Below are 114,523 nucleotides of genomic sequence, written 5' to 3' on the forward strand. Positions count from 1 at the left end.
TCCAGTTGCATCTTCACTTGACTTCTTGAGACACACAGGTGGAAGGGGAAGCAAAGGAAGCATCAGCATCTTCTGATATGGTTGAAGGCAAACATGTAGAAGCAGGTGGAAGGGCTGTGGTGGAAGATAAAAAAATTGAGGTGTTACTGGACAGCTGTGGGTCCTGTGGGTCAAAGGAGGGTGGAATGTCTGTTTGGCTGTGAGCAGGAGAGGAGGATGCAAAGTTTGTTTCTGAACTGAACCTATTGAAGAATGTGTTCAGTTCATTGGCTCTGTCCAGACCTTCATCGGTCCGATCATCCCTCTGCCTGAAGCCCGTGATCTTCTTCATCCCTGACCACACATCTCTGATATTGTTTTGCTGGAGCTTGCTCTCCAGCTTCTTCTTGTACACCTCCTTGCTGTCTTTTATCTTGACTTAAAGTTGCTTCTGTAAATTCCTCAATAATTCTATGTCTCCCTCTCTGAAGGCTCTTTTCTTCTTGTTAACAAATGATGTTATCCACACAGAAGTTTATATAGTCGGTTACACACTCAGTCATGGCATTGATGTCCTCTCCATGTGGCTGGCACAGTGTGTCCCAGTCTGTAGCCTCAAAGCAACCTTGCAGAGCTTCTTCAGCTTCCATTGACCATTTTCTCACAGTCCTCTTTATTACAGGTTGTCTCTGAACAAGGGGCTTATATTTCGAGGAGAGAAAAACAAGATTGTGATCTGATTTGCCTAGAGGAGGTCTTGCTGTAGAGATGTATGAGTCCTTGACATTTGCATAAAACAAATCCAATGTTTTGTTTTCTCTGGTAGAGCAGCTGACAAACTGTTGAAACGTTGGAAGTGTAGCAGAGAGTGAAGCATGGTTAAAATCACCAGAAATTGCCACAAAAGCATTGGGGTTTTGTGTCTGTAGCTTAGCAACAACTGAGCTGATGGCATCACATGCAGTGTTGGCAACAGCGGAAGGTGGAACGTAAACTGTTGCCAAAATAACACTGGTGAACTCTCTGGGTAAATAATATGGACTAAAACTTACTGACAACAGTTCAATATCTGGACGGCAGAGACGACACTTCACAGTAACATGTCCTGGATTACACCATCTTTTGTTCACAAGTACTGCCAGTCCACCTCCTTTACATTTGCCGCTCCTCTTTAAATCTCTGTCTGCTCGTATGGTTAAAAAGCCTGGCAGAGAGACGCTGGAGTCGGGGATATGATCCTGCAGCCATGTCTCAGTAAAACACATAATACTGCATGCCCGGTACTCTGGCTGGGTCCTTGGTAGGGCTTGGAGTTCATCCAACTTGTTTCCCAACGATCTCACATTGCCCATCATAATCGGCGGAAGAGATGGTTTGAACTTCCTCCTTCTCTCTCTACTCTTAGCTCCTTCTCTGCATCCACAGCGTTTCCTTTTCAACTCATCAGGGATTTGGGGTTGTAGTTGAAATATTATTTGAACTTTTGAGATATTAATCAGCTGCTCCCGGTTGTAAGAAACAGCCCTGTTGCCATGGCAATGCATCATAACAAATGTCCAAAAGTAGAAAAGTATTAGGAAAAATCCTCCAAGCTGCACAGCATCTGACACCAGAGAGGACGTAACAGAGCTACTCCAACCTGCTGCCACCTTCAGCGGCGCAATTATAGAATTTCATAACAAGCAAACCTTCCTGCTGCTATTATTTTATTCTCTGGTTGTAGTGTGAAGCAGAGAAAAGCCTTGTCATTGCTTCTCTGACCCTTTCTTAACAAACAAAATAAAAAGTCCAGATTACCCGAATGCATCCAGCTAGGCTTTGCTTCTGCAAAGAAATCTTTGCCAGGTATATCTTTTCACAGAGCCCCAAACAGCCTCTGGCTGATTTCCAGTATGGGTGTGAGTCAAACCTTTATAAAGCACTGTGTTTTTAATGGCATGTTGACAACAATCTGGCATTTCTGAGCATTTAAGCATCCATTAACCATATACAGGCAACTGTAGATATCATTTAAATGTGGTGAGGGGTTCAGTTGAAGTGACTGAGATTAATTGCTTTGTTGAGTTAATTGTTTTTCTCTCTGACAAATAAAGCCATTTAGAAAATCTGTCCCGCAGTCGGTAGTCTTTAATTTCCTTTTCGTCCAATTTTCCAATTTTATACTTAACCTTTTCAGACAGGACTAATTAAAGGCCTCTCTGACTGTCAGCTGGATACCAAAAGAGTAAGTGGACCAGGGAATGGTGTGTGCGGTCTAAAATGGTTTGACTTTCCATTATCCTTCTTAAGGTTTTTTACACATTGTTTATGTAAAAATGCAATATTTTTTCAGGCTCAGTTTTACAGGGTTTTCAGTCGTTTATACTCATTTTAAAATACGAAAAATATAAACATTCCTAATCACGGCAGAGATAAATTTAAAGCAGTCAGGCTTAACATAAGGCACCAGAAAAAAAATCAAACAGGGAGGAAGGAAGGAAGGAAGGAGTAAAATCACCAGAAAAGGCATAAAGGGCACAAGAAAGACACAAAAAGTAGCAAGGACACAAAGAAAGAATGAGCGAAAAGGGCAAAGGGCAAAAGACAGTAAATGCATGATGCATGGGCTGGAAGGGTAGATATCATAAACAAAATGAGCCAAAACGGCATTCATTTATCACCTTGTGGTTGCAAATCATAGAAGGGATGCACAAAAGCAGAAGTGCAACACAGCTGCAGTCAAAAATATCTACCACCTGTTGTAACAAGCCTTCTGCAAATAGTACATGTGTTTGTGAAATACATTGTCAGATGCGCCTGAATACATCACTAATTATTGTTCCTGATGATATGGAATAAGTTTTTGTGTTCTGGAGAAGGCAAACCTGTTGCATGTGTTCTGGTAGGACTGGGTTCTGCTGAAACATGATGCTCTTCAGCAAACAGCCTCAAGGTACAACATCATATGGCTGCAGAGAGCTTCTTAAAAAATGAAGAAAGCAAACTTGTTGTTTAAATGTGGAATCTATGTGATTTGGAAATATGCCGAAAGCCAGTCTTTACAAAGGTCTAAAATGTCATAAATCACATTTCGTTATCTTCAAACAGCTATAGGTCGATGGAAAATCAACCCCTATGGCCACTGCATACTGTCCTTTAAGGCTTCTATAGAAGAAATATTTTCCTGAAACAATAATAAACAAACATGTTGGTATCATTTTTCAGCTGAAAATCTCCAGTGCTATTGCACACATCCAAACATTAGACTCTGAAAATGACCCTGAGCTCACATATTCCCCACCCAATCTTAATCATATTCTCATTTTCAAGGTGCAAATCACTGTCAATTCATATATTAAAAAACGTCTCATTTGACTTTCAAATTGGATTCCAACAACAGTCATTATGTGTACTGAACTAAATCTGTGACTTTCATGTGTTGCTCTTTCATGCAACTTTCTATGGCAATTCAAAAGAACAACCAAAGTTGGCAACGTTCTCTTGTTTTTACAAAGCTAAAAACAAGCCGGTGTACCTGATCTCCCTGTAAAATATGCAACACACCCTACCTTCCAGCATATCCATACACATAATTCACCTGGGAGCGGTGCAACTCCCTGACACTACTTTAAAACCTGCTCTATTTTCCACAAAGGCTCTGTCTTTTTTTTGTTTTAGCCAGACACGAGGGACTGGTCCCATGTCACAGAGGTTTCCGTCTATCTGAAATCCTGCTAGCTGATATAAATGGCACAAGGCAACATTAAGTTGTTGTTAAGTGTGAGTGGCGAGTGTTTTATTTCACAACACTTTGTATCTGCTGCTGCCTGAAGACAGCAGACAAAACTGCAAATCGTTTGTCAGGGTGAGCCCTGCAGCTTATGCGTGCTGCCACAACGCATTTTTGTGTCCTGGATTTAACACTGCTTTAATGCCGCTTCAGTTGACTTAATGCAGCATCCGAATCTACTTAAGTCCCCAATCAGCAGCGTCTCTGTGTATATAATGCTGAAGGCCAACAGGAAAGCAAATAAAAACTAAATGCCCGCATGTCTTTATTGGTAAGGTCACCCCGAGGTGCAACCACACAATACTGAATACATTTTGTTCTTTGTTGTTTTCTTGAGAGATGTTATTCTTTGTAAAACAGGTTTCATAGAGTTCATTTATTTATTGATTTACAGCGACTTTCAAGTTTATCCATTACAATCTTCACAACTTTAAAAAAGTTATGTCATAAAACGTGTTGCAGCATCACACCAGTTCTTTATCAGCCTTTTTACTTGCCTCTCTTCTCTTTTTGTTTTCACTGGTAGTTTAATATTTTCTTCTTGACTACAATGTCTACAAACTTTACACAGATTCAGACCAATTAAAATCACAATGTCAAAACACAACAAAGTCGAGGCTCTATTTTTATTAAAAATAAACTGCTACAATAAACACTCCTGTAGGGTGCATGTAGAACTACACATGTATGCACAATTCAACATAAGCAACCATTGGTGATGGTTACCAAATTTAACCTTAAGGTTTTAAAGTTTAAAATGAGAGCTAATGGCATTACAAGAAAGGCTAGAATATGCAGATTTTCTGTCATCCAGTCTTTTCTACTATGCAAAATATCAAAAACTATGTTAAAACAAAACACCCCTCTCCAAGCAGTCTGTTAGTTTAGGCCACCAGAATTAATAGCACCCTTATTTGGCCTTGTACCACTGTGTAAAAGGCTTGTGATAAATTAATGTGTCATTGCAACAGCATAATATTATGCAAAAGAAAAACAAATCTGTACTTGTTCTTATTTTAAGAGGAGAAACAAATCTATACTAAGTTTTAAAGGTGATTAGTTTCTAGAAATTTCTAATTAGTAACCAATAGCTTTGCCACACTTTAAAAATGGGAAAGACTAAAGAACAAACCTTTGAAGCAATAATTCAAAACGTTTCAACAACTAGAACTGTGACAAACAAGGCTGGGCAAGAACCAAAATTGTTCTTGCCACCACACACAGTGAAGAGGATTGTTGCCTATCTGGGTCACCGAGTCTCCATAAAAAATATCGGCTTTAAGGCTGTTGCGCACAGCTTTAACCAGGAATGGGTTGAGTAGGGGTCATGTTTGTCAGGTAAAGAACAGGCTCATCAAGCTCATAGTTCTCACAAAATGTGCATTTCATGCATGCACTCTTTTGAACAGCTTGATGCATAACTCAGTACGTCAATATGCACACTCATACTTTGCTGTTGAGTCACGCATTTTCTGAAAAACAGACTGTAATCATTATGTCATCATCTTTGGCATGCATTTCATCAAAGTAGAGTAACAGAACACTCATACTTATAGTATAGTAGTCAGAATGTAAAGGTGCTAATTAAAAGGTGGATGTATTGACATTCCCCAAATCCCTCTTCCATCCAATTACATCTTCATACAAATCCTTATGTCCCCATAGAGCTGCAAGGAAAGGTAACACCTTTACAAAAGTGTGTCTACTTACACATGTGAGCTGCAGGGTTCCTGAAAGCCCTGAGGGGCCTCAAATAAAACTGTGCATGTATCACTTCATTGTTTTTACTGTGACCCCTGAGGCTGAGTGTAAATATGGCATTATTAGCTATGATGAGCTTGAAGTGCAAAGCTGAAGGGGACGTCACATGTTGCCTGTGTGCGTGCTCTGTATGAAATATGATAATCGATATAAAAAAGTTTAAGGAGAGTGGATTATTTCTGATAAACCTGTGTGGGTGTATAAAGTTTTTTTTTTTTTTTTTCAGAATGAGCCAATTTAGTCATTTACACACAAACAAAGAAAAACGTGCAAAACCTCCATCATGCTTGTGCTTGTTTATGTGTGTGTGGTGAAAAAATAAAGCAAAATGCTGAAATGTTGCTATGTTCAATGCAGAGGGTAATTCAAAAGACTAGTGAGGTTGTTACGGTAGTCAATATCTTACCTGCAGCTAACAACATTCAACATTATCTGTTCTGATTTGGCTTAGAGCAGTTCAGAACAGGGCCCAATAAAAGAGGCCATCTAAACCAACTAAAAGATTTCCAAGCAGTTTGAGCAAATGTTATTAAATATTTACACCTGAAAAATTTGTATGAGAAAGCTATTTACTTTGTTGCTATTTTTACAACCCCAACACCTGCAGTGAGACACTTAACTCAATATACATTTCACTTTTACTGTCAAGCATATGTAATTAAACAAAAGTTTGTCTTGTGCAGACTCAAGATGCATATAACACACAAAACAGAATAGACAATAATACAGTGGCCTGGACCACATAAGAAATAACAATGAAAAATAAACAAAAGTGAGTTATAAATAATATAATTAATAATAAACAATAAAAGAGAAAGAAAATGGGATAAATTAATTAGTATGGAGTAAAACTGACAAATGTGGGGCAGTATCAAGCTATAGTAAGATTTTGAAATTTGTGTCAAAACTGGTGAAGCTTTACATCATATAATTCCTATGGTTTAACTTGTTTAACCTATGGTTTTAACAAGTTGCAAATGAAAGTGTTTCCGTACACTGCTTGTCAGTTGGCTGAAAGAAGGCTTTGAAATTTTGCTGTTATATGCAAACATTTCCAATTGTGAAAAACACGGACAATCATGATGTGGACACTGAAAAAGCGCCACCCATCTTTCTTATCTGTAAAGCCTGATATATGATTATGATACTTTTGAAAATTTTATTACTTAAACATTTAAACTGTTTGTAAGATGATTTAAAAAATAAAAATAAAATTTGTATCATAATTGAAATGTTTGCTGTTTCTGATTATGCAATTATTATATTTCTCCAACCCAAAGGTTGTGAATTGTATTTCCTAAAAAAAAAATCTTAAAAACTCCACAAAAAACATGACTTTAAAAAATAGCAACTACTTTTTAGCTTTAGGAAACTCTGGTTCTGCAAGGTGTGTGAAGATGTGTGCAGCCATATTGAACTTGGATCTTTCACCAGATGGCACATGACAAGTATAATATTCAAAAAAGGAGATTTTTGTAAAAAAGTACCAACTTTTCTAAAGAGGTAGACATCTCAGGAGTGCTAGTGATACATTTGGCATTAAAGCTTTAAACATAAATTTGTCAGAACAAAATCAGGTTGTGTAAAGCAGCAGACTGCAGGCTGGCAACGTGAGCAGATATTAAGAGCAATTAACCAGCTACCATCAGTTTGGTATATTCCCATTGTTACTTTATAAAGAACAGAATGATGAAAATGTATACTGTTATGTGCAATTAGAAGTTATTATTTACTGCAAGATAAAAATTTAAAATAAATAAATATTATTGATATTATTATAACTGTAAGAATCAATATGTTATAATATTATTGCAGTGGTGCGAATAACTGGTGCTCTTCTGTTTTAAATAAAAGTGATTAGATCATATCATAGATTTACAGATGTTTGCTTTGTTTTTTTTTTTTTTGCATAAATACCCAAAACCTTTGATATTTGCTCTCAAGGCTACCACGGACCATGAATTTATCAAATATTAAGTTTAAGCCACAAAAGACTTAATAAGGTTATCTAAACAGTGAGTGGAGAAGAAACAAACTGAGGGGTTTTATATAGAGCTGGTTAGCATGTCTCAAACTAACATTAGAAAAGCTGACAGATTAGGGCAAACCAAAAGCTTTAAGAACATAAAGTGCTGCAGTGCAGGGAACCTAAAATAGCAAATAACTGAAGAAAGAACAAAAACTAAAATATTCACCATAGGTGACAAAAAAACACCTTGAGCAAAACAGAATCAAACACTGGTGCAAGCGACTGGACAGAAGTGAAACTAAACCAACAAAAACTTGTAATAAGAAACCAATTCTACAAAATAGAACCAGGAATTAAGACATGGAAACCGAGATGAGGAAGACAGAGACACAGAAATTAAACCTTTCAGCACATGATTAATAAAAACATATTCAGACATATTATTATACTATTTAATAATGTGGAGAAGTAAGAATAACTCAGTAAATAAGTTCAGCAAACACATGATCTGAGTTACGAATCATCTATATCTTGATCATGTTTTTATGACAGATTTTAGCTAAAATAATCTTGCTAGTTTAAAAATACTCTTCTGGTCACTACAATGTTTTATATTTCTCATTTCGTGTTATGTAGATTTGTATTTAGAATACAGAGGTAGTAACAAAGTAACTAATCAGATGTACGCTGTCACTTTGTTTTTCATGTGCGTGTTTTTTGTGCTCAAATTATAGGTGATAGTGCAAGTACTCAGGTGGAAGGACTGGACAGACAATTCCCAAAAGAAATACCTTTAAAATACAGAATACATGAGAACTATTGCACAAGTGAATAAGAATATAACAAGAAATCCTGAGATTCAAAATAAAAAGAGCTGTGGCTCTACGCTTTTGAGAATTATATGAAAGAATTAAATGTTTGATGCTCAAAAATGCTCACAAAACCCTGTTATGATATACTTTTTGGTATTTGAAATTACGGCTGATGCAAATTATGTCTGATACCTGCAAAACTGCTACATGCTGCGTGGCATAATGTGAGTATAAAACGTCGGTGGGACATTTTTGACAAGTCTGAAGATTTCGTTTTTACAGCTCTGAGGCCTGAATAATGGATTGAGTATCTTAGGTGGCAGAGCTCCCATAGCTTCTAAGTGCAGTTATGAATGACTCATAAAATACTAAATTCCTTCTACTTTATACTGAAAATAAAATTGCTCCCACACAGATTGTTACATAACTAGTTCCTTGAAAAAAAAGTAACCCTTGAACTTGTTCACATTTTGTTCTGTAAAAGCCACAAACGTCAGTGCATTTTATGATATAGACCAACAAAAAGGAGTGTTTATTTGTAAAGTGGAAGAAAAAGTATTCATAGGTTTTAAAATTTTTAAGACTAAAAATCTTAGAATTAGCATTTAGCCCCACGAGTCAATAGTTTTTCCCTCAATTGTCCTGTTTATAGCTTCATTCATCTTAGCATCAACTCTGGCCAGCTTACTTGTCTCTGCTGAAGAAAGGAATCACCACAGCATGATGCTGCCACCACCATGTTTTACAGTGGGGATAGTTTGTTCAATGAGATGCACGGTGTTAGATTTCCACCTTGTGTAGTGTTTTATATGTAGGCTAAACATATCAAAATAGATTTTATCTAACCAGAGCACCTTACTCCATGGCTGCTCCATGTACCGCCTTATGGCAAACATAAAACAGGCTTTCTTTCAACAATGCCTTTCTTTTTCCCAGATTTGTGGAGTGCACAAATAATAGTTTCACACTTGAGCTGTGGATCTTAACAGCTCCTCCAGAGTTACAATGGCCTTGCTTGGCTTGTTAGTGTTCTTTTGGTCATGACACAGTTTGTTCACTAATAATAACCAATAAAGGGCCAAAACTATTGTTTCATTGAAAAAATTTGTTGAAACTGAAAAGAACTCATTTTAAAATTTTATTTCAAATTATGATTTTGAAATTTGAAAAATAAACAAATGAATTTAAAATTAAAAAATGAGTGAAACTAAAGTTTCTTTCAGTTTGAATAAAGATTTTATTCGGTTAATTTTCTGTTACAGATTTTTATGTTTTAAACATTTGCTCAAAACATAAGAATTTGTCGGAAATTCTAATTCAATTGAATTCGGTTTTATTTCTATAGCGCCAATTCACAACACGTCGTCTCAAGGCACTTCACAAAGGGTTGGGAATGGTGCGGGGTTGTTGTGAAGGTTAGATTAAATTCTAATGCCTATCAGTCATGTCAAAACTTAAATACTTTCATTATTTCCTGCTAAGCTTTGTAACTCAACTGCCAAATAAAACGGTAAGATGTATTAGTAATTTTTATTTTATCAAAACATTTATGTAAATACAGTTTATATTAAAATTTGAAAATTAACTACGAAACTGTTAAAATTTCACGTTTCATAAACGCAACATGACAGGGCACACACACAGCCATATGAGACTTGCGGTCCATCAGGTTCCTACACCCTGACATCTGATGCCCAGCCCCCTGGATCAGGGCCGAAGTTTTAAACCTGAAAAAAACCCAAAAAACAGCAACTTTGAAGTAGAAAAAAAGATCTGGTAGTAAAGAACAAACCGAAAGAAAATTTTTGTTTCAATTCTTTTAATTTTAAGCACATTTTCTTTTTATTTTCAAGAGTCCAAAATCAAAATTTAGCATTTGACTTAAATATTTATTCATTAACTTCTTTGTGTTGGTCTACCACAGAAAGTCCCAATACATTTGTTGCTGGAACAAGATCAAGAGGTATTAATACTTTTGCAAAACACTACATGGACAGGCGACCTGTCCAGGGTGTACCCCGCCTCTCGCCCATTGACTGCTGGAGATAGGCACCAGCTCCCTGTGACCCACTATGGAATAAGTGGTAGAAAATGACTGACTGACTACATGGACATGATGTACAGGAGAAAAAGTTGTTTCGAAGTGAAAGAAAATGTAATTAAATTAAATGTAACTTGTCTTTTCGTGCTCTGTCTTTATTATCTGTAGGACATCTGCATAACAAGCCTTTTAGGTGTTGTGTTTACTGTGTTCATCCCCACAGTTCGTGCTCAAGCTTTGCTTTGGGAGAAGACATTATGACTTTGTATTTCTGGCCAATAGCATTTGAATGTAAATGGTTTTGGTGTAAACAAAGAATAAATCAATAGGCTTGATGACACTGAATGAATACAAAGCAGTCACGACAAAAGGTACAACGCGTCAGAAACAATAATAGAACATCCTGTCTTCTGTTTCAAACATTTTATTGCAAAACCTGTAGTAGAGTCAGAGCTGGAAAAACCTTGTAAAACTATCATGACAATTAGGCTTGAATAAGCACCGTTTACCATGGTTGGAGGAGGCAGTTCATTATTTTCATCACATTTCAGTGTTGAAAACACAGCTGTACTTCACATGAAAGCTCAGTTTAAAAAGCTCTCCAGCACACAATTAAATAAACCTTGCTACTTATACAGAAAAATATAAACAGAGCAATAAACCCAAATTCACATGCACCACCAAACAATGCGTGAAATAAGATGTCAAACCCGTAATTTTACAGCAGTTTTGACAGGCGCTCAAGTAGCAGACTGTCATTTGTCTTACTCTTTCAAAAGAATTGTAAAAGGAAGCATCATGACATTTTCACAAATAATTGGAGACACCCACTCAAGATACCCTTTTCAGCATGGTCTCATGGTTTTTAATCCGTATTCTCTGGTCTGATGTTTCAGTAACATAAAACATGATAACAGGAGGACGGATCAACATCACTAGCTTGTGCTTTTACGTTCTTTTACTGGTGTGCCAGTGCTACTTCTCTTGCTCTGAGTTGGCAGCTTGGTCCATTTGTCTCTTAGCCCTTTAAAGTTGTAAAACCTGCCGAAAGATAAATTAAAAGGACCCCTTGCTTCTTCCAGTTCATGAGCTGCCTGTTCAGACACTTCTTCCGTAGAGGCATGGGTGTGGACCCGAGGCTTCAGATTAAAAGACTGTGGCTTTGCAGTCTGGCTTTGCTGGTAGTCTGGTTTTGACCGAATCTGGGCTGCTGGAGGCTGGCGAGCGAGCTGGCGCGGCTGGCTCTGGGAGACTTGCTTTCTCCCAGATGCAGCCCCAATAGGAACCACTTTCATTGGAGAGGTGGATCGGGATTGTGATCTACGAGAAGGTGGTTTATTAACCGATAATTTGAGATTACTTGGAAGAGCCCTGCTTTCTGTCTGGTTGAGATCACGGATTCCCGAAGGACGAGCACTCTGAACTTGGGAGCCTGATAAGGGTCTAGAGGACTTCAATGGTCGGGAAGGTGAGGGACCTCTGCTGCCAGGCTGCTGACGTGGCTGAGATTTGGGTGATGGATGCAAAGACTGTAGAAACACAGAGGAGATGTTTGTTTAACACATAATACAACAGCTCACTTAAAAAAGGGACACTCAAAATATCTATATCATACTGTAAGTTACACTAAACAGGCATAACATTATAACCACCAACAAGTGAAGGACTTAAGTGAGTATAACAAGAACCGATAGTCAGAATACACAGTGCATTGCATTTTTTTGAGAAAGGGGCTGCACAGCCACCGACAGGTCAGAATGGTATCAGTATTCCCTGATAGCTGTGGCCTCTTTCAGCAGAAAGCAAAAATGTTTCTGATATGATTTAAGAAGCACAATGCACAAATTCTATGGATTTCTGATCAGTGTGTGTGGGGGATGTACTATACAATAGTCCAATAGCTTTGGGACCCCTGCTGCAGAACTGACAGGACTTTAAAAGATCTGCTGTTAACATCTTGGGACCAGATACCACAGCACACCTTCAAGGGTCTAGGGGTCAGGCAGCAAAAAGGGGACAATCACTTGATTAGGCAGGTAATCACAATGTTTTCACAGCTTCTTTATGCCTGGTTCAGGTAGGATTTGTATGCAAATTTTTGACCCGGTTTTCCCCTTTTATCGTGATGGCCCTTAAGGTAAGCTTTTGAGGTAATCCTGGTGTGTGCGGTGTGTTAAGAGTGATCTAGTCTGCTTGGAAGGACGTCTGGACTGCTCTGACCTCAAATCGGGGATATACAACATGTTGGATTGTCTTTGCCCAATATCCTAGCGTGTGGATTGATCCCTGATGACAAACAGGCAAGCAGCCTGTTGAATGTGACGCGTAGCCAATCAGAAAGCGAGGTGACGGAAACATGGAAGGGAATTACTCTGAGCTCATATTTGATCTCGAGAGGGTTTTATCTGTGATTTTTTATCGTCACGTGATAGTCGAGTTTTCAAAATAAACAGAACATTTTAAAATACTGTCATGTGAACCAGGCATTAGATAGTACTTGTAATACCACAACATAGCTAACATAGCTTTACAAATACACTTCCTTATTTTTCAGAATTGTTATGTCGACTTTGGTCAACATCTAGTGGGGATTAATATGTTTCTGATGTCAAAATAAACTAATTACCTCATCATAAAATGTAACATTTATGGCTATTCATACCTTATGTCCTGTTGTCTCCCTTGTAGGCTGCCTCTGTCTTATCTCCATATTGCTGGGGGTTGGTGCAGCCTGGTTCAGTGGCTTTTCAATGCCGGAAGGTGTGTTCTTTCCCTCAGACAAAACCCTTTCTGGTTTAGGTTCACCAGTGGACAACCTATTTGGTTCTTTTTGCATTGATTCTCCATCAGTCATGCCTCCATCAACCAGCCTCCCTGAGGCCTTGCTGAGTTTTAAGTTTATTTCTCTTAAATCGCTGTCATTTTTCAAAGGCCCAGGCATTTGGTTGAACTCCTTATTGTCCGTCCCTTCCTTGCTCTGGTATTCTGGTGCCTTCTTTTTACCTGTGTCGCAGCTTTTTACCTCAATTTTAGCCGCATCTTTGCTATTTCTTTTATTTGTGACCCTTGACCCCCTGTTTTGCCCTTTTGTCCCACGTAAAGAGGCAGAGGGATCTCCAGCAGTCCAAGCTAAAGTACTGGATTCATTGCAAGAAATACTCTGGCTTGCACTGTCTAAGGCAGCAGCACTAGGAATATTATCCAGATCTGCAGGACTGGTCCCAATATCTTTTGAAAAAGGACTACCTGAGTAGGCTATGCTATCATTTTCTTTTATCCCATGGTTGCGATAACCACTTGTGTCAAGAACAGGATCATGTGAAGGAGATTCAATACATTCAAAGTACTCTTCAGAGGGGGTGGAGAGAGCGGAGTCCTCCCTTGGTGAGAAGTAACCATCACTGTAATCCGGTATAGGTGTTCGTGGGTCTGGTGATGTCGTTCGTGAATCTGGGGTAGGTAGAATCTCTTTTGGAAGCCCTTTTGGAGTTGGAGTCTGTACAACAGCTGCAGGCAATTGTGATTCTTTTCTGGTGGTTTGCGAAGTCAAATCTGTTACATGCACATTCGAAAGGTGTAAATGAAGTGTTTTTTTGGAGGGATGTGCAAATGCTTGTGTTTTACAAGCTTGATCTTGAAAGGTGTTTGTGAGTTGTTTTATAGAGTTTGATGTGATGTCTGTGCAGTCTGGTGATGGGACTTGTGCTTGTTCACTAGACGGACTCAGTCCATTCTCATCACTCTTTATACTGTCACAATGCTTGTCTTTGGGTACATAAGTGTTGTGCGATATACAATTTACTGGAGCTGTTAAAGAGTCCAAAGCTTTTACCAGATTTATTTCTTGTAATGTAAAGTTACTATATGATATTATTTGAGGTTCATGGCATCTTGCGAGGTATGTTTGGATCATATTTGTCACTTTGAATTCAGGGTTGGTCAGGGTTTTATCTGACTTTCTGGTGTCTGTCGTTACTCCTGTTACACTGTCTCTATATGTCATTGAATCAACATTTTTGGGTAACATTTCGTTGATATTCACAACGGTCGTCTTTGGTGCATCTTTTATCGAAACATCTGACTTTGTTTCTACTTGGATTGCAGTGATGGACTGCACGCCTTTTCTTCCATTGTCTTTTTCATCAGCTTCCTTACTTTTTGTCTCTTGGGAAATGACAGTCTCTGTTTCCTGTTTGGCATCTTTAGGAATATTTGTGTTCTCTGTGTGTTTTTGATCTCCTGTTTTACTGACACTGTTCTTGTGCAGTTCTTGGGCACTCTCAAGATGTTTTACAGGGGATGTTTGCACCACACTTGCCAGAGCTGACACATCATCAACAATTTGTTGTCCTAAACTGGTTTCAGACCTCTTGACAAGAGAGATATCTGGTACCGTCTTGCTATCGATGCTATCTTGTTTAAATAGTTGGTCAGTATGAGGTTTAGAGTCTAGAGCAACAGAACTTTTACAAGAAGATAAAGAGGATGGGAGTAAAGGTAATGCTGGAAAAGATGATGTAGAGTGAGAAAGAATAGAAGGTGAGCTAGTAGAGGGACGAGAATTACAAGAACTGTCAGTTGTGGTTGAGAGCACTGTAGTAGAAGCAGAATAAGTAGCAATGTGCACTGGTCTGCTAGGGTATTGGAAGTTACGAGACTCTTCTGAAGAGATTTTAACCTGCATATTAACAGTATTAGTGTGTGAATCTTGTTGTGATACAATAGTCTTTTCTTCTGTGTCTTCTGTATTTAATTGAGTTAGTTTCTGCATTTGAGATTTTTGTGCAGCGTTTGACTCCTGGGTGTTTGTTTCATCCATAAAAGTACATTGTATTTTTAAAAAAGTCAGAATTTCAGGTTCTTTTACAGATTTAAATAGTATGAGGGGCTCAGACAAAGTGGTTGTGGAGACAATTTGGGCTTCATGTGGAGGTTGTTCATTTTTAGGTGTGAGTGCTTTAATGCTAGATTGGGGTCGTGCCTGTGGACTAAGATCAAGTAGACCTGAATCTGGACTTGTGGTCATGTTTGAACATAGTTTGTTCTCCGTTCTGACAACTTTAGTTTCGTCCTTATCGGAATTTAGCTTGTGTCTATACAAAGGTGAGCTTTGTTCAGGTGCAACTGTTTTAATATTGTTGTCAACAAGACCTACACTTTTCTGTTCTGGTTTTGCTTTATCGACTAACAAATTTTCAGTCTTTGATTCACTTTGTGCAGTTAATTTTCTGGGCATTGCGACCTCTGGCAAAGTTTCCTGTGGATTGCTGATTGTACAGCTAAACTTAATTGCTTGGCTGGTTTCAAACATCTCAGAGCGTTGCAGATGAACTTGAGCTGTTTTCTTAGAATCCCGAATATTAATGAACCCTATCACATCCCTTGGTGGATCAGGTTCTGGCCAGATGGGCAGGTATGAGATTAAGTTTGCTTTCTCTAGATTTATTAGTCCGGGATGGAGAGGAGGAGCATTCTGTGGGAGTTCTTCATGTATTCTCTTTCGCTTCTTCTTATTTTTGGGGTCCTCTGAAATTTCAGGCTCTTTGGGGCTATCATGGCCATTTGAGTTCACAGGGCTGGGGCTACTTAAAGCAACAAGGGCGTACATGGGGTTGTATAGTTTTCTAGCAATAGCAGCAGAAGGAGGAGCCACAGATAAAACCTGATGTCGAGTGTCCGGTTCAGGCTCAGGTGCTGTGGCGACTTGGCGGAGCTCAACAAAACTAGAAGACATATACATGAAGCGAAACAGTTGGTCAAAGGTATCCACAGCCTGGCCTGTGATAACAGTGATGAGATTTCTATCCAGCCTTGAGGACCTCCACGTGAAACTAAACAGAAGAAAGGCAGCAAACATTAAGCAAGGCTCAATATCTAAACAAATAAGTTACTTAAAAAGGCTGCTAAAAACAGTTGTTTTTACTGTCTACTTAAGCCAATTTGTAATGCAGAATTCAATGACAGTATAGTTAAATTGCATATTTATATTTACATACATTGTACAAAAAGACAACTTGTTTTTTCCTTACTGTGTGATATTTAACTGGACAAAACAATCCCTCTTTTAGGTATGTTCATATTACCATACCTGTTTTTATGTTTGCTAAAGGCCATAATATTAAGAGAAATAATATCATAGAACAATATACATTCATTAGTATTTGGTAGAATTGCCCTTTAAACTGTGTGACTTGGTAAAAATTGAAAAGCTGCTCAATAGTGTGCCGGAATTTTGCTCCAGTCCTTTCTACAGAACTTGTGTAACTAAGTCAAGTTTGTAGGTCACCTTCCTCACTCACAACTCTGCCCAGAAATGTTTAAGAGTACTGGAATCAGGACATTGTGATAGCTACTCAAAAACATTGACTTTGTTTTCCTTAAGCCACCTAACTAATTTGGTGATATGATTAGGGTCACTATCACATTTACTATAGTTCATTCACAAGGTCATTACTTTTGTTCATTGACTGACAAGTATAATTTGTGCCAAAACATATTAATCTCTGGAACACAGAAGCAGTCTCCTTTCTGGTTGCTCATGCATAAAATTGTTCAAACTGATAAACTTTTGGATTTGAAGAAATAAATATTCTCAAACAAATTCTTTATCTGATTACTCTGGCATTCAGCAAATAGAAATAATTTAGGCAATCGTAACTGTAATAAAAGAGGAAAAGGTTCAGTCTCATTTATTGTCAGGCATTGAAAAAAAGGTTGTCTTTTTTCATACGGTTAATGTTAAAATCTGGTTTCAACAAAAATAACTGTTGATTATGTACGCTGCTAATAATCAGTAAAAACTAAGTAGTAAAATAATTTATGCAAAAAAAGCAAAGTTACATTATCATTAAATGCTGTTGTTTACATTCAAACTAACCTGTCGCAAAGTGCAAACCCAATACATTGTCTATTGTTATTGCCCCACCCTCAAATCCTTCCACGATCCACATGCAATCACACCTTATGTACACTGACCTGTATGACCCAGATACAGCTTTGTCTCCATCAATGAACATGAACCTGTGCCCCATTTGCCCTGTGACCTTGGTGGAGTACCGAGTGTAAAACTCTGTGCCATCTGTGCAGCGTACACGAAGATGCTGAAATGCAAACATATTTTTCTGTCATGACCACCTTTATAATTTCAGATTCATTCAATAATATCCCTTTTCCCAGAATCTTTTCAAGCCAGGCCTGATGCCCCTTTGTAGTAAATCAGTGTTACTTGTGAATGTGCAAAGGAAAAGTACTGGTGTAGAAAGTGTGGTGTGCAGTTGCGATTATTCTCCTTAGCCAATCCAGCTGCAAGTGTTTTAGGGCATGTTTGTACCAGCTTTGGACATCTACAACCTTTAAATTGTTGTCTTTCATTCTTCTTTCCAACATGTTTAAGTCTGGGCAATTAATTGCTTGAATGTGTTTTGATCTAATCTATTACATTGTAGCTATGGCTTTATGTCGAGTGAGGTTTTCCAGATAAAAGGTGAACCAACACTTAATCTCATTTTGTCTGTATCCTCCAACAGGTTTTCTTCCAGTTTTGCTCCACAGCATAATGCTGCCACTGCCTTATTTCACAGTGGGAACAGTAGTTTCTTGGCAATGTGCTGTTTTATTTTTCCACACGTTTTGTATGTAGGCCAAAATGATAAATGTTGGTCTGATCAGACCAGAGCTCCTTCTTCCACATTTTTTCTGTTTCACCTAAATGGCTTACTTCAAATGGGACCTTTTATGGCCTTCTTTCAACAATGGTTTTCTCCTTACCACTGTTTCATAAAGGACAGATTTGTGGAGTGTACCACTAATAGCTGCCCTGTCAAGAGGGTCTGCCACTTGAGCTGTGGAGCTACTCCAGAGTAACTATGGGTCTGGTTTGCACTTGAGCTGGACTCTTTCCATTTTCAGACAACAAATTGAACTGTCTCTATGAGATGTTAATAGCTTGGGATATTGTTTTACAACCAAACTGATATCCCACCCTGATATAACATTATTGAGGTTTAAATCAGGGTTGGGATATTGTTTTATAACTGAACCCTAATTTAAAACTCTCAATAATGTTGTATCTGAGCTATCTGGCGTGTTTCTTTGTCTTCATTACCCTGTTTAATGTCCTCCATCAAACCTTCACACAACAGCTGCATTTATACCAGTTTTGAAATGTCGATCACATTTTTGAAAGCCTTTCCTCAGCAAGCCCTTGCCCAGCATTTATTTGTTGTAAACTGTGTTATCGTTGGGGAAGTTCATGACTAAATTTAAATTTGTGTCTAGGGTCTTCCAGAAAGACTGCATACACAACTGATGCAGCAAAAATATTGTGCAACCATTTGTCTATAGTGGCAGAAAGATACTTGCATAGCTTGTTTTACAGCAGAGACACATGTATTCCCCCATTTGGTTACACCCTTAGCTTTCTCTTCTTGTCTGTTCATTCTCCTGGCAAATACATTAGCTAAGTCAACAAACTCTAATACTTTGTCTTACTTTTGTACTTTAAAATAAGACAAATAAATACCTCCCTACCTACCAATAAGGATATGTACAATTTGTAAAAAAAAAACAAAAAAACCAAAAAACTTCAACTCAAGTTATGTAAAGTTGAAGTGTCAACATAATTGGAGAACTAACAATTAGGAAGAGTCTTAGATTTTCTCTTTGTCTAGTGAGGCGCAACGTTCTACTTTTTCTCACTCATATGTCAACTCATCTGCTCCTCCACCCTTCCTGTTTTCTGGCCGTCCACCAGCTCCAGCTCATCACTTACAGCTTGCAGCAAAATCTCAATCTGTCACACTTGTCTTCCTCCTTCCTTCCAGCCACCTTCTTCTCATTCAGGCGCCCAGTTGCAGCTTTCCTGCAGACTTGTCACTTGTGGAGATTTGGCAATAGCTCCTCTTTAATGTTCTACAGCTGCCCTACTTACACACTTTCTGAACTGCCACCGGAAACTGAAGGAGTGCCTAGCTGTATACACTGCCATTAATGTCATTAAAGGTTATAACATTTTCTTTGACACAACAGGCTCTGCTGCAGCTGCTACTGCCCGATAATTTAAGTCAGTACTGTATGGCAGGGAAAGCTAAGGCCTCCAGTGCCCTCTAGACAAAACCTAATAGAAATTAACTATATGACTCAGCAATAACTATTTGTATGCTGCGCCACATGCCATTGAAAGAGAGACTGCATTTCCTAAAAGCACCTGGTGAACCATATAAAATATTTGTGTTAATACTGTGATACCATAGTTCAGTTTTCCTTTTGGTCATACGAATGTTCAGTCGAAAAAGTAGACCACGCCATCATGAACACAACGACTCCTTTAAGTGTCTACCCTCTTGTCGACCTCCTTCTTAAATCATGAATTATCATGAATTAACCTGATAAGCATCAATTCTTTGGAAAGCAGGGTTAATTTTCACAAGCGACACCTATTCCTGATTACTGACTGACCTGTAGGATCAACAAATCCCTTAAATAGATCAATAAAACCTGTCTAACAACATGAAGATAGTTTAAACATTTCAAAAAGCAACACATCATTCCCCCGCAACAGAGAAATTCAAAACCAGGTAAGGAACAAAGTCAATGACATCTATAGATCTGGAAAAACGACACAAAGCCATTTTTAAGTGTTTGGGACTCCTGCAAACCAAAGTCATCTAGGAATTCACAAAATAACCCTGAACAACACTTGAAGCACTGAAGGCCTCCCTCGCTACAGTTAAGGTGAGAGTTCATGATTCAACAATCAGAGACTAGGCAACACTGGTTGGTGGTAAAACCAGTTATTTAGTTTAGCGGGCTATCACTTATTCATAATAGAATTAGGTTTGTTTGAATAGCTTTTTTCCGTTAATAAATAAAAGCATAAATGCAAACTGCATTTCATGTTAACACTAATCATCTTTAATATTGAAATATGTTTGGGATCAGTATACGTTTGGTATGGAGAAAGCTTTGAGTAATCCTTCATTAGACACAAATTTAAATATGTATTATTCTATGAGACATTGAATGAGGATATCTCATTCTATTTATTAGAATGATAAAATGTTTAGAAAAAAGCAGTAAAGTGAATACAGCTTTAGTCATGAGATAGTCTTAGTAATAATTTTCGACAGTTTAAGGCTACCATTTAGTTGTAGTCTGTAGAGTAGAATTAGATATTTCAATCAACTCCTGATCACTTTGATTACCAGTTCCCACTGATTTTTCTTAAGCGTTCATACACAGAAATCTCTTTGCTTCTTTTATACGTGATTAAGATTGCTCAGCGGATAGGAAAATGTTTCATCTTCCAGACTGATTTTGAGATTGTGCGAGAGTTTTGTAACCTTAGAATATTTTAACGTAATTTAATTACACTAAACTTTAAAGGGGTGTCCCTTGATGACTGGAAATTACAAAACTATGGAAGCCATTTTGACCAGGATTATAAAGCAACGCCTCTCAAACCATAAACTCTGAGCAAGTAGGGCACAGACTGCCTTTCCAACACAGAGACATCAAGCTGTCTAGTTTTTGTCTAATTTAAAAAAGTAGGGCAACTTCAGGCTAAACGTACACGATGCAGATCTATTACTGAGGGCAGGACTAACACTTGACATCTCACACTTTAGAAGAAAGGCAGAACTGAGACAACCTGGAGAGAGACAGCAAAAAGCAAAATGCTTTTTGCTTTTTTATATGAAGGGAAATGTAACAATGATGAAACAGGCAGAATATCTTGCTCAACTAAAATGTCTGCATTTATTTATCATGTCATTAGCAATTCAAACAGAAGTTCATGTTTGATGAACTAGAAGCTGTTAAAAGACACAGTGGCGTCTTGTACTGTTTTGCTTGCAAGTTGCACCCAGATGGTACTGAGAGTCTGTTAAGCTGCTACACGCTTTATGAACCACTTCAGATGACAAGCATCAGCTGCCAGGGAATAGGTTTATACATCTATGAACTGTGTATGTGTATTTAAAATGTATTGTGCAGTGCAAAAACTCAAGGTCATAAACATGATTGCATTGTTTTAATTAGTCTATTCTGCTGAGATGGTAAACAGAAAACATAGAAAACAGAGACAGAAGCAAGACCCTTAATATGTTTGTTTTTATTATGTTTGTTGAACTTTTTATTATATTAGCTGACTACAAAACAATGTGGGGACAGCTTTGCACTGTAACCATAAATGATCAAATATATTTTACTTGTCTTGTCAAAACAGTTCTATTTAGTATGGAACTTTGATCAAATACATTACCCTGCATGCATGGGAAAAGAATCTTGCCAAGAAATAATTATTTTTAACAAAATTACTGGTGTCACACTTATTGGCCCCCCTCTTATATTACAACCCCATTGCAGAAAGAGGAATCTTTTTCCATTCCTTATTGTGTCTTAAGACTGTCTAAACCCTTTATCCTCACTTATGCTTTCTTTTCTTCAAATCAACCTTAAGGTTTCCCACAGGATTTGGGTCTGGGACTGAGATGCTATTAAAAGAAGGTTGATTTAGGATCTGGTGAACCATTTCTACATTAATGTGGGCATACGGTTAACATTAAAGGCCTCTTAATGACCCAGTGATGACACATTTTTTAAATTTCTGCCAGAGTCCATTGGGTTTTTCTTCTCTTGTTATTTAAGAGTTGATGAGGCCAAGCACTCTAATAAGGTTCTCAGGCTTCCATTAGAAGTCCAACAAGGCCACAGCCTCCCAGATCCTCCACTGTACTTAACAGCTGAGATGAGGGGCTTTCTTACCTATTCATCCTTTGTTGCCAAAAAGCTCAATCGTCTCACTTCACCAAAGCACACAGTTTCAGTAAATGTTCCAGCAGCATTTAACAAACACCAGGTTAACCTTTGTGATAGTAGGACCAAGTTACGACCAAGGGTATTTATTGAAACTTGGTGAACCCCACGATCTGTTACAGAACTGCTGTAGTTCTCTAACAGTGAGCTTCTTAGATTGTTTTGCCTCCATTACCCGTACTTGTACTCGTACTCGTCGTCTTCCCCTTCATCCGGGACCGCGTCGCGGGGCAGCAGACTCAGTAGTGACACACCCAGACGTCCCTCTCCCCAGACACCTCCTCCAGCTCCTCCTGGGGGGAGCCCATGGCATTCCCAGGCCAGCTGAGAGACATTGTCCCTCCAACGTGTCCTGGTCCGTCCCCTCGGCCTCCTCCCGGTGGGAGGTGCCTGGAACACCTCCCGAGGGAGGCTTCAAGGAGGCATCTGGTATAGATGCCGGAGCCACCCCAACTGGCTCAACCACCTCCATTACCATCCTGACAAAATAGACATTGGTCCTCATCCCGCCGTTTTTGTCACACTTCCAGTTGGTTTAAACTGTTTAATCATTAGATTAAACAGTTTAGATAATGACTAATGACTTTAGATAAGAGCAGGCTTTCTTGTACCCATTTTCTAATATGTTAAGAACAACAGAAATGTGCCTTACTTTAGTGACATATTATCTCGTCTTTCCCATTTTGAAGAGGGGGTATGAAAAAGTTGGCCTCTGTGTCACCTCATATTCATATTGGTTCAGATTTTCAGATAAAACACGAACTCAAGGATTATTAATTGAAAGACACTCTGACCAACCTAAAAATACATGTTTAAAAAAAACACATTTCAGTTGTATTTATTTTAAAGGAATCGTTACGGTTGCTAATAGGAATGACACCAGTGATTTTGTTAAAAAAAAAAAAAAAAAAAAACAATACTCTTTTAATGAGGAATTATTTTCCCCAATGAATAACTGCAAACATGTTAAAGCTTGGATTTTTCAAAATTTTCAGGGTGAGATTATGCTACAGCAATATAATATACATTTATTTTTAGGGTTTTAGCACATCTAAACCAAGGGAGCCAGTAAAGAGGGTGGAGTATGCCTGAGCTTATAATTAATTTAAGTCACAGTTGAATTTATGACTAACTCTCCTTCAAATCTCTTTATGTTACCGAAACCTGTTTTATGTTTTATGATAATACATTTGTCATTATGGCACCTAAGATAAACACACCCTCTAGTGCAGTGCCAGCTGAATGAGCCAAAACATTTTATTTGAACTAGGGTGCGTGTGTGTGTTTATGATTCTGAGAGAGAGAGAGAGAAACCAACAGCAACAGGGAGATTATTTTTATTGTATGAAACACTATGAAACTGCCAAACCAAATTGACACATCTATTACTTTTATTTAAAGTACATTTCTCCTATGACTTGCAAAAACTGAAAACTTGCATCATCATGGACATTTCTGTGCTGTCTCCTTGATGGCAACTTAACACAAAGAATGTGGTGGGGGACAGCAGCTTACCTTGAGGTGTCCGGCATGCATGCTGGCCCTCCGACACATCGACAGGAAATGAGGTAGCATTGTGCGTTCCAGCAGGATGTAAACAGACACCTTCCTTTTAAACCCAGCATCTAGCAGATCTCTGAAGATGTCGACGTCAGTGAAGACATCCATCACCACTGCTATCATCTGGAAATGCAAACAAACGTGCAGGCACAACTTTTAAATCCCCCATGGGTAATCCTACATCAACTATTCAAGCATTAAAATATGCATGTGTAGTACCAATGCACAGCTGGTCTAAAACCTTATACTCTGCACATTGCCATACATTAATAATTAAGTGGTTGTAGTTGGTTAAGTAAAATATGTCCGACTGATAATCAGTTTTAAAAAAGGGAATATGATTGAAGCAAATTTCCACTTACAATGACGTTTTCCAAGAATGCTTCATTTAAATAATTTGTCATAGAGAACAGCTGCTGTGAAATAAAACAAGTCATAAATTGTGTGGCCTGGGATGAGTCAGCTGCACGAGCTGTCAGGAGCACAGAGCACATGTCTATGCAAATAATCGGCATGACATGCATGCTTTAATATCGCAAGGACGATTTCAGTATGAAGCACCTCTTTCATAAAGCAGCGTAATCAAGTTGCACTTTACTCTACATTGTAGGTTGGTCTACAGTGCTCTTTGGACTCTGATGCTCTGCCTCACGTGATTAATTTAATTGTGTTTTGTTTTTAAGATTGGAAACCTAGTTACCAAACAGTCTTTTTAAAACTTACAAGTAAACTCAATTAAAAGTTTCCCAAGTAAAATTAGGCCAGAATGGCTTGGTTTACTAATATGTGCACATTAGGCGCAGTCTAGATATTCTGATCACAGTATACCGATGTTTAAAAAAGGTTATTCTAAAGAAAATCCATTGTTTTCCTCACATATTTAAACAATACATAAGAAAACTAAAATTTACAATTTTAACCATATGGAGTAAATATTTTATTAAACTACAATCTTCGATTTAATACATCTATGACCACAGAAGGATAATTCATTCGAGATAGTTTTCATGCACCCATGTCACAATCTGAGGTGGTTCTAATGCCCAAAAAGCACAGCAAATACAATTTTGTATGTTCACAAGTAGAGTAAAAGACCAAGTTGTACAGTTCACCATCATCAGTGGTGTTCGGTGACAGTTACTTATAGTGTTTGCACCCTCCACATCAAATAGACAACAAAAAACTTGTTGAGGCACAAATGACTTCGGATTTTTTGGCCTTGTTGCGTTCCTTAGGAAAGAAACACATCACATGTTAAATAAAGCTACTGTTAAACAATGCAGAACAGCCAAAAGATATTCTATACATTTAAAAAAGTATACTTTAATACAAAAACTAACTGTAGTGGTCATCTGTAACTGTGCTTAAGTAGCTTGTTTAGAAGTAAAGATACTCAAAACATGATACTGAAGTAAACACCTACCTTCTGCGCCTGTGCAATCATTTTTCTGACCACCTCTTTAATGTGGGCCTGGCCCTCCATCGGTGGCTGCGTGTACACTGACGTGCGTGTCACCCCCCTGTACGAGTCACTGTCAGGCCAGCCCAAGTCCATTTGCGGGATAGAGGTGTCCGAGACCTCCGGCCAGTACTGCAGCGACAGGGGCTCCGACTCGTCCTCTGCCTCCCCCGAGAAAAGCTCCGAGTGCGGGTCAAATGGTTCTAGAGCGGCGGTCAGTGTCTCCAGCTCTAGGTCGGAGAGGAAACCCCGCAGGCCGCGAGACTCCAGGTACTTAACGAACGCATCGCGACCATCCTGAAAGAGCGCTTCGAGCGCGAGACGCTGCTCCTCGCAGTAGAAGAACTCCGGTTTGGCCTCGTGGATCCGCGGGTTGACGTGGTTATCATCAAAGCACTGGATCTGGGATAGGGCCATTGCTTCGAGCTGATAATATTTACCAGGTTTTGATATATAAAAAGCTTTAAAAGTCCACCGTTCTTTCAGTCTTCAGACTTTTGGTAAAGCTGTTCAAAAACATCCTAATTCTCAGCATATTTGACATTTAGTGCTTTAACCGTGTCAGGACATGTAGACATAGTCGGTCCTATCTTGCAGCGGTGCGTTTTAAAAGTCGGCCATTGCTGTTATGAAAAGCAGAAATCATCCAGCTGATAGTGAGAGTGACATGCCTCCTTCTGCACCGCTTGACGGGACAGGTGCTACACCAACAGGTGAAACGCACCCACCCACACGTGACGTGTTAGCCTTTCCAAGAAGCAGCTTGTCACACGAACTTTGCATGGCATATAAATGATGGATGGAGACATCCCGCCCTTATTCTTACCCTCATTAAATCATTAGCCACCAGCACATCCTATATACTTCTGTCATGTTCTTTTTTTTTTAGGAAGCAAGACATTTGCCCCAACCAGTTTATAAAATACTGAAATGAACATCATAATTAAGATTTTTTTGCGACAGAACGCTATAATAATAATAATAATAATACCTTTAGGGAATTGTGTGGGTTTTTTCTCTTATTTTCTGAGTAACCACAATAACATCATCAAGAGCCTCAGACACTATCTTTAAACTCTATTAGTTTGATGACTTGTTGTAATGAGTATTATATCAGAATTCAATCTGGATTCACAAATGTGGTAATTAAAAGTTAATAGAGCTTTTATTTATGTAACCCATCTCTCCAAAACACAAGAAACACATGTTTGCAAAGAGAGCTGCCAAATCAAACACAGGTTGGCAGCTTCTAGGTTTTTGTTTACTATGAGAACAAACAACCTCAAATAACTCTCTCTCTCTCTCTCTCTCGAGATAATACCTTAAATAATAAGTAGATGACAGAGACAGGGCAGCATGATTTTTGCCATGCGTCATGTGATTTAAAAAATTGTTTCCGTTAACAGAAGTGAAGTTTTGGCAACTCTGGACGTCAATGAACGTTTCACTGATTTTAGCATGCTTTAGGTGGAAGTGTGGTCTAAAGTCATGCCACTGTGATGATTAAAATAAAAACTATTGCATACAACAGAGTCCTTGGGCCAGAGTCCCTGCTAGACACTGGGCCAGAGTCCCTGCAAGTTAGACAAGTTTGAAAGAGTAGTATTGAAAGAGTATGGGAAAAGACAACAGACTATGTACCAATTCATTCATTCATTCATTCATTCACTCATTCTTTCATCTGTTTTTCCATCCATCCACCCCTTATGGATGGTGTTAACAGAGGTGAAGAGAGTAGTGCTCAACTTCTTTAAATATGTTGTGGTCTTGAAGCAAATCTTGCAAAGTTTTATTCATCTTTTAAGTCATGTTAATACCTGACTTTATCCTTTTTTGAAATTTTTTCCTTCATCCACTGCAGACCTCTGACCTCTGACCTTTTCAAGTCTTTCAGACCGTTTCTCAACCAATGAACGGCTTTTGGAGAACACTTCAGACAGTCTTCTCATGTTTGTGACAGTGTCAATGCAGGGGACTCCACTGTGGTAACACTGGGCTTTCAGGGGAATAGGTGTTCAAATTGGTTTCAGGTTACGACATCTTGCCATGCTTTCTTAAAGTGCTCTGAAAGTGAAATGCAATCTTGGAATATGATTCACCATGACGATATGTCACACACAGTGTTTAAGAATTGATGATGCAGAACATCTGTTATGAGGAACATCCGAGAAACCTACATAGCAAACACAATTTCATGGTTCCTCCTGAATAAATGGTTCTAAAGGCTGTGCAGTTAGGATATTTCCTGAACACAATGATAAGCATAATTTTGATTTTATGTTTCTATATTTTCATCTTTTATCTATATCTTTTTTTTTATAAATAAAACTGAGATATCTACAAAATTTTAACAGCAACCTCATAGATGTGGATAATGCACTCAAAATTAAAAGGAAAGGAAAAAAGGGATTTCTCACCAGGAAGTCAAAACATTTTGTGTTCTTGTGGTCTGTAAAGGATTAATAATCCAAACTGGTATAAAATCTATGCGCCCTCTGCAGAAGGGCCTTGCAGACCCTAGCCGGCAGGTATAGATGACCAAACTTTCACACAGGCTAAACGGATGGTTCAAAATTTTTATAGTGGGGTTCTGTCCAAATGCTATAAGTAGATAATATATTACGACTGCTTTTGATAAATCTGGCATCTTCATTTCATATAAATAGTGATTAGCTGATCTTGGAAGCCGAAGCTAATTTTAGTTAGTTTGAGAGGGGTCAAGTGACTTACAGGTGCAAACGTGCATCTAATGGCTAAACGCTGAAAATATGCTGCAGACACATGAATGATGCAATCTTTAAAAAACACACACACACAAACACACACACACACAAACACACACACACACACACACACACACACAAAACCCCCAATGCAACAGAAAAACACTGCAAAAGAAACATGCTGTCACGCAAAATACATAGTAGCAAAAAGGAAAAACGCTGCAAAAGCAACAAGTTTGAAAAAAGCTGCAAACTGGCTCCACAAATGGAAGTACACCAGACCACTAGAGGAAATAGACACTCAGTAAATACATTAACAGGATACCCAGAAGAAACTTATAGGGAAGTCAAGTCAGTCAAGTCAAGTTTATTTATATAGCGCTTTTCAGCAACAAGGCACTCAAGGCGCTGTACATAAGGAAAAACATTACAATGATACAGAAAATCAAACAACAGAGGTAATAATAAAAAAAACAAAGAGAACAGAAGGATGGATAAGAAAATGAAAGGAAAATTTGACTGAAAACTTAACTAATAATGTTTAGATAACACATTCAAAGGCCACTCTAAACAAATAAGTTTTAAATCTTGATTTAAAGCAACTTGGGGGTTCAGCGCTTTTACAGTTTTCTGGGAGTTTATTCCAGATTAGTGGAGCATAAGAACTAAAAGCTGCTTCTCCATGTTTGGTTCTGGTTCTGGGTATGCAGAGTAGATTTGAGTCAGAAGACCTGAGAGGTCTGGGTGGTTGATACACTGACAACAAGTCTGTAATGTATTTTGGTGCTAAGCCATTCAGTGATTTATAGACTAACAGAAGTATTTTAAAGTCTATTCTCTGAGCTACAGGGAGCCAGTGTAGGGACTTTAGAACCGGGTTGATGTGCTCCACTTTCTTAGTTCTAGTGAGGACGCGGGCAGCAGCATTCTGGATCAACTGCAGCTGTCTGATCGACTTTTTAGGCAGACCTGTGAAGACACCGTTGGAGTAATCAATTCTACTAAAGTTGAACGCATGAATTAGTTTTTCAAGGTCCTGCTGAGACATTACAGGTCCTTCTCAAAATATTAGCATATTGTGATAAAGTTAATTATTTTCCATAATGTCATGATGAAAATTTAACATTCATATATTTTAGATTCATGACACACTAACTGAAATATTTCAGGTCTTTTATTGTCTTAATACAAATGATTTTGGCATACAACTCATGAAAACTCAAAATTCCTATCTCACAAAATTAGCATATCATTAAAAGGGTCTCTAAACGAGCTATGAACCTAATCATCTGAATCAACGAGTTAACTCTAAACACCTGCAAAAGATTCCTGAGGCCTTTAAAACTCCCAGCCTGGTTCATCACTCAAAACCCCAATCATGGGTAAGACTGCCGACCTGACTGCTGTCCAGAAGGCCACTATTGACACCCTCAAGCAAGAGGGTAAGACACAGAAAGAAATTTCTGAACGAATAGGCTGTTCCCAGAGTGCTGTATCAAGGCACCTCAGTGGGAAGGAAAAAGTGTGGCAGAAAACGCTGCACAACGAGAAGAGGTGACCGGACCCTGAGAAAGATTGTGGAGAAGGGCCGATTCCAGACCTTGGGGGACCTGCGGAAGCAGTGGATTGAGTCTGGAGTAGAAACATCCAGAGCCACCGTGCACAGGCGTGTGCAGGAAATGGGCTACAGGTGCCGCATTTCCCAGGTCAAGCCACTTTTGAACCAGAAACAGCAGCGGAAGCGCCTGACCTGGGCTACAGAGAAGCAGCACTGGACTGTTGCTCAGTGGTCCAAAGTACTTTTTTCGGATGAAAGCAAATTCTGCATGTCATTCGGAAATCAAGGTGCCAGAGTCTGGAGGAAGACTGGGGAGAAGGAAATGCCAAAATGCCAGAAGTCCAGTGTCAAGTACCCACAGTCAGTGATGGTCTGGAGTGCCGTGTCAGCTGCTGGTGTTGGTCCACTGTGTTTTATCAAGGGCAGGGTCAATGCAGCTAGCTATCAGGAGATTTTGGAGCACTTCATGCTTCCATCTGCTGAGAAGCTTTATGGAGATTAAGATTTCATTTTTCAGCACGACCTGGCACCTGCTCACAGTGCCAAAACCACTGGTAAATGGTTTACTGACCATGGTATCACTGTGCTCAATTGGCCTGCCAACTCTCCTGACCTGAACCCCATAGAGAATCTGTGGGATATTGTGAAGAGAACGTTGAGAGACTCAAGACCCAACACTCTGGATGAGCTAAAGGCCGCTATCGAAGCATCCTGGGCCTCCATAAGACCTCAGCAGTGCCACAGGCTGATTGCCTCCATGCCACGCCGCATTGAAGCAGTCATTTCTGCAAAAGGATTCCCAACCAAGTATTGAGTGCATAACTGTACATGATTATTTGAAGGTTGACGTTTTTTGTATTAAAAACACTTTTCTTTTATTGGTCGGATGAAATATGCTAATTTTGTGAGATAGGAATTTTGGGTTTTCATGAGCCGTATGCCAAAATCATCCGTATTAAGACAATAAAAGACCTGAAATACTTCCGTTAATGTGCAATGAATCTAAAATATATGAATGTTAAATTTTCATCATGACATTATGGAAAATAATGAACTTTATCACAATATGCTAATATTTTGAGAAGGACCTGTAGTCCTTTAATCCTAGAGATGTTCTTTAGGTGATAGAAGGCTGACCTTGTTACTATCTTTATGTGCCTCTGAAGGTTCAGGTCTGAGTCCATCACTACACCCAGGTTTCGAGCCTGACTGGTGGTTTCTAGCTGTATTAACTGAAGCTGTGTGCTAACTTTTAAACGCTCTTCCTTTGGTCCAAAGATTATTACTTCAGTTTTGTTTGATACAGCTGAAGAAAATTTAGACCCATCCCTTCACTGATTTCTTTTAAGCATTTACCCTGTGCTTGAATGGGTTCATAGTCACCTGGTGACATTGTAACGTATAGCTGTGTGTCGTCTGCATAGTTATGATAACTTACGTTATTGTTTATTAAAATCTGAGTTAGGGGGAGCATGTAGATATTGAATAGGAGGGGCCCTAAGATGGACCCTTGGGGAACGCCACATGTGATTTTTGTGGTCTCTGATGTAAAGTTACCAACTGACACAAAAAAGTCCCTGTCATTCAAGTAGGATTTAAACCAGTTGAGTGCTGTACCAGAAAGGCCGACCCAGTTTTCCAGGCGCTCTAATAAAATGGAGTGATCAACAGTGTCGAATGCTGCACTATGGTCCAATAATACCAGCACTGTGGTTCTTCCACAGTCTGCATTTATACAGATGTCATTGAACACCTTGACAAGAGCAGTCTCTGTACTGTGGTGAGCAGGAAGCCTGACTGGAAGACATCGAAGCGGTTGGTCGTTGTTAGGAAGTTGTTTAACTGCTGAAACACAGCTTTTTCAATAATCTTACTGATGAAGGGGAGGTTTGATATAGGCCTGTAGTTCTGTAGTAGCAGCTTGTCCAAGTTGCTCTTTTTCAATAGAGGTTTGATAATTGCTGTTTTTAGGGCCTGGGGGAAAACAACTGACAAAAGGGACGTGTTTATTACTTGTTAAATCAGATGTTATTACAGGCAAAGCTTTCTTAAGGAAAGCTGTGGGTAAAACATTGAGACAGCAGGAAGAAGAGCTTTATTTGGTGAAATTGGGAAATTTTGTCAAAATCAGTTCTACTTGGAGACAACTTTGGTACTGGAGTTGATATGGATGTGCTGACTGCCCCTCTGATCTTGTGTTTTTTTTCCAGAAAGAAAGAAAAGGTAACTTTTCCATCAAGTCTTTTTTAAGTAAGTGGTCGAAATATATTACAATATTATTGTTGTAAATATGAATCTGAGAATATTATTTAATATTTAATATTAATATTTTAATATTAATATTTTACCAAATAATATTCCAGTCTGTTAAGGATTGTCCTGTGAATACCAGCCCCATCAAGGCGAAGGTATTAGGACACAATAGAAAGGTGTGAGACGAGCTCTGGCATTATTGAACAGCATAAACTCTGCACACATATGGAATGAATTCACACAATTTCTTAGAATACAAGAATTTATTAACAAAAATAAGTCAACTCAAAGTCAAACATATTTCAATCAACAAACTCTTTACTATGCTAAAACAATCCAACTAAACTACCAAGCAGAATTAAAGAATAATGAAGACTAATGGACTATGTACAATATAAACAAGTTGATTAAAGATGATTAGAAATCATGACCAAAAAGAGTGATGCAACATTACCATGCAATGTTTATGTTTGAGAACCAAGGATTATCTTGAAGAATCTAGAAGTGAAGTTAAGTTAGTTTTGGAACTAACTTAGAAAATAATCAGCAACATTTAGACAACCCTTCACAATGCAAGATCAGATTAAATATTATTTTAATAAAATATTGTTTTAAATAATGATCTGCTGAATAAAACCAACCTCCTGGATGACTAATCCTCAACGGTGTCTAATTAACTGCCTTTATTTATTAAAATAATATTTGGAGAAATATTATTGGGTATTTTGGAAAAGAGCCAAATCTTTCTGGAGAAATGGGGCTTAATGGTGTTTACTTAGTTATCAACTCTAGCAAATGATGTTCGGGGACTATTATTCACTAGCTTGAAAACTAACAACCTTTCTGTTGACTAGCCTTAATGCTAGCACACGTGTTCTTACCGGCTGGCCGTTGGGCTAACAAAGACGCTAGCTAAAGTGCTAAGCTAGAGATAGCTTAGCGCCAGAATCAACACATACCTTTAAAATACCAGGGTTAAAATGCATAAGCGCTGACGGCGCGTTATGAGCAATGTTCTGGTTAAAACCACCCTTTAAATAAAGTTTATCTTAGCTTCAAAACATACAAAGAACACAAACTGGCCTGTGTGCTACAGGTAGCATGCTAGCACCAAGATAGCCGAGTTCCACAAAACAAACTTCATAACATGAAAACGTTTAGATCATTTCATCCTAAACCAATCTGTTAATCTGCCCCAAACCCAACCTCTGAACCCGTTGAGGGAATGTTGTCCAAGGGCGAAGTTTGAAGAAGATATCCGTCGTGAACAAAGAGTTAGCTTCCCGCTAACTTCTTCAGTTTCCTCCGATCAGAAGGTGCGTTCGTTCTGTGAACAAAGGTTAGCTTCCCGCTAACTTCCTCAGTTTCTCCCGATCAGAAGGTGACCAGCTGTTCGTTACCGTAAACACGGTTGCGGCCGTAGTCTTTCCTCCAGACTCGGCTTGTCGAAACAGCTTCTCCACCGGCTTCTCTCGAACACCGTTTGCTTCTGTGGGGCCTCGAAGAGAAAATGTAAGCAACTCTTACACCTTAATTTCCCCGTTCATGAATGAAAATAACGGATACACAGACAGTATTTCATTCTACTTAACTTTTGCATATGATTGGTGATCGGTCCTTGGATCCAGTTGAATTTATGTCTTTTTACCAGCAAAAGACATTCAGCGCGCTTTCCCCTCCTATCCGGTTCCTATGGAGGGCCGCGTGGAAGAGAAAGACTTGTGGAAAGGTGGGGGCTTTTATTTGGGTATTGGCGCCACACGAAGTCCGCAGTTACCCCCTTTCCTGGCTGTGCTGGAAGAAGGTTAATGCACTTTATTTTGAAAAGTTCCAGGAAAGTATGTACCGGAGTTTTAGTGTTGAAACCCATGGCTGTATGGTCCCAACATTATAAAACAGCAGCATATTTATGTTGGTAATATTAATAATCAACTTCCCCTAGTGGTCTGTTGTACTTCCATTTTGGAGAGAGTTTGCAGATTTTGTTAACTTGGAGTTGTTTTTTCTTATTTGCGGCATGTTTCCTGTTGCTTCTGCCTGCTTTCTGTGATTTCAGTATTTTTCTTTTGCAGTATTTTTCTGTTGCATTAGATTTTTGTGCTTGTGTGTTTTGGAGTTTGTCAGGTTTAAACAACCTACAATACTTATAACATTACAAAAAGAAGAGAAAGACAAATAATTAGTTATTTCACTCGCATCGAGGAGAACGGACAAAGATGTGTTTTCAGTTACAAATCTCTCTACCGCTCTGAAAACCATCTGTCCGCACCTCTCTTTTTATTATCTTTTCCCTAATTACAAAGAACGTTGCTCTCTAAGGATGGGAAAAACAGCTGCATCGTATACAGGTCATAAACACCATTATCTTTTAACAACACACTTCCACAGTCTCTTCCAATCTTAGGATCAGTGCGTCTTCGTTCAGCACAATCAGCCTTCATCTTTATGACCTCCTCAACTGCGACTGTTTCCTCCTCAGCTCCATTTATGACCTTTGCCTGCAGACAACTCACACATCCTTACTCACACAAACATCATGAAAGGTTATAAAATCAAATAGTCAAATGAAACAAAAGGAAAAATACAAGACAAAAGATATAAACTATATACAATTATTCCAACAGAGTTTGCATCATTCAAACTAGTTCATGTGAAGTTAGTTCCCAATGTTTCGGTGGTCAAATTTGTGTCATGATTTTTACAGCCGACTTAACCCACATGCAGAGACACTCAGAGATCTTATTAAATAAAGAAGTTTATTGCAAACTTGGTCAAGCACAACAGAGGCGGCGAATCTAATCTCCCGTCACTGAAAAAACACAAAGAGAAATGATTAGTGGCTGAATCTCGGAATATGACCCAACTGAAACATTCTCTTACTGGAGAATCCAGGGAAACCACCAGGGAGAGGATAAGTGTCAAGAAAGAAGCCCCGCTTGCCAGGTTCAGTCCAATTCCAGGAAGTAGCCAGTACCACAACGGAGGACTGGGACAGGTCAGGCAGAAATCGTACCTGGAACAGGTAACAGGGGAAGTTAGAATTCATACAGAAAAATACTTCAAAAATCCTTCACAGCAATTCTTGCAAAGTTTTCAGAGCTGGCCAGAAGATTACCACGGAGGCAAAACACTCAGGCGACAAAGTGTTGGCAACCATCCTCTTTATGCTTCTCAGCTGATGAATAGATGCGCAACACCTGTCGCCTCAGGACTCTCCTACTGGCGGCACCTAGTGTTGGAAAGGTGTTAGCGGCAGGGAGCAGATGACTCCAGATCCTGACAATTTGAATATGAATTAATTTAATTTAACCTGGCTGAGCGTATTTAGCTGTGACGTGCTTGCAACCTGTCCAGGGTGTACCCCACCTCTCGCCCAATGACTGCTGGAGAACGGCACCATTCCGCCACGACCCTGCACAGACAAGCTGTTATAGACAGTGGATGGATGGATTGATCGATGAGCGTATTTTGATTTAGTTCTTTTTAAGGGTGAACTTGCATAACACTGCAGCCAGTTCCAAAAAGTAACAACACTTTATGAAGTAGCATTCACATAAACCACTATCACTTCTGTAAGACTGGAGTTGTTTAAGACAGAAGAAGTCCAGGTGTTCTTGGGCCCCCCTTGGACTAGCTATTAGCTTCAGTCTCCAGAGACCAACTAACTTGCAGATTTGACTTCAGCCCCATAGTTGGGATAATGTACCGGTTTATTAACTTTCTTCTCAAAAATAAAATACCTCCCCAAGACTCAACAAGATAGGGTTGTCATATGTTGTGTATTTATCACCCCATTTGAATAGGAGCTTTATTGTTGGTGTTGTCAGCATGCACAGTCTGTGTGGTCACAAAATATTTGAGCTGTAAACCCATATTCGTGAAGAGATATTCTGGGCTGTAGCGGGCAGTTTGGTTGGCAACTTTGCTTCATGCGGGGTTTTCCAATCTGACAGACGGGGAAATACGAGTTTACCCTATGTTCCTTTTTAAATAGTTTTTGTTTTGTTCGCACTTTATCACTAATATTCTATGTTAAAAAGCTGAATAAATCAAACGTTGTTGAAAGGTTTTCTCTCAAACTGAGAAAAAATATCTGTGCTGCAAACTCAACGAGTAGCAAAGTGTTTCTTTAAAAAGCTTTCTGACTGATCATCCAATAGCATTTTCTTCTGGTTTACAGCCTGTTCAGATATTTTCTAAAACTAATATCTCTTCCTTTACTGACGGGCTGTCAGCCGCAGTCCAGGTAGTCACTTAAACTGGCTTATTGTGGTTGTTTTTCTCCAATCTAGCACCTGTGAATTGCATTGATGTCACAGCTCAAACACCTTCCTTCGTTATTTATGTTCATTATTTTTCTGTTCCTTGTGTGACTGACATTCTGCTCTCTCACTTGGCCATCTTTCTTCTTAATTCTGGTTCTTCCTGTTTTCATCTTCTCGCCATACAACAGATTGTTTGGTCATTTGTCTTTTCATAATCGCAGCATTTTTCCCCTGTTTTTCTCTCTTTACATAACTTCAATGCATTTTGCTTTGTGCCAGTGAAGTTTAGAGCTTTTACAGTGGATGAGACAAATATCTATCGCTGCTACACAGACTTCAAAGTGACTCAGAAAGATTACAGCTGTTCTATTTGTGGTACACCTTTACCTCCTTTGTTCTGCCACGCTCTCCTGCAGGATGGTGTTAGTTTATTGACTACCTGTCACGAGAGAGCCAGAGGTGACTCTATGAGGAAGGAGAAAAAGGTGGTTTGGTAAAACAACACAAGAAGAAAAGTGAGTCAAAGGGGGTAAACAGAAGTGATTCAGTGTCTGGGAATTACAGATTACGACTCTACTGCCAGCTTCAATTCAAAAAATTATTGTGAGAGATTGTTACTCTCTGTAGAGGACTCACTGAAAGACGTTTGACCTGATAATATGTTGATAACATGAATAAGTGAGTAAGCTCTTCACTGACACCTCACCAAATATAAAAGATGAGTTTATTTGCAGTTCTATGAATTTTTTTTAATATCTTGTTTGCTTTCAAATGGACTGCTGATCTGTTCAGAGTAGTCCTGGAATGAACATTTGAATTAATAATGACTCTTCACCAGCGATTACATCTAGAAATCAAAGCAAATCACACATTCTCTAGGCAGGAGTAAAGCTGTGCAAACTGCTGAGGAGAAATTAACTTGTACCAGTACATTTCTTATACTGCTGGTAATGACTTTATTGATTAACGCATTATGTGAATAATAGTCTTTAATTGCATTTCTCTCCACTTTGTCTGAATCTCAATACACTCTAAGCAGTTATTTGCCCACCATGAATGTGTTAGCAGAGATTCAATATGTGTTGTTTATTCACTCTTCATATTAAATATGATAAGATTGAAGACAATGCTTAAAATATAGTTCCCTTTTATATCCACTCTTGGGCCTGTAATTTAATTCCCAATATGGTAAAAAATACCTTGGCAGAAACTTAGATTATGAGGTACTTTGATAAAAGCATGGTCCATGTTTGCCAGATGGACATGTACTGCAAGAGATTCATTGCATTTTGACACAATGACCCCGTATATGAGTTGATTGCTGGTGGTGGTGATGCTGGGGGGCGAACACAAGGAATGGACATTAGACCAGTGGAAATCTGTGCTTTGGTCTGATGAGTCCAAGTTTGAGATCTTTGGTTCCAACCACCGTGTCTTTGTGCGGCGCAGAAGAGGTGAACGGATGGACTCTACATGCCTGGTTCCCACCGTGAAGCATGGAGGAGGAGGTGTGATGGTGTGGGGTTGCTTTGCTGGTGACACTGTTGGGGATTTATTCAAAATTGAAGGCATACTGAACCAGCATGGCTACCACAGCATCTTGCAGCAGCATGCTATTCCATCTGGTTTTCGTTTAGTTGGACCATCATTTATTTTTCAACAGGACAATGACCCCAAACACACCTCCAGGCTGTGTAAGGGCTATTTGACCAAGGAGAGTGATGGGGTGCTGCGCCAGATGACCTGGCCTCCACAGTCCCGGACCTGAACCCAATCGAGATGGTTTGGGGTGAGCTGGACAGCAAAGTGAAGGCAAAAGGGTCAACAAGTGCTAAGCATCTCTGGGAACTCCTTCAAGACTGTTGGAAAACCATTTCATGTGACTTCCTCTTGAAGCTCATCAACAGAATGCCAAGAGTGTGTGGAGCAGTAATCAAAAGCAAAAGGTGGCTACTTTGAAGAACCTAGAATATAAGACATATTTTCAGTTGTTTCACCCTTTATTGTTCAGTATAAAATTCCACATGTGTTAATTCATAGTTTTGATGCCTTCAGTGTGAAGCTACAATATTCATAGTCATGAAAATAAAGACTCTTTGAATGAGAAGGTGTGTCCAAACTTTTGGTCTGTATGTGGTCATATATATATATATAGCAGCCAGCAGTCAAACAAACTGAAAAAAGAAAACTACAATACAGTTTAGAACCAAACCCCACTAAACAAAAGAATATGGTTATTAATCTCTTGAATGTCTTTTTTAGTTAACTTTATTTTCAGTTTTCCAATTTTTTTGTCTAAAAGTATTAAATTGGTTCCTATAATCATTTCAAAAGACAAACTGATGGCAAGTATTTGTTTTATTTATCTTATGCTAAGACAGCAGGTTCAAAGAGGTAAATGTTTCTGTTTAACTGATTTTTCATAACAAGTGATGGAAGACCAGTCCAAGTTCATATTGTAAATTATGTTGTTGTGGAATTTTCTTATCAAAGTGGGTAGAAGTTAACTCATAACAAGAGAAAATCCGGACTTTGTCTTATAAGTTTTATTCAAAGGCATTCAGCGTTTGAATGACTCTGTCACCAAGCAAGTCAGTTGAACAGAGACCCGATCAACATTTACACACAGTATTTATACCAGAACATGACAGTGTTATCTCAACTGCAAAGAGTCTGTGTTTTATGACCCAAACCCTTCTTAAGTTCAAAAGTGACAAGGTTATCTAGGAACAGACCTAACTGCCCTTCCTGACATTGTCCTAAAGATGGGTCTGAACCATCAAACTTCTGATAATGGCTTTTACAGCTTCTTCCACTAACACAGATGTTCTGAGGAGTAAAAAAGGTTATACACTGTGAAATGCTTACTGCAAGAATTTCCATCACACTCCCTTCTTCTGATTACAAGATAATCACAACTAAAGGAAAATTCTTCAAAACCATCACCCCTCTCAGCTAACAGATAATCCAAAGCCATTCTAGTTTGCAAACTCATAGTTCTTATAGCCTGCTGCTCCGTAGTTAGAACAGTGAAACCTTCCTCAGATAAAGCAGTAAGATTAAAAGTTAACACAAAAGGATCTGGAGCCAAAGATTCTGAAATAGTATAAGGATCAGTTCTGATAGGACATGACTCAAATTTATGTCTGTTGATTAAAGCACATAAAACAGATATAATAGCTTCGCAACCTACTGTCTTCCCAAGGAAATAAGGTGTACTTTCCTCCTGTGTAATACAAATATCTGGATCTTTAATCGGATTTCTAATACCCCGAATTCTATAAAGAGTTCCTGTAGACGCACACGTTAAATTAATCTCACTAGAAAATTTACTAACATTTCTGCTTTCCCTTACACTATAATTCCTCACAGTTTTGATGCATCAGTTGCCACCAAACATTATCAGTATGATCATAGTAGTCAGAAAAGTGATGAATCTCTCTTCGAATCCGCTGATGAGTATTATTAGTCAGATTAACCACACATTGTCTTTGCTGTACCTTTCCCAAAATGAACACAAGAGTTATAAAAATACTTGCAATACCAATCATTAGCATCAGAACAAACCATTTTCCATATAGCTGCATTGTGACCTTGAAGTGGAATGTCCTTTCTTCTGGTACTGAAAGCAAACAGTTTTTCCCAAAGAAAACAAATTATAAACACAACTTAAAAACAAAAACAAAAAATTCTGCTGCCTCTCCTGAGTGGCTTCTGCGCTTCAAGCTGCCCTGTCACCAGTCTGGTACAGGTGGGCGGTCGTAGGAAGTTCCTCTAGAAATATATTTAGAAACAAGAACTCTAACCTGCTGGAAGTTAGGCTTCCATAGTCCAACTAAACAACGGTGGAAATGAACACATTCAAATTTGTAATAATACCATAATGATAAATATCAAGCAATAAACATAAAAGTTAGATAAAAGCATCCGAGATTTCCTCCTCAGAGTCAGTCTTGCTGTCAAAGTGGGAGGAAAGAATCTCTCACTGTGGTGTGTGTGCAGTGAGGCAAATGACCTTACGATTTCTAACTTTCAGGCAATGCGATGGCCTTAAGTAGATTCTGAAATAACGTTGCAATGCCCAAGGGATTATTGTGCCCTTGTAAGAACAGTGTTCCTCAACCACCTCTTCGATCACTCGCCAGTGATCAGCTTACAGTTCTTTATCTTGTGGTGGTCCGCTGTCCTCACACCTTTCAGGCCGTGGATGATCCAGTTGGAAGATGACTTGTCCTGGAAGCCAGATGAAGCTGGAGGAGCTGGAGCTTTCCTGCAGCTTTCCTGGGTGTCTAGCAGGATCTGATATGGGCCATTCCAGCCCTGGACTTCCTGTGTTTTCTCCTAAATTCTCTGAGCAGAATCCAGTCGCCAGGAATAAAGGACTGGAGGGTGGAAGTGGCTGTTTCTGGTAATGCAGCCTTCACCATCTGTGAAACTTGAGAAAACACAGTGGACAGGTTTTGACAGTAAAACAACATCCTATCTTCACACAAAGATGTGGAAGAAAAAGATCCTGGCAATATTCCCATGTCCAAATTAGGAGACCTGCCACACAGCACTTCAAAAGGACTGAGATTTGCCTGTGTCCTTTGTCTCAATCTCATATAAGTGAGAACAATAGGTAGAGCCTTGACAACACTTGGCTAATTTTCAATTCAAAGTCCCATTCTCAAACCTAAGTGCTTAACTACATGAACTTCATCAAAACATCCAACAAAATCAAAAGAATTGATCTTCTGACTTCACCTGATATACTAGCAGTGACCATCAGCTAAATATTCTGAATATCAAAAATGTGACATGATGTTTGAGGAAGGTCTGATTACAGGTCAATATTTCATAGTTTCAGAATACCCAAAAAGAATTTCAAAAATGGTCTAATCTGTAGAGATGTAAAATTTCACAAAAGAATCAACACCATAATTTCAGAGAGGTTTTCAGAATGTGGTCTCAGGGAGCTATGCACCATTTATAGAAACAAAGTACAACGTCTCTCTCGCATTGTCACTAAGTCCTCACTGGAGGTATGAGCTACCCTTTTTCCCATGAGTGCAAATACTTTTGGAACCCCATGTTACTTTATTCTGACATTCCCCCCTTCTGGCGCAGGGTCCAACCCATGCGACAATCCAGCAAAAAGTCTGAACAAAAATGTTTAGTAACCAAGATCACATAACCTAGAACCAAAGAAATGAATTCTGACATAACTATGTGTCACTATGAATTTAATGAAAGCAACATAAAGAAAATCCAGATGTTTTTACCTGCAATTCAGTTCCATTAACAACAAAACACAAACTGTAATTATTCAGTTCATCAATGTCACATATCATCCTGATTTGTCTTGTACAAAGATGAGTATTAGATTAATGGACATCTAATGTAATCCAGATGCATAAACCCTACAAATTTGAATTTAATAAATAATTCCCACCAAGTATAAAGTCATGACTCTGATTCTTTATCAAAAATATATTCCTTACTTTTGCATATCTTGAACTGTCAGCTAGCTTAATGGTACCAGGGAAACTTTCAATCTAATAAATCACCAATGATTCTGCATGCAAAACTAATTCTTCAAACTAGTTTAAACTATTTCATTAACCTTTTAATAGTAAAACACATACATCTAAAAGTCATGCTACATCCTTAATCATTATACAACAAAAAAAAAAAAATACATGTTTTTAAGGCAACAATCACTACAAGCATTTTGATTCTATTGTCTCTTAAACAGTGTTAAAACTCAGGAAGGGAGATGCTGAGCGTTACCATGACAACAAAGGCATGAACCAACCTGGTAGGTGGGCGGAGTCAGGCAGAACTAACCTTTGATTGGCAGCCTATGGGCGGGACCCACAGTTTCTTCATCCCATCCCACATTAGTGTAACTTAAACTGCAAAGCTATTAACATGCACCTACCTCAGAAACAAGCTGCTTCTTAACTCTCCTGAAAACTCAAAGTTTTAATCAATCTGGGATTTAGAAACATTATTCTAAACATGGATTATTGTTTCATGCAACATATAATCAAACATTCAGTCCAACAAAACAAAGACAAAACATCAAAGACAGACAAATGGCCAAATTTGAAGCTTCAAGAATTCAAAGAAATTTTTAACAATCTCTTTTCAGAATATGTTTTCTCAACCATATATTTTAATGCTATAATTGATCAATTTTGTTATGACAATCGTCAGGATCCTTTTTTTTTACAAAATGAGTGCACATAGTCCAAAAAATCTCAAAGTATTTAGAAGCACAGCAACAGTTTTCTCTTAAATTAATCCAAATTTACTGATGCTGAAACCTTTTGCTAATTCTTTGTACTGTAACTCTGTAATAATAACTACAATCCTGAGAGTTATTGTTATAATTCTCTTTTTGTTTGACTCAATTTGATCACAGCTGTATTGCAGAATTTCAGGTTAAATGCAAAGAAGTATTTTAATTCAATTCAAATTCAAAGATACTTTATTGATCCCCGAGGGGAAATTAGAAAAGTCGGCATTGACATTTTTATGTTATACCCAAACTAAACAAAACTGCAGTGTTTGACTTAATCAGAAATTAAGATAAGAAGCTTGTCTCCAAACTGGACTTTTTCCCACATAGTGTTTAAAAAAGAACAAACATCATTTTCTTTAATTTGGCTATTTAAATTTTGAGAGTTGGGGAAAACTTATTACTAGAACCCCTTTTTTACAATCCAAATGCTGATAAATGTTCCAATATTTTATCTCTTAGTAATCTGAAATTACCTTGTGTACCTTTGTACTCATATGTATTCCTTTAATCTTTAAACCCTAAGAAATCAAACAAGGAGACTGGAGTTTGAGCCGACCATCATCTTACTGTTAAGAGAGCATTTATTTCTTTTCTTTTCCTAAAATAAAGGATTTTACTTGTCTTGATTCTGTTATAAAAATCCTAACCTTGGTTCCAAAACAAAACTCTTCAGCCCCAATCTGTGTTCCCCAGAGTAGACATTTTGAGTATTATTGCATTTCAAAGCCACCAAATGACTGGAACTAATCATTGGCTTAGATCTATTTTAATAAGTAATCGGTCTACCTTTAATTAAATATAATAATTTTATGGACCCAAAATCTATGGCTTACGGGCTTCAGGAGTCCAGGAACCACAAGTTGAGTACTACTGCATTGAACAATGGTGTTAACTTTCTGCAGAGATTGAAGGATTGGCTAAATATATTATTTCTGCTTGGACAATAATCAGATTTAAAATTATTAGTTCACAGCTTCTAATTTACCTCAGATCATATTTGCTTCTAACCCAGTTCATAAGAAGCTTCAGACAAACATTATGCTAAAAAGCCAAAAACATAATAAACAAAAACCAGATTTGTTTTAAAATAAAGACAAAGCATGCTTAAAAAACTTGGTACTGTGGTGGAAAATAACTCCACGGTTCTGAAGGCCTTTTCATGCAGAGTCTTTTAGGAAACATGAGATTAGTTTAATTTTTGTGTGGTACCACTGTCCAATCAGATTCTTTCTAAATAACCCCATTTTTCATTCTCATTTTAAAGGTTTGTTTTACCAAGGAAAATGTGTTTAACAAAACCAATTACTCTCAAAAGTTTTAAAAGTTTTTAGCTGGTGATATCTTAGAAAACAACTAGTGTTTTAATATTTCTGTGCAGCACAGAACTGATTAGGTGTCCTTTCCTTCCCCAAAGGGAGAAAAAAGAATCTGCAGAACCAAACCTTTCATAGTTTTTGTCAGGACCTGATATAAGGTACAGTGTAAATAAACACGCTGCATGAATCAGAAGAGGGAAGAAAAAACCTAACATAACCTCTTCCTAGCAGCTGCTGTGAAAAACAATGAATTTGTACTTTCCATAAGCGTCAGTTAACACTTGCGGACAAAAACTGCACCAAATTGTAAGTACTGTGTCAGAAACTGTATGAAGACCATCTGCAGTAGAACTAAGCCTGTTTTAATGAGGTCTCTACCCATTAGATTTATGGAATACAAAATCTGACAACAGAAAATTATACCTGAAGGAGAAACCCATCAGGTTTTACGCATTCGCTGGGTTTTAAAAATGCTCCTTCATGAGATCTGTCCTGAGAATAACATAGAAACACTTGGTTACTGCTGAGTTTTGGAGATGTTGTAACTTCCTCTGCTTTTAATAACTTTTAATAACTAGAATAATTGACCCTGAATATTCCACGACAAAAGATAACTTGTTTCTCTAAAAGAATTAACTGGAAAGTATTAAATGAGCTAAGTTATCACCCTTTTAAAGATACTTTTCTATCCCTAAAATAATATTTTAACCCGCTATATCTGTCAACGTCAAGCAAGCGTCACATGAGCACCGGTTAATAAGCGTTCTTCATTGCAGAAAATAGGAAAAGATTTATGCAAATGTGTGTGTGTTTGTACGTTACCCCCATCAGTTTCTAAATCGCTCCAGAGTCAGACTGTTATGGCACACAGTCCTCCATCAGTCCAAAAAAACAACCAGGCCCTTCCCAGGTCTGTTGGTGAGACATTCAATCATTCTTTGTCCACTTTAACTTCTCCAGGAGGGAGAAAGAAGAAACTTTGCTCCGGTTTCTCTTCTGCCCGCATAAGATGCTTTCAATATAAATCCAGTGTATCGCTCTTCTGGCTCTGGCAAACAGCATGGATCGTTGTCCATCTCAGTGGGTCCAGACTTCTTCTGAGTTTTTTTTTTTTTTTTCTTGTAGAAAGTCACACTGCGATTTTCAACATGCAGGAAGGCAGATCTCTCTCTTTCAGGCCGTGCTGGAGAAGCGTCTCTGGCGGAGTAGCCATGGAGAAGGGCAGGTTTCTAAAATCCAGACTCAAAAACGCAGATGTTGAACTCAAATCCCATATATGTGTGTATTTGTGTGTGAGAGAGGCAAAAGAAAAGTTTAGTATAGGTTCAGATTTTGCACAAAGAAATATGATCAGTCAGTCAGTCAGTTGTCCCCCTGCCTGTCACTTCCTTCCACAACATGCATTATACTCCTTTCTAAAACAACTTTCTTTTCAACTCTCTAATGTCCCTTTTCACTTTTACCTCCTTTTCCGACTCATCGCAATATTTAAGACAAACAAAACTTCCTTAATTGATGCACTCTGTGCTTTTTAATCTTTTTCTTATGTTTTTTTATTTTTCCATCAACTGTTTTACTTGTAACTTTTTAAACTATTTAACTTATTTACACTCAAACTTCCACGCTGTGAAAAACCAAACTTATCTTCCAAATTAAAGCACATTTAACACAATCATCCCCACTTTTTCCTTTCATTATTTTATAAATCAGAGTATGAAGGAGACACCCCTGATGCCACAAGATTCCGGAACCATTTTTTTTTACCTGTTCAGCGGCACGTCTGCCCACCGGCTTTTCTCCTTTATGAGGTGTAGAAAATTGCTAAAAACCACCCGCAAAACCCTGTGTTCTGCTTTATCCCATTGTTACCAATGAGAACCTCCCTGCCATTCCTTTTGCAGGGTAACCGGGCCCTCAGCTGATGTCCTCCCTCTCGCAACTCTGGAACCTAATTAATTAGTTAGGAGATGATGGTTAATGTGTAATAAAAAATAATAATATACATTATATCATACAGAGCAACTTCTCACCCAGATATATTTGAAGACAAATTGTTCGGATCCAATCGGCCAGAACCCGCAGGCGGGCACCCGGACTCCCCTCCCGTAATATGGAAGTGGACTGAGAACAACTCTCAGGCTGGCCAGGCGTCCGTGTCCCCGTCCTGCGGTCTCCTCTGGCACGTTAGATCCTGTTCGTGACGCTAAAATTGTTGTGGAATTTTCTTATCAAAGTGGGTAGAAATTGACTCATAAGAGAAAATCCAGACTTTGTCTTATAAGTTTTATTCAAAGGCATTCAGCGTTTGAATGACTCTGTCACAAAGCAAGTCAGTTGAACAGAGACCCGATCAACATTTACACACTGTATTTATACCAGAACATGACAGTGTTATCTCAACTGCAAAGAGTCTGTGTTTTATGACCCAAACCCTTCTTAAGTTCAAAAGTGACAAGGTTATCTAGGAACAGACCTAACTGCCCTTCCTGACATTGTCCTAAAGATGGGTCTGAACCATCAAACTTCTGATAATGGCTTTTACAGCTTCGTCCTCTAACACAGATGTTCTGAGGAGTAAAAAAGGTTATACACTGTGAAATGCTTGCTGCAAGAATTTCCATCACAATGTCAAATGTTTCCCTTTCAGTAATGAATAATTCTATTTACAATATATGCTTTTATAGATTACATATGAGTAGGAATAAATACAAATACAGAAATAGTTCGCAAAGGAATTAAGCTCGTTACATTTTAAGCGGTGTATTTCTAGTGCAGTATATTTCTAGTGCAGTATTATAACTTGGTCCTCACGGCAATGCGGGGACTTTATTAGTGGTTCACAATCAAATCTTTACAAACACATACCAGACACACACATAAACAAGAAACAAGTCCAAACTCAGTCAGATTTTCATTTAAACTCCCAGTAAGTTCACTTGTTTACATGTTGTCATATCCAGATGTTGCATACAAAGCCCACATCTTGATGATAGAAGGGCCTAACATCAGTATCCTCAGAGGCTGTGCTCTTTACTTGATATCCTTCTGGACTATATTGGAGAAAGTCTGCAGAGTGAAAAACTTCCCTCGGGCCTTTACTTGCACCCCTGGTAAGGGTTTACTGGCTCTTATAACTTTTAAAGAGATGATTATGGTTGGTATTGTGTCTGTTTGTTAGTTCTTGACACTGTATTCCACAGTTTAAAGGTGCATGTTTCAATTTAGTCACTTTTATAGTTGAGATGAAGATTTCAGTGGAAGAAAGTGAAAGCTGAGACAACTTAGACATAAGAAAAATCAGTTAATTAAAGCCTCAATTAGTCATTCACTCCACAGGTCAGCGGGCAGGGATGGAGAAGGAGAGCAGTGTTTGTTTTTGGGGTGTAAGGATGTCCGGATGCTTCGTCGACGAACCCTCAGGAATTGCTGTCATTTTGGGTCACTGTCATTGGTAAATAGGCTGGACGTACTCAGGGGGGAAGTAGCCCGCACGTCCATGACAACGACCCCTCCAACGTACCGAGTCAGAGCAGTCAATGAGTTCGATGACATCTCCACGCAGGAAGCGCAGCTGCGACGGATGGTGGGGCGTGAAGTCAAAGAGAGCATGAGCATGATGGGGACGCTGGGTGAAAAGAAAGAGAAAAACTTTATTACAAGCTGTGAGACAGTCTGATAATAAGAAAAAAAAAAAAAAACGTCAGAGTGCAATTACCACCTCAACAGTGCACTAGTGAGCTATGCAAATTTGATAGTCTACAAAAAAGTTGTAAGGAAGTTGAAAACAGCCTTCCCCACTAGAAAGTCCTCTCTGGTAAGGAAATAATCAGTTATTGCCAGTATAGTAGATTATAGTGCTGTGAATAAGTATTACCCCCTCACAAGTTTCTTCTATTTTTGCTTGAATGTCAAACATGTTTGAGATAATCTATATACTATGAGATGCATTATCAAATTTTGTAACCTGAGTTCTAACAAAAAGCAGTATTCAAATTATGATTTCATTCATTAAGTGAAAAAAAAACCAAAACCTGTCTGGCTCTATGTGAAAACGAATGGCCCCTTTTTGTTAAATCATGGATAAAATGTGATTAACCACAATGTTTTAGTTTAATTTCACTTGGCACACTCAGGTCTGGTTAATACCAGACCAGTCTGAGGCTGCTTTGCTGCATTAGAACTATATTTTCTGCTCTTTATCAGAAAATCCTGAAGTAGAACCTCCGGCCATCAGCTTGTGACCCTAAACTCAAGCGCATTTGGATTATGCAGCAGTACAATCATTTGAAGCAGAGATAAGTGAGCCAAAATTCATCCCTCTGATGTAAAAGACTCATTGCTTCTCATCGCAAATGCTTGATGACCAGCCAGTTATTAGGTCTGGAGGGGAAGTTACGTTTTATAATAGGGCCAGTTTGGAGAGCTCTTTACCCCTAATAAATTAAACCATCATTTGAAATAAAAGCATTTTTCATGCACTTAGGTTCTAAGTGCATGAAAATGTCTGAAATATGTCTGAAATTAGATATATCTGATAATGATCATTTTCTAGTTTTGCCAATATATTTAGGTCATTTCAGATATCCCTTTAAAAAAAAGAGGTAATATTTAAAGGAACAATGTGTGATATTTATTGACATCTAGGGATTAAATTGCAGATTGCATTCATGTGGCTCTTCTATTTCCCTCTCTTGTTCCAAGCATGCTGGAGTAAGAGAAGGTTGATCTTGAACCAGTGTGAGTTTGGTGTGTTTTTTGTTTCTACAATGAAGAACATTGTAGATCCATACTTTTTTGAAAAGCATTTAAAAAAAAAGTAATAATGTGACTAAGTGTAAATGCCACTCAGTAGTATTCACAGCAGCACATTTAAATAATGAAACATGCAATGTGTGGAAACTCTGAGTCATCAGAGACCAGTCTCATGAGTAGGATGTGTACACTGCAGGGGACTGCCAAGAGTTGCATGTGGTTTAATAAACTTCATCCTAGTGCTTGCTGCAGAACCTTTTAAATCAGAGACAATAGATCAATATGTCTTTAAACACTAATTCATCACTGATGATCACTGACTGCTTATTTTGCCTCTCTTAAGACAATCCTGTGTCAGAAGTATTGCAACACATTTAATGAATTACATGCAATAATAATGTCTGCCAGTATTTTTTATTTTTTAGTCATCATATCATTTTATCTCAGAGAAGATCTTTTATTTCTCATCATTATTTTTTAAAATAGTTTTTCCAAACAATATTTCAAAGGGGTTGGAAGAGAAAACTCCACAGAAGGAATGGTAAAACTCAGAATAAGTTGTGTTTCTCATCTTTGGAGAGGTATTGTTTAATTCAACAACTACGATCCAGTGTGTAAAATTTTCAACAGAATGCCGTTTCTGTGAAACTATTTACCTTTTTGTCAATTAGCTAATCTATTTAGATAAAAAATAGAAAAGTTAAAAATGCATCTTTGTTTCAGAAATTGCAGTGTTTGTTCCTGTAAATGTATTTTATTTATTCTTTTCATCAAACACTTATTTTGCCAGACCATAGTTGGCTATGCATTCATGTTAAATTCTGACAAGGATTTCTTATCAGGTAAAACGTATAGAACCAAATCTGCATAACGTGTGATGACTCATAAGGTTTTCATAAGGTGTGCATTACTGCACAGATTTATTATCCTCTCAGTTCCACTAAAAGACGTGTTAAAAGTATTATGATGGAAGAAAAATGGTCTGGCTTTGGATATTTGACAAGAAACCACAAAAAATCGTCTAGAAACCAGAATCAGATGATTTTCCTTCTTTTGAAGCACTTTTTGCAGCTGTGGTTGTTTTAAACTGCGTTCTAAATAAACTAGTAGTAGTAGTAGGTACAGACTGGTGACCAGTCTCAAAATTCTTATATCCAATTTGAAAATGTACGATACAAAGCTCTGCAAACCGCAACACTCTTTGGTGTAAAAGCAGTTTCTAGGGGAAGAGGAGTCAAAAGTCGCTATTTTCAGCATCAGTGAGGTATTCAAAAATGAAGTCAGAACAAAAGCAGAGATGGAAGTTTAAATGAATATATATATATATATATTTTCTACTAAGGCGTGTTGGTTGTGCATTCAGGTTGAAACACAGAGATAGACTTCAGAGGGTGCTTGTCATTTTGCTCCTTTGCCATTTCCCACTTCTGCAGTTTTAGTTGTATTCCTCTTCTTTTAGTCCCAAAAATTATGATCTGCTTTAGCACGTCCTTTTGTCAACCTAGAAGGTTGAAAGTGTTAGACCAAAGTTGCTTTGTTTTATTCTTTTTGGCTTTCAAGCTCTGCCATGGAGCATGTCAGACTTGAAAATATGCATAGGCTTTCAGACATTTTCAAGTTAAGATAAGGATCTGCACTGTCTAAGGAATCCTACGGGACACTAGAGGGGATATTTTTGGTTAAACATGTCTAAACGATGTCTGAAAAGTCCATAGACAGATAAAGTTGGGGGTAAGGTCTTACAGTAAAAGATTGGATATGTCTAAATAGTTTTGATTTTTGTTTGTTGTATTTTGTTTTGTTTTGTTTTGAGATGTTTCTTAGAATTTAGATTTTAAAACTGCCCGAGCTGAGATTGACAGTCAATTAAAATAAATTGCAGTTGTGGAACAAGATGGGTCCAAACTTGAAACCTCTGGATTAGCAGCAAACTGCCATTACTGTTAAAGGGAGATAGCATAAATATTCAAGTCCAGGATGTTTGGTGCGTCAACCGCCGTGGCCGGCTTTTACAGCCGGTCTGGCATCTTCTGGCATCCTCGCAGAATCCCCTGGCTCCCTCCGACATGCTGTCTTCCAGCAGGCAGCGCCATGCTTCTGCCGGCCACAGCCACGAATTGAGCTCGGCCCTGCTGTCCGAGCGCCGCCCCATAGATAAAACTCTGCCCCCTCATTTGAATATAAGAACATGAAATAAAAAGAGCTTAAAATGAAAAACGGGGTTAAAAAGTAAAAGTCACTGAAATACATAAAGTAGCTTTACAAAATAAAAGTGTCACAAAATAAAACTGCATTATGAAATAAATAAATAAATCTTTAAGTAAATTAAATAAATCTTGAAATGAATTAAATAAAACAAGATAAAAATGTATTTTAACAAAATTATTTTGTTTTATTTCATGGGGATATGTATATATTTCATGGAATATTTATTAATAATTTATCAATAGCAGCATTTATTTATTTTTTTAATTTTGAATGAAACGGCTCTCCATATGATTGGTGCAGCTCTATTTTTTACCAATTAGAGAAGAAAAACATTGTTGGTAATTTAATGTTTGGGTGTCGGAATATGGTTCTAGTTGTGGCTGTGTTTGTTTTACTGCAGTTAAAGAATATTTCTCAGTAATGATGAAATAGTGATAAGTACTCTTCTACATGTCAAACTAATCAAAGAAAGAAAACTATTGGCTTTTTGCCTTGGTGTAGATAAGACCTCAACTGTTCCTAGTTCCTCTTCCCAAAAACTATAATATATTAAACCTTTTGAATCCAGCAGAATGTCAATTAGGAAAGAAAATTTAGATTGAAGCATAGCTTTTTGGTCTAGCCTGATGAACAGCGTGTGTTTTCATAAAATTTTCATCTTGTGCAGCTCCATGATGCATGAAGGTCTTCAACTTTAAAATGACAGAACTGTAATTTAAGAGGTTATGACAGAAAACATCTCAAGACCGAAAAAACACTTTTAAATATTTAATGATGAGCGCAATGGTCAGATATATGGACCCATTGATAAGCACACCTACAGAAAACAGAACTGAAACATCAGTAAAACATCTGCCGCTCTGATGAGAACCGCCTTCAGTTCAATCCTCAGATGACAAGCTTTCTCTGTCTTGCTGCGTTTTTCTTTGAGCTTCAACAGAAGTAGTGCTTTTCTTCTCCCCTGATAGCCGGCCTCCTCTGATCTGTGTTGACTGGTGAAGTAAAAGTAGTTTAAGAGCTGCAGAATAAAAGCCGCTATTTTAGGAGGAAACATCTTAAACATAACTAACCTCTTAGCTGTCAGCTCGCTTTCGTAAAGGTAAGTGGATGTGGTTTGAGCTAGGAGCAAGTTGAGAGATTGAAAGGAATACTAATATTGTTCGGTACATGTGTGCGAACGTGCCTATATGTATTGCTGAAATTCCAAAGATTACTGTAGGTTTGTCTACCAAGGACTGAGGCCGAAGATGAAGGTTTACATGCGCAGGTAAAGAGATGGATAAACAAACAAAAAAATCTGTGTCAGATACAAGGATTAAGACCAAAAGACAAAGTTACAAACTTCTATTTACTACATAGTGTTGGGTCATCAAAGTGATAAACAACCATAACTATTCAAAAAGCCATTTTTACTCTCGCTACATTAAGACTTTCTCACAAGAGAATGTTGTCTGGTTCTGCTGGACGTTTCCTCTTGTTCTTTCCACAGTTGCCACATGCCTGCTCAGTATGAGGTAGTGCTGCAAAATTAGCATCTCAGTGCAATTGCCTGGAATTCCTTAGATATAATTTGTAGTAAACCAAATTTGACTGCATTTTATTCTAATTAGGATCAAATTGGAATGTAACTGTATTTGAATCTGCCTATATGATTGGACTGAACTCACTATATAATTTAGTTTATAAACTAGATCTGGCTCCAGAGCCACAGGTTGCAAGCCCCTGTTTAAAAAATTAAAATGCCATCAAAATAAATTAAAGTTTGTCGCTGTAATGTGGCAAGATGTAAAATATTCAATGTGTATTGATACTTTTGCAAGGACCAATAAGTTGTTTGGGAATGATAAGACACAAACTGGGAATCTATTCGCTTGCCCTGTGTGCACCGTGACGATGCACACAAGAGTAATGATAAAAGAATAACACATCCTTCTTTCTAAGCTAGCTTGTGATTAGTGGCAGTTTGGAAGAAGTAATAGGGCCCATCCATTTTGGCTTCCTTTTCAGTACCCACTTCAACTTATTTAATCAGTAATGCAAACAGACTTCATCTTTGTTCTAATTTTGTCCCACATTTTCTCACACATGACACAAGGCAGAAAAAATCCTTTCATCCTGTTTGTATATCAAACATGGAAGAAAAAAAACATACTGATGAGGGACATATGACAGAAAGGTTCAAGGTTTGCTTCAACAGGGCTTGTCGTTTGAAGAAGAAATCATAGTGGCACAAGGATACAGGATGAGGTGGACAAATATATAGGAAAAAGGTGGAAAATTAATTCCCATTCTGCAACGTACAGATAAAAAGAGCCATGTAATGAGCTGGAAAGGAATTAGTTTGGGCAGACAGACAGCACAAATGGGATGACATGTCTGTGAAACTGACCAATATAACTGAAACAAAGGAATTAGTCATCTTGTAAGGAAGGGATTTTGTGTTCATCAATTTAAAGTATTTTTACGACATTCAGAATTCCTTTATTTCTTAGTGTATCATATGTATCTAAATTATCTATCTTGACTCCTCAATGGTTTAACATCACCGTCTTTACAGACAGGTAAGCAAAAAGACAAGTTTCCCAGAGTCAGAAATTCTGTGTATCTATTCTTCACAGTAAGCACTAAGTTGGGATGCTTTTAATGTATATGTTGATGTCAGCGTGCTATTGTTTATTACTGGGCAAAATTTCACTCATTGTGGCTAATAACCACCAATATTAATCTCATTAACCAATTTTGAAACTACTTAGTTGATGTTTTCGTAGTTATAAGCTGATAAGGTTGTAAAATGCAAAAATAAAAAACAAATCATAACCAATTGCTGGACTTTTGGTTTAATTACCAATTTTCTAAATTCCTCTTGAATGTAGCTGTGCTGCAGTGCGAATGCTAGCTTGTGCATAAACAACAGCATCAAGAGGACTCAATGTTTCTGTAAGCATATTAAAAAAATTAAGAGTGTCTATTTCTTTCAGCCAAGAGAAGAGAGGGATGTAGCTCCAGTAGCTCCCCATTTCCTCCCAGATGGTTACTGAGTTTGAACAAAGGCTATTCATAAACAGATGGAGAGATTTTATTGTTGTAATGATATTAATCTCACACGAGGTGAGAGGCTTGCATCCAAAATGACAGATTGGAACTAACGAAAAGGTTTGGTGGTGATGAAAATACATGAGGTATGGGTATGAAAGAATATTTTACCATGCATTGGAATGAGTAGTAGTCAGTTCAAGGTGATTTATAAATCACACTAAAGCAACTTTTGTTCACCAAGGTACTGTGCAATAAAATAGCAACAACTAAAACTGGGGCCTTGTGTTTGCTAAAATGTGAATCTCAGAGGCAATTGGGTTCAGAAGTCCCTAAAGCGATTTTAGCAAAAAAAAAGAACGTGAGCGATAATGACATATATACATATATGTCATTATATATACAAATGACCTGTGCTGTTTTAACGCTAATTACAGCAGTTAAAAGCTTGTTCTTCAAGAACATCAGTCTAGTGACAGGGTTCATACTTTTAAATTTACCAGTAAACCCGTTAAGGTCCTTAGGTTTGAACCTAAATACATATCAACATTAAAGTCTCAGCACCAGAGGGTGCTGCTCCATTGTTATTCTTTATTGTAAGACTGCAATGTTTTTAGACTCTAGCAAATAAAGTAATTTAGTTTTTTTTTTTAAATACTCATGTTAAAAGTGTAAAATTATTACAGGCATAATATAGAACATGTCATAAGCACACAACTACACTAAACAAAGGTTACACAGACATGCTCCCTACAAAGTATACAATCAGGCAACCAAATAACCAATACACAAAGATTGCTTTCCCAATTTTGCCCTTGTTGCATCTTCACTAACACCCGACAAGTCATCAACTGCATTAATAGACGTATGACAAGCGACATGCTGTTTTCAGTCGTCCTTGATTATGTTCTGACCAACACGAGACCCTACTGGGACAGCAAAAGGCTTCCTACTTGGAACACAACAAGACCTACAGTATTTATTCTTGTGGCATCAGGTTCTTTGGAATAATGATGTTGCGTTCAGACTTCTGCATTTCAATACTTACAACAAGCTTTAGAGTCACGCTCTGGGACGGGCAAACCCCAATTTTAACACTGGATCAGCCTCCCGTTCCTTTGTGTGTATGTTTTTGTATTTTCCCCCTTGAGCATGTCTCTCATCATCAATTCTGAAGGAAACAGCCCCTGAATTTGGACACAGCTATAGCTGAACAGTAAAGGCCTTCAGTCCAACACACTTCAATGTAGCTTGACCCCATTTGGGGCGTTTACAATTGTCATTGACCAATATCATTTAACACTGACACTCGATTAACAAATGACTATCAATGATTAATGATGTTAAGCTTGATAGATTTTCTACATTTCAAAATTAATTAGCTAATAATATGAGTCTTTTTTTAGGTCAACAGATTTACATTGATCCAGCTGCTACTCTGAATTTTCTCTCTGGCTCTCTTTTCTTTGTGTGGTATAGCCTGTTCTGCAGCTCCACCTAGCTCTATGTTTATTTTATCCGAGGAAAAGAGCTACAACTGACATACCTGCTAATCTCAGGTCTGATTAAACTTGACCATATTTGGTAACTGACTGTGGCAGATACCTCTGCAGTTTCAATGCACATGAATTGACATTCATTAAAACTGTCACGTGTACGTTAAAAACAAACAAACTGTGTTATCAGGTAACATATTGTAGATCTTAAAATATGTGATTTTATTTGCTTGCATCAGTGTCTCCCACTGGATCAGAACAGACTGTCACTCTATTTAGGTCGTACATTTTATCAGCCTCCCATGTGACAACTCTCGTTTTTTGTCTGTTTTTGCACCATCACAACACCCTACAGTGAAATTCATCCCTTGCACCTGCTCCAGATGCACTTGTTAAGAGAACTGAATAAATTTCTTTCCAATTCACTGGAAACATACAGTTTAGTGATGTGGCAAGATGCTTTAAAGAGGACTTACATTTGTAATAGATCTGATTGAGGAAATGAAACACTTTTTCTGGAGGATCCAAACCTATTATGTCCATCTGAATATTTAGCACCAGTTTGAATGCTCTCAAAAAACTCTGCATTTCACACTTACCACCTATGGTATGTCAATAAGATCTGAACTATAAAATCTGGTTTTTAAAAGTTGATGGGAAGCTTAAGGTAGCCTTCTTAATGGCACACAATCACACAAAGAGCTGACTTAGTCTGAGGGGCCAGATTTACTGCAGATTTACTGCAGTAAATCTCCCCCATCACAAAGAGCAATATATGTCAATCATCTTCGGACGAACATACATGCGCTGTATTTAACACATTTTGTATTCTTTGCAGTTATTACTGAATTTATTAATCTAATACAGGTCCTTCTAAAAAAATTAGCATATTGTGATAAAGTTCATTATTTTCCATAATGTCATGATGAAAATTTAACATTCATATATTTTAGATTCATTGCACACTAACTGAAATATTTCAGGTCTTTCATTGTCTTAATATGGATGATTTTGGCATACAGCTCATGAAAACCCAAAATTTCTATCTCACAAAATTAGCATATTTCATCCGACCAATAAAAGAAAAGTGTTTTTAATACAAAAAACGTCAACCTTCAAATAATCATGTACAGTTATGCACTCAATACTTGGTCAGGAATCCTTTGGCAGAAATGACTGCTTCAATGCGGCGTGGCATGGAGGCAATCAGCCTGTGGCACTGCTGAGGTCTTATGGAGGCCCAGGATGCTTCGATAGCGGCCTTTAGCTCATCCAGAGTGTTGGGTCTTGAGTCTCTCAACGTTCTCTTCACAATATCCCACAGATTCTCTATGGGGTTCAGGTCAGGAGAGTTGGCAGGCCAATTGAGCACAGTGATACCATGGTCAGTAAACCATTTACCAGTGGTTTTGGCACTGTGAGCAGGTGCCAGGTCGTGCTGAAAAATGAAATCTTCATCTCCATAAAGCTTTTCAGCAGATGGAACCATGAAGTGCTCCAAAATCTCCTGATAGCTAGCTGCATTGACCCTGCCCTTGATAAAACACAGTGGACCAACAACAGCAGCTGACACGGCACCCCAGACCATCACTGACTGTGGGTACTTGACACTGGACTTCTGGCATTTTGGCATTTCCTTCTCCCCAGTCTTCCTCCAGACTCTGGCACCTTGATTTCCGAATGACATGCAGAATTTGCTTTCATCCGAAAAAAGTACTTTGGACCACTGAGCAACAGTCCAGTGCTGCTTCTCTGTAGCCCAGGACTGGGGAATGTGGCACCTGTAGCCCATTTCCTGCACACGCCTGTGCACGGTGGCTCTGGATGTTTCTACTCCAGACTCAGTCCACTGCTTCCGCAGGTCCCCCAAGGTCTGGAATCGGCCCTTCTCCACAATCTTTCTCAGGGTCCGGTCACCTCTTCTCGTTGTGCAGCGTTTTCTGCCACACTTTTTCCTTCCCACAGACTTCCCACTGAGGTGACTTGATACAGCACTCTGGGAACAGCCTATTCGTTCAGAAATTTCTTTCTGCGTCTTACCCTCTTGCTTGAGGGTGTCAATAGTGGCCTTCTGGACAGCAGTCAGGTCGGCAGTCTTACCCATGATTGGGGTTTTGAGTGATGAACCAGGCTGGGAGTTTTAAAGGCCTCAGGAATCTTTTGCAGGTGTTTAGAGTTAACTCGTTGATTCAGATGATTAGGTTCATAGCTCGTTTAGAGACCCTTTTAATGATATGCTAATTTTGTGAGATAGGAATTTTGGGTTTTCATGAGCTGTATGCCAAAATCATCCGTATTAAGACAATGAAAGACCTGAAATATTTCAGTTAGTGTGCAATGAATCTAAAATATATGAATGTTAAATTTTCATCATGACATTATGGAAAATAATTAACTTTATCACAATATGCTAATATTTTGAGAAGGACCTGTAGATGCAGAATACAAATTAAAATGGAGAGAAAGATAGATTTTATTACACAGTTTATTAAAAACGTCACATTTGTTTACTTCCAGCATTGCTTCCTTATGTGATCATCTTCAAAATGCTACAGAGCAGTCGTGACCGGCTATCCTTGGGTTATACCCGTGCCTTTTCCTTTCTTTTCCATTGCTGGACACACGGCAAAGAGAGCTTTTTTTAAGCCGTGGTTGTTTAAAGCATCCTTACCAGACCATAGGTATAGCCTCTTATTCTACACAGGTGTTGTCCGTAGATATTCAAAATATCAGGTGTTCATGACCTTGTCAATTACATTATGAAAATGTTTACTTCTTATGCCTGTCAATTTCTTCTTGTAAATGATCTTATTTAGCTAGTTTAGAAAGCCCAAAAAGACTTGAAAATCATCCATAATCAGTCGTAGCTTTAAATGTTGATTCTTGTTGAAAGTGTTTAACCTAAAATGTGAATCTGTATTTATGCAATGAAAAGGATTACAATTTTTACATTTTGGATTATGAATATATTTCCAGACATGAGATAAGATTAGGGAGAGCTCTCATCAGCCTGTTAAATTTGGTGATGTTTGTCTATTTTTGTATAAAGTTGTGCAAGATGTTAGTTTTCCTTCATCCCTCTGTGTTGTGTTTTCAGTGTCATTTAGTAACTTTCTGTAAGAGTATTTCATTTTGTATTCAACCTGGATCTAAATTCAAGGTGAGGAACCACCAAGACATCAAACAACCTGGGCCAGAACTGATAATTCCAGTCTATGAACAACCTTCAGCCAAAGGAACAGCTGTCTCCAGCTGTCTCCCAGATATCCCCATCAGCTAAGCCAAGTGACAGAAGTGTGGGAACGGCATGATCAGTGAGTCATGCCTCAAGTCATGCTACAAGTTATGTGTCTTTTTAAGTGATATAGATCTCTAAATGGAAATGTCAAGGATTCAACCTGCAGATTGGTTTTCGATTATGACAATGAGTGGTTTAATATTATTAATATGATTTAACATACAGTAGCTTAATCCCACAATGGAGTATCTCAGATCTGGACCACAACAGGACAGAAGTTCTGCAACAGATTCATCACTTCACTTCAGCTGACAGACTTCTCAGTTGATCATGATGCTACTCTTCCATAAAAAGCTGCCTACCTTTGCCATACATCATTAAATGTTATCCTAATTTACATTGAAAACCTCCTGCACTGTAGTGCACAAAGCCAAAAATAGAAATATGTTTTTTTCCTGGAGCAAGAGATGTTACTAGAGATGTGTACACAGCCATTCCAAAATATAAATGAAGGGCTTTTATTGTATTACTATTATACAGCAAATTAGAGGAGATAATTAGTCATCTGTAATAATCCATATTTTCATCAGATCATAATTTTTCCTATTAAAATTCAAATCAAATCCAAAAAAAAAAATAGATTTATGTTACTGTAATGAGTCATGTGACCTTTATATACCCTGCCCCTTCCTCTTAGACCCTGACGTGTAGTGAGCACAGCAACATGGTCTTTTTACTATGAGCAAATCACTGTGGTACATTAGGTAACAGTCAATTAAAGGACAGTTTTTAACCCTATATTTGATGAGACAGAATGCATGTTCGTATAACTATAATGTAGTTATAGCTTTTATGTCAGAATGAGAAAAAAAGGAATAATCCCTTATACCAACCCTAAAAAAAATATATTCTGGAAGACTTGTCATTAGGTGATTTAATTTTAACACAGGACAGCACTTTTTTTTCTCGTACATTTCAAAATTTTTGACCATACAAAGAGAGCAATGTCAAACTATTCCTCTTTGCACACTCTCTCTACGTTATTTAAGTCTCGAGACTGAGATAGCTGTTAATGAAGGTATCCTTTTCAAAGGCAATTTAAGGAAGAGAAACAGGCTCAAATTATGTCAAATCCTCAAATTTGGGATACAGTGCTTTTCCACTTATCTGAAAGACTCACCTAGAGTGTATAAGGCACACGTATCCAGTTGAAGTGCCAGTGCAGTTCAGCAAACCCTGCACATTTATATTTGTGGCGGTAGGACACAAAAGGCCTTTTCCTGGCATCAGTAAAACAACCTGGCATGTAGATAGTGTCTAATGGTTGCAATGGAGACTTGGTCATCTTACCTCGTGAAAACAAAAAGTCACGCTCTACTAAGCAGAAGTTTCAAGAAATTGATCAACCTTACAATGTGTAAAGTATTAGAAAAAATTATTCAGTTACATTTGACTCAATGGGGTTTTTAGGGTTTCCACCAATTGTACTTTTCTTAAAATGGGATTATTGTCTTACTAGTAAATGTCCTCAAAAAAGTTTGAAGTTTTTACGAACTAAATTTATTTTAAGGAATGTTTGCACATCAATAAATGTGGTTTCACCGTACAAAATAACAAATTAAAGGTCTTTCGACAGAAAGCAGCTGGTAAAAACTGCAGCAATTTATCCTGATGGGAGATGTGTTGAGATTTGTTCAGAACATGAGGGAGAGAGGATGGATGAAAGGAAGGATGAAGGGACATATTCAAGGTAGGAAGCAAGGAAGATGTGAGAAACAAAGAAGAACACAAGGCAGGAAGAGAGGTAAGACACAAGGAAGGAAAAAAGGAACGAGGGACAAATTGAAGTAAAGAAGGAAGGACACAGAAAAGGAAAGGAAGTATGACACAAGGAATTAAGGAAAGACTGAGAAAGGAGGTAAGAAGCAAGGATGGAAAGATGGACTAAAAGCAAAACACAAGGAGGCAAAGAAATAAGAGCCCAAGGAAGAAAGTAATAAAGCCAGAAGAACATGAGGGAGGAAGGAGGGAAGGACACAAGAATTGTGTATCTTTTGTATCTTCTCTGGATACACAATGGATTCCTGGCAACAGTGTAAGATTGTGTGCTTTACTACGATGTTGGTTGAGGACGCAGAAGACGTTTATATATTTGGATTTTTTTGATAACAAGATTTCTGCTTTTTGGAGCCGGCGATTACCTGACTTATCGAGTGAGTAGCAAAACGTGGGCACCTGTTCAAAGCATCCCAAAGCTGCCTGCGATGCTGGATGGAATCTGCAGAGCGATCAATCCTCAACCTGAATTGTTAAGAGAGCTAAGCCGCAAGCTGGATACAATTCTTGAATAGTATCGTAGCCTGGAAGCGGCTTTTGGACTCAGAGGTGAAAGGATTTAATCATGGAGAAGGTTGTTGGCTCCAGAACTGCGGGAAAGTCCCACAAATTTGGATATTTGGATTTGCAATTGAGAGATAACAGTACAAACTCTTAAAGTTGTTGGAAATCCACACAACTGCTTGAACCAGAACACTTATTGTTTTTCTAAATCTGGTGCCCCAACGTGGCCTTGGCAACTTCTGCTAGGTGGCTATCGTCAAAATATCTCCTGGATGTTATGTAAACATGGCACTCTTTCCCAGGACCCTCGGACAGCTGTGACCCAGATAAGACTTTGCGGACGATTGAGAAAACGTCCAACTCTCTCCTCAAGGACAATGGCGCTCTATCTGTGTGGACAGTCTAATTCTTGCACACACACTCTCAGTTATATATTCGCACCCCAGGATTCTACCGCACTCTTACAAAATCTTTTCTTCTTGTGTGTTGCTTAGCCCTGCATCTAATTGCATGTCACCTGAAATGGTTTTCCAACAGTCTTGAAGGAGTTCCCAGAGATGCTTAGCACTTGTTGGCTCTTTTGCCTTCACTCTGCGGTCCAGCTCACCCCAAACCATCTCGATTGTGTTCAGGTTCGGTGACTGTGGAGGCCAGGTCATCTGGCGCAGCAACCCATCACTCTCCTTCTTGGTCAAATAGCCATTACACACCCTGGAGGTGTGTTTAGGGTCATTGTCCTGTTGAAAAATAAATGATGGTCACCTGAAATGGTTTTCACTTCACAGGTGTGCCCTGTCAGGTTTAATAAGTGAGATTTCAAGCCTTATAAATGGGTTTTGGACCATCAGTTGTGTTGTGCAGGAGGTGGATACAGTACACAGCTGATAGTCCTACTGAATAGACTGTTCGAATTTGTATTATGGCAAGAAAAAAGCAGCTAAGTAAAGAAAAACGAGTGGCCATCATTACTTTAAGAAATGAAGGTCAGTCAGTCTGAACAATTGGGAAAACTATGAAAGCGTCCCCAAGTGCAGTTTCAAAAACCAAGCGCTCCAAAGAAACTGGCTCACATGAGGACCGCCCCAGGAAAGGAAGACCAAGAATCACCTCTGGTGCGGACGATACGTTCATCTGAGTTACCAGCCTCAGAAATCGCAGGTTAACAGCAGCTCAGATTAGAGAACAGGTCAATGCCACACAGAGTTTTAGCAGCAGACACATCTCTAGAACAACTGTTAAGAGGAGACTGTGTGAATCAGGCCTTCATGGTAAAATAGCTGCTAGGAAACCACTACTGAGGACAGGCAACAAGCAGAAGAGACTTGTTTGGGCTAAAGAACACAAGGAATGGACATTAGACCAGTGGAAATCTGTGCTTTGGTCTGATGAGTCCAAGTTTGAGATCTTTGGTTCCAACCACCGTGTCTTTGTGCGGCGCAGAAGAGGTGAACGGATGGACTCTACATGCCTGGTTCCCACCGTGAAGCATGGAGGAGGAGGTGTGATGGTGTGGGCGTGCTTTGCAGGTGACACTGTTGGGGATTTATTCAAAATTGAAGGCATACTGAACCAGCATGGCTACCACAGCATCTTGCAGCGGCATGCTATTCCATCCGGTTTGCGTTCAGTTGGACCATCATTTATTTTTCAACAGGACAATGACCCCAAACACACCTCCAGGCTGTGTAATGGCTATTTGACCAAGAAGGAGAGTGATGGGGTGCTGCGCCAGATGACCTGGCCTCCACAGTCACCGGACCTGAACACAATCGAGATGGTTTGGGGTGAGCTGGACCGCAGAGTGAAGGCAAAAGGGCCAACAAGTGCTAAGCTTCTCTGGGAACTCCTTCAAGACTGTTGGAAAACCATTTCAGGTGACTACCTCTTGAAGCTCATCAACAGAATGCCAAGAGTGTGCATAGCAATAATCAAAGCAAAAGGTGGCTGCTTTGAAGAACCTAGAATATAAGACATATTTTCAGTTGTTTTACACTTTTTTGTTCAGTATATAATTCCACATGTGTTAATTCATAGTTTTGATGCCTTCAGTGTGAAGCTACAATAATCATAGTCATGAAAATAAAGACAACTCTTTGAATGAGAAGGTGTGTCCAAACATTTGGTCTGTACTGTATATATGCTTCCAATAGGTCAAATTATCAGGCAGCATAGGATAAATTTTCACTGCTACGCTGATGATACTCAGCTTTACTTATCCATAAATCCTGATGAGCCCAACCAGTTAGATAGACTAAGTGCATGTCATGAAGATATAAAAACTTGGAAGACTTTAAATTTTCTGCTTCTAAATTCAGACAAGACAGAAATTGTTGTCTTTGGACCAGAGTCTTTAAAAAAGAAACTGCTTAGTCAATCACTTAATCTGGATGGCATTAAATTGACCTCTGGTAATAAAGTAAAAAACCTTGGTGTTATTTTTGACCAGGACATGTCATTTAAATCCCATATTAAACATGTTTCTAGGATTTCCTTCTTTCACCTCCGGAACATTGCCAAAATTAGAAATATTCTATCCAGGAGTGACGCTGAAAAACTACTCCATGCATTTGTTGCTTCAAGGCTGGACTATTGTAATTCTTTACTATCAGGATGTCCACAAAATGCATTTAAAAGCCTTCAGCTGATTCAAAATGCTGCAGCAAGAGCTCTGATGAAAATTAAAAAGAGAGATCATATTTCCCCTACTTTAGCTTCCCTTCATTGGCTCCCTGTTAAATCCAGAATTGAATTAAAAATTCTCCTCCTCACATATAAAGCCCTTAATGATCTAACTCCATCATACATCAGAGATCTGATTGTTCCATATGTTCCTAACAGGGAACTTTGTTCTCAGACTGCAGGTTTACTGGTGGTTCCTAGAGTCTCTAGAAGTAGAATGGGAGGCAGATCCTTTAGTTATCAGGCTCCTCTCCTGTGGAACCAGCTCCCAGTTTTAGTGTGTGAGGCAGACACCCTGTCTACTTTTAAGGCTAGGCTTAAAACTTTCCTTTTTGATAAAGCTTATAGTTAGAGTGGCTTAGTTTATCCTGAGCTATCTCTGTAGTTAGGCTGCTATAGGCTTAGGCTGCTGGAGGACATAATGACCACTTTCACCCTCTTCGCTACATTCTCACACTACTCTCCAATTTTGCATTATTTGCTGTTATTTCAGCTTCTAACTTTATGTTCTCTCTCTTTTCTCTTTCTAGAAGCTACACCTGGCCAGATTCTGTGTCTTCTTGTGACACCTTTCTGGAGGGGGGCATCGTCCAAGCTTCTGCTGGCAACACTGTCGCTACATGCATGCTCAGTATGAGGGATTGCTGCAAACTCAACGCCAGTGACTGTCCACTGTCTCTACATGCTCATCCAGGAGGAGTGACTGCTACAAATCTCTGAATCGATGCAATCTACTGGATTTCCTTAGATAGAAAATCTTTTTATCCAATTTGAATAAATAACTGAATCTGACTGCACTGTTCAATGGTTAGGATTAATTGGAATGTATGAACCTGACTTTTGTGAAGTGCCTTGAGACAACATGTGTGCGCTATATAAATAAACTGAATTAAAAACTGAATTGAATCATATTATTAGCACCTGAAAATGTGGATTAAAGCTGTTTTGTACCAGTGACTCAGCTTCCCTAGTTAGAATTCAGTGGAATGATGAGACTATCAATATTATTATCTTCTTTTAGCATAAGATTGATATGTTTTTCTGTTTGATTTTCTGTTTCAATGTTTTTCCTCGTGTACAGCGCTTTGAGTGCCTTGTTGCTGAAAAGCGCTATATGAATAAACTTTACTTGACTTGACAAGAAGGTATTTAAGGAAGAAGTAAGTAAGACATTAAGACCAATGTGATTATACATTTCAGACTGGCCATGAAGCCTGTATTGCACAAAAACCAAGCAGCCAAGGGTTAAAGGTTTTTTTTCCAAACCTCATAAATCGTCCTTTGCTCTCATTTTCATCTTCAGAGGTCATGCTTCTTATGTAAAAACATAATATAAATAATGAAATTAGAAACAATGCTAAAAGTCACAATCCAATACAAAGGCAGCTAACTCTTTCTAATGATAAGTGTAAAACAGTCATTTCATAAATTACCTCCAATAAGCAGAGTCCTAATCTCAAATGTCACCTCAGGGGAATAAATGTAACATGATGAGTGTTACCATATTGATATCGTTACAGTGAAATCAACATGCTCTCAGCACTGTTCTGGATCAAAAGCTTCTGTGGTTACTGTGTAGTCCTGTGGAGCTTCTCTGCCACTGACAGGAATAGCTGCTGAGCAGTGCAAGCTTGTCTTCTAACAACGGCAGTTTAGTCAATCATCACCTTTTCACAAAGACACCATTGCATATATATACATAGAGAGAGAGAGAGAGAGAGAGAAGTGTGTAGGTCTGACAGGGTAAGTCGTAAGGAGAAAAGTTTTTTAAGTGTAAATATAGGAAGCTAAATTATTATTTTGCATGTGATACATCTGAGTTCATTTGTTGTTTGCTTAAAATCAGTTTTCTTTGCCTATGTCGTGTTCTGTCAACTCAGCGACTGAGATAACTGATTTTTCTGCACCAGTGGCAGCAATCATGTGATCGTTCATTGCGAACAGCACCTTTGTTTCAAACTCTGCTATTGCAGTCGCCCAGCATGTGGTGTGCTCCTGGATCTGTCAGCTCCATTACAAAACAGCTTACACCTTGAAGTTGAGGCAAAATGAACAATTGGGCAGTATGTTATGTTTGTCCTGATGTCGTTGTGACCTCAGACACAGTATTTACTTCACGTCGTTTCAAAATGTTACCTGATTCCTAAGAGTGTGAGCACAAAACAGTGATGAAGGTTGCTGATGAGAGCAGATGTGCTTTGTGTGGTTGAATGTGTATGTTTATGGGGACACTGAAAAATGAAGTTTACAGACTACTGGAGACAGGTGATTGTTTTTTTAAGTAGAAGATACAATAAATACATTTAAAAATGAAAATAAAACTTAAAATATAACTTTGGGAATTCTGCTTGAAATTCTTGGAAAAACATCAATTCCCATGGTTGCCATGAAAAAATAAAAGCCATGCAGAAAGACAGAAACAATGCGTCATATATGCTCACTCTGGCAAAGTGCTCCGGGTCTCTCAGAAACACTGTCCTCTCCTTAGCAATGCTGTTGCTGTGGTAAAAGTCCACCAGCTCGTTGAGGGAGGAGAAGGCCTCATCCCACACGTAGTACTGACTGCAGCGGTCCTGCAGCACTTTGAAATGCTGAACGTGGTCCCCGTAACTGAAAAATGCAATAGCAGAGCAAAAGCAAAAATAAGAACTTCTCATTAAACAAGAGTGTGATGGTTAATGGAGTGCATAATTTGCTACAAAATAAATGCGCACACAATTACTTCAAAGGTCCAGTCAAATTAAAAAGAATGGTGATATTTTTTCATCTTTATATGGACTTGCCCATATTACAAACTCTAGCATTTGACTTATTTAATGTCAATTTTAAAGCAACGTCCATAGCAGGGCCAATATTAAAAACTACTGACCTCAAGAAAATCATCATATGCTGAAACGGCTGCAGCAAGGCACAAATCAACGAATAGATAACCAAATATCTCATGGTCCAACTTGTTTTTGTAGAAGAGGTTTTATGGGAGTTCATAACTGCTACGTTTCTAACTTCCTGTGGGCCTTAGCTGGGCTACATTTTAACCAAAAGAATGAGATTTTGGACACAAGTGGCTAAAATGAGCTTCCTCCATAGGGTGGCTTAGCCACGTGAAGGGCTTTAAAAATCAGGGGGAGCTCGGATCCACATAAAAGGGGAATCAGTTATGGTGATTCAGCCATCTAATCAGGATTACTTCTTGGCGCCTCCCTTTGAAAGTTTTACAACCACGTCCCACTTAGAGGAGACCCCAGGGCAGACCCCAGAACCTGCTGGGGATACTATAGATCCCGTTTGGCCTGGTAACTCCTTGGGATGCCCCAGAGTAAGATGGAAAGTGTATGAGATGTCTAGGTTTCCCTCCTGGCCGTTTTACACCTGCAATCCAAATCGTTCCTGCCTCTTTTATACAACCTAGATAATCCAGATTTTCTCTATACAGATATACAGGGGTTGGACAATGAAACTGAAACACCTGGTTTTAGACCACAATCATTTATTAGTATGGTGTAGGGCCTCCTTTTGCGGCCAATACATCGTCAATTCGTCATGGGAATGACATATACAAGTCCTGCACAGTGGTCAGAGGGATTTTAAGCCATTCTTCTTGCAGGATAGTGGCCAGGTCACTACGTGATACTGGTGGAAGAAAACATTTCCTGACTCGCTCCTCCAAAACACCCCAATGTGGCTCAATAATATTTAGATCTGGTGACTGTGCAGGCCATGGGAGATGTTCAACTTCACTTTCATGTTCATCAAACCAATCTTTCACCAGTCTTGCTGTGTGTATTGGTGCATTGTCATCCTGATACACGGCACCACCTTCAGGATACAATGTTTGAACCATTGGATGCACATGGTCCTCAAGAATGGTTCGGTAATCCTTGGCAGTGACGCGCCCATCTAGCACATGTATTGGACCAAGGGAATGCCATGATATGGCAGCCCAAACGATCACTGATCCACCCCCATGCTTCACTCTGGGCATGCAACAGTCTGGGTGGTACGCTTCTTTGAGGCTTCTCCACACCGTAACTCTCCCGGATGTGGGGAAAACAGTAAAGGTGGACTCATCAGAGAACAATACATGTTTCACATTGTCCACAGCCCAAGATTTGCGCTCCTTGCACCATTGAAACTGACGTTTGGCATTGGCATGAGTGACCAAAGGTTTGGCTATAGCAGCCCGGCCGTGTATATTGACCCTGTGGAGCTCCCGACGGACAGTTCTGGTGGAAACAGGAGAGTTGAGGTGCATATTTAATTCTGCCGTGATTTGGGCAGCCGTGGTTTTGTGTTTTTTGGATACAATCCGGGTTAGCACCCGAACATCCCTTTCAGACAGCTTCCTCTTGCGTCCACAGTTAGTCCTGTTGGATGTGGTTCGTTCTCCTTGGTGGTATGCTGACATTGCCCTGGATACCGTGGCTCTTGATACATCACAAAGACTTGCTGTCTTGGTCACAGATGTGCTAGCAAGACGTGCACCAACAATTTGACCTCTTTTGAACTCTGGTATGTCACCCATAATGTTGTGTGCATATCAATATTTTGAGCAAAACTGTGCTCTTACCCTGCTAATTGAACCTTCACACTCTGCTCTTACTGGTGCAATGTGTAATCAATGAAGACTGGCTACCAGGCTGGTCCAATATAGCCATGAATCCTCCCACACTAAAATGACAGGTGTTTCAGTTTCATTGTCTAACCCCTTTATCTGACTGTGCTAGCAATAGCTAAAAATCTCTATTTTCCTTTTCCTCTGAAACAGTGCTGAGTTTGCCTGCTATTTAGGCCACCGAAAGGGGGAGCTGCAGCCCAGCTGGCCCCCAGCTTCCTACATCAGAAGTCAAGACAGAAACACATTTGGACAGAAAATAGTGTCTTCACATCACAAGCTGTTTTTCTGGAGATAATTCTTTCAGGTCCATCTTTGGCTAGATACCAACACTATTGGCCTATATTCCACGAAGATTTCCCTCTGGCTGCACAGCTGTCAGCTGTTGGAGGTGGCATGATTTCAGTGCAGTCTCAACCGTTTATCCCTCAAAAATACTGCAGTGACCTTATTTCACATTTAGATTTGCTGTTAATTGAATTTAGATGCTTGCTGGTGTGAAACAAAAGAACTTTTGATACTAACAAAACAAGAAAGACCAACAAAACATTGAAGCTTTGAAAGTGAATCGTCAGTAAGGGATGAATGCAAGTAATAATTCAACCTTTGGTTTTGGTGTGTGTGTGTGTGTGTGTGTGTGTGTGTGTGTGTGTGTGTGTGTGTGTCATTTCATTGTGTTAAAAGATCAGACAATGACATTTACCCGGGCTGCCCAGTGGGTTTCACAGATTTTTGTGCAAACCAGATCATGCCAACCAAATGTTTCTGACTTGGTCTTCGTTTCAGTGAAATCATATCAAACAGAGCCTTCGGAAATTAACTGTTAAACAGAGATTGGAGAGGTCAGTAGTTTATTTGTGGCAGTTTGCACCAGGCAGTTGGCAGCATTTCATGAAATATTTTGATGAATAAGGGTCTGCTTAGAGCACAATGTGCTTTCATGCAGCTGAATAATGATAAATCGCAGCTAGTGACATGGATAAAAATAGCCGCAATGTTGAAGTGCGTGCCTTGTTGTGATAATTAAAAGAGTTTGGCCAGCAGAAATTGGCAATCACCTGCTCCCTTGTCCGGCTTTGTAGAGGTTGCTAAGTAACTTGCAGGCTAATTTTTAGAAATCTGGACATCTCCCTGTGATTATGTGCTTATATAACTGCTGCAGATACGCAGTGCAAATCAGCACAACACCCCCATATTTCTAAACACAACACAGAAGATGCGTATGTTAGGCTTATGTTAATAACTTTTAAAATGTCATCACACTGGAGAAAAAAGTTGCTTGTTACCATCTCTTTTCTTTTCATCTAACTTCAGAGATGCAATATTATGGATTATTCAGATAAAAAAAATATTTCTCTATATATGATAAACACATGTTAAGTGTGTTAAATCTCATCAAATCCTACTTGGGTTCAGTGTGACTTGATCTCCTCCTCTTTATAAATCTACATCAGTTTTTTGACCCAGAATTTCTTTCTCTATCCAGACACCTAGCTCTGTGAAAAAAACCAAAGCTGGCTGCCTCATGATTGGACGATTTTCAGCTACTCCTCCACCTTGCTTCATACGGTGATTTTATGTTAAAAATATCCTTTTTTTTCATCTTTGGAAGTAGCATTGCCATCTGTCTCTTTTTCCTCATGCTACAGGTCCTTCTCAAAATATTAGCAAATTGTGATAAAGTTCATTATTTTCCATAATGTCATGATGAAAATTTAACATTCATTTATTTTAGATTCATTGCACACTAACTGAAATATTTCAGGTCTTTTATTGTCTTAAGACCCAACACTCTGGATGAGCTAAAGGCCGCTATCGAAGCATCCTGGGCCTCCATAAGACCTCAGCAGTGCGACAGGCTGATTGCCTCCATGCCACGCCGCATTGAAGCAGTCATTTCTGCCACAGGATTCCCGACCAAGTATTGAGTGCATAACTGTACATGATTATTTGAAGGTTGATGTTTTTTGTATTAAAAACACTTTTCTTTTATTGGTCGGATGAAATATGCTAATTTTGTGAGATAGGAATTTTGGGTTTTCATGAGCCGTATGCCAAAATCATCCGTATTAAGACAATAAAAGACCTGAAATATTTCAGTTAGTGTGCAATGAATCTAAAATATATGAATGTTAAATTTTCATCATGACATTATGGAAAATAATGAACTTCATCACAATATGCTAATATTTTGAGAAGGACCTGTATACCCGTGAGTCCAATGCCCACCTCTATTGTCTGACTTATATAAAACCTTTCTATCTGTATCTGGGTTTTTCTCTGTTATCTGCTCAGCTGTAACTCCATTGCCTTGTTTGATTTAACCTCATCTCTTACTGAGTCCATATGCTAAAATTAGAAATGTAATTATTAGCTCGAACATCCCACCTATAATGTAGTGCTCTCTGGCGCACCCTCTCTGTGGGATGTTGGTACTGTCATAAACTACGCAGTAGTGTTGCTGTTTGCTGGTAAAGCACATAAACACAGGCTGCTTCCTGCTATCATTGTATATGAAGATTTAAAAAATGCCACAATTTGACTGGAAAGTTAGTATCGCAGTCCTCCATTTAGTATTACAGTCCTCCCTCTCCCACACCTGCACACTGATGGTCAGCGGGTTTTAAAGTCTATCACACTTTTCTGTCTGTTACAAGAATGACAAATTTGACTGTTTTGTTCTTGATGAACATAGAAAGTTATGGTGTGGAAACTTAAAGAGCACTACGCATCATTCCAGTCAACATAAAACATTCAATCTAAAATTAGATACATTCTGTGTCTCTTAAGCAGCGATTTGCAGGGGGCTAACTAACCAGCTAACATCAGCTTGTTGTACTTGTGTTATACTATAAAGAGAACAATGACAAAGAAGTGTAGTATTCTTCACAATAAGCGCTTAAAATCACTACTAAATTCAGGGAGTGTTTATTCTATGTTTTTGCTTAAGTTCATGAATAAAAATCAAATTAACAATAAATACAGCAAACATTACTGATATACCAATATTGTTTTAGCAGCAGTAATGGGTTGCTTTTCTGTTTAAAAAACAAAGAAATAAGACAGATTTGAACATTTTTGTTTAAAATGCAGTGAGTAATAGATCTGATCCTAACTCTGAAGTCATACATAAACCTCATTTGGGCATCAACCAATGATACGTTAATTCATATCTGTGATTTCGACCTGTATATTTTATCTCGGTTTAGATCAAGATGCTTTCTGGTCTAAAAGTGGTCTAAACGTAGATTAAGAATTAAACATTCTTAAGGTCAACAGAAAATTTGTCAATCATGCAAAAATGTCAAAAAGCATAAACTAAAACTCAAGGCCATCTTGGTTTGATTCAGTATGAATGAATTTCATCCTTTTTTCAACTATGATATTGTGGTAACATATCAATGTGTGCCTTTTTGTTTACTTGCGAGACAAAAAATAAGTAACCCTGGCAAATGCTTTTTAGAGCAAAATACATCTAAACAATATCTAAATGATTCAACATCAAGGCAAAATAAGATAGATGTTTTTGGTTTAAAATTGAATGTTTTCATCTATTTTTAGAATCTATTTTAGACTTTTATTGAGCAGTTCAGCCCTGACATAATGAAGCGGGAAAAACTGTAGTGCAATTAAAGTGATTTGAAAGGGCATCAAAAACAATAAAATAGGTAGTTTAGCTTAAAAGTAAAGACTTCAAAATACTCTTCTTTATTTATTAATAAATTCCTCCTAAATTCTCCTCCCCTTATGCTAAGATAGCCTAACTGTGGTCCATCATGCTTCCTATTTCTAATATACAATTTAGAAATATTAGTGTCCACCTGTCTAATGAAGTTGAACCAACAAACAAAAGCACTGAGCTACAGGTCCTTCTCAAAATATTAGCATATTGTGATAAAGTTCATTATTCTCCATAATGTCATGATGAAAATTTAACATTCATATATTTTAGATTCATTGCACACTAACTGAAATATTTCAGGTCTTTTATTGTCTTAATATGGATGATTTTGGCATACAGCTCATGAAAACCCAAAATTTCTATCTCACAAAATTAGCATATTTCATCCGACCAATAAAAGAAAAGTGTTTTTAATACAAAAAACGTCAACCTTCAAATAATCATGTACAGTTATGCACTCAATACTTGGTCGGGAATCCTTTTGCAGAAATGACTGCTTCAATGCGGCGTGGCATGGAGGCAATCAGCCTGTGGCACTGCTGAGGTCTTATGGAGGCCCAGGATGCTTCGATAGTGGCCTTTAGCTCATCCAGAGTGTTGGGTCTTGAGTCTCTCAACGTTCTCTTCACAATATCCCACAGATTCTCTATGGGGTTCAGGTCAGGAGAGTTGGCAGGCCAATTGAGCACAGTGATACCATGGTCAGTAAACCATTTACCAGTGGTTTTGGCACTGTGAGCAGGTGCCAGGTCGTGCTGAAAAATGAAATCTTCATCTCCATAAAGCTTTTCAGCAGATGGAAGCATGAAGTGCACCAAAATCTCCTGATAGCTAGCTGCATTGACCCCGCCCTTGATAAAACACAGTGGACCAACACCAGCAGCTGACACGGCACCCCAGACCATCACTGACTGTGGGTACTTGACACTGGACTTCTGGCATTTTGGCATTTCCTTCTCCCCAGTCTTCCTCCAGACTCGGGCACCTTGATTTCCGAATGACATGCAGAATTTGCTTTCATCCGAAAAAAGTACTTTGGACCACTGAGCAACAGTCCAGTGCTGCTTCTCTGTAGCCCAGGTCTGGGGAATGTGGCACCTGTAGCCCATTTCCTGCACACGCCTGTGCACGGTGGCTCTGGATGTTTCTACTCCAGACTCAGTCCACTGCTTCCGCAGGTCCCCCAAGGTCTGGAATCGGCCCTTCTCCTCAATCTTCCTCAGGGTCCGGTCACCTCTTCTCGTTGTGCAGCGTTTTCTGCCACACTTTTTCCTTCCCACAGATTTCCCACTGAGGTGCCTTGATACAGCACTCTGGGAACAGCCTATTCGTTCAGAAATTTCTTTCTGTGTCTTACCCTCTTGCTTGAGGGTGTCAATAGTGGCCTTCTGGACAGCAGTCAGGTCAGCAGTCTTACCCATGATTGGGGTTTTGAGTGATGAACCAGGCTGGGAGTTTTAAAGGCCTCAGGAATCTTTTGCAGGTGTTTAGAGTTAACTCGTTGATTCAGATGATTAGGTTCATAGCTCGTTTAGAGACCCTTTTAATGATATGCTAATTTTGTGAGATAGGAATTTTGGGTTTTCATGAGCTGTATGACACAATCATCCGTATTAAGACAATAAAAGACCTGAAATATTTCAGTTAGTGTGCAATGAATCTAAAATATATGAATGTTAAATTTTCATCATGACATTATGGAAAATAATTAACTTTATCACAATATGCTAATATTTTGAGAAGGACCTGTATCTGTACTAACTAAAATTAGGAACAAACATTTTTGTACTTATACACTTCACTTCAGTGTAAAAGTAGACATGTTTTGGGCAACATGGACATGCAATTAAAAAATGACGGACCACTCAATTACTGTATAAATACTTTGACCAAGTAATCTAGAAAACTACATCCAAAAATAATCTAAAATGCTTAACATTTTAGATTGAAAGGCATGCTGTTTCCATACAACAGCACAGCACAAGTATATCATACATGTTGTCCAGAACAAACGCTGACAGAGAATATGTGGGTTTCCTGAGGATAGCTCTGGACAAGAGATAAAAGATCAATGACACATAATCGGCTCCATCCATCTGACCAGAAACAAATCAGATATTTATCCACCATTAATACTATACTTTAAGTTTGTAATTTGCTGTGCAACACACAATTTGTTGTGTCTTGCACACACAGCAGTTTATTACGAGACAAAACAAATTTAGGAAAAGGAAAGCTAGAATGTGTTATGTTGCCAGGAATCACATTGACAATTTTGATAATTAACATCCAGAGACAGTGGAGAAGCAGTAAGCTGTAATAATGCAGAACACATCTGTCTCTGCTGAACTACAAGCTCTCCCAGCACATTCTTAGCAAGTGCAATCCAATCCATGGTAATTAGGGCTTTCAGCAATGGAGAGATTGTGTTCTCTCTCCAAGTGAAAGGAAATGAAAGAAACGAAATACAATAGATGCAGCGATAGAGCAGATAGACTGATGCACTGGAGATGAAAACAAACATTATTTTTGAAACTTTTGCTGTGCAGCAGCACAATCCAATTAGTGCGAAGGCCAACAGTCCGCCTTGCTGTTAGTTTCTGTTCTCACTTCCCTGTTGGTCTCTGTGGTTTCTGCCAACCTCTCTTTTAGTAATCTGTCGTTCCACTTCTAAACTGTTGCAGATGTGTGGAACATTTTGCACGACCAGACTGACACCCCCAGCTGTCAATGTAACTTTGTGATTGTGTTGTGTGCAACAGTGTGTCTATGAGCTGCAAATTGCTGATGATATCATGTTTGTGGCCAGCAGTTTGTGTGTCAGTGTGTTGTATTTTATATGTTGGAGGCTGAGAGTATTGGCTGTGTGCGTATCAGTCTGTCCTTGTGTGCCAGCTATATGTGTCATTCGGAGTCCAAGTCACTTGTAGCATTAATAAGGCATCACCTGTTTCAATAGTTGAGTGAGGAATGTAAGGAAGGAAAAGTGTATGAGTGGATTTGTTTGTCCTCTGAGAGTTGGAGATGAGAATGATAAAAAACGTTAAGCGGTTGGATAAGAAGTCGGAAATGTAGCTCAGTGGCACCCCTGGTGAACATGTGAACAAAGCCCTTAAATAAATTAATCTTTTATTGGAGCAGTTAATCTCACATTGATTTTAAATAGAAAATTATAATTTTAGTACATTTAGTTAGCTGGGCAAAAAATCCAACATTTAGAAAAATTTGACCTACTTAGTTTTGCTACTCTTCATAATGGGAAAGACAAGAGAGCATTCAATTCAAGTAAGGCTTAGGAGAGGTGTAAGATAATCTGTGAGGGAATCTATACAAGAAATTAGCAACTCACCTAAATTTGCCCAAATCGAGTAACAATTAAAGAGTTAGAAATAACTGGAACTGTTAGCAATAAGGCGAGCTGGAAGAAATATAAGACTGTATTTCCAAAAATCACTCATAGAGTTCTGCAGCAGAGTTTGGCATTTTGATCTCACTGGGTCTCCATACAATTTAGATGCTACCTACAATACAAAGATAAAAGGTAGAGTGGGAAGAATAGGTCTAATATGCTAGGTTTACTAAATTTAATCTGGAATTGTGTGCTCTGCCAGATGAGACTAAGCTTTGAGGCAACAAACGTTCCAGGTGGATTTGGTTTAAAACAAATGATGAATCTTTGGTAAAGCGTTTTAATGTCCACTGCTAACGAGGGTGGAGGATCTGTGATGCTGTTGGTCTGTCTGTTTGAACATTTTAAATGAAAATCTGTTTGCTTCCACCTTGAAACTGAAAACAAGTAATCTTTAGGTCTTTTATTAGGGTAATGATCCAACAACATGGCCAAATGAACACAGACATGGTTCACCTGACAGAAATAACCAATTGATCATTAAAGTCTCCAGACCTAAATCTTATAGAAAACTGGTGAGTTGATCTGAAGAGAAGAAAGCATAACTAAGGACCCGATACTCAATACAGAAAGGAATAGTCAAATATCCCTCTCCCTGTGTGCTGCAAAGTACTAAAATTAAAGGTTGGTGTTTTCCTTCAGTGTGGTTGATGGTCTATGTTGGCTGTTAAATTCTAACTGACCTAATACTATAATGAACCTTTAAAAATTCATTTGTGCCCGAAATTCAACAGACAAGAAATCTTGGGTATGATAGATTTTGCAAAGCAGAATGTTTGCCTGTTCCAAAAGTAATTTCTCAAGTTAGAATCGGAAATATAATCACAGTCATTTCAGGCACTGATTAAAGAAATAGAAGAATTGAAATTGAAGGAGAGAATTGAGGACTTTCTGCAATTTTTTTAGATCAATCTTTTTTCAGCTTAAGTGAAGTAAAAACTTACATCAACCTAATCCTCCAAATCCACGCTTAAACTGTTGCCTGTTCGACCTATTTTCTCCATGATACTGGCTCATTCTGTCTTTATCTATCTCAGTCCTCTCAATGTGTTTTTATGAATCATGTTTTGATCACTGAACTGTGATATTAAATTTTGCCATTGATCTGTGGGGTCACACCAAAGAATTTAAAGAGTAAACCACAGCAACAGTGACAATAAAAAAAATCGAATTGTATTTTAGCGCTCATGGCTATAAATGCTGGCCAAAAGAAGACATTTTGAAGGAATATATTTTCAAGCCCTATAGCAACCTGGGCTTATTTTTTATCTCATGCTACCAGTATCAAAGGATTAACCTACTTTCAACTTTCTGAAATTGTGTGAAGTTAGTGTCTGTAAGCTAAATGTAAGAACAGCCATTAGTTAGTTTAGCTTAGCAATGAAAAATGTAGCATGAGGAAACATGACAGGACTTTTACGAGGTTCAAAGATAAGTTCCTTTGTTTTTTCACTAACTTTAACCAAGTTTTACTGACTTGGTTACTTTGCAAATCAATGCTAAATCTGTTATTTACGGTCTTCATGCTAAGCTAAGATAGCCTAACTGCAGACAGTATTGCTTCATATTTGTAATATACAGATCCTTCTCAAAAATTAGCATATTGTGATAAAGTTCATTATTTTCCATAATGTCATGATGAAAATTTAACATTCATATATTTTAGATTCATTGCACACTAACTGAAATATTTCAGGTCTTTTATTGTCTTAATACGGATGATTTTGGCATACAGCTCATGAAAACCCAAAATTCCTATCTCACAAAATTAGCATATCATTAAAAGGGTCTCTAAACGAGCTATGAACCTAATCATCTGAATCAACGAGTTAACTCTAAACACCTGCAAAAGATTCCTGAGGCCTTTAAAACTCCCAGCCTGGTTCATCACTCAAAACCCCAATCATGGGTAAGACTGCCGACCTGACTGCTGTCCAGAAGGCCACTATTGACACCCTCAAGCAAGAGGGTAAGACACAGAAAGAAATTTCTGAACGAATAGGCTGTTCCCAGAGTGCTGTATCAAGGCACCTCAGTGGGAAGTCTGTGGGAAGGAAAAAGTGTGGCAGAAAACGCTGCACAACGAGAAGAGGTGACCGGACCCTGAGGAAGATTGTGGAGAAGGGCCAATTCCAGACCTTGGGGGACCTGCGGAAGCAGTGGACTGAGTCTGGAGTAGAAACATCCAGAGCCACCGTGCACAGGCGTGTGCAGGAAATGGGCTACAGGTGCCACATTCCCCAGGTCAAGCCACTTTTGAACCAGAAACAGCGGCAGAAGCGCCTGACCTGGGCTACAGAGAAGCAGCACTGGACTGTTGCTCAGTGGTCCAAAGTACTTTTTTCGGATGAAAGCAAATTCTGCATGTCATTCGGAAATCAAGGTGCCAGAGTCTGGAGGAAGACTGGGGAGAAGGAAAAGCCAAAATGCCAGAAGTCCAGTGTCTAGTACCCACAGTCAGTGATGGTCTGGGGTGCCGTGTCAGCTGCTGGTGTTGGTCCACTGTGTTTTATCAAGGGCAGGGTCAATGCAGCTAGCTATCAGGAGATTTTGGAGCACTTCATGCTTCCATCTGCTGAAAAGCTTTATGGAGATGAAGATTTCATTTTTCAGCACAACCTGGCACCTGCTCACAGTGCCAAAACCACTGGTAAATGGTTTACTGACCATGGTATCACTGTGCTCAATTGGCCTGCCAACTCTCCTGACCTGAACCCCTTAGAGAATCTGTGGGATATTGTGAAGAGAACTTTGAGAGACTCAAGACCCAACACTCTGGATGAGCTAAAGGCCACTATCGAAGCATCCTGGGCCTCCATAAGACCTCAGGAGTGCCACAGGCTGATTGCCTCCATGCCACGCCGCATTGAAGCAGTCATTTCTGCAAAAGGATTCCCGACCAAGTATTGAGTGCATAACTGTACATGATTATTTGAAGGTTGACGTTTTTTGTATTAAAAACACTTTTCTTTTATTGGTCGGATGAAATATGCTAATTTTGTGAGATAGGAATTTTGGGTTTTCATGAGCTGTATGCCAAAATAATCCGTATTAAGACAATAAAAGACCTGAAATATTTCAGTTAGTGTGCAATGAATCTAAAATATATGAATGTTAAATTTTCATCATGACATTATGGAAAATAATGAACTTTATCACAATATGCTAATATTTTGAGAAGGACCTGTACTATTTGGCAATATGACTTTTGTTCCTGTTTAATGAGATAGAAGCAAAAGACAAAATTATTGAACAGTGTGTCACATTAAAACCAAGTGAATGCCTTTCTCTGAGAACAAACTTCATCCCATATAAGATAAACAAGTCCTTGGAGCAGTTCAGCCCTGACATAGTAAAGCAGGAAAAACTGTTGTGCAATTACAGTGATTTGAAAGGGCATCAAAAACAATAAAATAGGTAGTTTAGCTTAAAAGTAAAGACTTCAAAATACTCTTATGTATTAATAAATTCCTCCATAATTTTCCTCCCCTTATGCTAAGATAGCCTAACTGTGGTCCATTGTGCTTCCTATACAATTTATCAATATTAGTGTCCACCTGTCTAATGAAGTTGAACCAACAAACAAAAGCACTGAGCTATCTGAACTAAAATTAGGAACAAACATTTTTGTAATTATATACTTCACTGAATAAGGGCACATGTTAGCATTTATTTCTGACGTAATCAGGTAGAAATAAATAAAAAATGTTGAATGATAACTAAAATATAGGTTTACATGCACAATAAACAAGATCAAATTATATCAAAATAAAATTATTTTCATGGAGCCGACTTTTCAAATTTATTGTAACCTTTTTAGTTGCTCTAGGTGATATGAATTTATGCCCAAGGCAGCACAGCCCGGGGGCGGTTATTTCAATCCTGTGAAAACTCACAATAAAAACACAAAGATGCTGATTAGAGAAGTTAAATAGCAGATGTTTTTTTCTTTGGCGCTCGGACCCCGGAGGAAGACATAAATGCTATGAATGACATGAGCTTGAATGAATGATTTAGGATTAGGATTAGAGATGTCTTCCCCCCCTGGGATCCGATACTGGTGATAGAGTGGAGGCCCGATAAGGGAGTTGGAAGGAGCTAGGAAGCCAGATGGTGTCGATGGGGTGGTGGAGGGTCGAAGCTCGGCAGGAGAGCAGGGAGATCCATGGTTGGAGGTCCTTAAAAACAAAGCCTTGCAGGGAGATTGACTGAGGAGGAATACAGACTTGACGCTGATTGGTTGGAGCGGAGACGCACGATGGGGTCATAGTACGGAACCGGTGGTGGAGGTGAGTCTTCCAGATTGAATTTTGTCAAAACTCCATTTGTCGGTTGTGCTCTGTGCAGCTTTTATTTACTTATCAATTAATACTTCTTAGTTGGTAATGTTTCTTACATAATAAAAAGTTATTTTTCTTAGTTTTTTTGTTTTCTTGCGTGTTTGGTTGTTCTTAGGGTGCAGAAAGAAATGCTCAGCCATGGCACCATTTATCGCAAAACCACCACTGTGGAAAATATTCAACCACTTTGTTGTATAGTCTTTAAAGAGGCCAAGCTTTATTTATCATTTTGATAGTTGGTTGCTGAGGGTTCTATTTTAATCAGCTGTGAGATGAATTACTGCTAAAGCCCAGATGCTGCGTGTAGGCTGCGGTGCTTTCTGGATCCCTGTTTATAATCCGATCATTTCTTTTCTGCTCCTGCAGATTTAATTTCTCTGAGCTAACAAAGCTGATTGCTTCTGTTTCATTGTTATCCCGTACAACAGTTTCTGTTCTGTTAGTGACACCATAACCAAAACCAAATAAAACAGATATAATTTCCTCTTCTTCATAGCTATTTCCATTTAACACACAAGTATGTGCAAATTTGTGCTTCTATTTGTTGTTGTTTACTTTGCCTGTATTTGTAAACGATGTCTCTTTTCCGAAGAGTGCATCAATCCACTTATGGCTTAAGATGGGACTGGAAATCACACTAGTCCATAGAATCACAAAGCATGACAGTACATATGCACAGGCTTTGCATAAATATGCAAGTCTCTCTATACACGTAGAACTGTGTGCATTTGTTCCCCCTCGATTGTAGGACCTGCACAGCATTGTAAGCCTTATAATGTTTATCGTTTTTAGCTGTTTGCTTGAAGTACCAAACATAACGCAGCCCAGTTTAGCGTAACATTAGTCTCATTTAAATATGCCCATATTCCAACAACACATATAGACATCACTTCTGCTACTGCGATTCTTCCATTTGTGGTCTCATTGGATCTATTTCTATTCATGGTCTAATGGACATGCAAGCATGCTCAAGAATGGTGCTGCTGGAGTCCGGATTAGAGATCTAAAAGTGTTTCGACAATTGGTTATATATTATTGATTTAAGATGAGTTAGGCAAAATACAACCTAGAGGAAAATTCTGCATTTCTACCACACACTAAGAAAATGTTGCATAACATAACTTACTTACTTTTTCATTTCTTGACATATTTTCTCCACATGCCTTAATTTATTCAGCTTTTTTTTCCTAGGGTCCATCAAGTGTGAAATTACCCTCAAGTGATGATATTCATGGGATACTGAACTCACTGTGTGTTACTCAAAACCCAAAGGAGAGAGGCTTACAGTATGTAACTAACATAGGCTTTGCCCAGAGGGTCAGCTTTCTTTAATGGTTTCACTCTGAAGTAATGTCCCCTAGCCTAATGATGATGGATGAGTAGCCAGATTCACTTCATTCTTTGTAGCGCATTAGCGAATGGAAGTCCGTTATATCTAAGGACATGTTATGTTAGTGGTGTTCAAAATGAAATGGCAAAATGCAATTTTCATACAATACATTTTTCAAATATTATTAAACTTTTAAACTTCTCAACACTTGAGTACTGTTTTTATGAATTGCTCTATCGTTGTGGCATCACATGATCAAGACATGTGGGTCAGATGATATATTATAGTAGCCCAGTTTAGTTTAATAGCTCATAATTCCATTAAGTCTGCAGTTATTCCTATTGCCAGTGCATCTTCGTCTACCACACGTTTTCCTTCCACTCAACTTTTTTCCTAATATGCTTAGACATAACACTCTGAAAGGCAATCTGTTTGGCGATGACCTTTTGTCGCTTACTTGAAGAGGATGTCACTGACTGACAGTCTTCCCTATTTGTCCGGCCGTAACATAAGATCCATTCATTTGTACCCGCTTCTTGAATGCTGCGTCGTGGGGGAGCTGGTGCCTATCTCTAGGCATCTCCAGGTCTACGACTGAGAGGCGGGGTACACCCTGGGCAGGTTGCCAGTCCTTCGTAGGGCAACACAGAGGCACACAGGAAAAACAGCCATGAAAACACCTATTCACGCCTAAGAACAATTTAGGAAGACCATTTCACCTGACAGTCATGTTTTTGGACCAGTCGAGGAAGTCGGAGTACCCTGAGAGTACTCCCTCTGGGAGAACATGCAAACTCCATGCAGAAAGACCCCCAGCTGAGAGTCGAAACTGGGCCTTCTTGCTGCAAGGCAACAAAGTACAATGGGTCTTCATAACTTCTGTTTTTGGATTGAAAAGAAATAGACATTTTGATAATTTTCTAGTTTATTGAGATGCACCTGTATTGCAAATAAACCGCACCACTAATGGGGTAAAGGTTTTCTTACTTTTTAACAACAATAATCTCACAGAGACCCAGTACCTTCTTAAATAAGCTGAGTTCATGTGTTGAGTTTTAGCAATGCACAGATCTTTACATGCACAGTGTTGTAGAGAACCATCTGGTTTATGGAAACAGGAACCAGTTTTTGAGGGCAATAAAATCCCTTTTGTTTCACATGACCTTCCTCTAGTACAGGAAAAAGGCAACAGGAAACCAGCTTGTACTTGTCTGGGTGCACGTGTATCCCAGGGTTCATGTCTTGACTATTGTCCTGTTCAAATTGAAGAAGCAATAGTTAAGGAAAACAGGAAAAAACAAAGTCATGTATGTGGAAAATTGCCAAAGTAATGTTCCAAGATGACAGTTATAAACTGTCTAGCCAAACGTATTAATGTAAATATTTATGTATGTGTGTTTGTGTCTTTGTATGTATTGCTTAAAGGATTTTCTTTATCTTGATTACTGGACAAGGCCGATACTCTCAGTGAGTTAAATGTACTGTAGGTGGAAGGACAGATATTAGAAAGACATGCCAAGAGCTCAATCAAACGGAGCAAAATATGCACTGAAAAGAACAGAAAAGTTCCAGCATTGTGCAAGTGCAAAAAAGACCAAAATTATCCTTTGTGTACATTTGCTGCTGAGTCAAAAAGAACGGGGAATCTGTCCAGGGCCGCAAAATGGATTTCTGTACCTCTATGAAAGTCTGGGTTGGCGTCATTTCACTAAAGAGCCCACTGGGAGAGTTTCCCTGGCATTGTCTGCAGAAAGTCCCTGTAAATGAATTCTGCCTTAAAGTTTAGACAGTTCAAAAAAAGCCCCATATGCTGTTTGTAGTTAACAAATCTCAGCTCTCCTCACTCTTAACCACAGTTTTAAAAGCAGCACGCAAAGGCTAGGTCCTCATTCTCTATTTTCTATTATTAATTGTTTTTCCATTAAGACAGATTTCCATTTGTAATGGTGTGCCTTTGATATAAATTCAGAAAGTTATTAGTTTGGCTTTGGAAAGTTTATTTTCGTGTATCAGTCATGATCTTAATACTAAACACTATTTAGCTTTATGCCAGCCATCCATGGGTTATCCTCCACTTACTCAAGCTTCTTTCATAGAAGCAACAGGCCCAGGAGGGAAACCAAACAATCTTCTCCACAAGGTCACTCCTCTGCTCTTTGTGGATATCCCAAGGTGTTCTCTAGCCAGATGAGATTTATTTAGTCATTTTAACTACTTGTGGGTCTGTTCCAGGGTTTTCAACCAATGTGATGTTCTTAGATAACTTTCAAAAGCAAGACATCCAGCATGCATTCTGATCAGATGCCCAAACCACCTGACGATTTCTTTTGATGTACAGAAGCAGAGGCTCCACCCCAAGATACAGTTCTGTCCCAACAATCTGAGATGTTTAAACCCCTGACAGTTGGAATAGATTTTCTCAACCTTTTTTTAACTTTCAAAAGCACAGTTTCATTAGAGTAAAAATCATACAAGGATTAGTTTAAGATTTTCTAACAATAGTCAAGTCTAGAACTTTAGTATACATGATGAGAAAATCATGAATATACTGTTATGGTGAGGCAAACTATCAGTTTTTAAGTCTACTGTACAGATCTAATTGGCAAATCATTTACATCAATTTGTAGCCTGTTGTAAATGTATCTTTACCAACAGATTTCCCCTTGCCAAATCTCTGCTCTTAGTAAAAGTGAATCAGATTTTTCCACGGACTGTCATCAAAGTTAAACCAAGCCGAGCTGAGAGGATCTCCAGAGTTACTGACAGCAGCGTCGTCAGTCCACAAAAATCACACAGACAACAACTGACCTATTTCTCAAGCTGCTGCACCAGCCACCAACTGCATCTTGTCAGACATCAATCAACAACACAAAAAGGGGTGACAACGACACCATTCCTGTCCCCTCATGAGAGATTTATTTTTTACACAGTGCCACCCTTTTCTTCCGTGTCCTTCTTTGAGATCGGTGTCCTACGACAAATATTGACTGAAAGAGACACACTGCTCCCAATGTAAAATTTTGCCTCCTTCTTCTACTGCAATGATAAACCAACCAGAGGTTCCCATTCTAGCTGGTGAGGCACCAAGACTTAGACTCGTCACATCTAGTATCCCACATTGCCCCTGAGGTCCAACAGCAAGACTCAGCAGCATCCCTCACAACCACCCTACCCCGCTGCCACTACTACCACCTCCTTACTCTGACAAAGCCAAACATACAGCTACACCAGCAGCTCCAGATGCTGCCAGACAGAATTAAGTCACATCACACCAGAGGGGTAGCAGATCTTCCATTTTACCCTTTGCCTTTCCTCACACCTTATCGTCTAACCCCTTCTCCATATTTCCTGAACCAACCCAAAGAAAGAAAACAAGGGAAAACATGTATGTTCAGATTGATCTGTTTAATTAATTCAATTTCTTTAATTAAAAGGTGATCCCTGAGCTGCTTAATCAATAATATAAAAATTGTCATACAAAAAAAAATACTGGGTATCCCATTATTTTTATTTAGTTTAAGAGCATTTATCTCCTACCTGACAGACATTGAAAACTCCCCAGGAGCACTCTCGCTCTCCCTGACGAGAAAGGCTCCGCACTCTCTGTGTCTCAGACGGCTCTCCGCCACGCCACGAGATATTCGCCCTGCGAACCATCTGCAGGATAGGCAGACACACACAGGAAAAGAGAAAACAGATATCACTGATCTAAATGTTACAGCACGCTGCAAAAGGATTCATACCAACTAGAACTTTTCCATATTTTACGGCATTTTTTTGACACAACCAGAAATGTCATTGAACTTCATTGGAATTTTATGTGACGGACTAAGACATAAATCTTTAAGTGGAATGAAAATTATAGTTTTCATTTATTTTAAATATAAAAGCATGAAACGTTTGTTGAACATTTGTAATTAGACTCATCTACTCTTTTGCCCCTAAAAACATATTGCAGGACATTGTTCAACCCATCACAAAAAAATGGATGAGGGGTATGACACAACTGCAAACTACGTAAAGGTATGACTGTCAACCTAAACTAGTTGTCTTCACCTCCAGTCATCGAGGGTAGTGCCCTGCAGGTTTTAGATGTGTCCTTTTAACAAAATCAAATTGAATCACATTTTCAGCATGTCACCTAGCTCTGCATAGGCCGGCAATGAGTCACAGAGAAAGCCAAAGAGGCCCATGATATCTCTGGAGGTGCTGCAGAGATCCATAGCTCAGATAGAGGAGTCTGTCTCTAGGGCAACTGTTAATGTGCCCTCTTCAAAACTGGCCTTTATAAAAGTGTAGAACAAAAAGAACATTGTTTAAAGAAAGCGATAAAAAGTCTTCTGTGCTGTTTGCCACAAGCCTTGCAGGAGACATGGCACACATGTGGAAGGTAGTTATTGAAAATGCTCAGAATACAACAAATTTGAACCTTGAAGAATACAATCCAAAATTTGAAAATATAGTGTTGGCAGCATCATGCTGTGTGTCAGAGTTGATAGGAGTATAGATGGAGCTAAATTCAGAGTAGTCCTGGAAGAAAAACTGTAAGAGGCTAAAAAAAGAGTAAAGGCTGAATTGATAAAAGCATATCCCTGTGTTGGAATGACCCAATCAAAGTCCAGACCTAAGTCTTGCCTCACATTTGTAATCTGTGACAAGACTTAAAAACTGAATATTTTTGCAGAGAATTGTAGATGATATAAGTGTGCTGCACTGATAAAACAAGCTGTTGGTGGATATGTACTAAACCTTAAACTTCAGACACTTTCAAGGAAAAAAATCTCTGACAGATACATAAAAGAAAAACTCAAGGTGAGAAGAAAAATATGCCACATCTGTGAAGTTATTTTTAAAACAAGATGCTAAATTTGTATTTAAAATGGATCACAAAGAGTGGATAACAGTTGTCAGGTTTGTAACATAAGTAATGGTGTCATTTTTCATCTAAGATTTTGCTCATTAGGTGGGCTTACTGGGGCGGTTTTTTCAAGAGATATTCAGCTTTTATGAACCAGATTGCTAAAACAAAGCTAAAAACATCTAACAGAGTGGTATTAATTTCTAGGGTCCTTGTTAGTTTCTCTCATCATATTTGAAATCTGTGTTTTTATATTTCACAGATTTGTGAGGGAACAGGAAGAAACGGACAAAGATCTCTACAAATTTCTTCTAAGAGTGTTCACAAACATTACTCCAACTGGATCATGCTTCAGTGTTTATTAATAAACTAGAGCTGATCTACTCGTTGTGTTGTCAGTTTGGTGTTTGTCATAGCAAATGTAGAACCCAGCTGGTGTCCAAGCATCTGATGGAAAAATGGGGTGTACCAGCAGATTAACAGTAAACACACAGACGGCTAGTTTGTGGGCTTATGTAAGGCATGAACTGAGAGTGTCCCCTTGGGTATTCTGCCTTATGCCAGAGTGCAGACGTCCAAAGCGGAGCAGAAAGCGCCTGGAGCTGCGGCAAGCGGTTACTGGCTGATGAGCTTTTAGATAGACCAGCGCTATCTGGATGTGTGAAATGCATTTGTCCAATTTGCAGGAGAGCTGAAGATGTGTTTCAGCACACCCACGTGTGTGTGTGTGTGTGTGTGTGTGTGTGTGTGTGTGTGTGTGTGTGCGTGTGTGTGTGTGTGCTTACGCATGTGGCCTCAGGTTGATGTAGTTTTTTGGTACGAAGCCTTTCCTGTTGTGGAGCTCAGCTGTGTACCAGTTAGGATCATCTTCCATGTTGGTGATCTGGAAGCAAACACACACGCAGACGCGTAAACAAATGAAATGGCTGCCGGTAATGAGCTTGATGCATGTCTCACATGTAGGGAAAAGGCCACAATTACTACATTACGCCGTTCGTTTATATCAGGTTCATAGCAAAGTCTCTCAGCTGTTATAATGCACTGCCCTCAAATACATTCAGATTTGTCACCAAGATCAATAAACAGGCTTAAATTTCTTCAGTTGTGTGCCAGCTCATTCAGAACTTCTTCTGATTGATTACCAAGCTTTATTTGGTCGCCATTTTCATAAAACAAAACCATTGTGTTTGAAAAGCTTCTTTTTACAATGTTCACATTTTGGAAAACATTTTAATGTGTCTTATATTGCCAGATTGAGTATTATTATTTTATGAGGTAGTTCCTTTATATTAATCCATATTATTTGGTCCTAGCTAAAGCTAAGGGCTAGTCTGAGAGGGACCGAGGGCAAAGTTGACTTGTTCTGCCTTAAAACTCCAATCTTAGTTTTACATAGGAAGATCCCTGGTGTGCGCCACCTCCTGCCTTCATTTGTATGTAGTTATTAGTTTCTTTGCAAATTACAATCCAGTGTAAATGTGGCAGTGGTTTACATGTTGATAAAATGGTGTTTGCATAAGGTGCATGTTTTTGACATTGGGGTTGTGTTCAAGACAGTTGATGTCTGCTTTGGTCTTGGCTCGTCTCAGACTTGCTGTTAGACTGAGTCTCCAGAACAAACTATCTGGATTTCTACCAAATGAAAGCGGCAGGAGAGTTAGCCACACAAGGTCGGATATTAGCTCCTTATATCCTTTTAATATAACTTTGAATAGAACCTTCAATCCCTTGTTGTAAAACTCATACGCAGATGATGATTATGATGATGAAGATAACAGGATTAAAATTATATTTTTCTCTAAAAGATCTGCTGGTAACCCTGACTGTAATTTGCATAAACATTTCAAACTACTTGATTTTGATACTAGGACTATTACTATTTGAAACTTTATAGATAAGCTTTGAAACAGAGCGTTGAGGCTAATAAAAGGGAAATCATCTCATGATCTGCATGTGGTTTAAAGCTGCCTGTTTTAACTTTTTTCCATTTTTTGTATGATGCCTTATTCCTGTCAGTGAGGTATTGTTACTCATATAATAGTTGCTGGTCCAGTCATTTTGATGTCTTTAGATGTTGTTTTGCTAATTCTGGATGAATTGTAGTGACATTTCTTTCATAAATCTAGATAATCTGATTTTCCTTTTCTTCCTCTTGGGGGTAAACTGTAGGACTGCTGGAGCTTTTGCTAAATTTGTTCCTTGCTTCAATAGTAAAATAAAAAATGTTATCCTTAAATTTCAGTGTTCTGCATAAAGGCGTTGAGATCATCTCACTCAAGAGTAGTGTAATTGTTTTGGGGGGCAACTAATAGAACAATTCTTTACATGATGAACTTGAACTAAGCATCAGTTTATGGACATTAAAGTGTGCTCTATCTGGGAGTGAACAAAAGATGTTAAATGAGAAATTTTTAATAAAAACTTTTTTTGCTTTATGCAGATTATAGTGAAATCATTTCCTCTAAAAGACAAGAACTGGGAGACTACAGTGTACATTCATGTGTGTGCACGTGGGGTTTAAGAACAAGGTGCAAGCACATGTATCTGTCTTTTTGCCGTCACAATATTGATAATGTATTCCTGTCTCTTTGCTTTAAACGTTTTTAGCTACAGCTAAGCATGGGTCCTGTTACCAGTCACAAGGTTTACCGACATTTTAAACAATATCAAAAAGGTTTCAAGCAAGTTTAAAGTAATGCTCCTTTGCAAGTGAAGCTGGCATGTTTAAAGCCTAAAGTTGTATGTCTGTTAAGCGGAGTGTAGGCCAGATAACCAAGCCTGGCTAATTAGCCAGCTAATATTACCTTTCAGTGTGATTTCATAAAAAATTGAATGACAAGAAGTAATGATATTTTATGCAATAAAAACATTTTTTATAAATGTTTCTACTAAATTCAACAGGTGTTAATTCTATATTTTGCTTTTGTTCCTCTATACCACTGTCTACATCTGTAAAAAAAGTTTTAAATAATATACTGTTTTTGTTGATAGTGATGGAAACTTTATCTGCCCAGTGTGACATAAAGTAAGGTTTAATTCTTGATCTTTGAAGAAATCTTTAGCTTAAATGCTTTTTACACATTGTCATAAGAAAAATGACGGACTATCAATACTATCAGCTGTGTTCTCATTTAGAATGACAAATAAATGCCGCAAATAACATTATATTGGTAATAATTCTGCAGCAGCAGTGTTATGATGGTTGCTTGTTTTGTTTTAAAAGCAGTTAGCTCATGTTATACATTCTAGTTTTAAATGTTTGTATAAATACCACCATACCTTTGAACCGTGATATTTTTACTCAAGGTTATCATACCATGAAAATCTCATAATCTCTTATTGCCCCATACCTAGCTGAAGCCTGGTCATGTTGTTACTTAGCAGAACCTGCTGCAGGCAGGGAGTAGGATGAGGTGGGTTTCCATAGACAGCAGGGACAAGCAATATAGAAGCACAAGACTGTTATATAGATAAGTATGGCCAAAATAACAGCATAGAGGTTTTCTTCAATTTAGGTAAGTGTCTTTTAAAGTTGACTTGCCTAAAAAGACTGAACAGAATGGAACACAATCTGAAAGTGCAATGAAAGTAGTCGCAATTAACAACACATTTTTGTGTGCCCCTTTTTATATCATTTTGCCTTCTGAAGGTTAAAGCAGGGAAATATGCAAATATGAGTAGCTTTATTGGGAATTTGCACAAATTGAAAGATTGTTTTTGTGCTTTTTAATTTAGAAATAGATGGTCATTAGCTGGCAAAGGCTAGGCTGTCTATGCTGAGTGAAAATTCCAATTGTCGATTGAGATCCTAAATTATATAAAAGAAAATAAATGATGAATAAATAAGAGCTAGCGCCTGTTAAGCTGTGAATTTAATTCAGAATGTTGAACTATGTGGTGGTGAACTATGAACAGAAGCCAATTCAGTTTCAACTGAGCTAAACTTATTGTTGAGAGTAAAGCTTAAGCAAAGCTTAATCTGAAAATCTATTCCATCAAAGTTGATAAAACAGAGAGAAGGCAAATTCAAATTTCTTCAGTTTGGGAGTTATTTTGGCTTCAAACACAACAAATGGCAGCAGATTAGGTTGTAACTTTTACTCCCTACCGAACCTTACAGTATATTTCCCACATACTGGCTTTGATAACTAAAACGTGGCAGTGACAGAATTTTTTGGGATGTTTGTCCCTCCCCTCCCTACCTTTAGAAACTTCATTTCATGCATCAGCTGGCTGTAATGGCTACACTGCACGTTTGTGCGGGCATTTGAAAATGTGATCCAGACCACAGATTGATTTACTGCTCATAGCATCAATCATCAGTCACTCACACAGCTAAATGAGTGCACTATTATTGAGCTGGTACTCAACACTCAGCCAAACAAAAGTGTTTAAATAGGAAGAAATCCTCAATAAACTACCTGTTGCTGTTTTTGTTGTTTTAATGGAGGTTTCTTGTTGTAACTTTATATCTGCAGTTATTTTGTCATTAATGCATCATTTTGACTGTGGAAGTGACAGATTATAACTTATGTAAGAGCAGTTACAATCATAAAGTCCCATCTCTCATACAGCTTGTACAAGCAAAGTCTGAAACAGATGACCACTCTACCCAAATAGAAATTATTCCACATAAGTCTGCCTTCAGACTTTGGTAGATTTTCACCTACCTATATTATATAACTAATACTGTCAAGCCAAAATTTGTATGATAAAAATCAGTATTTTGCTCATACTTTACTGTAGAGGGCCATATATCTAGAAGTTGTGAAAAGGTTTTTAAGTGCAATAAAAATGTATTTATTGCCCTTTGCTCCTGGCTTTTTTGTTACAGTTAAATATACGAAATACATTTTAATATCTGACAATAAATACAAATTTCATGTATCTAGGGTAAACAGTAATCCAAGACAATCTGGCATTTTGCCCTTGGCAGCAACACGACCCTATCAAGTGGTTCTGATAACTGGCAATAAGTCTTTTACATTACTGTGAATGAATTTTGGCCCACTCTTCATTGAAGAATTGTTTGAATTTGGCAGTATTGAGGGGTTTTGGAGGTTATGCTGAGTTAAGCCCAAACTATTACTGGGCCACTCCAAAAGCATCGTTTTTGGATTTTTCTTTTAAGCCAATAACAGGTGGACATGTTGATGTATTTTGAATCATTGTCCTGCTGCATAACCCAACTGTTTTTAAGTGTAAAGTCACAAACTGTCAGACAATTTTCCAATATCTGTTGCTAGAGAGAAAAATTTATGCATTCATCAATAATGCAAGTTTTCCATTTTATAGAATAGAATAGAAATATCCTTTATTGTCCCTCAAAGTGAGGCTAAACTGAATCATGTGGATTCACATAAAGGCAAGAAAAACTAGGTATAAGATATGATCCATCCATTCATCCATTGTCAATAATCGCTTATCTGCGCAAGGTCTATCTCCAGCAGTCGCTGGGCGAGAGGCAGTGTACATGGGTTGCCAGTCCATCTCAGGGCAACACAGGACAAATAACCATGCATGCACACATTTATACCTAAGGACAATTTAGAGAGACCAACAGTCCAGAAACATGACTGTTTCTGGACTGTGGGAGGAAGCCAAAGAACCTGAAGAGAACCCACGCATGAACGGGGAGAATATGTAAACTCCATTCAGAAAGACCCTTGGCCTGGAGTTGAACCGAGGACCTACTTGCTGCAAGGCAACTGTAATACCAACGGGTCCACTGTGCAGCCCTATTTGTAGGGCCATTGTAGCAAATTAATTATTTTTATGATACACTGTTGACGACTGAAGTAAACATAAAAGATTTGAACACAGAATAAAAATCATGTTCAAATTTTTGATATCGATATGTATTACATAATTTATTAAATGTTGAGGTATTTGAGTTATTAAAGACAATACAATGATATGTTAATTTAAATTATCCCATAAATAAAGTTGTTTATTTGACAAATTATTTAGATTATAATAAAACAAAAATACATATTATGACATAGTATCTATTTATTGGACTATAGCACTTTTGATCCTTGATACTTTATCATTAACATCATTTGACATAATTCTCTCTTTGAGTTTGAAAAATAGGTCAGGTGTTGCATTCATGCCACAATAAGCCTGAGTTACATTGCAGGTGAATTTGTATGTAAACTCGCCTTAAGGAATAAAACAATTTTACATTTACTTTGACATCTGTTGATCAGCGTGCTATCAAAGTATGTGGCTGTAGTTGAGTGTTTTTCTCCAGAACCTGTGTCAGTGTTGGGAAAACAAAGGAAGCAGGTGTTGTTGCAGTCCTCTTTTGTGTCATTTGAGTCCAAACTTGTCCACATTGTCTTCCAGCTTTAAACAGAAATTCAGAGTTGCTTCTTTTTATTTATCTGCAAAGCTATTTTTACCACTTCTTTATGAGTCACCAGTCTTCTCATTGTGATCTATCTGGCTCTGCACGGCTACTGAACAATAACGCATGAAGAAAGCAACGCACCCCAGCAGAATAAGTTCCTGTTCTTGCCGGCAACGAGGTTTGAAAATGAGCCTCTCTGGGACCAGAGATAGACTATTAACCAGAGAGTTGGCTTAAGACGCCAACATCTAGCATCAATAGAAAACAGTTCAATGTATTTCTAAGTAATCATTTTATTCTTAATCCTTTAGTGTACTGACACATATATAATGAGGTTATTAAGCACATATTAAGAAATATGAACAAAATATGACCCACAAAAAGGTTGCAGTGTCAAGATAGCCATTTCCCACTGCAGGAGGAAGGGGAGCATTGCACATAAAACCCAGCAGGGCTTCAAGTGACTATCCTATGATAATGTGGTGGTAATTCATTACTGCTGCCATAAAGCATACATTCTCCTAAAAGCCCACTCTAATTTCTAATGCATCAAGTGACTTTGCAGAACACAGAGATTAGAGAATCTTCAGGATATTTACGTCCTGAACAAAAACGATCTCAACTAAAGCTAGTAGTATTATTTTAAAAAAGTTTATTATACCTACAAACGCTCTGTATAATCTTAAATTCACTTCATCTCTAATACACCAAATATAATTTCCTTATGTCCTAAATGTTTCTGAAATAGCCATTAAAGCCTGATCTACAGAAGCACTTGGCACTGAACTGCAGAGACAAAATCTTGTGGATAATTTAATCCCATGGATTTATTTGTGTGTCACCATTGAACAGCTGGTGCTACAGTATATATCTAGACAATCTCTTGTATTTTTACCCTAAACCTTTATATAGGCATCTACAGTTAACATTTTCCACTACAACAATTTCCAGCTGAAAAGCCAAATTGTTGTGTTTGACCTGTTCATCAAATCAAGAAATTTGCTTTAAATTATTTTATGTTATTTTTTAGTTATTTTATAATTTCATATTTTGAACCGAAAACAGAGGTGATTCTTCTTACTCTCATGCTTGTGTTCTATGTATCAAGGGCACGAGGTACGTGGTTCACCTCACCTCACCTCATGGACACGAGGGAACCAATGTCTGAAAAGATGTTCTATTTGTAGGGTTGTCTTGAACTGTACACACGTGGGTCCTTAGTTTAAATCTAATCAAACAGCTGGTCAAAATCTAAGTAAACCTTAGAAATCACTGACGCTAACAAAAAACTACAACCAAACTGGGAAGAAAATCTCTAAGAACATTATAGTTGCAAGTCTGCTTTTGCTAAGCATTCCTTACTTACAAATTTTCACCCTTCCTACTCCCATTTTGTGTCAGTAAAGCCATTTCTTACCCATTTATTCACACTATGGCTCTTTCATTTATTATTGGTTTTCATGAATTACGAGCATAAATGGTTTTAAAAATGTGTAATCTGCAATAAGTATTTTAATTCAGTTGTATGTTATTATCTGAAACTTTGTATTTCACTCTATTGGCATTTCTTTTGGTTCTGATTACCGTTGGGGCCAGTCGACTCTAAAGTATGATAAAATATGATCAAACCCATAATAATTCTTTGTTACATTCTGCTAAGTAGATTATACTTATTAGTCATATTCCCATATTTTCCTACAATGCTGTACAATAGTGGGCCCAAATTTAAAAGGTTAAAAATGTCAATGGGGCAAATTGACAGACACCTGTCGGCAATAAAAGCCAGTAATAATTTCTATGGAATGAAGATAGTTAACCCATTATAGACATTAACCCAACTTTTGTGTGCAGTACTGTGTGTGCCTCTGGTTTATTGAGGTACAAACCATGATATGTGCTAATAAAAACTGTATTCCTTCAACCTTTACTATGTTATGTGGGGCAGCCACATTAGATATTGAATCATCCTGGCTTGGCAGTCTTCCTTCCCATGTCAGAATTTCAACTTTGCTGTTTAACTTGTAACATAGAACTTACAACTTCTGAGTATAAATATAAGGCAGCATTGCTCTCAGTTACACCGCATCTTCTCATCTCACAGACCTAAAAATAGACCCCAACGGCAGCCCAAGAGCAGCGTGCCATTATCCACAGTGAAACCAAAAAATGCATAATGAAGAATCCTAAAGTAACAAAGTCAAATAAAAAATGAATTGATTCCACTTCAAAAAGTATGGTTATAAATGTAAACAGGAACCTGACATTAATAACACAACAGTAATTATGTTGAACTTACATTTGGGGAACAGAAATACAGTTAATAACAGCAAAGTTTCCGTTAGAATACAATAATGCGCGTTTGACAAACAGGACAGTCGGATGTAATCAACAAGAACACACTTTATAAGCAAAACATGAAGTAACTAAACTGAAAATGGATGCTGGTAATTTTTTCCATTTACTACCTTTGCAGTTGTGGTCATTTTGTACTGGACTTTTTTAGGTACTAAATGGTGTCATGTATGAAGTCGTACTCTCTTTGACAACTGAGGATTTAAAGTAATTTTCTTCAATTTACTCATGGTCTGCGGTGAGAGAACTAGTTTATATGAATAAATAACATCTATAATCATTATGTCACTTCTTTAGTTTGGTTTGATCAAGGGTCCCAATAAAAAAAAACATGCCAAACTGTATGTCTAAAAAAGTTAACACATTGTGTTGTAGTGTGGGTCTTTTAAAATAAGCAACCAAACTAGTTCTCAGCTCGTTGGATTACTCTGAGTTTTATAAACTCTAAGCTTAAGTCATTGATGGATACGAAAACCTTTACCACTTTTAGAATATTTAAAAGTTTAAGCCACTAATTAGCAACATAACATTAGATAGATAGATAGATAGATAGATAGATAGATAGATAGATAGATAGATAGATAGATAGATAGATAGATAGATAGATAGATAGATAGATAGATAGATAGATAGATAGATAGATAGATAGATAGATAGATAGATAGATAGATAGATAGATAGATAGATAGATAGATAGATAGATAGATAGATAGATAGATAGATAGATAGATAGATAGATAGATAGATAGATAGATAGATAGACAGATAGATAGATAGATAGATAGATAGATAGATAGATAGATAGATAGATAGATAGATAGATAGAGTAAAAGTTATTTTCTTACCCTGAGCATGTCTCCCTTGTTGAAACTGAGTTCATCACTCTCTGTGGCACGAAATGTATACAGTGCCGCCGCTTCCATGCTGAAACCCACAAACAAACACACACATACACACACACTGGTACCCTACTAATGCCCAAGGAACTGATAGAGAGAGAACAGGTAGATACGTGTAAAAGAAATACAAAAATGAAATCCTGTCACAGACGAGACTGGAAGAAGAGGAACAGAGGAAATGTCTGTTCTGTCCTTTGAGGCTCAGAGTGCATGAGAGTCAGAGCAGAGGATGAGAGTGAGTGAGCCCGACGAGGGGAAAAACACAACTGGCTGCTGCTCAGCAACACACTGCCATGAGTAACACTCTGAGACGAGAGAGAAAGAGAGAGAGAGAGGGAGAGAGAGGGCAGGGGCAAAAGAGTGGGAGGCATTTCCTGTGTATATATTTATCTTATACTCTCGAAGTGGCTTCTGTGGATTGTATGAATTCTCTTTTCAATCAGCTTTTTTGCATCAACATTTCTGTACTGGGTTTGTCATCCTGTCATCTTGCAGGCTATCTTTAGTTTCACACCATTGAGGTTTTTTCGGGTTCACAATTACATATAAAGTATAGTAAATCAGATTAACTGTAAAGACAGCTCAAGTGTTCCCTTTGGATTTTTTCTGCTATTTGTTAATTCACATCTTTTAGTTGAAGCTATCATTTGCAGAGGTTACAATGACATGATAAAGCTGCAAGCAGTGTTGGACAGCCCTTGCAGCTTAGCATTGCCGCCTCTACTGTTGGCGAACCTGGCGCTCTCTTCCGCTCATCACCAATGAGGCTGGGTCCTGCTGTGGCGAGCAGTCTTCAAAATTCAGCCAAAATCCAACCTTCCTGATAGAAGTTGAGGTCATTTCCAGTTTGGAGCAAATCAGCTCATGCATGTGTGATTTAGAGCCAACTGTGTGAAAACTGTGAGACATCAAAATTTGCCATGCTGCCACGCCTGCTCGGTCCAGCCAACAGTCACTGTTCAGAGTTGGATTCAACATCACCTTGTTCTGTGTCATCAGACACAGCATGAAACTTTAATGAGTTAGAGTGTAAATGGATGAAATCCATAATAAAACATGAGACTTCCTGTTCTAAGCGGGCGGGGCAATAGTGATGTGAAAAGTGAGCATATGAATGTGTTGAGTGCTGGCATGTGATGACACACAGATAGTTTGGTCGAGCTCTGGCCTTGTGTGTGGAAGTTGTTAGACGACAGTCTAACATTTTGAAATAGATATACAGTAGATATAGATATAGAGCCAAAAGTATAGAGTGACGTTGAACTTCGCCACGTCACCACGAGCATGTTGCTACGGCTATATCAACCACGGCCACGTCACCATGGCCACACCCTCCTGAATAAAATATCTGTGTTCTAAACCATGTGGGACCCAGTAGTTATCTGTCTTTTGACACAATTTCAACTTGATTGGGTTGAAAGGGTCAAAGAGTGACCTTTCCAAGTGAAAAGAGTGACTTCCTGTTCTGAGGGGGCGGGGCTTTGATGATGTCAGTGTATGACCACATAGTATTGTTGGGCACTCAAAATGGATCATTAACACCAACTTTGGTTTAACTATGCCTTTCTATGTGAACGTTATTGTACAAATGTATTAGTCAGGAGAAAAGCAGAGATTTCCATAGCATTTTAAATACCATGCTGAAATGAAGACAGTCATTGACAGTGAGTGAGGGAAATATTGGCAAACAATGATATTAGAGAAACTGTCAACAGAAGACAAAATAGAAACTTGTAAGAGCGATTGACCAGTAGCACTGAAATATGTACTTTCTTGTAATAGCTGGTTTTGTTCTACATGTGACAATATTCTTCTGTATTCTTCATATGTTTAGTGTAAGGAGCAGATTTGCAAAACACAATCAGGTTCTTCCAAATAAAGCATCCAGACCTGACTAATATATACCAAACCATATGAAAAATGTGTTATGGTCACTTAAAATCAGACTTAAAGAAACGTCTCACACACACAGAGAAACGTGGTGGTGGTGGGCTCATAATGATCCAGGGTAACTTTTTTCAGAGGAAATGTGGGTTTTTGTCATGGTTGATGAAATCATAAACAGCTCCATATACCAGTCAATTCTGATGCCAAAACCTTGAGCTGATAGTAAAGATATGTTTTATTTTTCAGCATCACAGGGAGTCCAACCGTGCATCCAAATCAACCGAACAATGGCCCGACGGTAGAAAAATTTAAGTTTTGGAATGGCCTTCCCCAGGGGTGTCCAAACTTTTTGCCATGCTGGCCAAAATCATCAAATTGAAAGTAGCCAGGATGGGCACGAAAATTGCAATTTTTATAACCTGATGTGCTGAGTGAGGCGTATAGTGTGTGTACGTGTGTCTCTGTGTGATTGTGACTCTCTGTTGCTGCAGGGCAGGACTGGCAGGTGCTGCTTCCCCAGCTGCAGCTATTCTCCACTCATCTGTATTTAAGGATCAGCAGGACCAGGGGGAAATGTGCCAGATTGTTTTCATACCCATATTGGTAATTAGACTCTTCTTTTGCTCCTTGTTATACTCCTGTGACTTCCTATTCACCCCTTCTGTTCCTCTCCGTGCTTCAGATCCCGACCATCCACATTTACTCTCAGAGACAACTTCATTCCTCACCTTGTGGATTTCGGAAGACTCCAAGCAGACACACTTACCACCTCCACTCCCAAAGATTCTCCTAAGTTCCCCCCTGCTCCTTTCTCAGCTTCCTGGAAACCACTTAATTTCCTGTGAACCTGGCCCAAACACTTACCTGGAAACATCTCAACCTCTTAAGCCCCAAGGGGTTTTGCAAAGCTTGTGCTCGAAATAACATGAGCAAATCTATTTTAGTTTTTTTTTAGTTTTTATTACAAACTTCATTTAAATAATAGTTATGTTAATAATTATGTTTTTCTAATGCAAATGATAATCCTGGTCTTCCTTTGTTGTTGGTTGAATAAATCCTGAGTGGATTGTGACATAACCTATATTTTGGAGTCCACAGCAGGAGAACACAACACCCTCTCTTCCAAGAATAAACAGCTTAACCACCAAGTAAGATCCAGTTATATTATCACTGCAAGATTCCAGACATCTCCAAACAATTTATTCCTCTCATCAGACCAGAAATAATCTCTCTCTGATCCCTTGCTGCAGTTCTCACTGGCGACCTCTGTGGATGAAGAAAGAAAAGCACGTTATCCATTGTTTCAGTTTATGAAAAATCTGCTTTAACTCCTGTCAATGTTGTTCCAGCTCTAGAGTCTTAGAACCAAACTCAAAACGGTGACAGTGAATGTTCTTTTCTACCTACCAAAGAAAGTAAACATGCAATATTGAATTAAATGAAAAAAGTCATTTTTTGCAGTAAAAGGATCTGTAAGTCATGATGGATCTCAAACATAACAAGATCTTGCATGTTTGTCTTGTTAAAAGGCCTATTATTCTCTGCATTTTTGAGGACTAATTTGTTTTATTTCTTAGTATAAAAAAGTTTCAGTCTTCTCACACTTTATTTGAAAACACTTTCTGTATAAGTTTAATCTGGGTGCATCCCAGATGGCTTTTAAGTAAATGTTCCTGGATGCTGGGGTCTTTTTTACTATAAAATTAAAATCAAAGCAAAAAGCTTTATGAGGTACCTAACATCCTCCACTTTATCAAGATTTTCAATTTTCACTAAGAATCTCACACTAAAATAAAAATGTGTCCATCTACAGTACAGTGTTGATGTAAGGCAAAAAAGTTGCTGTCAGAGGCCATACATAATTATTTTAAGGCCCACAAGTAGCCCCTGGGCTGCAGTTTGGACACTCCTGGCCTAGTCACTAATCTTTACACTTTTGAGAGCCACCACTGAAAGTCTAATATGACTTCAGTTAAGAACATACACACCAGACATTTCCATTCTCCAAGTTGACTGTATTGGAATTTAAATTATCAAAAGTTGATTTTTTATTTTAATTTATGATAGGTCTGATTAACAAATTAGAAATATATTTTCTGAGTAGATTTAAGTCTTCTTAAACAAGCATCATGATTTTCCAATGAAATATTTTCCTCTGTAACCCTCTTCTCCCATCTCTCTCACAGTAAACAGAAGCTGTACAAAATCTTCACACCTCTATCAAACTGCCTTGACAGTTAGAGATTAAGGAACTAATTTATTCTAACTGCTAATAATATCGCAAAGGAAGTATGATTAAATACATTTTCAGAGGGCAACATGTGTAATTAAGGACCAAAAGAGCAAATGTGCAACACGTGTCCAGTGTCTAGGGCTGACATCTGCAACACACAGTGGGACTTACTTTTAATACTCAAAGTGAGCCATAAAGCCTGGAATCTTTGGATATTTACAATTATTTTACCAATAACTTGGAAGCAAAAGGAGCTAAACGGGAAGGGCAGGAAAGCTGTTGCTGTGGCTTCGGTGGCATTATCCATCCAGGAAATCCCGTGTCATATGGTTGTTTGACTCAGCTGTAAGAAGGATTGCAAGAGGAAGCAAAGAGAGCTGGATGTAGTGACTGAAAAAGGAAAGAGGAAGTGGAACTTGTTTTCAGCTAAAAAAGCTAAAATGCTGAGTTGCCCCTTCCTCTTTTCCCTTCTCTTTTGTGATCGTTTATAATTTTGTGGAAAGTTTGTTTTAGCTTTTAAAATTCAAAGCTAAAAACTTTCTTACATTTTGTCATATTATTACAAATTCAAATGTATTGTAATTTCAATTTTATGTTATTGACCGACACAAAACATAAGTGTGATGTTGAAGGACATTTCTTCCACCTGCTTTGCAAATCTACAGGCTGATAATGTTGCCCTTACTTGTTTGAAAAACAGCAATTTTTAAGTCAACACTTGAACATGCATGGATCTAAACAATTCCATTGTAGTGCTGACTGTATGCTTACAGTGGTTGTCCTGCTTGAGGGTTGTGATGGCCACACCTGCAGCCACACATTTGGTGCTGTGGGGGAGTACCTTGAACAGAAGCAATGGACTCTGGCTGGCACACTCCAATTCCAGATTGACTGATTGGGTGATACCATCTGGAGTTCCACCATGGGGGAAGACCATGGAGTCTTTATTCAAATTTTTGCATAAGTTCTTTGTTTTTGTGATTTGCTTATTTTGTTTAGTTATTAGTCATTCAAGTAAATTTTTAAGCTAACTGTGTTTAGTTATTTTTGTTAGTTACATTTCTGTATATGTTTTCCTTCCCTCTTCCTCAGTGTGTTAGTCTGGTGTGATCAGCCAGTATTTAGGTCCCCTTTGTTTGTTGTGTAGGAGGTCAGTTTGTTTGTTTGAGCAGTTAGTTTGAGGTTTTGTTATGTTTAACCCTGATTTTTTTGTCTTGAGTTTAGCTTCTTTATTGGACCTCTTTTAAGGGCACTGTAACAGTTATTTGAATTTTGTTATTTTGGGGAAATAAAACCCATGTTCTTTGAAAGTTATTACTGTATCCTCATGCTTGACTGGCTCGGTCTCTCACCCATGGTGTCAGGAGAGGGATTTGCCAGTTTAGGACACAGTTTTTTCTTTGTTTTTGGCTGTTTTCTTAAGCCCAGTTTTTGTTGTTTTTTTGCTTTTTTGACTTTCCATGTTTTTCCCTTTTTGACCATGCACTGTGGAGCCAGGAAAAACAAACCAGAGACCCAACTAACAGAGGAACCATGTGCTGGAGAAGAGGAAATGGAGGCTGCAGCTTCTACAATGGCAGCAGACACTGGGGGTGAAGATGATAAAGAACCAACACTGAGAGACCTGACTGGGATTTTGCAGGTGTTCATGGGCCAGCAGGAGGCATGGGAGGTAAAATTAAACCAAGAATGTGAGATACAGGAACAGCGGTTTAAAGCCTTAAAACATCAGTTTCAGCTACTGTGCAGGCCTGCACATCTCCACTCCCTGAACCCTCTTCAACTAATCCAGAAACACAGAAGGATGACTATGAAGTTGTTCGGCAGGCCCAGGCTATATCTGCACCAGTCAATATATCTTCAGGTCAGTTGCAATTTTCTCTTGAGCCAAAGTTGCAGAAATTGACAAGTGAAGATGATATTGAACATTTCCTTGTTACATTTGAAAGAATTGCAGCTGCCTGTAGATGGCCAAATGCAGACTGGGTTTTTCGGTTTATTCCTCTCCTTACGGGTAAGGCAAGAAGTGCCTATGTTCATATGGATGTTGATGAGACACTAAATTATGATAATGTGAAAACAGCAATTTTGAAGAAGTATGACATTAATCCAGAGACTTATAGACAAAGGTTTTGTTCCCTGTATGTTTATCCTGATGAGAGCCCCAAAGAGCTGTATGTGAGGCTAAAGGAGTTGTTTCGGAAATGGATTCCACCCAGAGGTAAAACAGTGGAAGAAGTTGGTGAAATATTAATCCTGGAACAGCATTTAGGAATGTTGTCCCCTGAGCTCCAGGTGTGGATAAAAGAGCATGATCTGAAATCAGCTGCAGAAGCCTCCACCTTTGCTGATGTGTTTGTGGCTGCTCGAAGGAAGGGCCAGCCATGGAGTAACACTTCCTTTAAAGCCAAGGACACCTGTAGGCCAGCTCCATCTTGGCATCAACAGGGTTCAGCAACAGGTGTGAGTAAAATCCCTGCCAGAAATGAACAGCCTGCAAATATTCATAATAAATTTAATAAAATAATTCCAGTTTCTTTGTGGACTGGAAGGGCACATCAAACCAATGTTTCCACAAAACCCTTTAAAACTGACCCAGATGTGCTTTGTGCCATGCCAAGACTCGGATGTAAAACTAGAAAAGGGATTTCCAATGACCACAATAAAAATCAATGGGAGAAGACCTAAAGCCTTGATAGATACTGGCAGTACTCAGACCATGGTTCACAGACTACTTGTACCAAGTTGTATGTGTACTTATGAGACCATCCCAATCTGTTGCGTGCATGGTGATGAGAAGCCTTACCCTACAGCTTACATATTTATTGAATTACAAGGACAACCATATTTATTGAATGTAGGAGTGGCTGATAACCTGCCATTCCCAGTAGTTTTGGGTGAAGACCTGTCAGTGCTCTATGATTTGTTAAAACCAGCAAAAGACTGTAATGTGGCTATTACGAGGACCAAAGCTAAAGAAGTGAATGAGCATCTTCCAACTTTGAGTACCTTACCTTTCTTTGATGCTGACTTAGAAACTAAACCCAGGAGATCTAAGAAATCAAGAAGTCAAAGAAAGCAAGAGAAGTTTAGAGGTACTTTTGTAAAGTTGCCAGATGAGGCTACCCCTGATGAACCATTGGGATTTCAAATGCCAATAAACATCATTCATGTGCAACAAAATGACCCAGCACTGTCAGCCATTTTTTTGAGAGCTAAGCAGAAGGATTCTGAGGGTGAGCTTGGCAACAACAAAGAGGGGTATTTTTTACAGAACGGCCTACTTTACCATCGGTGTGGTCAGGCAAAGCGGCTAGTGGTCCCTCAAGAGGCCCGAGATGTTGTACTTCATCTGGGCCACTCCATTCCCTGGGCTGGCCACCTAGGGAAACACAAGACCACTAGTCGTATTAAGCGTTACTTCCACTGGCCTGGCCTACGTTCAGATGTTACAAAATTCTGTAAGAGCTGCCCCCAGTGTCAGAAGACATCAATTAAAAGCCCCTCCAGAGTTCCACTTCAGCCTATGCCTGTTATAGGCACACCATTTGAACGTCTCAGAATGGACATTGTTGGACCCCTGGAAAAAAGCCACACAGGGTATCGGTATATGTTGGTAGTGACAGATTATGCAACCAAATGCCCTGAAGTCTTTCCATTGAAAACAATAAAGGCAAAAGCTGTAGCCTTCTCTTCAAGACAGTTATTTTCAAGAGTGGGGTTTCCTCGTGAAATTCTCACAGATCAAGGAACTAATTTTATGTCTTTTGTATTGAAACAGGTATATAAACTATTGGGGAATAGAAGTGAGGACCACCCCATACCATCCCCAAACAGATGGGTTAACAGAGCGGTTTAACCAGACCCTGAAACAAATGCTTCGTAAGTTTGTGAATGAAATGGGCTCTGACTGGGATCAGTGGTTGCCCTACCTCCTTTTTGCTTATAGGAAAGTTCCCCAGGCCTCCACTGGGTTCTCACCTTTTGAACTCCTATATGGTTATGAGGTCAGGGGCCCTCTTACCCTGTTAAAGGAGATGTGGGAAGGGACCCAAGAAGGAGAGAAGCCAGTTAATGTAATTTCCTATGTCCTACAGATGAGGGAGAAACTGGAAAAAATGAGTGCATTAGCTCAAACCTATATGGCAGTTGCACATATGTCCCAAAAAGCTTGGTATGATCGTTCAGCAAGGGAAAGAAGTTTTGAACCAGGTCAAAAGGTGCTGGTAATGTTGCCTACAAATGATAGTAAGCTTCTGGCAAAGTGGCAGGGTCCCTTTGAAGTGCAGAAGAAGTTGGGTCCAACAACCTACCAGGTTACCACCCCGGGGCTCCAACAATCTACCAGAGTGCTGCATGTAAATCTGCTTAAAGAGTGGGTCCCACGATCTGGGAAAGAAGCAGATGTCTTGTTCATCTGGTGTGTGGAAGAGGATGAAGAAACTGAATACTTGCCATCACAGTCTGCCTCCAACGTGGATCTGAGCCACCTCACTGACGACCAATGCCATGTGGTTAAAAACTCTCATAACTTCAGATGTATTCCAAGAATTTCCAGGTCGCACAAATTTGGTAGAACATAATGTCTTAAAAGAGAAGGCGCCAGTCAGATGCATGAGTTAAGGGTTCCTGAATGTCTTCAGGGAGCACTGAAGAAAGAAGTGGACCTCATGCTGTCCTTGGCCCTCAAAAAGTGAGTGGTGCAATCCAGTTGTTCTAGTTCCCAAGAAAGATGGAACCATAAGGTTTTGTATTGATTTCAGGTATCTGAACTCTGTTTCAAAATTTGATTCATACCCTACACCATGAATGGATGAACTGATAGAGTGCCTGGGGAAAGCTAAATATTTACCCACCATTGACCTCTCTAAGGGTTATTGGCAGGTTGTTCTTGGTGAAGGCTCACAGGAGTTAACAGCTTTCTGCACATCCTGGGGGCTGTTTGAGTTCACTGTTCTGCCATTTGGTCTACATGGAGCCCCTGCCACTTTTCAAAGACTGATGGACCAGGTACTGTATGGTCTTGCTGATTATGCTTGTGCATATCTTGATGACATTGTCCTTTACAGTGAAACCTGGGAAGAACACCTGAAACATCTAAGGACAGTTTTGGACCGGCTGAAGACGGCAGGTCTTACAATCAACCCAGCATAGTGTTCCCTGGCTAAGACTGAGACACAGTATCTTGGTTTCACAGTTGGAGGTGGTGTTATAAAGCCACAAGTTGATGAAGTTAGAGCTATTGCATCTGCTCTGCTTCCATAGACTAAAAAGCAGCCGAGATCCTTCATTGGGATGGCCAGCTTCTACAATCGCTTTATTGCAAACTTTTCAGCTAGAGCAGCTGCCTTGACGGATTTGACAGATTTGCGATGCCCAAACCAGGTTCAGTGGAGTCAAGAAGCAATTGCAGCTTTTCGAGACATCCAGCAATCTCTGAGTAAGAATCCAGTTCTCCATAGCCCAGATTTTGAAAAGGATTTTGTATTGCAAAAAGATGCTTCTGAAAGAGGTGTTGGAGCAGTACTTCTACGGGGCTCACTAGAGGACTAGCAACCCATAGCCTACATCAGTCACAAGCTACTACCCTGAGAAGAGCGCTATGCCACAGTGGAGAAGGAAGCTTTGGCTATCAAATGGGCGCTCCATTCCTTCAAATACTACCTTCTTGGGAGAGCGTTTATCTTGCAGACTGACCACAAGGCACTTCAATGGCTGAGCTGCATGAAAGACACTAATGGAAGAATCATGCGGTGGTACCTGGCTATGCAACCTTATCGGTTTAAGGTCCAGCACATCCCTGGGAAAGAGAATCTGACAGCTGACTTTCTCTCTCGCTGTCCTAGTGGCAGTTTCAAAGAAGGGGTGTGTGTGATGGCCACACCTGCAGCCACACAGTCGGTGCTGTGGGGGAGTACCTTGAACAGAAGCAATGGACTCTGGCTGGCACACTCCAATTCCAGATTGACTGATTGGGTGATACCATCTGGAGTTCCACCATGGGGGAAGACCATGGAGTCTTTATTCAAATTTTTGCATAAGTTCTTTGTTTTTGTGATTTGCTTATTTTGTTTAGTTATTAGTCATTCAAGTAAATTTTTAAGCTAACTGTGTTTAGTTATTTTTGTTAGTTACATTTCTGTATATGTTTTCCTTCCCTCTTCCTCAGTGTGTTAGTCTGGTGTGATCAGCCAGTATTTAGGTCCCCTTTGTTTGTTGTGTAGGAGGTCAGTTTGTTTGTTTGAGCAGTTAGTTTGAGGTTTTGTTATGTTTAACCCTGATTTTTTTGTCTTGAGTTTAGCTTCTTTATTGGACCTCTTTTAAGGGCACTGTAACAGTTATTTGAATTTTGTTATTTTGGGGAAATAAAACCCATGTTCTTTGAAAGTTATTACTGTGTCCTCATGCTTGACCGGCTCAGTCCCTCACAAGGATCTATCTCAAGTCTTTTACAACTTTACAGTTTTGTTTTTTTTCTACAGCTTTTTTTACCCCAGCATTGCCCTGTAATTAGTTTCAGCCATGTATCTTCCCATTTGTCACTGCTGATCAAAATAAAATCCCATACATCATAAAAAAGCCACCACCATGATACACATCGAGGGTGTGTTTAGGATGTTGTGTGGTCTTAGTTTTCCACCGCATATAGCAATTTGCATATACAGGTCCTTCTCAAACAATTAGCATATTGTGATAAAGTTCATTATTTTCCCTAATGTCATGATGAAAATTTAACATTCATATATTTTAGATTCATTGCACACTAACTAAAATATTTCAGGTGTTTTATTGTCTTAATATGGATGATTTTGGCATACAGCTCATGAAAACCCAAAATTCCTATCTCACAAAATTAGCATATCATTAAAAGGGTCTATAAACGAGCTATGAACCTAATCATCTGAATCAACGAGTTAACTCTAAACACCTGCAAAAGATTCCTGAGGCCTTTAAAACTCCCAGCCTGGTTCATCACTCAAAACCCCAATCATGGGTAAGACTGCCGACCTGACTGCTGTCCAGAAGACCACTATTGACACCCTCAAGCAAGAGGGTAAGACACAGAAAGAAATTTCTGTACGAATAGGCTGTTCCCAGAGTGCTGTATCAAGGCTCCTCAGTGGGAAGTCTGTGGGAAGGAAAAAGTGGCAGAAAACGCTGCACAACGAGAAGAGGTGACCGGACCCTGAGGAAGATTGAGGAGAAGGGCCGATTCCAGACCTTGGGGGACTTGCGGAACCAGTGGACTGAGTCTGGAGTAGAAACATCCAGAGCCACCGTGCACAGGCGTGTGCAGGAAATGGGCTACAGGTGCCGCATTCCCCAGACCTGGGCTACAGAGAAGCAGCACTGGACTGTTGCTCAGTGGTCCAAAGTACTTTTTTCAGATGAAAGCAAATTCTGCATGTCATTCGGAAATCAAGGTGCCAGAGTCTGGAGGAAGACTGGGGAGAAGGAAATGCCAAAATGCCAGAAGTCCAGTGTCAAGTACCCACAGTCAGTGATGGTCTGGGGTGCCGTGTCAGCTGCTGGTGTTGGTCCACTGTGTTTTATCAAGGGCAGGGTCAATGCAGCTAGCTATCAGGAGATTTTGGTGCACTTCATGCTTCCATCTGCTGAAAAGCTTTATGGAGATGAAGATTTCATTTTTCAGCATGACCTGGCACCTGCTCACAGTGCCAAAACCACTGGTAAATGGTTTACTGACCATGGTATCACTGTGCTCAATTGGCCTGCCAACTCTCCTGACCTGAACCCCATAGAGAATCTGTGGGATATTGTGAAGAGAACGTTGAGAGACTCAAGACCCAACACTCTGGATGAGCTAAAGGCCACTATCGAAGCATCCTGGTCCTCTATAAGACCTCAGCAGTGCCACAGGCTGATTGCCTCCATGCCACGCCGCATTGAAGCAGTCATTTCTGCAAAAGGATTCCCGACCAAGTATTGAGTGCATAACTGTACATGATTATTTGAAGGTTGACGTTTTTTGTATTAAAAACACTTTTCTTTTATTGGTCGGATGAAATATGCTAATTTTGTGAGATAGGAATTTTGGGTTTTCATGAGCTGTATGCCAAAATCATCCGTATTAAGACAATAAAAGACCTGAAATATTTCCGTTAGTGTGCAATGAATCTAAAATATATGAATGTTAAATTTTCATCATTACATTATAGAAAATAATGAACTTTATCACAATATGCTAAATTTTGAGAAGGACCTGTAGGTCAAAGAAAATTTTGGACCAGAACAGCATTCTCTGAATTTTTGCTATGCTGCCTTCATGGCTTGTGACACACGAAAACTCAAATGGTTATTTTTATTTAACAGTTTTCTTCTTGCTGCTCACCACAATTGTAGAGGGCCCAACAGTTACCTGTCAACACATTCTTCCTCCTAAGCATTGGATCTCTGCAGCTCCTCCAGAGTTACCATGGGCATTTTTTATTTCCCTTTGGGATTAATAAAGTATTTTTGAATTGAATTGAATTGACTGCTTCTGTGATAAATGCTCTCCTTGCCCCAGCCTGTCAAGCTAGCAGTAGATTTGATTTAGGGATATTAATGTGAAGGGGGCAGAAAACAAATGCTTGCCACACCTGTCAGATTTTTATTTTGTAAAAAATATAGAAAGCTATGAACACTACACATTAATGTACTACTCTGTGTTGGTTTAGGACAAAAAGTCCCAAGTGTGGAAAGGTTTAAGCGGTATGAATATTTTACAAGGCACTGTCAATGTGGGTTATTTCTGTGGAGCCCCTCAGACTCACTTGTCAAAAACAGTGGGTGATTATTCTTTTTATTAGGTTTATTGTTTCTAGAGTGTTAGTCTGTAGGTGGTTGTTTCTTTGTCTCGGCCACATGGCTCTTCTCTCTCTTCTCTCAGTTTTATCAAGGCTCAGCTAATGCAGTTACATCACTTCTTATGTCCTGTTGGAGAATGAAGCACTGCAAAAGGGCTTTATATTCAGTCAATCAATTTAAAACGGGCATGTGACATGGTTTCCGACAATGTGTGGGGCTCAAGGTTTAGACCCCTGGTACTAAAAGGTTCTACTAAACGTAACATATTCTTCACAGTTTATTATTCATTCTGTGATTAAGACTTGCAAAACAGGTTGTTTCTGCCAACAACCAAAAAATAAATGACAACCCTTTAGTTTGTATTCAAACTGAAAGAATACGATTTATTTTCTCTTTCAGTTTTAGTGTTTATTACCCCATAAAAGCCAATTTGCTCCACTTGCGTAACATTATTATTTTGTTCTGTCAGGGGCAATGATGCAGAAAGCATAAAATACACAAGCAGAACTGTTTGCATGTGCACATCTGTGTGTCACAGGAAACAAGTGGGCCACAGCGGAAAACGTCAGGTGGGCTAAAGTCTCTTAACCTCACTGCAAAGACAACAGCAGAGCCTAGTTTTGTCTAAGGCACAATGTTTAATCTGTTAATTCCAACTGTAAAAATTTACAGAAAAATTACTATTTTTAGCCTCTTGTTCTTTTTGTGTTCCGTTGTTCCCAGTACATTTTGTCTTCAACTTTTTCTTGCCTTTATTTCTTGTGCAATGCTCCAGCACATATATAAAACCCACAACCGGCAGACCACTGAAAAGCTTAAAAAAAGAATTCTGCGAACTTTGGAGGGGATTTCGACTCACTTGTATTCTTAGCGCTTAACATGTTGAAATGTGGCTCTTTTTGGTCTCTGGTCACTGCAACAGGATGTGATATGGAAAATTATACAGGAGCTGTTTACTTCAAAAACATTTGTTCCTAGGGATAACCGCAAATACATTGTCTTTTACATTTCTGTAATAAAGAGCTGTATTCACCATGTATCTTTTAATAGCTTCTGGAAGCTACATACCTTTTAACAGGATTGTGTGAAGCCGCAAGTAAAGGTTTTAAAGTTATTTGACTTGTCCTTGGGGTCAACTGTTTAAAGCCATGGAAAACACAGATCAAAACCAAGATGGAACTAAGAGTTGGCAAACAAGAAACATGTCACAAAAAGTGTTATTTTTTGTAGTTAATCATATAATTTCTTTTCATTTTTTCATATGGTTTTGTAATTCATGGACAGATTGAAAAGCTGCAAGTCTAACATCACCGACATCAAACCTCTTCTTTGCCTGTCACTTGCTTCCTGTTGCTGAAAATAAAATATTTGGTTTAGATATTTTCCAGGTGTGGTTAAATATGGAGAAATTAAGAAAAAGGTTTCCATCCATCCATCCATCCCCTTACAGTATTTTTAAGTTTGCTGCAACCCTGAATTCTGCTCCTCTAATATTGTTTATATATCCCATTTATCGCCTGCCAAGTTTCACAAGACTGCTCTGCCATGATCAACAAATATTGGTTATTCTTAATAAGATAACTTTGTTTGTGATAGAAACCTAAAGTTTCAAACTAAAACCTTAAACCGACCTTATAAGGTCGGCTATATGTGTGGAAAATGTGTAAAGAAAAATCCAACCAAGAAGTTGGGCTCTTTCATAGGTTTGCTCTTCTGAACACTTTATGCAGTTTGCACATGCCTTCTGTGAAGCATCTATGTTCTGCAGACAAATATGCACATTTCTGTGACTCACATGCATCGCTGCCTTTGTAACTGAGAATTAGCGTTGCCGTGCCTCAGTCGCTTATGTGTGTGACAAGCACTGTTCAGTTATGTAATATGTGTATGTGGTGCGGTTGACAGCAAGTGAACACGCCTAGTTTTACTTGATTTGAGGGGCCGGTTTGTTTCTTGTATTTTGTGAAAAGGACTGAGAGATGTAGATACACTCGTCCCTGGCAACCCACCATTTTTTATTTTGCTGTTTAAGGATTGAAGCCCTTATTTTGTTTTATTCTGTTTGCCCAGTGCCAGTAACTGTATTAGTAATGGACCATATCTCTAGATGACAAAGAATTACTCTGGTCAATACGTTTGACCCAAGGGTGCTAAACATGTCCCTAACTGGGTGATTACATCATAGCAAGCAAGCTGTGGTGGTTAATGTTAATAAGCATCAATGTCCTACTAAATAAGAGGCCAGCAGTGCTAATCACATCATAAAGAACATTCAGTGCTGTAGGCCTTCTGTGGGACAGACCTTGTAAATAACATTTACATCAACATGAAATCCCAGGTTAATGGGAAAAGAGAGCTCTCCTGACCTCTACTGGCTGAAAGACAATCTGCTTCTAAAATATACAATAAAACTGGCAGGATATTGCATGGCGTTCTTTATCTTCAATGCATTTACTCAACTACGGGTGTTGTTGATGTAAATTGGGTGTTGTCGGCATGTATTTTTAAGTCTTGACATAAAATATTTCCTCCTCTAACCACATACTAAGCCTACACTAGTACACACTGTACACATTACAGAGAAAAACCTTAAGGTATTTTATTAGGATTTTATTTGATAGACCAACACAAAGTATCTTATGATTGTTAAGACTTAAAATGATACATGATTTCCACATGTTTTACAAATAAAAATCTAAAAAGTGTGAACTGCATTTGTAATCAGTCTGCCTTTACTATGATACCCCTTAATAAAATCCACTCCAGACAATCAGATTCACCTAATTGGAAAATAGTTTATCTGTCTATTATTTAATTTCTGTATCAATGCAGCTGTTTGTGAAGGCCTCAGAGGTTTATTAGCGAACATTAGTGAACAAAAAGCATCAGGAAGCAATGAGATCAAAAAACAAAGCAGGCAGGTTGTGGAGAAATTTCAAGCAAGGTTAGGCTATAAGTCAATATCCCAAGCTTTAAAGAGCATAAATTACTTTTGATTCCATCATCCAATAATTTAAAAAGATAATACAACCCTAAAGCTATTAAGACATAGCTGCCCATCCGAACCAAAAGCCTGAACAAGTAGAGCATTATTCAGAGAAGCAGTAAAGAGGTTCATAGTAACACTGGAGGAGCTGCAAAGATCCACAACTCAGGTGGGATAATCTATAGAGAGCGATGTTGTGGACATAGCAAACGTGTAGAAGAAGGCATTTTGAGAGCAAACGTTTAGCTTTTTGGCCTACATCAAAAATGCTACATATGTCAAAATAGCGGACACACCATCCCTCATGAAACATGGTGATAGTTTCATGCTGTGAAGCGTCTTCTCTTCAGCAGGGACAGGAACGATGGTTAGAGTTAATGGAAAGATGGATGGAAGTAAATGCAGAGCAGTCTTGGAAGAAAATCAGTTCCTGTTCTGTTTCAACAGGACAGCAACCTTAAACATTCTGCCAGAGATACAATGGACTGGTTTTGATTAGAGTATATTAATGTGTTCAGTCAAATCGCACTTTTAAACTTAGCTAAGAATCTGTGGTAAGACTTGAAAATTGATGAAAGGTGGCTCTAAAATGTTATCACCCAGGCAGAGTTAAATACAAATGCATGTTTTCCATCCAATTTATGATTATGTGCATTTCTGTTGGTGTGTCACATAAAGGCAAGTGAAGTTTGCGGTTGTGATGTGATGTGAAAACGTTCAAAGGGTATGAATACTTTGCCAGGGCAATATCCATCTGTTAATAAATAATTTAGGGGGTATATGAATTTTATTTGGATGTTCAAAGTCTGGTGAGGCAGGTCACTGCCTAAGATCCTCCAAAATACTGTGAAACCTAACAAGTTATTACACAGAATGCAGTGCAAGAACTCCACTTAGAAAATAATGTCTGTTACAACTAGCTTCTCGTCACGACAAGGATGTAGTTTCTTATTCCATTCAGTTTGAATAACGAAACTGGTTCTTGCATGACTGCACCGCTCACATTTGAATCCCAAGTCAATCTCTCTCTTCACAAACACAGTTAAATCAGATGGGATTAGCACCCTGTGGGCTTATCCTGTACTCTGAGCCACGTGAGAGTAGCCTGAATGAGACCTCTATAAAAAGAAAGAGTGATATACCAAACTAAAATGTATCTGCCAGCCAGGTCACACCAACACTGAAAGAGAAAGCTAAAAGAGATGTCATATTGGTCTTACTTTGCATTGGCTCCTGCGAGCTTTGCCAGTTTGTGCTGGCATCCAGACCTGTGACGTTTTCATCCCCATTTTTATCTTTTAGCAACTTGAACGATTCTCAGCACACTGCACGCTTTTCAGGGAAACCTTCATATCTATTCATAGAACCGAATTTGACTTAGCAAATGCATGCTACACACGTGTCTGAAACACGTGAACGCTTTTGTCCAACACTCCATTTGAAGCCTGCTAATGAGACGGTTAGTACAGAGACAGCGGGAAGGTCTATATGGAATGCTGCTCTACATAGTTTGTCCTGACACACCTGTAGGAACACACCAGACAATCCCTTATATCAACAATTCATGACATGCACTCACTTGTGTAATGAGCCATTTTTTATGGATAAGTTCCCCCCATAAATGAAGAATAATGTTTTTTTTTAGGAAAAGAGTCAATATACCTAATATCTTTCATAGTTTTCTCTTTATTTGCCTTAACTGGTTAACCGGTGCTACCTACAATATTTCTGATAGGGTACACACAAATAAACCGAAAACTGACACAAAATGGAAAATCAACAAACAAACAAAAAAAGACAAGGAAATTCTAAAACAGACTGGCATCCAACATTTTCAGGCACAAAATGTAGCAACCATGCATCAATTCGTATTCACCAGGGGATTTATCATATCTAGTTTGACAACTAATGATTGACTGATTGTAAGGACATGGGGTTATAAGACTCCCAAAAATAGCATCTAACATTAGGAGTTATAATTTATCATATATCATAAGAGCTGGCCCAAATGTGGATCACAACCAAAAACAAATGGAAATTGGGTGGAAAACAAAGTCTGCAAAAAGTAATGTAATGTTCAATCAAATTATATATGTGAGATTTGAACTTTTTTTTATTTTCAGTTGTTTTCATAATTCATCAGAAAATATTATCATACAGGCAATGGTTTAAGTACATGGGCATGAAATGGAAGTAGGAATTTTAAGGTTGAAATTACTTATTCATGGGCTGCATGGTGGTGCAGTTGGTAGCACTGTTGCCTTGCAGCAAGAAGGTCCTGGATTCAAATCCTGGCCAGGGGTCTTTCTGCATGGAGTTTGGATGTTCTCACCGGGTACTCCGGCTTCCTCTCACAGTCCAAAGACGTGCCTGTTAGGTTAATTGGTCACTCTGAATTGCCCTTAGGTGTGTGCATGGTTGTTTGTGTGTTGCCCTGCGATGGACTGGCGACCTGTCCAGGGTCTACCCCGCCTCTCGCCCATAGACTGCTGGAGATAGGCACCAGCTTCCCCGCGACCCACTATGGAAAACGCGGGAGAAGATGACTGACTTATTCATATAGAGTGCACCAGGCAAGTATTCACAGCATTGCACTTTTCTACACTTAGTTATATTACAGCCTTATTCCGAATGATATTCAATTAATCTCTTTCCTCAAAATTATACACACAATACCCCATTATGATAACGTGAAAAAAGGTTGTTTGAGATTGTTGCAAATTCATTACAAATAAAATACTAAGAAATAACATTTACGTAAATATTTACAGCCTTTGCTTAATTATTGATTCACTTTTGTGTTTTGGGTCGTCATACAGCTCAAAATGAAAAGTCGGCCCAGTCTGAGGTCCTGACAGTACCTGCTGCTGAAAAACATCCTTATAGCATGATGCTGCCAGCACCATGCTTCACTATAGGGATGGTATTGGCCTGGTAATGAGCAGTGCCTGGTTTCCTTAAAACATGATGCCTGGCATTCACACCGAAGTTTAATCTTTGTCTCATCAGACCAGAGAACTTTGTTTCTCATGGTCTGAGAGTCCTTAAGGTGCCTTTTGGCAAACTCCAGAAGGGCTGCCATGTGTCTTTTATTTAAGTGGCTTTCTTCTGGCACTCTACCAGGCCTGATTGATGGAGTGTTACATGGGTGGTTGTCCTTCTGGAAGGTTCTCCTCTCTCCACAGAGGAACGCTGGAGCTCTGACAGAGTGACCATGGGGTTCTGGTTCACCTCCCTGACTAAGGCCCTTCTCCCCTGATTGCTCAGTTCAGACGGCTGGCCAAGGATGATCGGTGGAAACAGTGTGGAGCTCAGCTCAATTTTTAGCAACAATCTCAAACAAACTTATCTTGCTTTGTCATAATGGGGTATTGTGTGTAGAATTTTGACAAAAGAGATTCATTTGATACCATTTGGAATAAGGCTGTAACCTACAAAATGTGGGAAAAGTGCAG

General features: G+C 38.7%; 2 protein-coding genes and 1 long non-coding RNA gene across 3 annotated transcripts; all 3 read right to left on the minus strand.

Annotated features, from left to right (window-relative positions):
* Positions 1 to 10,739: 10,739 nt before the first annotated feature.
* Positions 10,740 to 25,784, minus strand: LOC124862561. Its single transcript, XM_047356545.1, has 5 exons — positions 25,129 to 25,784; positions 23,661 to 23,828; positions 17,307 to 17,431; positions 12,994 to 16,162; positions 10,740 to 11,860 (listed from the first exon to the last, which is right to left on the minus strand). Exons 1-5 carry the CDS (start codon positions 25,579 to 25,581, stop codon positions 11,267 to 11,269), a joined length of 4,509 nt encoding a protein of 1,502 aa, XP_047212501.1. The 5' UTR covers positions 25,582 to 25,784; the 3' UTR covers positions 10,740 to 11,266.
* A 20,285-nt stretch (positions 25,785 to 46,069) lies between these two features.
* On the minus strand, positions 46,070 to 95,432 carry LOC124862384 (GRB2-related adapter protein-like). The gene is made up of 5 exons (XM_047356261.1): positions 95,098 to 95,432; positions 86,331 to 86,428; positions 84,225 to 84,344; positions 65,756 to 65,924; positions 46,070 to 47,193 (listed from the first exon to the last, which is right to left on the minus strand). Exons 1-5 carry the CDS (start codon positions 95,173 to 95,175, stop codon positions 47,014 to 47,016), a joined length of 645 nt encoding a protein of 214 aa, XP_047212217.1. The 5' UTR covers positions 95,176 to 95,432; the 3' UTR covers positions 46,070 to 47,013.
* Positions 95,433 to 97,974: 2,542 nt separating this feature from the next.
* On the minus strand, positions 97,975 to 112,447 carry LOC124862443. Its single transcript, XR_007036921.1, has 2 exons — positions 112,289 to 112,447; positions 97,975 to 98,304 (listed from the first exon to the last, which is right to left on the minus strand). It is a non-coding gene; the product is annotated as an uncharacterized LOC124862443 (long non-coding RNA).
* Between the last annotated feature and the right edge of the window lie 2,076 nt (positions 112,448 to 114,523).

Source organism: Girardinichthys multiradiatus, chromosome X (assembly GCF_021462225.1).
Source record: "Girardinichthys multiradiatus isolate DD_20200921_A chromosome X, DD_fGirMul_XY1, whole genome shotgun sequence".
Taxonomy (NCBI): Eukaryota; Metazoa; Chordata; class Actinopteri; order Cyprinodontiformes; family Goodeidae; genus Girardinichthys; species Girardinichthys multiradiatus.

Excerpts from the sequence above, each read along its gene's own strand:
- LOC124862384 (XM_047356261.1), bottom strand. The coding sequence starts at position 95,175 with ATGGAAGCGGCGGCACTGTATACATTTCGTGCCACAGAGAGTGATGAA. Across the intron at positions 65,925-84,224 it reads GAGTTTTCAATGTCTGTCAG|TTACGGGGACCACGTTCAGC; the intron begins GTAGGAGATAAA and ends TGCATTTTTCAG. Across the intron at positions 47,194-65,755 it reads ACCCGGAGCACTTTGCCAGA|CGTCCCCATCATGCTCATGC; the intron begins GTGAGCATATAT and ends CTTTTCACCCAG.
- LOC124862561 (XM_047356545.1), bottom strand. The coding sequence starts at position 25,581 with ATGGCCCTATCCCAGATCCAGTGCTTTGATGATAACCACGTCAACCCG. Across the intron at positions 17,432-23,660 it reads TGCATGCCGGACACCTCAAG|CATCTTCGTGTACGCTGCAC; the intron begins GTAAGCTGCTGT and ends TTTGCATTTCAG. Across the intron at positions 11,861-12,993 it reads GGGAGACAACAGGACATAAG|TCTTTGCATCCATCACCCAA; the intron begins GTATGAATAGCC and ends GTGTTTCTACAG.